This window comes from Acomys minous (assembly GCF_964271855.1).
Source record: "Acomys minous genome assembly, chromosome: 11".
NCBI classification, from domain to species: domain Eukaryota; kingdom Metazoa; phylum Chordata; class Mammalia; order Rodentia; family Muridae; genus Acomys; species Acomys minous.
Genome location: NC_140492.1, coordinates 73,481,895 through 73,611,631, shown reverse-complemented (window position 1 = coordinate 73,611,631; position 129,737 = coordinate 73,481,895). Strand labels below are relative to the sequence as shown.

At 48.7% G+C, this 129,737-nt stretch overlaps 3 protein-coding genes and 1 long non-coding RNA gene across 18 annotated transcripts; 2 read left to right on the top strand and 2 right to left on the bottom strand.

Annotated features, from left to right (window-relative positions):
* The first annotated feature begins 15,119 nt into the window (after nucleotides 1–15,119).
* SMPD4 (sphingomyelin phosphodiesterase 4) lies at nucleotides 15,120–38,917 on the top strand. 6 transcript variants are annotated; one of them, XM_084801755.1, is made up of 20 exons: nucleotides 15,120–15,225; nucleotides 16,968–17,054; nucleotides 19,522–19,608; nucleotides 21,337–21,479; nucleotides 21,561–21,636; nucleotides 22,059–22,167; nucleotides 22,267–22,319; nucleotides 22,440–22,591; nucleotides 24,286–24,415; nucleotides 27,798–27,869; nucleotides 30,942–31,028; nucleotides 33,705–33,850; nucleotides 34,448–34,538; nucleotides 34,964–35,064; nucleotides 35,597–35,760; nucleotides 36,248–36,444; nucleotides 36,723–36,956; nucleotides 37,051–37,182; nucleotides 37,293–37,421; nucleotides 37,566–38,917. In XM_084801755.1, exons 2-20 carry the CDS (start codon nucleotides 17,016–17,018, stop codon nucleotides 37,893–37,895), a joined length of 2,472 nt encoding a protein of 823 aa, XP_084657881.1. In that variant the 5' UTR covers nucleotides 15,120–15,225; nucleotides 16,968–17,015; the 3' UTR covers nucleotides 37,896–38,917. The 6 variants fall into 6 exon arrangements, with proteins under 6 accessions (XP_084657881.1, XP_084657884.1, XP_084657885.1 ...); XM_084801760.1 differs by lacking the exon at nucleotides 15,120–15,225 and adding an exon at nucleotides 15,267–15,450; XM_084801757.1 differs by lacking the exon at nucleotides 15,120–15,225 and adding an exon at nucleotides 15,482–15,606.
* Nucleotides 38,918–39,441: 524 nt separating this feature from the next.
* LOC311609069 lies at nucleotides 39,442–41,609 on the bottom strand. Its single transcript, XR_014783255.1, has 2 exons — nucleotides 41,407–41,609; nucleotides 39,442–40,697 (listed from the first exon to the last, which is right to left on the bottom strand). It is a non-coding gene; the product is annotated as an uncharacterized lncRNA (long non-coding RNA).
* A 397-nt stretch (nucleotides 41,610–42,006) lies between these two features.
* LOC311609393 (coiled-coil domain-containing protein 74B-like) lies at nucleotides 42,007–46,740 on the top strand. 2 transcript variants are annotated; one of them, XM_084802472.1, is made up of 8 exons: nucleotides 42,007–42,333; nucleotides 43,169–43,213; nucleotides 44,145–44,204; nucleotides 44,804–44,960; nucleotides 45,721–45,904; nucleotides 45,986–46,065; nucleotides 46,140–46,196; nucleotides 46,364–46,740. In XM_084802472.1, exons 1-8 carry the CDS (start codon nucleotides 42,075–42,077, stop codon nucleotides 46,605–46,607), a joined length of 1,086 nt encoding a protein of 361 aa, XP_084658598.1. In that variant the 5' UTR covers nucleotides 42,007–42,074; the 3' UTR covers nucleotides 46,608–46,740. The 2 variants fall into 2 exon arrangements, with proteins under 2 accessions (XP_084658598.1, XP_084658599.1); XM_084802473.1 differs by lacking the exon at nucleotides 45,721–45,904 and having other exon boundaries at nucleotides 46,364–46,497.
* Nucleotides 46,741–47,166: 426 nt separating this feature from the next.
* Nucleotides 47,167–110,885, bottom strand: MED15 (mediator complex subunit 15). 9 transcript variants are annotated; one of them, XM_084802284.1, is made up of 18 exons: nucleotides 110,696–110,885; nucleotides 89,037–89,124; nucleotides 78,038–78,089; nucleotides 76,532–76,561; nucleotides 74,385–74,597; nucleotides 69,151–69,389; nucleotides 67,838–68,170; nucleotides 66,192–66,320; nucleotides 57,449–57,568; nucleotides 51,689–51,816; nucleotides 51,452–51,579; nucleotides 51,179–51,313; nucleotides 51,043–51,106; nucleotides 50,142–50,208; nucleotides 49,649–49,809; nucleotides 49,395–49,561; nucleotides 48,650–48,752; nucleotides 47,167–48,153 (listed from the first exon to the last, which is right to left on the bottom strand). In XM_084802284.1, the coding sequence occupies exons 1-18, from the start codon at nucleotides 110,761–110,763 to the stop codon at nucleotides 47,976–47,978; spliced, it is 2,403 nt and encodes an 800-aa protein (XP_084658410.1). In that variant the 5' UTR covers nucleotides 110,764–110,885; the 3' UTR covers nucleotides 47,167–47,975. The 9 variants fall into 9 exon arrangements, with proteins under 9 accessions (XP_084658410.1, XP_084658402.1, XP_084658406.1 ...); XM_084802276.1 differs by having other exon boundaries at nucleotides 48,654–48,752; XM_084802280.1 differs by lacking the exon at nucleotides 110,696–110,885 and adding an exon at nucleotides 85,744–85,823 and having other exon boundaries at nucleotides 48,654–48,752.
* Nucleotides 110,886–129,737: the final 18,852 nt, after the last annotated feature.

Genomic DNA, 129,737 nt, shown 5'->3' with positions numbered 1-129,737 from the left:
CCTCCACAGAAGCCTAGGAAAAATCACTCAGACTAAGAGACTTGGCAATTTTGTAACAAGAACCCATCCTGCCAGTGTCTTATCTGCAGCCCAACACCTGACATGCAGAGTGCCTTGAGGTTCTGCCTTCTATGTGAACTCTCACCTCACCTGCGTAACAGATACCAGCGCACATTTGGCACTTGAGGCTAAGGGTGGGCGATGCAGCAGTGAGTTCCAGTTAGGCGGTCGAGCCAGTGCCAGGCCTCAGTGAGCAAGGCCATGACACAGAGCAGCCTTGTGAAGATGCAGGGAAGATGAAGCACCAGGGAAGAAAGAGGAAGAAACATGTTCCTACTTATTCTATAAGGGCAAGAGTACCTGACACAAAAATGGACAAAGACAGCACAAAGCTCCCAGCCAGTATCTCATACCTGGGTAGACTCAGGACTCATCAGCACAGTGCTAGCAAATTGGGGCCAGAGAGACAGCTCAGCAGGCAGACATGGACTACCAATCCTGACGGAGTTCCACTCCCAAAGCATGATGGGAAGAGAAAACTAAGTACAGTAAGTTGTCCTCTCTCTGACTTCCACTTGTGTGCTGTGGCATGTGCTCTCACATGTGCCCTTTACACTAAGAAGTCAGATTTTAAAGTTTTTGCTTTAATTTATTTTCATTATGTGTATATGTGTGTCTGGGGGATATGTGAATAAGGATACAGTGCCCACACCTGCCGTTAGAGGGCGTCTGATCCCCTGGAGCTGAGTTCCAGGCAGCTGTCAGCCACCTGATGTGGATGCTGGGGACTGAACTTGGGTCCTATACAAGAGCAATGTGCACTCTTAACCACGGAACCATCTCTCCAGCCCCTAATTAATTTTTGTATTTTAATTAATTTTTATTTTATGTACACTGATGTTTTGTCTGCGTGCATGTCTGTATGAGGGTGTTGGATCCCCTGGAACAGGAGTTACATAATGTTGTGAACTGTCACGTGGGTGCTGGGAACTGAACCCAAGTCCTCCGGAAGAGTAGCTAGTGCTCTTAACCACTGAGCCTTTAAAAAAAAAATGCTATCAAAGTAAACACACACACACACACACACACACACACACACACACACACACACACCAAGTGGGATTTATCCCAAGAATGCAAGTTTGTTTTGACATATGAAAAGCAATCTGCATAATATACCACATTAATAAAATAAATAATCAAACACAGAAACCATCTCAACTGACACAGGAAAAGTATTTAACAAGCCAGTGTTGGTTCAAATAAGAATGTTTCCATAGCTCGTGTATTTGAATGCTTAGTCACCAGGGAGGGGCACTGTTTGAAAGGATTAGAAGGGTTAGGAGGCGGGGCCTTGCTGGAGGAGGTGTGTCTCTGGGGGTGGCCTTGCTCATGGTGGTTTGGTTTTTTGTTGTTGTTGTTTTGTTTTGTTTTTTTGTTCTTAGCAGCAATAGAACAGTAACTAAGACACACAGTCTTTAGACCATGTAGTGTATAAAAATGTACAGCTACTGAATTAACTGTCACAAGACTGGATGGTTTTGCCTAAGATCAGTAATAGCATAAGGATGTTCACTTTCAACACTTGTCTTCACCTTGTAGTGGTGGCTCTAGCCAAGGCAACGAGGCAAGAAATTCAAAGAAACTTGGAACAGAAATAGGTAAAACTATCTCTTATTTATATAAAGGCCTAAGGAATCTATAATTTAAAAAAATCATTGGAGCTGGGTGTGGTGTCGACATACACATTTAATCCCAGCACTCAGGGAGGCAGAGGCAGGCAGATCACTGTGAGTTCGAGGCCAGCCTGGTCTACAAAGTGAGTCCAGGTCAGCCAAGGCTACACAGAGAGACCCTGTCTCAAAAAAAAAAAAAAAAAGCATTACAACTAATAAGTTCAACAAAGGTGCCAGATATAAGATTGACACATAATAATCAGTTGTATTTCTATACACTCTAATGGATGAGCATGGGATGGAATTAAAGGAGCAATTCTATTCATATACATAAAAATAAGAAACTTAGAATATATTTTAATTGATGTATGTACATGTGTGCACACATGCACATGTCATGGCATGCATACAGAGGCTAGACAACTTTGTGAAGTCCACTCTTGCCTCTGCCTTGCTGAGGTTGAGTTCATGTGGCTGTACTCACCTGAAATCCCAGCACTTGAGAAGTTGAGGCAGGAGGATTGGGAGTTCAAGGCCAACCTGGGTTATCTGAGACCCTTTCTCAGCTAACAACAACAACAAAAAAAAAAAAAAAAAAGAAAGAAAGAAAGAAAAGAAAAGAAAGAAAAAAGAAATTAAAAAATATATATTGCAAACCATTAGACATTATTAAAGATTTAAGATGAACTTTACAATGGCAACCTATACAATGCCTATAGATTGGAGTGTTGCTTGTCCTTTTTGGTGGTGCTGGGGGTCCAGCCCCAGGTCTCCTGCATGCTTCTCAAGCTGCAGTGGCAGCTAAGCTGCTAAGATGCAACACTTCCCAGATTGCGCTGTGTCCTCAGTGCAGTTCTCACAAAACCCCAAGTGTCTGTTTTGCAAAAATTGTCAGGCAGATCCCAAAATTAATATAAAACGACAAGGGACACAGAACAGACAAAACACCCTTGGAAGATAACAGAATTGGAGAATTCACAATTCCTAATTTCTGTGAGTCAGAAAATACAGCTCAGCACAGTGTTTGTCCAACACACACATACACACACACACACACACACACAAGCCTTGGGTTTGGCCCCAGCACACATAAAAAGCAGGAAACAATTTCTTTCTTGCTTGCTTTCTTTCTTTCTTTTTCAAGACAGGGTTTCTCTGTGTAGCCTTGGCTGTCCTGGAATTCACTCTGTAGACAAGGCTGGCCTAGAACTCACAGCAATCCACCTGCCTCTGCCTCCAGAGTGCTGGGATTAAAGGCGTGCGCCACCACCACCCTGCCAGAAAACCATTTTTAATTTTCTTTTCTTTTCTTTCCCATGTTCTTCTCTTCCTTTCTTCTTTCTTTCTTATTTAATGTGTGTATTGGTGGGGGGGGGGGAGGCGTTTAGACAGAATCTCACTCTGTAGTCTAGGCTGACATGAAACATATTACATAGATCGGGCTGGCCTCGAAGTCATGACCATCTGCCTGTATCAGATGGTTATGAGCTGCCGTTCAGGTGCTGGGAACTGAACTTGGGTCCTCTGAAAAAACAGCAATTTCTCTTAACTGTTGAGCCATCTCTTCGGCCCCAGTTTCCAATATATATATTGATCTCAAACTCACGTGATCTGCCTTCATTTTGAGTGCACTACCACACCTGGCCTAAATTTCTGATTTTTATTTTTAAAGATTTATATATTTTATATTTTATTTGAGAGCAGTTCTTAAGCACTGAGCCAGTTTTTCAGTCCCTAAGGTTCTGATTTACAAACTGACTTCAAAGTAACAATATTTAAGGTGCGTATTAACTTGTGGGTAGGCATAGTTTTTTAATTGACTAGAATGAAAAATGCAGAAATTAAGCCAGGTGTGGTGGTCCACACCTTTAATCCCAGCACTCAGGAGGCAGAGGCAGGTGTTTCTTTAAATTCGAGGCCAGCCTGGTCCACAGAATGAGTTCCAGGACAGCAAAGGCTACACAGAGAAACCCTGTCTCAAAAACAAACAAACAAAAACAAAACCAAAAAATAACCAAAGAACCGAACAACAAAAAACAACCCAGAACTCAATCTTTAGACTTCGGACAGTTGATTTTTTAAAAATAGACTTTAATTATTAAGACATTTAAGCTCACAGCAGTATTTGGCAGAAAGCACAGCGAGTTCCTGGAACTCTCTGGCCTCAAGTACACAGCCTTTTTCTCTGATGATATCAGCACCGGAAAGGGCACATTTCTTACTACCGACAACTCTCATGGACACTGTCATCCACCGTTCATGGTTTATAGTTGAGTTCTGCCTGGATGTTACACAGGAGTTCAGGCAGATGCTTATGTCTGCACAACCACAGCAAAATACAGAATACTTCCTAAGATTCCTGGGTGCTCATCTATCCATCCTTCCCTTCTCCCTAAAGTTCCTGGGAAACACTGTCATTATTATTGTCTTCAGAACTAATTTTTTTCTTTCTTACTCGTGCTGGGAATTGAACCTGGTGCTTTGCACAGGGAGGGTGAGTGCTCTACCACTGAGCTACATCCTTAGCTCTTTGATGATGATGATGGTGATGATGATTTTGTTTGTCACTCTGTAGCCCACTTTTTCTGGAACTAACTATGTAGCACAGGATTGACCCTTTGCTACCCACCATCCTTCTGCCTCAGCCTTCTGAGGGGCAGGATTACAGGTGGCCAGCACTATGGCCAGCTGACCTCTGTAGATACTCCATCCTTAGATTATTGAATAGCTGAACGTGTGTAGTAAGGAGAGAGAGATGGCTCAGACGTGAAGAGTGTGAACTGCTCTTGTGCAGGGTTTCAGTTCACTTCCCAGGATTCAGGTGTGTGGTACACAATGGTGTCGTGCCTCCTCAGGCACTGCACTTCCATGCATCACTGCAACACACACACACACACACACACACACACACATACACACACACTTTCTATGTATTTATTTTATTTTATTTTGGTTTTTAAAAATATATTGTTTATATATTTTCATTTTATGTATATGATGGCTCTTTCTGCATATACACCTGTGTGCTGAAAAAGGGCATCAGATCTCATTATAGATGGCTGTGAGCCATCATGTGGTTGCTGGGAATTGAATTCAGGACCTCTGGAAGAACAGACAGTGCTTTTAACCTCTGAGCTATCTCTCCAGCCCGTATTTATTTATTTTTTAAAGTCAGGGCTTCTCAGTGTAACCCTGGCTGTCCTGGACTCACTCTGTAGACTAGGCTGACCTTGAACTCACAGAGATCTGCCTGCTCTGCCTGCCTCTGCTTCCCGAGTGCTGGGATTAAAAGCACTGCCCAGCAGCACAATATACAAAAATTAAAAATAAATTATTCAATGTATCCATTTAGATTAGTTTTGCTGACTAAATAATATGTGTTGCTGATTCTTCTGCATCTTTGTGACTTGATAGCTCATCTATTTGGTCACCTTCTTTGGTGGCTTTCAAGTTTTAGAAATTATGAATAATGTTTTTATAAATATCCATGCAAAGGGTTTTTAAAAACATTTTTTAAAAACTGAAATAGAAGCTTTTGTGCCACTTACCCACTACTGAAGAAGCACAAAGACTTAGCATGCCTTCCCAGCCAGAACCTGGGAGGCAGAAGAGGCAGATCTCTGTGGTGAAGAGTGCGTGCTGCTGTTGGAGACCGGTCCAGTTCAGTTCCCAGGATCCAGCTGGGTGGTGCACACAGCATGTTGCTCCAATGAGTTCCAATGAGACCCTGTCTTAAAAAAGAAAAGACTCAGAAGAAAAAAAAGAAAGAAAGAAAGAAAAGGAAAGAGAGGAAAGGAAGGAAGGAAGGAAGGAAGGAAGGAAGGAAGGAAGGGCAGTGCGTGAGAGGCTCTGTGCTCTGGTACCCCCACCCCAGAGAGAATAAGCAACATTTAACACAGGCTTCATGCTCCCTTTACAAGGGAGACGGACTTGAACTCCCGATCCCCTGCCTCTACCTCCTAAGTAAAACAATGTAAGTTAAACATCATTAAAAGAAGGGATGTGCTTCCCCTTGTGCTGCCCCTGCAAAGGACCTAGTTTGGTTCCTAGCACCTAAATCAGGAAGCCCACAGCTGCCTGTAATCCCAAGCCCTGAGGAGATTCACACACACACTAAATAACATGACATTTAAAGACATTCAAGATGATCAAAGATGGCCGGTTGGTAGAGTGCTTGCCTAGCCTGGAGGCCTGTGATCACAGCACTTGGGAGTCGGCAACAAGAGGATCAGACGTTCAAGGTCATCCTTGACTGCATAGCGAGCATACTGAATCGCAAGGGAGCCTGGGATACCACAAGAGACTGTCTCAAAAACAACTTGCCCTGCAGCCTTGCCGATCTGAATTTGATACCCGGATCCCAGGGTGGAGAGAGAGAACCAATCAGCACTCGACTCGGTTTCCTCCACAACGTCCTAGTTTTCATCAAATGGAATAAAGGAGCAGCTGCCCGCTGGGGTCTTCATTTGCTTGAAATGGTTCCTACATTCCACACAGTGGCATCACAGTACACCTTTTTCCTACGAATCTGTCTCACATCGATTTAATTCTCAAGTCAAGCTGTGACCCTGTGAGTGTGAACAGAGGGCTCCCCTGCTCCCGTGTTTTCTGGAGAAGATGGACTCCCCGCCCTCCTAAAAGAACAAGGCAGGGCCAGAAGAAGACGGCAGAAGACACCTCGGGATTTCTGTCTAGTTGTACTGCAAGAGAAAGAGTAAAACAGCCCCTGTGACAATCAAATCAGCCCATGACATCTTGTCTTTGTGGCTGTGCCTCTGACCATCTGCGGCTCTCAGCCCGTACCCCAAGTGCTTTTCTTATCTCTGTCTTGTGTAATTTATCATGGAAGGAAAACATAAGATTCTTGTCTTGAAGGCTTGGCTTTGTGGCCAGCGCGGAAAGTTCTGTCCTTTACCTGCTGGGGCAGCTTGTCAGACTGGTTGCAGACAACCCACTGGAATCTAACACAAAATGTCCCTTTGTTCCAAGATTGCAAGACTCTGAGTAGTCCTTTTTAAATTATCTCAGTCTTAAGTGCCTTGTTAACAAGGTTCTTGCTCCTTAGGATATCTTGAGAGAGATTTGGTGTGTTTTTGTTGTTGTTGTTTTCTTTCTTTCTTTCTTTTTTTTTTTTTTGTTTCTTCCAAATAGAATCTCACATGTCTCAGGCTGGTCTTGATCTTTTTGTTTGTTTATTTGTTTTGGCAAGACAGGGTTTCTCTGAATAGCCTTGGCTTTCCTGGCCTTGCTTTGTAGACCAGGCTGGCCTTGAACTCACAGCGATCCACCTGCCTCTGTCAACTAAAGCGACCAGGGATGCTGCAGAGATGTGCTTAATCACTGCTTGCTGGAAAGAAGAGGAAAGGGTTAGCCATAATATAGAGAGTGCTTTGCACAGGGTAGAGGCAGTCAGGAGCACCACACTGCTAGCCGTGTGCTTATCTTGGGGAAACCTTTACATGTGGGCAACTCAAGAGCAATGTTAGACTCAGGGTCCCCAAACTTGGTGCCCTCTGTATACTTGAACCCTCTGCTACACAGAGAGAAGCGACAAGGGAAAAGTGGAACCCAAGAGCCAAGCCTGACCAGAGTGGGCAAGATTAACCTTGGGAGTGGTTGCGGCCTTCATCAACACTCCCTGTGTGATCTGCTCCCTGCAGAGAGCTTGTAAGAAACATTAAGTCCAAGTCTTTCTGTCAAACATTGTAAAACTTTTGTTTCTGAAGAGGAATTCAAGTCTTTTTATCTTCCTCACCTTGTAAAATGAATTTCTCCACTTTTGTTAACAGTATGCTTGCCACGTTGCCCTCCCCACCCTGCCCCCATTCACAGAACTTGTTGGCCTAGGGTGGTGACACCTCCCCCCTTTCATGTACTTCCTGATGATTCTTTTAAAACTAACCAATCACTTAAGACAGTTGGGCAGACCTCAGCCAATGGGAAGCAGACACAGTCACCAGGTCCCTTAGAATGAAACCCAAGCATGTTCTCAGTGTGCCCTTGCTCTGCTTTTATGAGCAGAGCATTCTTTTGTTTTGTTTTTGGGTTTTTTTGTTGTTGTTTTTTGTTTATTTGTTTTTAGAGATAGGGTCTCTCTCTGTGTTAGCCTTGGCTGTCCTGGACTCACTTTGTAGACCAGGCTGGCCTGGAAGAGGTCTGAATCTTATACTACCTTTTATTTAATTTTTTTTTTCTCACACGTACAGCTTCTTTATTGTATTTCTTTTTTCAATTTTTCCCCCCAGAATGGGGCTTCTCTGTGTAGCCTTGGCTGTCTTGAACTCGCTTTGTAGACCAGGTTGGACTCAAACTCACAGAGATCTGCCTGCCTCTGCCTTCTAGAGTGCTGGGATTACCTGGCTAGGTTGGCTTTTTGAGGTCTCTAGTAAGAGTAAATTACTGTTACGATTAGTGAAACACTGGTTTAAGGTGAGCTGCCTTCCCAGGGGTGGTCCCCTGACCAAGTGGCCGACGAGGTCCAAGTTGAATGTGAAGTTTTTATCCTGTCCAAAAATCTACTTTTTTGATCAGAGTTTTGTCTCAATGGTCCTTTGCTGACTTTTTACTGTGCTCCTCTCTGGAGTATCCTCTGTCAAGGATGAGGCTGCTGAGGGGCCCAAGAATATCTGTATTTTTAATTTTTTGTTTGGTTTTGTTTTGGCTATTCGAGACAGCGTTTCTCTGTGGCCTGGCTGTCCTGGAATTAGCTCTGTAGACCACGCTGGCCTCAAAATCACAGAGATTTCACCTCCCTCTGCCTCCTGAGTGCTGGGATTAAAGGTGTACACCACCACCACTCAGTCCAAGGACATTTTTAAACTTTTGGCCAAGAAAGAAATTGATGAGTTTTCTTTTGAGTCTTTGTCATTTAAACTGTCTTGCCAATTTCTACCTTCTGGTCATATTATCCCTCTCTCTTTGAAGAGGTAATCCTAACTAGCAGTGTAGGATGGAGGTGATGACCCATCTGGCATCTTCTATTTTAATCTAGGGTGTTGGATGTGGCAGTTTTAGGGCATCCCTCCAGAGAGCCTATCAACAAGAGCCTATCTGTCAGATGTAGGGAAGAAAGGAAGTCAGTGACTGGCATCCGGAAAGAGATATGACAGAAAGAGAAGGCGAAGGTTATTACATGTCCCAGGCAGGGAATCAGGAGAAACCAGCATGGAGGACACGCCCAAATCCACTGGAACCTAGTCATCTGTTGTGTTAATAGATTTCAAAAGAGTTTATCTATTGCCCATATGATGTCACTTCTGACAACCGAGGTGGACAAAGAATGACTACAATTATTCCGAGATAAGGTCATTAGCCTTTTGGGCTCCGAGCAGTTTAATCTCTCCACTGTACTGAAATTTTATAATCAGTCCATCTGTCTCCATGGAAACATTGTTTTCAGGAATTTCTATTTCCACAAGTCAGTGCTGTAGGACTCTGTTTGCAGCTAATAGGACTGGTGATGGACTCCTTCCAGCAGCCTGCAGAGCTGCACTGGGAGGAAGCGTCTGTCTAAGCTTCAGACAGATTCCTCTTTGGCCCTATAAACCAAAGCATGTGGTATCTTCACCCACATACAGACATAGTTAGATACAGATATGTATTATGGCCGGATGTGGTGGCGCAAGCCTTTAATCCCAGCACTCGGGAGATAGAGACAGGTGGATCGTTGTGAGTTCGAGGCCAGCCTGGTCTACAAAGCAAGTCCAAGACAACCAAGGCTACACAGAGAAACCCTGTCTCAAACAAGCAAACAAACAAACAAAACAAAACAGATATGTATTATGCATTTGTAACAGGGTCTTAGATAGCCTAGGCTAGCCTTGCATTTCTGCTCCTCCTGTCCCAGCCTTCCAAGTGATAGAATTACAGACATGAGCCATCATGCCCAGTGTGCAGGTTGAATAAGAATGGTCCACATGGCCGGGAGTGGTGACACATGCCTTTAATCCCAGCACTTGGAAGGCAGAGGCAGGCGGATCGCTGTGAGTTCGAGGCCAGCATGGTCTACAAAGTGAGTCCAGGACAGCCAAGGCTAAACGGAGAAACCCTGTCTTATAAAAAAAGAAAGAAAGAAAGAATGGTTTCCATTCTTTTTTTAGACTCAAACACATGGACTCATATGTGTAGCCTTGTGGGAAGAAGTGTGTCACTGTGGAGGCCCCCAATTAAATGTTTTCTTTTAGCTGGGTGTGGTGGCACACACCTGTGATCCCAGCACTCAGGGAGGCAGAGGCAGGCGGATCTCTGAGTTCAAGCCCAGCCTGGTCTACAAAGCAAGTCCAGGACAGCCAAGGCTACACAGAGAAAGCCTGTCTCAAAACCCCTCCCCGCCCAAAAAAAGAAAGTTGCTGGAGCGATGGCTCATTGACTCAGAGCACTTCCAGAGGACCTAGGTTTGATTCCCGACCCCAGAAAGTCAACCCACTGTAGCTTCAGTTCCAGCAGATCCAGAGCCCTCCCCTGGTCTGCCAGCACCAGGCATACACATAGTGCACAGACACACGTGCAGACAAAACAACCATGAGAATAATATTTTTAAAAAATTCTGAATGGGACTGGAGACATGACTCAGCAATTAAGAGCGCTGTCTGCTCCTCCAAAGGACCGGGGTTCAATTCCCAGCACCCGTATGGCAGCTCGCAACCATCTGTAACTCCAGCCTGAGGGTTTCTGATGTTCTCCTTTGTGTTTCTTTGTCACTATGCACACATGTGGTACACAGACATACGTGCAGGCAAAGCACTAATGCACATTAGATAGATGATAGATAGATAGATAGATAGATAGATAACAGATCTTAAAAAAACAAAACAAAACAAAAAGGAAAAAAAAAGGAGTGGCCCAAAGGCTCAGCAGACAAAAGCATCTATGCCAAGCCTGATGGCCTGTGTTTGACCTCTGGGGAACCACAGGGTGGAAGGAAAGGATGGCTTCCAGCAAGTTGTCCTCTGACCTCTACATGCATGTCATGGCACACGTGTTCGAGAACATACACACTTAAAAAAAAAAAGAAAGAAAAGAAAATACTCTTAATATCGTGTCTTTTGTAAACAGACCAGCATGCTCCCTGGACACGAAAGCTTCCCTGTGGTACGGAGTCACTGCAGCGTTAGCAGACGTGGGAAGCAGGTGGACTCTACAGCAAGCCCAAGGCCACATATGGTGGGTTGTGTTCTGACCTTCTGTAAAGCACACTTACTGCAGAGCACACAATAGCACACCTCTACCACCCGAGTCCTGACCTTTCACATTTAGCTCAGCTTTAGAAATTTCATGAACATGCTCCATCTAGAGATCTCATTTCATTTAAAATTTTTATTATTTTTATTTAAAAATGTTTTTGAGACAGGGTCTCACTATGTAGCTCTAGCTGTCCTAATGACGGGCTACGATTGTAAACAGATATAACTCATTTCCTCTTTGTTTGTTTTGGATGAGAATGGCTTTCATAGGCTCATATATTTGCATGTCTGGTTCCCAGTTGAATTGTTTGAGAAGGATTAGGAGGTGTGGCCTTTGTGGAGGAGGTGTGGCCTTTGTGGGAGGAGGTGTGGCCTTTGTGGGAGGAGACTTGGGCTGTAAGGTTTCAAAAGCCCAGCCAGGCTATCTCTCTCTCTCTCTCTCTCTCTCTCTCTCTCTCTCTCTCTCTCTCTCTCTCTCTCTCTCTCCCCCTCCCTCTCCCTGCTGCCTGTAAATCAGGATATAAAGCTCTCAGCTGCTGCTCCAGCACCATACCTGTCTGCTTTCTCCCATGATGATAATAGATGAATCCTCTGAAACTGTAAGCAAGCACCAGTTGAATGCTCTCTTTTACAAAAGTTGCCTTGGTCATGGTGTCTCTTCACTGCAACAGAATAGTAACTAAGACACTCCCCCAGTTGCTTTTGGTCATGATGTTTACCATAGCAATGGAAAACAAACTAGACACCGGATGTGGTGGTGCACACATTTAATCTCAGTCCTTGGGAGGCAGAGGCTGGTGGATCTCTGTAAGTTCAAGGCCAGCCTGGTCTACAAATCGAGTTCCAGGACAGCTAAGGCTGCACACAGAGAAATCCTGTCTTGAAAACAAAAACAAACAAACAAACAAGCAAACAAAAAGAAATAAAAGAAAAGAAGACACACTAGGTAGGACAAGGTCTGAGAAAGCAAAAAATAAGGGTTTGTTTTCTGGTTTGTGGTGCTCCTGGGCCTAGGAGGGGAGCCTATCAACAGACGACCTCAGGGAACCACTTGAGCAAGATAGCTCAATTTTATTTTGGGATGAACAAAGACTATATAGCTCTTGGGGAGTGGGTGGAGCGTTCCCAGGGTAGGTGCACACCATTGGCTGGGGCTAGGTGTGCCAAGAATACCTTATTTGCATTTGGCATCAAGGTCCGATCACATGGCGGGGACACAGTACGCAACTATCCTGTAGGCAGCAGGGGGAGAGAGTGCAGCCCAGGAACTGAGGTCAGGTTCCAGCACCTACACGGTGGCTCACAACCATCTGTTACTCCAGGTCCAAGGGATCTGATCCATTACCCTCTCAGGCACTGCATCCATGTGGTACACAGACATACATGAAGGCAAAATACATATACACATACAGTAGACATAAACAAATCTGTAAAAAATTAAAAAGACAGTGTTAGCGGCTAGTGAGAGACTCAGAAAATACTACTGCTAAGTTTGGTGACACAACCGACCCCACATATTGTTTCCTGACCTCCACATGTGCACTGAGATGCCCTCATGATCACACAAGTACACACACACACTCACACACACACTCACTCACACACTCACACAAAGTAGAGAACAAGAACTGTTGAAATATTTATTTATTTATTCTTGCTTGTTTTGATACAGAGTCTCATGCACACAATGAACTTGCCCTCGCTTTGGAGCTGAGGCTAGCCTTCCTGTGTGTGTACAATTCACGGCCACTGGCCCGTAATCCCAGCATTCTGGAGGCAGAGCCGGAAGGATTATGTGGCCACGTACAGAGTTTGGGGTAGCTTAGTGGTGGGGTCCTCAGCTGGCACACATAAGGCTCCAGTACCAAGGGTGGGAAGCAAGGCGGAGTTCGGAAGTCCTAGGCCCGCCCCCTAGCACTACAGAAATAGTAATAATGAAAGAGAAAGAGAGAAGCATCTGAGGGTGTGTGCACAGGCCACAGGTAAACAGACAGTGGAAGGGCTTGAGCGTCTGTCCATTTTGGTAGTCACTGGGGAGGCGTGGGCTTAGAATGAAGCCCTGTACAGATAGATATCAAAGGACGACTGTACTGTCATCTCAGAGTGCCATCTGTGTCTATTATTTTGGTGTTTTTTTTTGGGGGGGTGGGGAAGGGTTTGAGACAGGGTTTCTCTGTGTAGCCTTGGCTGTCCTGGACTCTGGCCTCAAACTGACAGCAATCCACCTGCCTCTGCTTCCCAGAGTGCTGGGATTAAAGGTGTGCCTATTTGTGCCAAGTTGAATTGCATCCCCCTATCCATAGCCAGGAAGGAACAAAAGGTCACCTTTGACCTCAGGTCCCTGATGTGGACAGAGATGCAGCCACCGAGTCCTGGGGATCGCTTGCCATCTGCTGCCCAGCACACATGGACTTCAGCACCAGGAAGAAGGCGAGGGGAGCCCTGCTGAGATTAAGCAAGTGTGCCAAGATCCTGGGAAAACAAATCTAATGTTCAGTGAGCTCTGTAGCTTTCAGGACACACTGGCTTGCTCCTTAATCCCATCACTCTGAAGGCGAGGCAGGAGGATCTCTGGGAGTTCAAGGCCAGATTGGTCTTCATAGGGAATTCTAGGACAGCCAGAGCTACGTAGTGAGCCCTCTGTCTCCAAAAGGAGAAGGAGGGAGAGGAGGGAGAAGAGGCAGAAAAGAAACGTGGACCGGACAGAGCCAACAGGGTGGGGAGGGGGTAGGAGGGGCGGGGGGGGGGGCGAAGGAGGGGAGCTTTTTCCAAGTAGCAGATATGGTTTAGAGGCTGCAGGGAATAAGATCCCGAAGCCCCGAATATTCCATCGCCTGGCCAAGCTCATACAGCTCCATCTCCTCGGTGCCCAGCAGCACTCTTTTGCATTCATGCACTAGCACCACGCACAGCTCCCTCCATCCCGGCAGCCTGAAAAAGGCAAATGTTGGACCCAGCTTACTTCCTCCACTTCCTCCTCCCCTCTCCCCACGCCCATCCCCTCCCACCTGGCGGATTTACTTGGGCTAAGCCCGCCAGGAGCCTCCACAGCGCCGACTACTGGCCACTCGTTTCCATGCAGGGTCCCCGCAGGTCCTAGCCAGCAGCTCCAATACATAGGGCAAGTGTGCATAGAGAGAGCTTTACACAGTCGATTGCTTGATTATTACACTGCACAGGGCAGTGTATTAGGTAGGCATGGGGACGGTGTGGTGGGAAGCTGTCTGCTGCCTGACAATCAGAACCCTGACAGACGACTGGTTTAAGTAGCAGCACCCATAACAGTGCCTGGCAGATGCTGGGTATGTGGTAAATGCCTGCTGGATGGCAGGTAGTCATTGTTATGATTAATAAAAAGAAAATATGATAAGATAATAAGATGCCAGGCAACAGATATTATATGAGGTTTACTAAGTGAATATGGGGAGAGAAAGAAAGAGGGGAGGGGTACCCCAGAGAGAAAGAGAGACAGAGACAGGAAGAATAAGAGAGTAAGGGGGTGAGGAGAAGGGGGCAGAGGGCTAAGGTGGGGTAGAGAGAGCCACATGGAGGTTTGTCCTTTCATATGGCCCTGGGCAGGGCCACGCTCCCGCGGCAGTTAAGTGATGACATCACAGGTAGAGGATTGAAGCAGAATCCTAACATTCTTGATTGCATGTGGTTATATCTTTTGAACAAGTTCCATACTTGAAGCATTCCTTAAGAGCTCTAACAAATGGCTTTTAAAATGTTTAATTAGCGGGGCTGGAGAGATGGCCCAGCGGTTAAGAGCACTGACTGCTCTTCCAGAGGTCCTGAGTTCAATTCCCAGCAACCACATATAATGTGATCTGATGCCCTCTTCTGGCCTGCAGATGTGCAGGCAGAGCGCTGTATATATAATAAATAAATAAAATAATTTTTAATTAGCTTATAAAGTATGAGGAGTTTTGTTTTGTTTTCCGAGGCAGGGTTTCTCTGTGTAGCCTTGGCTATCCTGAAACTTGCTTTGTAACCAGGCTGGCCTCGAACTCAGAGACTCGCCTGCCTCTGCTTCCCATAGTACTGGGATTAAAGGCATGCGCCACCACCGCCCGGCCTCTTTGTAGAAACTTTTAAATTTCACATAGCCTTCTTTTTAAATTCTCAAGGCCATTTCTGTGGGTGTGAAGTCCTGTGTAGAAAATTCGTCCCTGTATCTATGTTTCTCGGAGTGTATCCCTTGTTTTCCGCTGCACTTCAGACCTGACTTTGACCCTCTTTGAGTCCCGCCAAACCAAGGGGGCGTGGCTGCCGGCGCAGCTTGATGACGACACGTCGGCGCCAAGCGGCCGAATGGCGGCTCGCATTTTTTGAGAAGCTCGAGATTTGTGCTATCGCCACGGCAGGTGAGTGGCGGGAGCCGCGCGCGAGGCAACCCTGCATCACGCGGTTTTCTCGAGGCCCCGCCGAGGCCGGCTCCGTTCCTCCTCGAGCCGTGGGACTCGGGCCGCCCGGCAGCTCCGCCTGAGCGGGGCGGGCGGGGAGCCGAGGGCCCGGCTGCACCCTCACGCCACCCTCCACGGCCATGCCTGTCTGCCGCCTTCCTACGTGGTCCTCGCAGACAGCCCCCGGTAGGGCCTAGAAGAACGCTCGATGGAGGGGGAGGGAGGACTTGGAGTGAAAATTGAACTTTGGACTCAGCTGGCGATGTTGGACGTAGAACTCGTTGTGGGTCCAGGTTCCACTTTCCGACTTCTCCGAGCCTCGGTTGCCTCCTCTGTTAAAGGGTAGTCTCGAAACTTTTGCGGAATAGGACAATTGGGATCATCAGGAGGGGGCAAGCGGCAGCTTCTCAGAGAGCAGCCAAAGGAGGTTCTTGACTGTGGCGCGATAAGCTTGGCCTGAGGGCGTTGGCTCTGAAGAGTCGGAAGCCAGCGCTTGGTGAAAGTGGGTGTTAAAGGGTCAGCTTGCACACCGGCACGGGGCGTGGCTGACAGGCTCTAAAAGCAAGTGTGTAGGAGTCGTTGCCCCTCTTGGTGGAAAGACCCAGGTTTGACATCTGATCTTTTCAGCGGCCTGCTTCCTGTGAGGAGTTGGTTGTCTTCTCCAGAGCTCTACCCTTATCAAATAGTCCTGTGCTGCCCTGATCGTTTTAGAGTAGCTTTGCAGTGTAGGGCAGGACCAAACCAGTTTACATCTTCCTTAACACTGAGACTGTTAGCTAGTTTAGGAATTGGGAAAACCTGAGAAGTGTTTCTCTTGCCAAATGGTGGTGGTCTCCTCTTAAAACCACAACTGCCTTCAACTGCTGCTGTATAACATCTCTCCTCACAGAACTGCCATTTGCCACCTTGGCACCGTTACTCCTGTAGTGTGCCTGAAAAGCTATCACTAATCCACAGTGGAACGCTGCAGGTTTCCTCTCTGCTCTTTAAAACTCTGATTATTTTGTGTTTGTCGTGCGTGGGTGCTAAGGAGTCTTTTGCTGTGTCCTACCTCTCTTCCCTTATTTGCCTCAGCCCTGTGGGGTCACTGTGAAGATATATTTTCTATTTTTGCCTAAGTCAGTATCCTTTGCATTTGGTCTTCTCATATTCCGTGGTCACAAGTCGAGGCAGACATGGACTTAACCTGCTAAGGGCATTACATGACCCAGATCAAGACTTGCTCTAATCTGTGGGTTCTGGGAACGAATACGCTTCCATGCACACTCAGATTGCTCTCAGAACCCAATTTCTTTGCGGTTCTGACTTCTAGCTGATCTCTGCTCTGTATCTTAAAGTCCACGGACGTTGCACTCCAGTTGGTTCTTTAAGAACGTCCGCGGTGGTACTTCGGTGAGTGTTTGACTGAATAGCCAATCAAGAACAATCTTGGGGGACGGTCAAGAATTCTGCCTGTCACTGGTAGTTAGATAAAGGAAGAAATGGAAAGCTCTTCAGGTCAGTCCTGACATCTTAACAAGTGCTGCATACGATCACCAAGGAGTCACCACCACAAACGCAGCTCTGAAGCTGGTGCCTGCGGTTCGTATGAGTGTTGCCTTTTAAAAATCAAAGGAATATGGAGTGATGTGTGCTCAGTTCACAGATGTTGTATAATCTGTTGTGTAAAAGAGCCTGAGATTTTTGTTTTTGTGTTTCCTCAGTGGCTCCCCAAGGCGGCTGCCGTTTCTGACTCCTCTTGGGAGACCGCAATGGCGTTCCCTCACCTACAACAGCCCAGCTTCCTCCTGGTAGGTGTCTGCTGCCTTAGCAAATACCGGTAGTGATAGTTCTCTGGGGACTCTGAGGGACTTAGAACTTCTTTCCACTGATGGAAGGACTCATTTTTAGGGGATAGGGTCTTTGTATAAATCCATGCTGCCTGCCCTCTGCTTCTGTTTTTTGAGACAGGGTCTCTATGTGTAGCTCTGGCTGTCCTGGAACTCACTCTGTAGACTAGACTGGCTTTGAACTCTGAGCGATCCGTGTGCCTCTGCTTCCCAAGTACTGGGATTAAAGGTGTGCACCACCAGTCCTGGTTGTGCAGGCCTCTTGAACGCTAGTCTCTCCTGTCCTGGTTCCCCAGGTGTCTGTGATTATTGTGGACATGTGTCATCATACTCAGCTGATTTGAAAAACACCAGAATTGGCATTGGAATATGTACTGTGCCTTCTCCTAGTGCAGGGTGTCAGGTGCATTAAATCTCCAAGATCTAATTTTCTCATTTACCAAGCTAGTTGATTCAACCAGTACTGGGGATGCTGAGACTGCAAGGTCCTTAAGAGTTTGAGGCTGGAGCTGGGTGTGGTGGCACACACCTTTAATCCCAGCACTCTAGGAGGCAGAGGCAGTCGGATCTCTGTGAGTTCAAGGACAGCCTGGTCTACAAAGCAAGTCTAGGACAGCCAAGGCTACACAGAGAAACCCTGTCTAGAAAAAGCAAAAAACTAAGAGGAGTTTGAGGCCAGCCTGTATTCCAAGTTAGCCAGAGCTACACAATGAAACTTTGTCTGAAAACAGAAACAAAACAAGAGGTGATTCAGATGTTATATTCCTTAGTTCCCAGAGTAAGAAGAATTTATATCAGAGAGATCACGATATATAAGCTCTATATATGTGTTAAGGGTTCTAATAATTATAATTGTTACCAGTTATAAACAGAGGGTGCCTGCTGGGCCTTTATTTTAGTATCAGAACATGAAGCTGGGAAAACAGAGTGTGAGGTGGAGACAGTGAGGAAAATTCTCTTTTTCAGTTGCCAGAAGTTACAGTTTATAGGCTTTTTTGTTTTTTTGTTTTTCAAGACAGGGTTTCTCTGTGTAGCTTTGGTTGTCTTGGAACTCACTCTGAAGACCAGGCTGGCCTCCAACTCACAGAGATCTGCCTGTCTCTGCCTCCGTTCTGCTGGGATTAAAGGTGTGAGCCCCCTTACCTAGCTTTTTTTTTTTTTTAATATGTCTTAGTGTACCCAGCTGGCTTGACCTATGGCCTGAACTGTCAGATTTGCCTCTCTGAGACAGGCCCATGCAATCCCTTGGTCAGAGCATTAGAGTCCTCAGTCCCAACCTACTTGTTGAAAGTCTGTCGCCTCCTGGTCTTGGTCTGTTTACCCAAGGTCATCTCTCCATGGAGTCGGTGTGTTAACCCACATCCTAGAACCTGGGTAGATCCCCTTGGTTTCTGTCCTGAATTTGTTTGTTTGGTTTTTTGAGACAGGGTTTCTCTGTGCAGCTCTACTTGTCATGGAACTTACTCTGTAGACCAGGCTGGCCTCATAGAGACCCACTAGCCTCTCTCCGCCTCTCGAGTGCTGGCATCGAAGGGCTGCGCCACCACACCCAGCTCTGTCCTGAATGTTCTTCTGGTTTATTCGTTGTCTCGATTAATATTGAGTTGGCTGAGGCTGTCTATAGTTTCAGACTACCTTATTTTTTGTGATGAAAAAAATAAAAAAAAAGATTTGAGCTGGGAGTGGTGGCACACACCTTTAATCCCAGCATTTAGGAGGCAGAGGCAGTCGGATCTCTGTGAGTTCGAGGCCAGCCTAGTCTACAAAGTGAGTCCAGGACAGCCAAGGCTACACAGAGAAACCCTGTCTTGAAAAAAACAAAAAACAAAAAACAAAACAAAACAAAAAGATTTGATTTTAGAGTTTATAATATAATTATATCATTTCCCACTTCCTTTTTTCCAAATACCTGCAGCCTGCACTATTTTTAAGGTTGTGGTTGCAGTAAGTTGCTGTACACTGGTTACAGAAAAGAGGTGTTCTTGCACTACGCTTATTTTTGGTTATTCTCACTGATGATCACAGTGGTGCAATTGTGGGTGGTTGAGGAGGTGGGAAGCTTGCACTTCCTGTGTATAAACCCAGCGCTTGTGTCCTGAGTAAGGGCTCCCATACAACAGGGGTCCCGTCCTGACTGTGGGGCTGATCCTAATGCTCACCCCCATTTGTGCTTCGGTGGGAGTCAGCTTCCTTTTGATGATGCAGCACTTTGAGGTAACAGGATGCTCAAGTGAGAGCACCTGAGAACCTGTGCCCTGACAGTGATGGAGGTGTAGCTTCCCTCCTCCAGCCCTGGGCACATGGGTAAGTGCTGGATCCACACACCACCGTGGGTATTTCTGTTGCTTCTGGTTGTCTTTTGACTAGACACAGACTATGTGCAGACACTGTAGCAAGGCTGTTCATGTTCTTCCACATTGTGTTCTAGGCTAGCCTGAAAGCTGATGCTGTAAATAAGCCCTTTGCACAGCGTTGCCAAGACTTGGTCAAAGTCATTGAGGATTTTCCAGCCAAGGTACAGTTTTGCCTGCAGCTCCCTTTGGGTATTTCCTATAATTATTAGTGTATCTGTAGTAGGTAGACTCCAGAAATGCTAGAAACATCCAACAACTCAGAGGACAGCCTCCTGCAATAAAAGAGTATCCAGCCAAAAAGCCTGGCACAGTAATGGATGCTGTAGTCCCAGCACTTAGAAGGGAGATGAGGAATTTAAGGCCAGACTCTATAGCAAGGTCGAGACCCCCTGTGTTGTGTGAGACCTTGTCTCAAAACAGCAGAGCATTCAGCCCCAAATATCCATGGTGCTAAGATTGAGAGCCTCTGCTGTAAATACTTTGAGATTATTTAATACGAATTTGGGGTTGTTGAGCCCAAGAAATTGGCCTAGACGATGAATTAATATGCTGTTATGGGGCTGGAGAGATGGCTCAGAGGTTAAGAGCACTGTTTGCTCATGCAGAGGTGCTGAGTTCAATTCCCAGCAACCACATGGTGGCTCATAGCCATCTATAATGAGATCTGGCGTGCAGGCAGAATACTTGTATACAATAGAGAAATAAATAAATCTTCTTTAAAAATATGCTGTTATATTTTGGTGATCTGATTTTGAAAAGACTTTTCTTTCTAATAGATGTCTGTTAAGACAGGGATTTGAGGGAGTGGTGTTGTGTGTGTGTGTGTGGGTACACATGTATTTGTATAATATATATATATATATATATATGTATATGTATACATACATATATGTGTATATATACACATATATGTAGGCAAAGGTATACTTGCCTTTGTGTGTGTGTATGCTATAAGTCACCTCAGGCTATTCTTTGGTAGCCGTCCACCTTGGTTTTGAGACAGCCTCACTGGGACCTGGGCCTTGCTGTTTAGGCTAGGCTAGGTCGCCAGCAGACCCCAGGGATGCTCTCGCCTCTGCCTTTTCGGCACTGAGATTATAATTATAAGCGGCACTGAGATTAAAATTATAACCTTTACTTTTGTATGGGTGTTGGGGATCAGACTCAAGTCTTCATGCCTGTGCAGCAAGCCCTTTGCTGACTGAGCTGTATGTCTACCCCATTAGAGGCTTGTTTGGTGGTGGTTGTTGTTGTCAGTGTTTTATTATACTGGGGACCAAACGTCGGGCCTCAAGTATGGTGTGCAAGTGCTCCATCACTGACCTACATCTCCAGCCCCTAAATGTTACACTTACCTGAGCATGATGGCGACACTGGCAGCAGTCTCAGAAGCTGGGAGGCTACAGCAGGAGGATTTCTGTGAGCTGCAGGCCATCCTACTCCATAGCAAGGCTCTGTCTCAGAAAAGCAAAGCAAAACAAAGTGTGAATATTGGCGGAGGGGGTGAGGGAGATGGGAGAGATGGCTCAGTGATAAAGAACACTCGCTACTCTTGGGGTATCCTCTAAGAACCCCAAGTCTAGTTTCCAGGACCAATGTGAGGCAGCTCCTAGCCGTCTGTAACTCCAGCTCCAGGATGTCTCACACCTGCTCCTGGACTCCACAATTTCTTAAGATATTTTAGTCAGAGGCGGACTTAACTGGCCCAGATACAAGGTTGGTGTGTTATATGATGCCGGTGGAAGAATTCATAGCCTTTGGACAAAGCTTCCGTGGGTCTGTATCGAGTGACCTCAGCCAGGCAGTGCAGGCTGCCGACTGGAACAGCATCAGGGATGGGCCCCGGTCCTCAGTGAGCATTTCAGCTACCTTACCATCTGCTGTTTCAGGAACTGCATGCCATCTTCCCGTGGCTGGTGGAGAGCATCTTTGGCAGCCTGGATGGGGTCCTTGTTGGTTGGAATCTCCGATGCCTACAGGGGCGTGTGAACCCTGTGGAGTACAGCATAGCCATGGAGTTTCTAGATCCCAGGTACGTAGGTTTCCTACTTGAGAAGGGACCGAGTGCGTCCCCATGGCGACATTCTCCCTCCTCTTTCCATTTTATGTTCAGTGGCCCAATGATGAAGTTGGTTTATAAGCTGCAAGCGGAGGACTATAGCTTTGACTTTCCTGTCTCCTGCCTTCCTGTAAGTAAGCTGTGGTGGTTAAGTAGCACTGGGGGGCGGGGAGGGCCCGATTAAAAGCCTCAGTGGTGACATTGAATACAGTTCATCACACGCTGCTGGTGGAGACTGTGCCCTAAGGAGCAGGAAAGCCCAAGTGAATGCCTTGCTCTGCCTGGCCGAGTCTCCAGACCTTCTGGGCAAGTTGGAGTGTGCCGCTCAGGAGGAGGTAGGACTCAAAGCACGCAGCTCTTACCCTTGTGTGCAGGAAGCTTTATGAGGACTAGAGGAAAAACTCTAACCCCATGCCTGCCCAGAGCATGGACACTGAGCCTATAAGGCAGGGTCTGTGTATTGGCATCTGCCTCAGCAGCCTCCCCCACAGCGCTGTAACACTTGGAGGTTACCGTGCTCCTGACTGCCCACCAACCCACGTCTCTTTGCAGGGCCCTGTGAAGGCATCCATTCAAGAGAACGTGCTCCCTGACAGTCCTCTGTACCACAACAAGGTCCAGGTTCCCCCCACCGGAGGCCTTGGCCTGAACCTGGCGCTCAGTATCCTTTGGTGGCCTAAGGTGTGGGAGGTTGTGGGTGGCCAGCATGCTGAGGAAGGTGACCCACTGCCTCTGCATTTGGCCCTTGACCGCTCATTAGATCCATTCGAATACTATATGTTCTTCTTTGCTTTGAGCCTCATCTCTCAAAAGGTACAGAAGGGATGCGTCTGAGTGCGGCTTGTCCAGACCCCAGTGCAGGGCCGGGGCTGGGCCCAGGGGTCCCTGTGATCGCCAGTGCACAGGGTGCTGATAGCAGTTTTGGTTTTCTAGCCAATGCCTGGGACCCTCCATGTTCGTACTTCAGACTGTGCCTATTTCATCCTGGTGGACAGGTACCTGTCGTGGTTCCTGCCCACTGAAGGCAGCGTGCCTCCACCACTCTCCTCCAGTCCAGGAGGGTCGAGCCCCTCACCAGCCCCCAGGTAAGGCTGCCTTCACTTTTAACACCTAGTTCTTCTACAGGGAGTGGCCTCATTCATAGCATTGCCCGAGCATTGTCCAGTTAAGAATTGCTATCTACGTCCACGTTTCCCCAATCTTTCTGGGGCCCAATTCTCAACTTCTCTTGCCAGCAGACAGGAGGGAGTAAGATTTGTTTCTGGCCTCACTGCAGATGGGGGTCTGTGTCCTACCAAAGCAAGGAGTAGAGGGGAGGGGAGGGGCGAGCACAGAAATCAGTGGGCCAAAGGGCGGAGGCTGGGCTGCAAAGCCTTTTGAGCCAGGCCACACCAGCTAGGCCTGACACTGTTGGAGTGGAGGTGTGCTACAGCTGCAGCCTGAGAGCGGCTCAGGGCCTTTCTAGCTGCTTGTTCTAAGGTTCTGGTGGGCTGTTAGCCCAGAGCATCAGTCCATTGCTCTTAGGAACCCTTCTGTCCCAGCAGGAGGTGTCTGAGCTCCTCTGCTCCCTCCCTGACCTCACTGCTGACTGCCTGCTCTAGGCTGTAGACAAGGATTGATGCAGATTTCTGGTCCAGCCCATGTCTGCTGGTGTGTGCTTACCAGGCCACGCCTTCATCTAAAACTCACCACGTGGCAGGTGCCCTCAAAATATGGAGGTAGAGCTGTGAGGTGAGGCTGCTGAGGTGGTCATGGCTGGTGACCTGACCTGGATACCTTGGTAGTGCTGCAGCTGAGGAGGAGAGCTTGGAGGCCCAGTGCGTTGAGGTGCTGCATGCACTCAGCAGGCAGATCCCTGTGAGTTCGAGGCCAGCCTGGTCTACAAAGCAAGCTCCAGTACACAGAGAAACCCTGCCAAGAAAAAAAAAAAAAGGACTACGAGCAAAGCAATGTGTGAGGGAAGGTTTTATTTCATCTCCATCACTGAGGGAAATCAAGGCAGAATCCATTGAGGAACTTTTTTTACTGGCTTGCTCCTCATGGCTTACGTAGCTCCCTTCCTAATGCAACTCAGGACCATCTGCACAGGGCACCCCTGCCACCCCCATTGCCTGGGCCTCCTGTATCACTATTAAACAAGAAAATGTGTGACAGACTTGCTACAGGCGGTTTCGTTGGGGGCATTTTTTCAGGTGAGGTTCCTACCAGATACCTCTAGCTTGTGTCAAGTTGACAGAAAACCAACCAGGACAGAAAGCATCTCTGTAGCTCTTTGGCCTTTCCTTGTCCTATACGCTTGACCCTGGCAGAGGCCCCCAGGTGTGTGTGGCAGGGTGCAGGCTCTCGTCGGTGGCTGAATAAGCAGGGTCACAGCAGTGGTGTGAACGCCAGGTTCTTTTCAGTGTCCTGTCAGGTCTTTTCTGTCCTGCGCTCCGTCGGTGGCGACAGGTGCCTGTAATTGTGCTTCAGGACGCTGTCCAGGTGTCCTACTGTAAATCCAAGTCTGTGCTTTGTCCCTGGGACTTGATGGGGAGGAAGGTCAAGCCATCGTTTATGTTAGCATCTCCTATTCTCTGTCACACTTACTAATAGAGCATGTGGTAAGTTGTGGTTTCATCCCTCTTCCATTCGCTAAGTGACAGTCTGTGGTAAGCATGCCAAGTGTGTCAGTATAGACCTTGTGTCGCCGTGATTCGGCATGTTGTAGTTGACTGTTGTGTCATTGAGTTTGGTGTCAGCACAGGTCCCAACTTACTATTGTCTCTGTATCTCCTGTCAGAACACCAGCCATGCCCTTTGCCTCCTATGGCCTCCACACTAGCCTCTTGAAGCGACACATCTCTCATCAGACATCTGTGAACGCAGACCCTGCGTCCCATGAGATCTGGCGGTCAGAAACTCTCCTTCAGGTAAGAAGAAAGGAGGCCAGTGCCCACTTCTGTTTCAAAACAAACTGCTTAGCTACCTTCTACCCTGAGGGGTAGAATCCCAAAGATGCCTAGTCTGTCGGGGCCTGGGTCTAAACGGCATTTTCTTGCTATGGCATTTAGAAAGCAGATGAGGAGAAGCTGATGCCCTCCTATAAGCTAAATGTCGTAGACAGGATTTTCTGCTCCAGATTTCCCTATCCACAGTGTTTTTCTCACAAGGGTCTATTCATCCACAGTCTTCTAGTTTCCAGCAGATCCATCCATGTACATGTTCCGTGTTTTCTACCTGTGGCCTGGAACGCAGTGTCCACGGACTTCAGCCTTCTATGTGCATCTTGGCTATTCTCAAGGGTATTAAGTACATTTGGTGGTTGTGTACGTGGCACACTTTTACAATTTTTATTTATGTGCTTGTATGTGCCTGTGTGTTTATATGTACCACATGCGTGCAGTTACCTGTAGCAGCCAGGAGAGGGCATCAGATTCCTTGGAACTAAAGTTACAGACGGTTGTAATCCACTGTGTGGGTGCTGGGAACTGAGCCACAGCAAGAGTAGCAAGTGCTCTTAATGACTGAGCCCTTCCAAATTGCATTAAACATATGACTTTTATTAATTCTTTGAAAATTCCATAGATGCATACAGTGTATTTGGACACTCGCAGATCCACTCCCCATTCCCTACCCCTTATAGCCTCCCGTGGTTGCTCATCTTTTCCTTTCCTTTCCTGGAACAACCCCCAACTCGGCCCCCTCCCCCAGCGTACACGCTCATGGAAGTCACCAGCTGATGTTAGCTCTTTAGTTAGGGCAGGAGCCCGTGGGTTCCTTGCTCTTTCTGTGCTAGAATGTTGACTGGCCGCGTTCAGGTCTTGTTCAGGTAACCACTGCAGCGGTGAACTTAGGAGTGTAGTGGTCTTGTCATGTCCTGAAGACACTGGACTCCAGTTTTTCCTGACCTTTGCTCTTATAACCCTTTAGCCCCTATTCCACAGGGAAGGGTAAACCCACATTAATCTTTTAGAGGATCTATCTAGATTACCCAGATTATTTTTGTGACTGGTTTGCGTAATTTAGTGTAATGTCCTCAGAAGCTCTAGAGCTGCAGTTATAGGCAGGTGTTGCTGGGAATTGAACCCTGGTCCTCTGGAAGAACAGCCAATGCTCTTTAACTGCTGAGCCATCTCTCCAGCCCCAAATTTCATTTTTAATGGTCAAGTAGTAAGTACTCTGTTGTATGGCTGTATCCATTCATCTGCCTTGCACATTGGGTTATGTCTACTTGTCAGGTGTTAGGAGTATTAGCCTGCTATTATTGTTGATGTGCATGTATCTGCTTTTAGATTTATTTAGCTTTACTTTTATTTGTTTGTTTTTTATTTATTTATTTTTATTAATTTATTCTTGTTACATCTCAATGGTTATCCCATCCCATGTATCCTCCCATTCCTCCCTCCCTCCCATTTTCCTCTTACCCCCCTCCCCTATGACTGTGCCTGAGGGGGACCTCCTCCCCCTGTATATGCTCATAGGGTATCAAGTCTCTTCTTAGTAGCCTGCTATCCTGCCTCTGAGTGCCACCAGGTCTCCCCCTCCAGGGGACGTGGTCAAATATGAGGCACCAGAGTGTGTGTGAAAGTCATACCCCACTCTCCACTCAACTGTGGAGAATGTCCTGTCCATTGGCTAGATCTGGGTAGGGGTTATTTATGTTTATATGTGTGTGTGTGTGTGTGCCATGTGACCACAGAGGACAGAAGAGTTTTGGATCTGAGCTGCCTGAGTGGGTGCTGGGAACCTAACTGAACCAAAGTCCTATAGAAGAGCAGCAAATGCTCATAACCTAAGCAGTCTCTCCAGCCCCCTGCTTTTAGATCTTTGGGATATAATGTATCTAAAAATAGCTTTGTAAAATCACACAAATATTCTGTTTAAGACTATTTTCTGTTTTATAGTGCCCTCCAATAGAGTACATGGGTTCCATTGTATACATGGGAAATCAGTATCATGTTATTTTTTAAGTGTATGGGTGTTTTTTCTTCATGTATGTCTGCACCATGTTCACTCAGAAGAGGGCAGCAGGGCCTCAAAAACAGTGGTTACAGGTGATTGTAAGCCATCATGTGGTGCTAGCAACTGAGTAGCTATCGTAACTGCTGTACCTACTCAGTGGGCATGAAGTAGTACCATTTTGATTTACATTTCCCTTATGATTAGCAATGTTGACAATCTTTATGTTCTATTGGCTTTTAAAATATCTCATTTGGAGCATTTTTTTTAGATTTATTTTACTTGTTATTGTTGTTTTCGGTTTTTGGTTTTTCGAGACAGAGTTTCTCTGTATAGCTTTGGCTGTCCTGGACTGGCTTTTTAGACCAGGCTGGCCTCGAACTTACAGAGATCTGCCTGCCTCTGCCTCCCAAGTGCTGGGACTAAAGGTGTGCGCCATGCTGTTTTACTTGTTATGTATACTGTGTGCTGTCTGTTATGTATGCAGTGCTATACCTGCATGCCAGAAGAGGTCACATTATAGATGGGTGTGAGCCACTATGTGGTGGTTAGGATCTCTGGAAGAACAGTCAGTGCTCTTAACTTCTGAGACATCTCTCCAGCCCAGGAGAATTGTTTTTTTGAGATATTTGTACATTTTAAAAATATAGATCTTTAAAAAAAAATAAAAATAAAATAAAAATATAGATCTTGGGTGTTCAATGTTTTGGGTTTTCCCACCACCACAACCAGTCTTAGGTGCTCTGTTTGTTTGTTTGTTTGTTTTAAGGCAGGGTCTTGCTATGTAGTTCTGGCTAGCCTGGAGCTTGCTATATAGACCAGGCTGACCTTGAACTTAAAGAGATCTGTCTGCCTGCTTATCTCTTGAGTGCTGAGATGCATGTTATCATACCCAGCCTTATTTTTTGTTGTTTTTAGCACAAGATTGAGTTTTTCTGGTTTTGGGTTTGTTTTGTTTGATCACTGTGAGTTCGAGGCCAGCCTGGTCTACAAAGGGAGTCTAGGATAGTCAAAGCTACACAGAGAAACCCTGTCTCGAAAAACAAAACAAAACAAAGTGCCTTTGTTGCATAAAAACTTTTTTGATGACATCCCTGTTGTCTTTTAAAAAAAATTTTGGTGTCACTTCAAAGAAGTTCTGGCTCTGCCCCATATTTTCTTGAAATTTGTGGTTTTAGCTCTTGTCACCATTGCATTTTGTATTAATTCTTGTGTGTGGGATGAAGTACTTTGCAGCTGTCTTCTTTGGCCTGTGGGCAGCCTGTTTCCAGCACCATCTGTTGGAAAGCCTTCTTTACCATTAAATGATACAGTACCCTGTCGACAATTTTCTCAGTTAATGTCCTTTTGCAGGTTTTTGTTGAAATGTGGCTTCATCATTATTCCCTGGAGATGTACCAAAAAATGCAGTCCCCTCATGCCAAGGTATGTTTTCACAGTCACTGCTGCGTCTCCTGCCTCATGCCCTGGCAGCCTGCTCTATCTTGTCCTCAGCATGGCTCATTTGTCTCAGCTTGGATGGAGGGAAGCAGCAGCCCATTGGTCACCCTTCACTCAGATGCTGTCTGGAAGAGGTGGGGTCTGCCCTGGCCGGGGTCCTCCCTGGGCAGCTCCACAGCCCCTTCCTTCCACTGGGAAGGGCACAGGTCTGATGCACTCAGTCTTCTGGGACAGGGAACGCTGTGGTCCCTTTGGGATCCGTGTCTAGTTTCTCCACTGCATTAGCAGTGCCCTGATACTTTCAGTGGCCCTAAGCTGGCCCTGCATGCTGTGGTGACCTTATACCTCTTTGGCCTGCTTGCTGCTCTGAATTGTAAAGCACTAGCAAGTGGCCATTTGTGGTGTGTGGGCTCTGGGACCCTCCTGCATGTGGCCCAGGCTCCTCCTCCTTCCTCTCTTCCTCAGCCTTTCCCTTGCCTTCCTCCCTGGGTAGCACACTCATTTGCAGAGATGTAGAGATGGCAGAGTCCTTGGAACTTCCTGGTGATGGTGTCCCTTCAGCAAGTACTCTAGTGGGCTAGCCAGAGTAAAACAGTTCTGTTCATTTAGTGGGTGGCCTGGAGGGTATTGAGAGTCCCGGAATCATACACAGGCAGCATCACCACACACAGCACGGCTCGCATCCCTTACTCTGTAGACTTGTCTTGTCACTGCTGGGTGGATTCCTGAGCATTTGCTTTAACATGAAGTGTGCGTGGATGGTACTCTTCACATTGAGAAGTGCATCTTGTGACTCAGCAGTGAGCCCTGGGTTCCGCTCCCACGGAGCTCCTGTAGCTAGTTCTGTGACTCGTAACATTCTGCTGTGTTGCTGGGTGCGGTGGCACCCGCCTGTAATCCTAGCACTCCAAGAGGCAAGGGCGGGTGAATCATTGAGTCCAGGACAGCCAGGGCTCCACAGAGAAACAGTCTCAAAATACAAAAGAGAACAAAACAAAATATTCTGCTATGTTGAAGATGGAGTCTCTCCCCATACTCTCAAGAGTGCAGAGCCCCCCAAATCTCCAATCATGGCATCCCATTGGAGGAGGGCAGGGAAAGGCTGAAGCTTCCTCCTGGGCCTTGTGCACTACAGAGAGCCTGTGACACCTTTGCTGCTTCCAGCCAGACTCGTTTATGCTCTGGGTTAGCACATGGAAGGTGGGACTAGGCTTCCCCAGGCTCCAGGGCGCCCAGGCTGGCTCAGCCTTGTTCACATAACTTGGCCTTGCTAAGGCAACCTTGCTTTGCATCTTCCTGTTGTGCCTGCTATCTTTCCAGTGAGTAGAAAGGCCCTTCTGGACTGTCCCCTCTGGAGACTGTCTTCTGTAGTGAGAAGGCAGGGTCAGTGGCTGTCTCTATGTGAGGAAGGAGGCACTGCCCTCTTGTCCCCACAGCTGCTTCCTCTTGGCCAGTCCTCGGGTGGGTGAGATGTGCTGGGAAGGTTGGTGCTTGCTGGCTAGGTTCTGGACTGTTCTGCCTTCTACTGAGACAGAACAGAAAACTCAAAGCTTCCAACGGCTGCCCCTCCTCCACAGTCCATCCTGCTCCTGGGACCTGTACTGTACCTTCCTGAAAACCTTTCCAATACTCACCAAACCCTGACTGCTACACGCACAAAATTTGGTCCCTGACATTCCACTCTGATGAGACCAGGTCCAGAGTACAAGTTCATGGCCAGTGCCTGGGAGCAGTGTGGGTGTGGCCTGCAGGAGCCTGGGAGCCTTGTGTTCTCCATGAGGGAGCCTGGTTCCTCTAAGCTGTGCTGCTGAGCCTGGGCCTGACACAAAGGAGGTCTATGTGGAAGCGCCTCTGCCCCCAGCATGCTGTTGGTGGGATGCTGGTAGGGCGTGGCCTCTGTGGGGAAGGAGTGCTTTAGGGTAGAGGGTGCTTGAGTGGACCCGGGAGGCTTGCTGGCTTGCCTGTTAGCTCTGTCCCCTAGGCTGCCCCAGCCTCTAGCGGTGTGACGGGCAGTTTCTTGAGGGCTCCTTCCCTTGGGAGCCCTGTGTGCTGAGAGTCAGTAAGACAGGCTGTGTTCCCAGTGCAGGGCAGAGGGCAGCCTGCTGGGCCGAGCCTGGGCCTGGCGCTCCTCAGGTCTGGGAGGGTCACTCGTGGCAGGGTGTTTGTGGTTTTGGATACATGAAAACTGATTATTTTATAGACTCACCCACTGGTTTGCTCAATATATTCTCTCTTCCCCTTTCTTGGTACTGGGGGCTGAACCTAGGGCCTCACACATGCTAGGCAAGCTCTTTATCACTGAGCTGTATTTGATTTAAAAAAAAAAAATGGTAAAATCCTTTTCGAATCAACCGTGGAAGTCTCTCAGGACTCCCTCATTCAGTGTCTGAGGGACAACCGCAGTCCCTGGTGTCCCCAAGTCCTTGCATCATTAATTCCCTTGTGTAAAATGCTCTTGCACATGATGACCCTGTCCTGCTTTGGGGCTTCTCCTACCTGTGCCTGAAGCCCGGCACTCCAGAGGCTGTGGCAGAGGAATTACAAATTCCACGGCCACAAAGGCTGCATTATGACACCCTGTCTCAAAACAAAACCCAAATATTGATGCTTACTCAGACCCATGCATTCAGGACAGACGCCTTTCTAAACTTACATTAGGCCCATGTACATGGAAGGCCAGCCACACATCATACCTAAGCACACACCATCATCTTAGGCATAGTATTATACTTTTGAAAAACTGGGCAGACATCAGATCGGCTGAGGCCTTCAGCCCCAGCAACCCAGGCCCAGGTGATGGATCTGGTGGGGGCTGGGCAGCCGTGCAGGTGCTCGGGAGGGTCCTTCTGTCTCAGCTGGGGCTTGCCTGGGGACCCAGGGCTGCTGGGCAGCTTGTGGTGGTTATTATCACTGATGAACTTTTGTTCTTGTTTTTTGTTTTTTCTCCTTTGTTTTTTCTCTTGGGCTCCTGTTTTCTCTCCCCCACCTTCCTTCTTCCCCTTCCCTACCCTGTGTGTCCTCCGGTCTGCCTCTTGGCCTTTGTTTGTTGTCTCTCAGTTGGAGGTTCTACACTACCGACTCAATGTGTCCAGCGCCCTCCACAGCCCTGCCCAACCCAGCCTCCAGGCCCTCCACGCCTATCAAGTACTGGCCTTTTCTTCCCTTCCCCTGCCCCAAGGTGGGCGCAGAGTGTGTGTGTGCGTTGGTACAGGGCCAGAGGAAGGGTCACCCAGAAGCCTGTGAGGCCCGAGCACACGAGCCCCCTGTGCTAGAGGCAGGCCTTCAGTTTGTCCTGCCCTTCAGGCTCGCAGGCTAGCTTGGTTCTAGTGTATGGCCATGTGGCTATGTGCTGCCCACAGGTTATGGGATCTTCCTCCTAAGCCCCAAGCTTGCAGAGCTGTCTCCGCTTCTCTGGTTTTGTGAGGGAGCCTTGTAGTGGTCTGGCTTACCCTCACAATTCAGAGGACGTTTATGAGATGTGCCCTGTACAGCGTTGTTACCCAGCCGGAAGGATGCAGAGGGCAGGGAGAACATCCGGGGTCCCCAGAGCCCTTAGGGCCGTCCTTCCTTCTGCTGAGTTCAGCCACTTACAGGCTCCTTCAGAGGCAAATGAGAGCAAGTGGTGACTTCATGGAGATTGCTGCCTGTTAAGGCAGAAATGACCACTGTGTGAACGGATCTGAGGTCAGTAGAGTGGAGTTCAGACCTCAGGTATTTGGGGAATGGATGTGGTTGACGTGTGAGAAACCGTGGGAATGTGGAGATGTGCTTCCAAACTGGGCTCTGTGTGATTTACCCTGGGGAAGAATTTGAGCAAAGATGAGAAAACAGTGCCTGCTGCTTGCTGGCCTGGGGTAATAAGTGTTTCTCACAGTGGGGTGCCTGCTGGGAAGCTGCAGTGAGAGTGGAGTCCAGGGGAGGGCGAAGCAGTCTCCTGGGTGGAACCCTGGGAAGACGACCTGGGAAGCTGGGCACAGTGGGAAATGCTATGGGCTTTGGGGGAGCACATCCTTCTGTCATTACACAGTGCAGGTGGCACTGGGGGCATGGATAATAATACCCTCTAGCATGTAAGCCTCCACCCAACACCGGGGGAGAGGGAGAAGGTTGCTAGGGCATTTGTATAACTGAGCAGTGTGGCCAGGGCTGGCCATCGGGAACCTTCTAGAGAGCTGGGTAAGCTGCAGCAGTACGTGCTGCTGGGGGGGGGGGGGGGTACGGCTCCTGGGCTTTCGATGTCACTGCTCAGAGTGGCAGGCCAGCTGCCAGGAGAGGAGACTATGAGTGCAGCTAGCCTGACCTGATGGTCTGTCCTGCAGATTATTGCATGTGACGGTTGTGTGCTCTAGTCTATTTTCTCTTATTAAGTGTCCCAGCCTAGTCAATTAGAAGGACAAAAGTGTTCACTCAGCGCTAGTTCAGAGGGTGGAGGTGGGGTTGCATCTCACGCTGGCTTTGGTGCTAGCTGGCATCATGGCAGTAGATGGCATTGAGATGTTATGTGCTATTGATACCAGAGTTGATCAGCACTTGCTTATGAGAAGGCTGCAGGCAGGCTGCCAGTGTGAACCACACAGTGCAACTGTCTCAAAAATCACAGGGCTGGGGCAGCTCCATGCCTGAGACCGTACAAAACCTGCAAGACCTAGGTTCAGTAGTCACTCTGGAGATGACCCATTAGCCCACTGGTCATATGAGATGGGATTGATCCCTCCCGGGGTCAGAGCCCTAATCAGAACCCTCTGGTCTTGAAGATCACCAGGCCCAACTCTTCGTACTGCACCATGGGAGTTAGGTTAGCTCTCCTGCTTCAGAGGATATGGGCTTCGTTGCTGTGCCCTGCCCGTTCCTCCTCAGAAGCAACACAGAAAGCAACTTTCTTCCTTTTTGAGGCAGTCTTATTATGTAGCTGTGAGGTAGGTTGTGATGGCCCAGAACTTATGGCAGTCCCCTGTATTTGTCTCCCAAGTGCTAGGACTCCAGGCGTGTGCCACCAGGCCCAGCCCTTGTGGAGGCATTTTCATGACAGGGAGGCCTAGAGCTTGTGTGTGGTCTCATGGATTCACTTATTGTGCAGGGCCAGGCCCCCTGCTGGCCTTAGGCCCATGAGTCATCAAAGCCCAAAGGCTGTGGGGGCGGGATGCGCCTGACGGTACTTGCCTCCAGATGGCATCTATTCCCTGCCCAGCAAGCCACTCCAAACGCCACCTACACACATGCTCAACAACCAAGAGCCCGAGAGCCAGTAAAAGGCTCCTTGTGGCTCAAAGAGCTTAGGTCTGTTATGTACACCGTTCACCTCAGAAGCTTCAGACCGCTCCTGCCCTGAGGGCTTGAGCTGACTAGCAGTGGTGGAAGCCGCTCCTTGGCTTCCTCCAGGGTTGGGCCCCTAGTTGGCTGTGACCAGGACGGGCAGCTGGGAGGCCTGGGATAGCAGCTGGAGGAGGAGCTGAGGAGAAACACTCCGCTTGAGCCAGGTGAGCCCTGGTGAGCTCTTGGCACATGTTGAGAGACAGGCAGATGGCCGTGGACGCAGATATCAGGCGGGCTAGTAGCCTGCCAGGTTGTCACTCTCGTGCAGCAGAAGGCTCAGTGTGGCCAGACGCAGCCTTGTGGGGTGTGAGGTGCTCTCTGGTGACTTGTCTGCTTTCACCAGCCTACCCAGGCCAGGCACAAGGCCATGAGCATCCATGCTGTGAGCTGGCGTCAGTTCAGATCGGCAGTATGGGATGACCTGCCTGGCCTGGTGGCCGTCTGCTATGGGGCTGCGAAACCGTTAGACATAGGCAAGGTGTGCTGCAGCTCTCATCTCCTCCCTAGGAGTCCTTCACGCCTACTGAGGAGCACGTGCTGGTGGTGCGCCTGCTGCTGAAGCACCTGCACGCCTTTGCCAACAGCCTGAAGCCAGACCAGGCGGCACCGTCCGCACACTCCCATGCCACCAGTCCCCTGGAGGAGTTCAAGCGGTGGGTGGAGGATGCGCCAGGGCTCCTGGGCCTCTGCTTCCCTTATGCCCTCCGTGAGCTGTCCCTGTTGGCCTGTCTGAGGCCAGGGGGCTGGGGCTGCCTGGCTGCTTCTGCTCTAAAAGCCTTCCCTCTAGAGCCATGCTCCCCACCTCCCTAATGCTGCGTGGACCTGTTAACACGGTCCTCACACTGGGCCGACCCCCAGCTGTAACTTCATAACTGATCCTGCTGCTGTTTTGATGTCGCAGCATATCTGGTGTGCGATCTCTGGTGGTCGAGACCTACAGGTTGAGAGCCACTGCGCCACTGTGCAGTGCCAAGAGCCGGCTGCACAGAGGTCATGGCCTTGCCCTTCTGTCTTGTCCCTTACCTCAGCCAGGAGGAAGGCTGGTGCCAGGGTCTGACTCCAAAGGCAGCTCATGTGCTGTGTTCTTGCCCTCTTTGGTCTCTTCTGCAGACCCAGGCTAGAAACACATCTTACCTCAGGCGTGTGTGCTCAGTGTTCCCTGCTGGCAGAACAAACTCACGCCAGGGCTGGCCCTGTGAGCAGGCACACAACTGAGCTAGTGACAGCTGCCGGCCCTCTCATCCCCACAGGGCTGCAGTGCCTCGGTTTGTCCAGCAGAAGCTGTATGTCTTCCTGCAGCACTGTTTCGGCCACTGGCCTCTGGATGCGTCCTTCAGAGCTGTAAGCCATGTCCTCCCCATCGCCCTCACTGTTCCTCTGGGCTGTGCTGTTGGCAGCCTGTGGGGTGGGCTGACGGGACGGGAGGGACTGTCGTCCCAGGCCTTAGAGATGATGCCGTGGCGAGTCTTGTCATTCTGTTGGCTCGGGGTACTCAGCTGCCGTGGGCCTTCATAAGGGCAGGCATGAGGTCCTTGAGTTCCTGCAGGGTGTTCTTCGGAGGATGCAGGCAGAGCCGCTGGCTCACCGGCATCTACACTGAAGGCCGGAAAGAGTCCAGAGCCCTACAGGGCATCAGCCCTTCATCTGGGGCACAGATATTTTACGGATTGTGGTTGGAGCCAGGTCCAGAGCATCAAAATATGACCTGAAAGCCAAGTGCACCAGCCTGCAACCACAGGCCTTCAGGGCACGTATGTTCCTCCTAGGTCCTGGAGATGTGGCTCAGCTACCTGCAGCCATGGAGGTATGCCCCCGAGAAGCAGGCTCAGGGCAGTGATTCCCAGCCACGATGTGTGTCAGAGAAATGGTGAGTATCCCCAACCCACCTGCCCCAGTGATGCCTTTGCCTCCTCGGAGAAGACGCTGCCTGGAGGGACAGGTGCTGAACTAGGCGTGGTGCCAGGGTTCAGGCCTCAAGGAATGAGCACACAGTGACCCTTGGAGCCCCATCCCCTTGCTTTGGACTAGCCTGCCTCCATGGTCACCCCAAGGCCCCCATTTCATCCTCACAGCGCAGACTTGACTGCCATGTCCCCATTATCGTAGACTCCTCGTAGTCCTGGGGTCACTGTGACTGTTCCTTTCCTGGGTCCAGGCTCACCCGTCACACCCTGTTCTAGCAGGCCTTGTTGTGGTGTCCGTGGTCCCTTTGAGAAGGGCCGTGTGTTTGAGGCTCAGTCATACCAGAGGACTGAGGTGCTCTCCTCTCACCTGCGTAGTGTCTGTGACTCCAGGAAGGTGTGCTGTAGGGAGTGAGGACCAGTGCAGGCCCTGCCTCCCACCAGAGGCCTACACCATGGTCTTACTCCAGCTGGCCCCCTCCTGCCACCTGTGTCCAGGGCACCCTTCATCCAGGAAAACCTGCTGATGTACACCAAGCTGCTGGTGAGCTTCCTGAACCGTGCCCTGCGCACAGACCTTGTCAGCCCCAAGAACGCGCTCATGGTATTCCGAGTGGCTAAGGTCTTTGCCCAGCCCAACCTGGCCGAGATGATCCAGAAAGGTGAGTCGTAAGTCCTGGGCCAGTTCCTTAGCTGCTGAGACGTGGCCTGTAGAGGACCCCAAGGATGTCCACTGTGGCTGGGAACAGGCTGCCTGGGGACTCTGCACACTGAAAGGTGGCTAAAGCTCTTAGCTTGGTGAATGTTCTCGAGAGCTGGCAGCCAGGCGGTGGCTGTACTGAGCTCAGAGAGATGGGCAGCAGAGCTCTAAGCTGTAGCTCTCTCAGAACTGCTGTTTGTCCCTGTTGACTGATGGGCAGCGGCAGACATGGGCGGCTGCCACTGTGCCTGCCCTTGTCTACTGTAGGCGTTGCTGGGGTTCCTAAGCATTTAGAGCTGGGTCCCTGAGTTACCAGCCGCCTAAGACGGTACCCAGGGCCTGCAGGTGCAGCACTGCCACAGCTGTTCAGAATCCTGAGGAAAAGTGTAGAACGCTCCCTGGAGCACCTAGGAGCAGGTGCCAGGCTCAGCTTGCATCTCGCTTTCTAGGTGAACAGCTGTTCCTGGAGCCCGAGCTCATCATCCCACACCGCCAGCATCGTCTCTTCACAGTCACCAGCAGCTTCCTGTCACCATGGCCCCCAGTTGTGACAGATGCATCATTCAAGGTGAAGAGCCATGTCTACAGCCTGGAGGGCCAAGACTGCAAATACACCCCCATGTTTGGTCCTGAAGTCCGGACCCTGGTGAGTGGCCAAAGGTCCCTGGTGTGGGGCCTCTGAAGCTGTGAGGACCAGCGGGGCTGGGGGGGAGGGGCAGGACGGCTGGTACTGAGTAGATGCTCTCAGCCCTGCCCTGCTTGGCAATGGCTAGTTCTTTCTCATAATGAAGTTGCCACCCCTTTTCCCTCTGGGTGAGCACTCCTAGAACTGTTTGCCTAGGGTCACCATGCCCAAACGGCAGTGACACCACCTCCTTTGGTGACCCCTTGAACCTGTTTGCTGTGCCTATGCCTTCCTTGCAGGTCTTGCGCCTCGCTCAGCTTATCACACAGGCCAAACAGACTGCCAAGTCCATCTCTGATCAGTGTGTGGAGAGCCCGGCTGGCCGCTCCTTCCTGTCATGGCTGGGCTTTGGCCCCACAGACCCAAGTAGCTGCTATCCGGCCAACGACCTGGACGAGATGTGTCAGGACAGCGTCCGCAAAACAGATGAGTACCTGGAGAAGGCCCTGGAGTACCTGCGTCAGATATTCCGGGTATGTCCACACTGTCCCTCCGAGGGGCTCACCAGTGGCCGAGGCCCGCCCCTCCCTTCCCTTTGACATTGAAAGCAGGGGCCTCTCTCTCCAGCTCAGTGAAGCCCAGCTGGCCCAGCTCACCCACACCCTGGGCAGTGCACGGGACGAGCATGGGAAGCAGCAGCTCCCAGATTGCATCGTGGGGGAAGAAGGGCTTATCCTCACACCCCTGGGCCGCTACCAGGTAAAGCGCGGCCGGCGCAAGGGGGCGTGTGCTGGTCACTTGGCTCTCCCCCGCCCGTGTCGTCTGTAAAGATGTGCTTTTGGACCTGTTCCCACTGTGTGCGTTTCTAGATCATTAATGGTCTTCGGAGGTTTGAAATTGAGTACCAGGGGGACTTAGAGCTGCAGCCTATCCGGAGCTACGAAATCACCAGTCTGGTTCGAGCGCTCTTCCGGCTGTCCTCTGCCATCAACCGCAGAGTAAGTGAGCAGCACGGGTGGCTGGGATGCTTCTGGACAGAGAGGGCTCCTGCGCTGGGTGGGGAGTGAGCCTCTGAGAGAGTCACCTAGTCCCGGAGGTACCCGGAAGGGAAGGCGCTCTGCTGAGTCCTAGCTGTTCTCCAGTTTGCAGGCCAGATGGCAGCTCTGTGTTCCCGGAATGACTTCCTTGGCAGCTTCTGTCGCTACCACCTCACTGAGCCTGCCCTGAGCAACAGACACCTGCTGAGCCCTGTGGGGCGGAGACAGGCTGCCACTCCTGCCCGGGGCCCCAGGCTCAGCCTGCGCTTCCTGGGCAGTTACCGGACACTGCTGCTGCTCCTGATGGCCTTCTTTGTGGCCTCTCTGTTCTGCATTGGACCCCTGCCCTGCTCCTTGCTCCTGGTCCTAGGCTACCTCCTCTACGCCATAGCTATGACGCTGCTCACCGAGCGGGGGAAGCTGCACCAGCTCTGACCCACTGGCCATCCTCTCCTGAGCAGACTTGTGCTTGATGCTCCCTTCTTGGGCCCGAGAGGCCCTGGCCGGTCGCTTCGAAGCCAGAAGGGCATCTTCAGAGTCCTTGGCGGCAGTGTCCCTGCGAAGGAGGGTTATTCATAAGAACACAGAGCAGGAGGAACGTGGTGGAGGCGTGCACAGGGCGGTGCCCGAGGGCCACATCCTCACATGCAGCTGAGCTAGCGGTCAAGGCCTTCCCTACTACTGTGCTGGGCAGAGCTCGGGAAGTAATGTGCCCACAGCAGGCTCTAGGCCTGGGCTCTGTGGGAGCTGACCCAGTGTAGGTCTCTGTGAGGTGGCAGAGTGGGCGTGATGGCCTCCCTCCCTGAAATAGCAGGGCAGTAGCTCAGTATCCACTCCAAAGGAGAAGCAGAGTTGATTAAGAGACTGAGAAAAGCCAGCTTTAAACATCAACTTGGCTCCCGGCTTTGGTCTTTGTTCTTCCAGCTAGTGAGTGCCAGACGACCCTCAGCACCAGGCAAGACAGGCGGGGTGCCATGCAGTGAGCATGTTACTTAGAGTGGGTCCCAGGCCCCACAGTGCCTCATGGCAGGCCAGCCCTGCACATGGCTGCCAGTCCTCAGCAGCAGGGGAGGGAGTGGGGTCCTACCAGCTTCTGAGGACACAAAGCTCAGCAGCACTGGTTTTACCCGTAAAACCGAGGACTTCGGGGGAAGGTCACACCTGCAGCAACATCTATGAAAACACCCAACGCCTTCAAGTCAGCGCTGAGAAACCAAAGGCCTCGTCTTCATCCTGCAGGCAACGCTGCAACAGCACCATCACCTTGGTGTTCTTAAACCAATCCTTAACTTTGGGTCTGTATAGCTGTTTTGAAGGAAAAAACAACTTTTTTTTCAAGTTTTATCACTGGGCTTTGTATCTTGATGTAACTTCAGATTACATCATGGGACCCATGGCCAAAAGTCACCCCACAACGTAACTGACCAAGGCTCCGAATAAACCGTTCTCGCTTCGGAGACTTTGGGTTGGGTCTTCAGCGTATTTACCCGCATGTGGTCCCTGGGCACTTGGGAACTGTGCAGCCAAGGACTGGACACCGAGGCACCTCTTTACCTGCTGATGCGGTCCTTTCCACCTGAAAGTCCCGTTCGTCCCGGGGAACTGTGAGATTCAATGACAGCAGAAACAAGGCTAAGGCAGACATCACTGAAGTGGGGGGGAGCAGGCCCTCTGGTGCCCCAAGACCTGTGACTTCCCTTCTCAAGACCTCAGAACTGGTTCAGGCTGTCATGTAACAAATATGCCCACCCCTGCTTCCAGAAACTGAATTTTTAAAAAGATGTATTTATTTGATGTATGAGTGCTCTACCTGCAGGCCAGAAGAGGGCACCAGATCTCATTACAGATGGTTGTGAGGCACCATGTGGTTGCTGGGATTTGAACTCAGGACCTTTGGAAGAGCAGGCAGTGCTCTTAACCTCTAGCCCCCAGAAACTGATTTAAAACTTTTTTTTGTTTTGTTTTGTTTTTTTTTTGTTTGTTTGTTTTTGTTTTTCGAGACAGGGTTTCTTTCTCAGTGTAGCCTTGGCTGCCCTCTATTTGTAGACCAGGCTGGCCTGGAACTTACAGCGATCCGCCTGCCTCTGCCTCCCTGAGTGCTGGGAGCAAAGGTGTGAGCCACCACACCCAGCTAAAGAACATCATTTTTACTTTATGTGAATGAGTGTTGCCTGTGTGTGTCTGCATCACATGTATGCATTGCTGGTGGACACCAAAAGAGGGTGTCAGTGGGTGTCGGGGACCAAACCCCCAGTCTTCTGCAGTATACTTAACCAACTGCCGAGCCATCTCTCCAGTCCCCAGAAACTTAGAGTCATGAGCAGCTGGATCTGAACTACGGCAGTGACCTCCAGGTCAGCATCACCCCAGCAGTACAGCCCTCTTCTGGGGAGGGGCATTGCCACCTGAGTATCCAGTGTTCCCAATGGTTAGAGTTTCTGACCGACTAGCCCTTATCAATAATCCTGACTGTGAGGTGGGAAAGGGGGTAGAGATAGTTTCTCTGTGTAGCTCAGGCTGGCCTTGAACTCAGAGATCCTCCTGCCTGTGCCTTCCATGTGCTAGGATTAAAGGAGTGCGCCATCACAGTACCCAGCCCGACTATCAGTATTTATGAGATGGATATATGTTTGTTTTTTTTTTTAACTCTGTATTGGTCATATTACCCCAACTACTACTCTAAGACCCCCTTGGAGTTTAAATTTTTTTTGACACCAGGGGTTGGGGGAAGGGAGTGCGTGCATGTGTGTGGGGGTCAGTCTAGAGGTTGAAGGAGCTGGCTGTCATGTGGGTTCACCTGGGAAAGGGGAACTTGACTGAGGAGTTACCTGCTGGGCCTTTGCTGGATTGCTAGTTGATGTAGGCAGGTGGGCCGGGCCGTGTAAGAAAGGAGCCGGGAGTGTAAGCAGTGTTTTCTTCATTGGTCCCGCTTCAGGCTTGTAAGCTAAAATAAACCCTTTTGTCCCATTTTGCTTTTGTTCATGGTGTTTATCACAGCAACAAAAACAAACTAGGATGCTCACCAGGCCAGCTCCCTGCTTGCTTGTTTTTAGGATAGGATCTCACTGTGAGTGTATCCTAGGCTGGGATTATACCTATGCACTTCCAGGGTCAGTTTGAAATTGTCTTTTACTTGTTTGCTTGTTTGTTTTGAAGACAGGATCTCACTGTGTAGCTCTGGCTGGCCTAGAACTCACTTTGGAGACCACCAGCTTTTTTGCTGTGCAAAGGATGGACCTCGGGCATGGATGTGATGGGCAAGTGCCAAACACTGAGCCAGTGAGAGGGGGCTCTTAAATAGCTTTCTCTTAGAAATTTAGTTTCTAGCCAGGCATGGTGGCGCACGCCCTTAATCCCAGCACTTGGGAAGCAGAGGCAGGCAGATCACTGTGAGTTCGAGGCCAGCCTGGTCAAGAAAGTGATAAAGCCAAGATAGCTCTCAAAAAGCAAAAATAAAAAGGAAGGAAAGAGAAGAAAATTTCATTCCCAAACCAGGCATGGTGGTGCATTCCTTTAATCCCAGGATTCAGAAGGAAGTAGAGGCAGATAGGAGTTCAAGGTCAGCCTGCCCTACATAGCTAGACCAGGTCTCACTTAGATGACCTAGTTTCCAAGTGTGTAAAAGAGATGATCCAGCAGTTACGAGAATGTCCTGCCCTTCCAGAGAACCTGAGTTTGGTTCCCAGCACACTCCTCCAGGTCCAGGAGATCAGTGCCCACACATGTGCACAGATAGTATGCACACACACACACACACACACAAGTAACAAAAACTGTAAGCAAGCTGGGACTTCCTCATCTCAGATCCTGCTGGCTGGGTTCGCACTTTCTTCAAACACCCATCCTGGGTTTTTTGGTGGTGGTGGTTGTTTTTTTGGTTTTTTGGTTTTTTTCCTTCAAGACAGGCTCTTGAAATTGAGCCTTGGCACTCATTATCTAGTCTGACCTCTACCTCATAGAGGCCTACCTACCTGTCTCCCAAATGCTGGATTAAAGGCGTGTGCTCACCTGTTCTTCAGATGCTTTTCTTGTGTGTGTTCAGGCAGCTTCCCTCACCTTTCTATTTACACCCACAAAGATGCTGTGAGTGTTGGGGAAAAGATTGAAACTATTACTATGTATTAAAAAAGTGAACTATTAAAATGTAAAGCTTTAAAATGCAGTGCACTAGCGTACACCTATGATCCCCGTGTTACAGGGTGAGTTCCAGGCTAGCTTGCGTTACAGAGTGAGACCCTGTTCAAAAGCACAAGCAGGGCTACGTTGGAGGCTCAGTAAGTAGAGTGGTTTCCGCCCAAGTATGAGCACCTAAATTCGAGTCCCTAGCACCCACATGAGAAGTGAGGTGGAAAAGAGGTGCTGGGAGGCGGGGAGATGGGAGGATCGCGGGGGGCCCACGAGCCTGGCCAGGCTGGTCTCCACATGCTCGGGGCCGCACGCAGAGCACTGTAAAGGCCTACGGTTCTGGCGAGTTCTAGAGCGGCGCATTGGTTCCAGCCGAACGCGGCCGCAGGCCCCGCCCCATGGCGCGCCCCGCCCTCTCCGGTGCGCCCGTTCCCAGGGCGACCGGGCGCCAGGGTCCAGCGGCGGGTACTGAGCGGCGGCCGCGCCTTCATGAGCGGGGCCCGGGTGGTGGCCGGGGCGCGGCCCCTCAGCTCCGCGGCCCCGGGCTCCCGGGGTGCGTCCCGCCCACGGCTGCGCCCTCCCGCCGGCCAGCAGCACGCGGGGCCGCAGCCGGCTTCGATCGGACTCAGCGAGGCGCTGAAGCGCATCCTGGACCTGGAGAAGAGCCTGCAGTTCCTACAGCAGCAGCACTCAGAGACGCTGGTCAAACTCCACGAGGAGATCGAGCACCTGAAGCGGGAGAACAAGGGTGAGTCTCTAGGTGCTGGCCCAGCATTTACAGCCGGAAGGCCATGGTCACCAACTTGAACAGTCTCTGGGTGCAGCCAAGGACGCGGGGCGGCTTTTCTTCCGTAGGCTCAGTCCTCCTGTGCCCACCAGCCTGGGCGAACGCTGACTCTCCTGTGCACTCCGCCCAGGGCAGGGTATGGCCCAGCTCGTTGTTTAAAGCCGTTGCGGAAGTTAAACACAGCAAATCCAAGTGGCCAACTAAACTCGCCCAGATCGTAGGCAGGGATTGCCTGGATGCTTCCCCACATCCCTTCAAGGCGGCGCATCAGCCCTTCATGCCCTCAAACCCTGTCCCCCAGGCCTGGCCTACTCAGAACTTCAGGCCACTCTGTGACTTGACTGTGCTGCCTCACACCTCTCCTATTTCTTCCCACCCCACACCTGTGCCTCAGTTTCTCTCTCCCTGGTGCTTTTATCAGGAGTGCCAAAGGTTGTCTCACTGGGCATCTTACTACATTAGGATTGTTTTCTGGAGGCTTACCCTGTGTTCGACTGACCAGCCCCGTGTCACACCCCACTTACCATTGCCAGGGGCTCCTGGAAGGCTAACCAGCCATCCTGCCTCACTTTCAGCAGCCCTGCAGCCCTGCAGCCCTCCCCCTACCTGGCCTAGTGGATGGGCACCTTGCAGGTGTTGGGGATGACAGGGATCTGCCAGAGCCATTTTTGGTCTGAGATACCTGAGGTAAAAGCTTGGTGGAAAAAGCTGGCTGGGGCCCATGGGAAGGGCAGGCCACACTTGAGCTTTGAGTGGCTGTAGATTTTAGGTGTGATGAGTATTTGCTTACTTTCAGATCTCCACTACAAGCTAATCATGAATGAGAAGCCTCAGAAAAAAGGTAGGACTCACTCAAGTGCTTGCTGGGAGTCACCGATGCTGCCCATCTGGCAGCATGGAGCCCTACATGCTAACTCAGAAGGGGCCAGTTCTGGGCCCTTGGACAGATGCCACTTTGCCCAGCCACCTCTGGCCTGCTTGCTGTCAGCACCAAAGGCATGAGGTCTGTGCAGTAGGGACAGAGGGGAGGCTGCATACCCTCCCTCTACTGCGCCCATCTGAAATAGGAATGGCCCTGTGGCAGCCCCCATCCCCTGGGTCTCATTACCCTGGTGGGCTGATGGTGCTGTGGTGCCTGCCCCTGGCTGCCCAGCCCTGTACCACTGTGCCACTGAAGTTTTTACAATTAAATGAGGTGTCTGTTAGCACACTCCCTTTGGGGACTCCTTCCTGCCGTCCTCACAGCAACTTTAGGGACTTGAGAACTGCAGCCAGTATCTGAAGCCCTCGCCGCTGCCCACAGTGCCGTGGTCTTCTTGCTGGTCCTCCAACACAGCCCAGCCCAAGGACGCATCAGTAGCATTCCTAGGTTCCCTCCTCTGATAAACTTTCAGGTCACATGTGGTCTGATGAGTAAAGAAGTCTGCTTGGAAATATCCCAGCCTGGCCCAGCCAGGTTCCCTCTTCTTGAAACAGTGCAGAGAACAGGTGGGGGGAGGGCTCTTCTCCAGCAGGACATGACTTGGCACGCTGTTTTGAGCCCAGTGCAACCCAAGCTGGTGGCCCTGGTAAGATGTGGAGGTGGGAGTTTGGTCAGAGGTCCTCTGTTTTGCAGCTGCCCCCGCCCCCCCCCCCCCCCAAGAAGTCTTTCCTTGGGTCACTAGGGTATGGAGCCACTGTAAGGGAGTATGGAACCCAGCCCTGCTTGCGCACAGAGGGCCAGGTAGCAGATAGAGGCGGGTCCTCAGGCTGAGCGCTGCACCTCCCCACAGGCAGCATCTCCACAGTGAGCCTTCACTCCGGCAAGTCCATCTCCAATTCCACAGTGTCCGGTGAGCCAGGGCCCAGGCTGGGCAGTAAGTGGGAGGTGCTGCCTACAGGGCTGAAACCCCTTCTCTTTGGCAAAGGGGGTGGCCCCGACGTTCAGGGTGCAGAAACAACCAGAGGCTCTACAAGCAGGACAGGGCCTGGCAGTCAGTGTAGCACAGCCACATGCTGCAGGCCCAGCCAGGAAGGGTAGTGAGTAGCTGTGCCATTAACAAAGGAACCTCCTGGGAGGAGGGGGTGTGCTCCACTGACAGCTCCCACCCATGACATCTCAGGGACAAAGTAAACAGAGCCTCTTCTCCCATTCACCTCCTACAGGGGGCTAGACAGCATCACTAGCAGCAGGCAGTTGACCAGCAGGCCTTGGAAAATGCACTCAGGCCCCTACAGTTTGCTCTCCCCACCACGGTGGTCCTTCTGGCACATTCAGCAGGCACCAGCACAGGGCTCACTCTCTTGCAGCCCTCTGGAGAGCATTCCCCTCATCAGTATTGTGGAGGAAACTGATGCAGGGCAGGGCTTCTTGGGTACATTGACTGATCCTAGAGCACGGGTCTCAGGCTTCCAAGGCCTTTAGTGACCGCCCTGCTGGTGTGCCCTGCAGCCAACTCTCAAGGAAAGACCAGGCCCCATCCCAGCTCCAAGAAGCAAGAGCTGAAGTCTGATGCTCTCCAAAAGACAGACCTGGAAGCGCAGTCCCTCAGCAGTGCTGCCCACAGCAGTAGGCTGGACAGAGTCCCTGGGGCGCAGGGACAGGCCAAGTAAGGCCTGCTTACACCCGATGGGACGTCACCATGGGAATGGGCTCAGGGAGCTGCCAGGCCGCTTGTCCATCTGCTGGGCACTACTTTCCTCTGCCCTGAGGGCCCTGCAGAGATCCCCTGGCTGACCTCACCTACAGGGGACCAGTGGACCCCCCTAAATTACTGCTTTCTTAGAGAAGAGACAAAGTGGTTTGGCCTCCTAATTAGTTTGCTTGGAGGAGGGTTGGAGACCGGGGCCTTTGCAGTGCAGTCCTGGCTGGCCTGGAACTTGCTCTGTAGGCTTTTAGCTTCAGCAATCCACCTGCATCTGCTTCCTGAGTGTGAGGGTTACAGGTGTGTACTACCACACCTGGCTTTTTTTTTTTTAAACCAAGCACACTGAGTTGGATTCCTGGCCGGGCAGAACTGGAGCTGGTGTGTACCTGATCAGACTGCCTTTGGGAGCAGGACCAAGCTCTTTGTGACCCCCCATGTCCTCAGTAATACAACCAAGACAGGCTTCTATTTCTCTGCAGTCCCCACTCCAGGAACCACTCTGGGCAAGCAACATACTGGGTGGGGTTGCCTGGCAGCCAGCTGGTTACCTCTTCACCATGGGGAGAAGAGACAGACCCAGGTCCCAGCTGGCTCCACAACACCCCGGCAATGGAAATAGGCCTCTTCCACACTGGCAGGCACGGGTGCTGCCCCAGGGAGGTGGTGGGTGGGTGGCTAGACCACTCCCACAGGTCGCCTCTGGGCTGCTGTAATGTTTCAGAGACGAAGATGCAGAGGCCTCTAATTCAGGGGCCACATTGGTGGGGGGCAGCCATGGCCGGCAAGGGACAGGGATGGCCCCCTTACTGAGCCTGCCCCCGCACCTGCGCAAGCCCACCACAGTGCAGCAGTGTGAGGTGGTCATCCGTCAGCTGTGGAACGCCAACCTCCTGCAGGCCCAGGAGGTGAGGCCCTGGGCAGGCACATGACCCTGTACGCCAGTGGCACAGCACACTGTACCTACCGGGCCTCTCCCTGCCTTTCAGCTACAGCACCTCAAGTCACTCCTGGAAGGGAACCAAAGGCCCAAAGCTGCAGCTGAGGAGGCTGGGCTGGGCTCTCCAAAGTGAGTGCCTTGTACCCGGTGCCCTGCCCCAGCCCAGATGAGGTGAGGGCTTCACCGCTAACTTCCTTTCCCAGGGACCAGGAGTCCATGCCGTTTCCCAGGGTCGCCACCAAGAGCCTTACTAAGAAGTGGTGAGTCCTAGGCAGTGGGAGTGGCTGCCCCACTGCTTGGTGCCACAGGGACAGCAGGGGAGGGTGTCAGAGGTGAAGTGAGGCAGGCCCTGCTCCCAGCCCAGCCATTGGTTCAGAGCATCCTTGAAGCACCTGGTAGCGACTTATGATCCTCTCCTCCACGCTAGCCTAATTCTGAGCCCCATGCCTGCGGCAGAGCGCGGCATCCTGCCAGCGTTGAAACAGAGCCTGAAGAGCAACTTTGCTGAGCGGCAGAAAAGGCTGCAAGTAGTGCAGAGCCAGCGTCTGCACCGCTCCGTGCTGCTGAGCCGGCGCCCTGGAGCCCGGCCGTCCTCTCTCGATAGCGGTTCACACCAACCCTACTTTTCAGCCACACGGAATTCCAAGGCAGACAGAACCCATGACAGATAAAAGCACTTGCTCTCAGAATTGAGAAAACCGTGTTTTCTCTGTTATTTTACTATTCCTGCATTTATACAAAAGCTCATTATAAAATGTTATCCCCCTTCTACCTGTTGACTGAAAATAAAAACTGTTTCTCCTGCCCTCAGCCTCCTTCCTCACAGCATTCAAGTGGCCTGCTGCTTCCTCTGAAGAGCTCTATGTAGGCAGCCAAGGCTGGCGCCATCTAGGACCATGGCACTACTGGGAATAAGAGCTGCCTGGACACCCAATGCTACTGGGTGGATGCTGTTTGAGGGCTCACAGGATGACAACTGAGGTAGAAAATGTCCTCCCCAGCTGTGCTCTCCCCCAGGCCAGCAGCTGTCACCTAGAGGTAGTCAGCTTTGCCTACTGCCCAGCAGCACAGAGCTCCTGACACCAGTGCCCACTCCCTCAGTAGGATCTCATCAGGACCTGCGCGGAGTCAGGGTATGGTGTCAAAAGGCAGGTGAAGTCCAAGGTTTCACAGGACAGACAGTATCCCTGACAGTGGCCCAGACTCGAAAAAAAGGTAGATGCAGTAAACTCCTGACAAACACAGGAATAATAAATTTATTATAAGAATCATATGACAGAGTAGTGCACATATAAAATTGGGAATTTCTTCTCACCAGAGCACTTTCCATTGCCGCCCAGTGAGGCGAGTGCCATTGGCAGCATCCTGAAGGGATCCCACTCTTGGTGGTGGTGCAGAGAACAAGAGACGATGGTGTTCTGAGGCTGGTGGGTCCCAATGACAGTAACTGGCTAGCCACTTGCTTCTCGTTGCGCTGACACAGCCAAGAGTGGCACAGGAATGTCAGGGACAGCCTCCCCCACCCCAGCCGGCCCTTCTCCTCACAGCGTTGTGAGGAAGCCTACAGAGTTGAGGTCCAGCTGGTGGCAGAGAACCTGTGCCCTGGATTCAGAAGCATTCCTGTGATGTGTCTACGTGCCGTAGGAGGCACAGTCTGAGCCCTACACTGTGATGGAGAACTGTGTGTGTTGTGAGGGTTTCCTATGTCTCCCAGTTCTCCAGATAGGACAAGGTACTGTAACACAGAGATGCTTAGATGGGACCCTGAGTTCTCATGCTGCTGAGTGGACATGGGAGTCCAGAAAGGCTGTAGGAAGCACGGCTGACTTCTGAGAAAAAAGGAACAATGGAAAAACCTTCTGGGGAACATCCCAGGCCCTCATGCGGCCAGCTCCACAGGGTCCTGGTCAATACTGCACAAGCGTGGGGAAACGGCTGGCAGGTCCCCAAGACAAAAGGTAAAAGCAGGAAAGCTAATCTAACCCAGGCCCTCTAAGAAGCCCTCCCCCTTGTAATGTCTGGTAGGCCGTGTGAGATTTTCAGGCAGAAGGGCTGCTGGCAGTCCTGAAGTCCAAGTGTGTTAGGCAGCTGAGAGGCAGGCCTGGTGGATGCTCTGGGCCCAGGTGTTGAGCAGGGCTGTGACTGAGTGCTTGTCCGGGAGCTGCAGCAGCCTGGAGGTCATGCACCGGTGTACTGACTGCAGAAAGGGGTTGGCATCTGCAATACAGCAGCAGCCATGAGTGCCAAGCCTGGCAAGGCGGCAGCCATCTGAGACAGCTCGTGGACCACTTTTGGGAAAGGGCACCACTACTTAGTCTCCTGCGCTCCATGGTGGTGGGATCTTCCAGTCACACTGGCGGTTAAGAACTGGACTTTGTATGGGGTCTGGAGGCCCAGGCCCGTCCTGTGTGCCAGCGGAGCCCAGGTGTTGCTCCCACCCAAGAGGCTGTCTCTCCAGCTGTATTACACGCGAGCTCCTGCTGCTCGCCCTGGGTCACCTCCACAGGAAGGCCATGGACTGTACTGCCCTCCCCACTTGACAGGCGCCCTAGAACTGTTGACAAAGGACACACTGGTCCTTCTCTCTGCAGGAACTGCTGTCCAGCCTGTTCTGCCCAGTCATTGGGGAGGGGATGAGATGTAGCAGCAGAGCTACACTGGATGCCCAGAGACGGCCCTGCCTGCCTCGGGTCTCTGATGGTTTGAGGTTTACCCACCATACTGCCACTGACGGTCAATCCACATTGGGCTCTGGGCAGGGTAGTCAGCAGGCACACTGAGCTCCAGTGGTGGCACACTAGGGAGGTCCTTGTCATCTGTGACACAAATATTATGCCTTGTGACCTGGCTGACAGCCTGGCAAGCAGCAACACAGCCCTGTCCACCTCACCCTCCTCGTGAAATGGCTCTGCACTCCACAGGCTCCAGTGCAGCCTACTGCAGCCCTGTGCCCACTCAGGTGCTCAGGGCTCCAAAGCCAGGAAACACCTCATGCAGAAGTACCCTGACCTTGGTTGCCTGAGGACCACAGCTACTATTGTGGAGAAACATAATAAATACATAATAAGGTCCTGGCCAGGTGAGGTGGTGTTGCCACCACACCTTTAATCCCAGTAGTCAGGGAAGCAGAGGCAGGCAGATCTCTGTGAGTTCAAGGCCAGCCTGGTCTACAAAGTGAGTCCAGGACAGCTAGGGCTACACAGAGAGACCCTGTCTCAAAAACACACACACACACACACACACACACACACACACACACGAAAAAAAGCATAAATTGGGTCAGGGAATGGAGGATCTGGGGAGTTGGGCAGGGACACCGTGAGGAAAGAAGGGAGGCAAGAACAGCAGTGAGCAGGCCGTGAGGGCACAGGACAAGCTCCAAGTGTGGGGCCTGAAGGCCCTGGTGACTGGCCTCCAGCCGATGGCAAGCCACGCCACCCTCAGCCCTGCACACTCACCCAGCTTGCAGATCAGGTGGACAGTGCCATTGTTGCTGCAGTGAGAAGGGTCCAAGTTCACCAGGAATTTGGGATCCAGCCTTGCCACTTCGCCTTGCAGCACGTTGGGAATGCTTTGCCGCTCGTCTTCCTCAAGCCTGCGCTTCCGGGAACACACCACTGGGGACCTGGTGGAGGGGACTGAAGTGATTATGCGAATGTCACACAACCTCTGGGCTGCTGCTTATCACTAGGCCCAGCCTGGGTGTACATACACTATAGGCGGGCCATGGATGGCCATCATGGCTGGCACAAAGGTGCGATACAGGGAATGGTTGAAGACAGGTGAACGGATGTTGGCCAGGACTGCATCTAGGAGTGGCTGGCACAGGTCCTGCTGTTTGGTTGGAAGAACTGGGGGTGGTGGGGGGGTGGGCTAGAGACAAAATGGAAAGGGTCAGTGGCACCGGCTCAGGGCCTCGTCTATTCTGAGGAGTCCTCCGACCCTACGGTGCTCATCAGCACTCGCGTTCCCGAGGCTTTGCCCACAGCCTGCAAACAATGGTGGCTGACTCTAAATACACGTCAGCCTGGAAGCCTCACTCCCACCCATCCCCGCCCCACCCGGGCCTGAACACAACTGCAGATGCAGACGTGGGGTGGGGGTGACCGCCACTGCTCATCCTCCCGTCAGGTCCTGTCTGCAGCAGTGCTAACCCTGCCCATAAAGCCTCCGGTCCAGCAGGTGGGTCTTTGGGCCGCACTCACCACCGCCATGTCATTCTTGAGCTTCTCCAGGGCAATCTCACACTTCTGCAGCGTCTTTAGGGGACACCTAAGGGGAAGCACAGGAGCTGACAGTCTGCTGAAGGGCTAGGGCAGGTCTCTCTTGTCCCGATCGCCATCCTGGTGGCCTCTTGGTCCTCAGCCACTGGAAACCATCCCAGTAGTCCCAGCTAGCTCACTAGCTTCTTCCTGTCCTAGGCCCAGCAGGCTTCCTTCTCACCAGGCCCAGCGCTCGTCCCATCTTGGCCCTGTGGTGCTAAGGATTTAACCTAAGAGGGCCTGGAGAAGCGAGCAGCTCTAACAGGCCACTCAGCAGTGTCTACTAGACAACTGGGCGAACCTTCCTGAAGGACAGCGGAGCCTCTGGCAAGCTGAGCTGTGACACTCGGTAGGTATAGAGACACATCCATGCCCCGAAAGCCGCGCTAGCAGCACCCTACCGCTGGTGGACAGAAGGAACTGGAAGCCTGGCAGCCAAGTGCCATCCATTTTGGGTCGTCGTTACAACTGGTGCACGCAACTGCAGCTGGGCCTGCAGCCCATGGGAGAGTGAGATGTGGCTGCCTGCCAAAGGCTCTCACCTAACCTGTCATGTCCATGAAGGTGGAGGCCACTACAAACCAGGACCTAGCAAACTGGCCCCATGAGGGAGGCTATGGCAGCCATAGGTGCAAGTGTGAGGACCACGGCGCCTTGAACAGGGCTGGAAGGTGGGCACTGGGAAGGTGCAGGGAGGGTTGAAGTCTCTGTGCACAGCTACTTGTAAAGTCACCTGGGCCTCAGGCATGGCCCACAGGGTCATCCACATAGTCACCAAGTGCTGGGGACCTCTGTGAGCTGTGGTACAGCACAGTCCTGCCCAAGGCCCTGCGCCAGTGCTCACCGCTTGGAGGGGTCAGTGAGAATGTCCAGCAGGCTCTTCATCTTACTTAAGTCCTTTTTTCTGTCTGAGAGAGAAAGGGGACACTAAGAAATGGGCCCTGGGTGTCCCGGCGTCACACAGCTCTGGGCCAGCCTACCTTCATTCTTGTCAATCTTGTTGATCATGCGTCGCAGGGGCTCGATGTACTTGGACAGTTGCTTCAGCTTGTCCAGGTACTGCTGCTCCTCAGCCTGGCTGGAGCCAGCTGGACTCATGACTGAGCTGGGGTTCACTGTGGGGACAGGCTGGGTGAGACAGATGGGGACAACCTGTGGGGCAGGTGTCATGACAGGTCTGAGGGATCCACGAGCCCTTTGTACAAGCTGAGACCTTGGGAGGAGGAAGGGATTAGGCACCGGGCCCAGCTTACCAGGGGTGTTCAAAGGTCCAGGGGAGGGGACGCTGAAGTTCTGTGGGGTGCGTGCTGTCACTGGGCTCTGAGAAGGCTGTGGTGAGGGGCTAGGCAGGAAGCTGCCGGGGGACGGAGCAGGGCCGGAGCTGCAGCCAAGTTGAATAAAAGCAGGTTTGAGCCCAGAACACTGCGCCAGCCCTGAGGCCAAATGGGGTGAAGGGAGGAGGGGGAAAGCGCACCTCCCCAGAAGCCTACCTGACATTGGAGTTGGGCTGTGAGCCAGGTTGTGGGGATGGCTGAGGGGGAGGGGGCATCGACTGCGGGGTCTGCACCTGCTGGCCCGGAGATGGTGAAGACAGCATGGTGAGGCTGCTTTGGCTGACCTGGAAGTGGAGAGACTTAGCCAGCTCCATGCTGCACACACCTTGCCCCAAGTACCCACTGGTCTGACCTCCCATCTTATCCAACCATTTTTTTTTTCTTCTTCCTGATACCACACACCCAGGCGCAAGCCTCACCTCTGGGTGCACACAGCGCATAGTGTCCAAGGGGCTGGAAGGAAGGCCAGGTGGGCAGCCTGGCTCCTTGATGGGGCCCTGAGGATTTCAGGCTTCTGGACTGGGAATGCTGTGGGAATGGCCTGCTGCTCAAACATTAGTGTGTAAGGAAGGAGCCGGGAGGCCTTGTGCTGCCAGACTCTGCCTAACGTAGGAAATTCTTCTCTGAGGGCCGGTAAAAAACGCTCCTCTGCTAGCCTAGGAGATAGTCTCCCAGTGTGACTCTAGCCCAGGATGACTGCTCCAAGGACAAGCCTTGGACAAGTGGCTGTGACATGTACAGATGCTGCTGCCTCACATCATCTTGGTTGGGGTAAGGTGGCCAAGAAGTCACACGCATCTCAACAAGCAGCACTGCGCCGGCTCCACAGCACCCGGCCAGTCGGCAGCGCTTCCTTGATGGGGCGAATGACTTCTATAAAGACCCCTGGGCTCACAGCACCTCCAGCTTCAGAGGTGCGGCTCTGTGCACAGACCTGGAGACTGCCCGCAGCTGTCAACGCACATTCACACCGCAGAAACATGGTTGACTCCAGCGCTGCCAGTACAGCATCACATTCAGTTTACCTAAGAACTCCAAGATGGACACTGCAGAACCAGGTAACGGGAGCACTGTGTATGTGCTCCCACCTTTCAGTAAGGAAAGGTAAGACGGCAGTTCCAGACAGGACAAGCTGCCTATTGGCTTCTTGCTATCTGAGGACACCCTAGAGGCCACCAACTCCAAAGGTCCCCAAATATCTGAGGTTGCACCTCTTATACCCCAGTCAATCACTGTGCACCAAGCATGCCCCACACCTGCCTTTCATGACTCATATTCCAGAGCCTGATGCCCATGGGGCCAAACCTCCACGTCTTCCCACACTGACTCTAAATAGGTGCTTAGCATCTCAAATTGGGAATCGGTGCATGTCCGACAAGGAAAACGACAGCTGTACTCCTCACTTGCGCACCCACACTGCCAGGCCCAAGGGGCCCGCATGGTCACCTGCTTGGCCACTCAGAACCACCGGCTAAGCTCACAGAACCCAGTTTAGCTCCCAGAACTCACCTGGAGCAGCTGGTAACCACTGCCATTTTCTGGTTTCTGTGAGCACTGCCCTTAAGTGCACAAATCCCAACATAGACACACACATACATATACATAATTAAAATAAAATCTCTTAAAAAAATAAAAAAAGGAGGACTGGACAATGCCATAACTCTGTGAGCAATAAAGCCCCACGCAGCGGGGACAGGAGGACAAGATCAGCATCTGGCTGCAGGGCAGTTCCACCGGCCTCTCCTCTGAGCAGATTCACTGTGACAGAGGCCAGAGTGTGGCCGGGTAGACACTGCGCAGACCGACCCGGCCCTTCACGTCAGCATACTTGTGAATCCATGGACACCAGGCACATGTCATACAGACCATAAAACCTGCCTGGAATCCACCCATGTCCTATCAAAGCCCCAGGGCCATACAGTCCCATGAAGACTACAGACAGCACACACAAAGGCTGTGGTCCAGACGCTCCTTGCAATGGGTTTTTACTGCTCATATGTTCCCAAGAGGCCCTACAGCCCTTCCTCTTTCTGTCTCAGCTGCCTACTTGCACTTGGTACTGGCGGTAGCCGCTGCTCTGTGGCTGTAGTTTAAAGCTCAGGCCTACTACATTAGGTATGCAGAGCGCCACAGGGCTGAACAGGGCCACATAGTAGGAAGAAATCTCATGTCCCTCCTTACCAGCTGTCCCAGGACATGATGCTTTGGTCTAAGACATGGGAGCAATAGTGGAACATGGGGGACAGAGAGGCCTGCAACATATGGGAAACCCCAGGACCCAGGCAAAGGGTCCTGCTCTTGGGAACAAGCGGGTCTCACTCTTATTGGGAGGTCTGGACTCCAGTGTCATGAGTCCCTCCCCTAACGTAGTCTAGAAACTTCTTCATGGCTCCCAGAGTTCAGACTGTACCCAGCCTATTTCACAAAGGCTCACCTAGACTCAGCATTTCACAAGGCCTGTGATTCCCAGAAGAAGACCCGGCTCATGTCTGCCTGGATTCTTTGGCTGCCCCAGGACAGGGCAGCTGCCATGCCCCAGAGGATGGGTGGTGGTGGAATGATTTCTAACAGGAAGGAAAACGAACCAAGGGCAGCCTTCATGTTTACGATCGGGGAACTCTAGGCCCTAGCAGGAGCTTCTGGAGTGAACGCCAGCTTGCTCACGTCCTAGTCACACAGATACCCTTGGTACAAAGAAGCAGCCCAAAGACCATCTCCACACAAAAGTGACTCAGCAAGGAACAAGGATGTGGGGAAGAACCAGAGGGAGGGGATTCTGCTGTCAGGGAAGGGAACACTGGCTGTGCTCTCTCAGATCACATCCTGTGGCACAGGCATGGGCATGCCACAGCTGCCACCAAAAGCCAGAGTGGTTCACATCAGGAGAGGAGCTTCTGACAGGCCCTTGTATACCTACCATCTGTCACTTGAATGTTAGAGCAGGAACACCCGCAATCGCAGTGAGGAGACTTGCCAAGGTCACAGAGCTAGAAGGTGGTTCACAGGGACAGCCCGGCACTGTATATACCAGTGCCTCAGCAATGGCGACAGTCTGCCAGGTAGCCTGTGTGGGAACTACACAGTATCGCTGGAAAAATGTGGGTAGACGGCCGAAAAAATAGGAGTGCAGCTGGGGAAGGAAGATTAATCCAAAGAGAACCTCAGATAGGCTGGCAGCCTGAATTCTGGTCCTCTCTGGACCATCTATACCTGCCTAGCACTTACAACTGCCTTTGCTCCTGACCAAGAACTGAGCCTGACCCATGGAGCCTGACTGCAGAGAAGCAAGCACACTCTTGCCATGGTGTTGTCTGCCTGCATTCACCATGCGCCACAGACAGGCAATATGGATGCTGTTGTTCTGGCCTCAGAAGAAGGACTAAGATCAGACAGTCGTGCTGTATGACCAAAGGCACGCCTACAGCGATTTCTCCCTCCAGTTTCCCACGGCCATTATACTGAGTAGGAAAGGAAAAAAATACCAAAACAACAACAACAAAACCCAAACCAGCCAGGTGTGGCTTTTTAGGAGACAAAGGCAGGCAGATCTCTGAGTTTGAGGCCAGCCTGGTCTACAGAGTAAGTTCTGGGGCAGCCAGGGCTACACAGAGAAACCTTGTCTCTAAAACAGATAACCCCCCAAAACCCCCAACAACAACAACAACAACAATAATAAAATAAATCAAACCAAAGCAAAGCAAGCACAGCCTTGTCTTAGTTCCCTGTTGCCACAGAACTGCTCCAGATCCCTAAAGCAGCTGCATTTGTCTTCAATAAACTAGCCCAAGGCTTCAAAGACATGCCCCTACCTGGCAGCACTGAACAGGCGTAGAGGATGACGGGCCAATGGGTGGACCTAGGCTGGCATCTACCAGTGATGGCTGCCAACCAAGCCACAACATTCTTTGAGGGTGACCCCAAATTTCCCATGTACCTTTTATTTTAGTCTTTCTCTCTCTTCTCCTCCAATCAAATTCCTTGCCTTGTGGGGTTAGGAAGTACTATAGCTCATAAGACCTGCTCAGGTGACAGCGCAGGAGCTACTCCACAGGAGGCTACGGAGGCAAAATGAGGTTCAGGGCAGAACCTAGTCCAGGGAGACACAGACAGCTTCTGTCACTTAGGAGAAAGAGCAGGGTTGTCAGGCTAGCCCCAAAAGCAGGGCTGAGGGGACTTTAGGAGAACCCTACTAGCAGGACTTGAGTTCTGGTTCTCAGCATGCTGCCTTCCAGTTCCTCCCCATTTGTAAAAGGAGCTCAATGCCACAGTAAGAACTAACAAGACCCTCTACATGAAGAACATAGCTCGAGATCTGGCACACATCACACACAACATGCCGGGGACCTTTAGTTTCTATAAAAACAAAACAAACTCCACAATCTTCTATTGCTGTTAAGTTATTTATCCCCACAATTCCACCTGACTCTGAACCCCAGGCGCAGTGAGCTGGAGGACCCTCCTTTGAAGAAAGCTGCACAGCGTCCTGTCTGACTGTGCACTGAGAGAGTCGCTGTGTGTGGCCTTAGGCAAGGGCTCCACGTACAAGAGTCACAGATGCACTGTCCTGTTTAGGAAAAGGAATTTTAAAGGTCTTTTAGCTATCAGGTTCTTTACAATAAACTCGCAAATAGAAAGTCTGTGATGAGAGAACATTAAGGAGACTCTATCTGCAGAGTCTCTCAGCAAGGCCTGGCCTGTGAGATGCTGTTAAACATGGGTGCAGGGGATGGTAACGCGAAGCCTGTTCCAATGAGAGCATGAAGTGCACAGAGTGTGGTCTGCGAACTCTCTACGCAGCAATGACTCTCTCTTCCCAGGAAACTGACTTGGGTGGAACAATTCAACAGCAGAGAGCACTGACCATGTAACGGTGCTCCTAAGAAGCTGGATGTGCACAGCCTAGAAAGCCGCACTGTTTACTTCTTTTAAGATAGCATGCATTTAGTCTAGGTTGGTTTCAAACTCACTTCAAGCCCACACCTTTAATCCCAGAACTCGGGAGGTAGAGGCAGGCGGATCTCTGTGAGTTCGAGGCCAGCCTGGTCTACAAAGTGAGTCCAGGACAGCCAAGGCTACACAGAGAAACCCTTTCTCAAAAAACAGAAACAAAAACAAACAAACAAATCAAACTCACTTCAAGACTCATTAGAATGGCTGCCGCACTCAAGCGTATACACATAAATTGGTGATTAAAGCCAGGGCCTTGAGGGTGCTACACAAGTGCTCCGCCACCTCAACTACACCACAGCTCGTCTTCTGTTGTATTTTACCACGAAAACAAAACTAGTATGACAATTTTTAAAATTTACAAATTTTAAAGAAAAATCCTCTCAAGAATTACTGCAGGAGCCAGGCATGGTAGCACAAGCCTTTTGTCCCAGCATTTAGAAGGCAGAGGCAGGCAGATCTGTGAGTTTGAGGTCAGTATGGTCTACATAGTGAGTTTAGGACAGCCAGGCTATATAGAGAAATCGTGTCTTAAAAAACAAAAACACAAAAACAAAGACAAAAAAGAAATGAAGGAAGGAAGGAAGGAAAGAAAGAAAGAAAAGAGCCGGGCGTGGTGGCGCACACCTTTAATCCCAGCACTTGGGAGGCAGAGGCATGTGGATCTCTGTGAGTTCGAGGCCAGCCTGGTCTACAAAGTGAGTCCAGGATAGTCAAGGCTACACAGAGAAACCCTGTCTCGAAAAACCAAAAAAAAGAAAGAAAGAAAGAAAGAAAGAAAGAAAGAAAGAAAGAAAAGAAAAAAATACCAGCGGGGCTTGGCCTTAAACAAAATGAACATCTGTTTTATTGCTTTGAAAGCCACCATGAAGAGACTTCCTGAGAATGAAAGGGATGTTTCATGGAGGTGCTCAGCGAAACCCCCAAGATTTTGGGCTGAACCCTGTGGAAAGGCTGATCTGTAAATACCTGTGCCGTGGGCTGTCCGCCCAAAGAGATGGAGCTTGATGGATCAGCAGACATGGTGGAGGTGGGCGGGAACCGGGTTCTTACGTGCATCCCGCCTTGGGCCAAGGCTTCAGCAATCATCTTTGAGGACAGAGGGACAACAGACAAGGTAATCACAACAAGAACTGCAGTGCATGGCAGGTGAGGGTGTGTGCGGCCTCCTGAAATGGGCCACAGCGGCGAGGCCCCTTCAAATGACCCAGATGTTCAGGGGTGCTCAGGGACATGCTCAAGCACCAGAGGTCAGAGACATCAAGAACGGAAGACAGACCCTTCCACTCTACAGCCAGAGTCCTGTGGTGATTGTCCTGGACACATCTCTGAACTGTAGACAGAACAGACCCTATGGCCTGTGGAGTGCCAGAACCAGACTGCTCAGGTGGCAATCTGAGGAGACCAAGTTCTTGGGACAAACTTGCAAAGATGACATGTCAGCCAGGCTTGCAAAGAGCAAAGCCAAGTGTCACTGAAGCAGCACCTGCTCAGCACAGCCATCTCTTAAAGGATACCTGGAGGCCGAGGCTCACTCATCCTTCTGGCCTCCTGGGGATGCTGCTTCTGGAAGCATGGAGGAATGCAGGCGAGCAGCTGGAGAGCTGGGGTTCCCGAGGAGCTAAGGAGGAAGAGCTTTCTCCACAGGACCATAAAAATCACCCGCAGAGTCAAGAGCTTGAAGAGCAACAGAGACGTTCCCCTTGGTCATCTTTTGTTTCTCGACTCATACAGAGAACTAAGGGCAGACTATCACTGCTTTGGGGCTGGCTACCCTTGCTCTGTGTTCCTAGGTAGGGGATAGAGCCAACCTGACTCCTGGAAAGCACGGCCTACATGCACTCAGAATGTTACAAATTATAAACAAAATAGCATGGCCTGGTACAGAAGGGAGGACTCACTGGCTAAAACACAACAAAACCCAGTAACATATGTGAGAGGATCACAACAGACAGCAGTTAAGAGATTAGCAGGGGCAACATGGGAGACCCCAGTTCAAACACAAAACCTCTAAGGCCTGGGAAGCTATGTTAGGCTACAAGGGCAGGACGGTGCTGCAGGTGACTCCATCTGTGCAGCAAGTGTGCTGGAGACAAGGCTACTGAACAGGGTACAGGCCCATGAGGGCCTTGCGGCATCACACACGGGTTCATGTTCACACACAGGAGGTGCATGCACCACAGAGGATTCCAAGGAGGACGTCCTAAGAGCTAAGAAAGGTGCAACTCTCACCATTCCTGCAGCCAGCCAAACAAACCTGCTAGTCCTGATGGTGGCTGACAAGCAGGGGTGCTGTCCCAAACAGCCTGTCCCTCAACAGGTCACTGGCAGACACAAAGAGGGCTGCTGTCCCAGGGCCCTCTGCCTATACTGGGGGAGGAGGAGATAAAGCGAACTTATTCCAGGGTTCGTGACAGAACTGAGGGCCACTAAGGGAGGTGCATTCACAACCATGGCCACAGCACCACTCCCACATGACAGAACATCAAGAAGGTGTGAGAGCTGCCAGCTTGTCTCTAGGAACAAGAAAAGCTGTAACCAAGAAACGCGATGGACTCTTTGACTGGTTTTCTTATTTATTTTACTCTGTAATTTCTTAAAGATTTATTTTATGTATATGAATTTTGTCTGCATGCATGTATGTGCACCACACACAATGCCTGGTACCTGCAGAAGTCAGAAGAGGGCCAGGCAGCAGTGGCAGTGCACACCTTTAATCCCAGCACTCAGGAGGCAGAGGCAGGCAGACCACTTTGAGTTTGAGGCCAGCCTGGTCTACACAATGAGTCCAGACAGCCAAGGATACACAGAGAAACCCTGCCTCGAAAAACAAACAAAATACAACAAAACAAAAATAAAAAGGCAGAAGTCAGAAGAGGCACTGGATCCCTGAAACTGGAGTTACAGATTGTTGTGAGCCCCCATGGGGGTGCTGGGAACTGAACCCAAATCCTCTGGAGGAGCAGCAAGTGATCTTAAGCTCTGAGCCATCTCTTTAGCTCTACTTGTTTTATTTTTAAGGATTTATTTTTCCTTCCTGTGTCTGAGTGTCTTGCCTGCATGTACATGTGTGCACCATGAACACCCTTGGAGGGTGGAAGAGAGAGTTACATATGGCTGTAAGCCATGTGCCACAGGAGCTGCAAACTGAATCCACATCTTTAACTCTTTTTCTTTCTTCCCCGGTTTTTTTGTTTTTTTCTCTTTTCTTTTTGGCTTTTCTTGACAGGGTTTCTCTGTGTAGTCTTGGCTGTCCTGGACTCACTCTGTAGACTAGGCTGGCATCGAACTCACAACAATCCACCTGCCTTTGCCTCCAAAGTGCAAGGATTAAAAGCATGCGCCACCATGCCCTGCACAGCTAATGCTTTTAAGCACTGCAGTTTCTGCAGGCCCTGACTGGTTTTCTTTATGAAAAATTTCTGATAAGGAAAGATTTTGTATTTTTGTTTGTTTGTTTTGTGTTTTATTTTTGTTTGGCTTGGTTTTTCGAGACAGGGTCTCTCTGTGTAGCCTTGGCTGTCCTGGACTCACTTTGTAGACCAGGCTGGCCTCAAACTCACAGTGGTCTGCCTGCCTCTGCCTCCCAAGTGTTGGGATTAAAGGCGTGCGCCACCACACCCGGCGCTTTGGTATTTTTTTATGTTTTTCACCCACAGGTAAAAATCTCAGAGAAAGCCACTGAAAATGTTTACAGGATCAGATGAGCAGCTACCAAGTGCAACTTATTGTCAAGGACCACCCTTCTCTACTTCTCCACACACTACTACCTGAAAGGAATTCTCATGCAGAGCAGCCAGCCAGTTCCCTGCGGTGGCCACTGTATGGGAGGCCTCAGAGGGACACAGGGCCCTCTAGATCAAGGTTCAGTCAAAGAGCACTACTAAGTCAGCTACTTTGTGTGTGCATACATGACAAATGTTTGTCTTGGTTGACAACTCTTTGCCACCTATAGTTTTTTTGTTTTGGTTTGGTTTTTGGTTTTTTCAAGACAGGGTTTCTCTGTGTAGCCTTGGCTGTCCTGGACTCAATTTGTAGACCAGGCTGGGCTCGAACTTACAGATATCCTCCTGCCTCTGCCTCGTGCCATCATGCCCAGCTCTGTCCCCTGTAAGTTATTGCTTAGTCTTATATTACTAGAACAGAAAGTTAAAAGACCAATGGATAGGAAAGTGAAGACATACTCTGTTCTGGCTTTACTGATGGATCCCAATAAATTGCACTGAAGGTGATTTCCTCTCTCAGCATCATGAGTAGATCAAATAAGAGGCCACATGAAACAAACAGCAAGGGTGGCTGACCCTCCAGAACACTTATCCCAGGTGAAGAGCCCATGCCTGCCACCTTGGCCATGGTGTAACCACTGAGGGCACACTCCAGGAAGAAGCATGAAGGATTGCCCATTTAGTGCCCCATGCCAGCACCCCTCAGAGAACTGGCTGGTGGCCTGTTTTGCAGTGTGTGGAGGTTCATATGTACAAAGCTCCAACTCATGGTTTCTGTATATTGACGGAAAGGTAGGAAACTCTAATCTCTGTCTTTAAGCACCTGATTAATTAGGTAACTGGCCACCACTGTGCAAAGGGCCGTCAAAGTCACTCTGTTACTTAATCCTGATAAGCTACAAAAAAACAAACGAACAAAAAACCAAACCAAACCAAACAAACAAAAAACAGTCTTGAACTTATCCGTACACTTACAAAATCACTTCACGATCCTAAAACAAGGTGTTGCTTCAGAACAGCAGCAAGCATTGCAGTCATCAGAATAAGGCTGCCCAGGAGTCTCTGCCCAGAGGGTAATCTTTGATCTGGAATCACAGGCCTTAGCAGCTTGTTTGTGGCTGAGGCTCAATGGTAGAGCACTTGCTTACCATGCTCAAGGTTTAAACACCCTCAACACTGCAAATCAATGTTTTTCACACTCACTCCTCAGGGTGGCATTGCTGGAAGTTGGCTAAAATGTCAGTGTGTGCAGAAGGGATGGTGTTGTCAACTTGATGGTCTCTAGAATCACCTGAAGACAAGCATCCAGTGTAAACAGTGAGGGATTAGCTTAGCTTAACTGAGTCAGTGACAGCCCTGCCTGCGCTGGAGTCCTGAACGACACAAACAAGAGACTATAACCTGAACACAGGCATCCAGTGCTCTCTGCTTTTTGCTTTGTTTGGTAACTAGGTCTCACTGTGTAGCAGTAATAGGTCTGGAATTTGCTATGTAAACCAGACTGGCCTTGAACTCAAGAAATCTGCTGCCTCTGTTTCCGGAGTGCTGGGATTACAGGGTGCACCATCTTTCCTGGCTCCCTGCTTCTTGACTGTAGATGCAATGTAACTGACCAGCTGCCTCAAGTTTCTGAAATGGTGATTCCCCGACATTATGGGATGAACCTTCAACTATGAGCCAGAAAAACTCCTTCTCAAATTCCTTTTGACAGATACTTCATTACAGGAACAGAAAAAGTAGCTACTATAGGATATGACCTTAGAAATGGAACATGGCCCCTTCCTCTCTTTCATGTCCCAGGTACCTGGAATGGCAGCATGCTCCCTGGATCATGATGAGGTGCCCTAGTATGGACCCAAAAGAATGGAGTCAAGCAGCTGTGGACTGAAAATTCCACACCTGTGAGCCAAAACAGGCCTCCTTCTATGGACCCATCATCTCAGACCTTTTGCTATTTTTAACAGAAAGCCAACTAGCACACCTTTAATGTGGAAAAGGTCATATATGAAATTGCACAGCGGACTAGGGATACAGGCGATGGATACTGTGCTTGCCTAGCACACATAATGCCCTGCGTTGATTTACCAATACTGTACACACTGAGTATGGTGGTGCATGCCTGTAAATCCAAACACTCAGGAGGGGAAGGAAGGAGGATGAGCAGTCCACAGTCAGCCTCAGCTACATAGACGTTAAAGGCCAACTAGGTCTACAGGAGACTAAGTCCAAGTAAATAAATCTGCATAGACGATAAACACACCCTCAGTGATGTGAGAAAACTAGAAAGGGCACCACACTGTCCTGCCCTGGGTGCGGCTCTCACACTTTTCTATTCTTTACTTTCTGCAGTTATCACAGCTCTGCTAAGGTTCATAGGTCGGAGTACTAGAGCCCTCTTCCTCACCACTGAGGCAGCATGGATTTCTAAGAAGCCTGGATTCCTTTCAGGAGCGCCTATCACGCCCAAGCCACCCAGCCATACTCTTCTCCCCAGTACTGCCAGAACAAAGCAACAAGACCAGCCAACCAGCCCCACAAAACTGTGACGCAATAGGTAAATACAGAGAAGGTAGGAAGAGGGTAAAGAGAATAGCAGGATACAAGTAATCTGATAAAAGAAATGGGAAAAGGACGGGCTCTTTAGCAAGGAGGAAGCAGGTAGGTAATGTCTGAAAAGGCTCAAAGAATCATTATTAACTATTTAACTTTAAAAAGATAAAACATAAAAAAAACCTACATGTTAATTCCATATATAGATATACACATATAAAACGACACACATAGTTTTAATGAACTTTTCTCATCTGACCTGGCAGTGCTCCTGCTAAGACCCAAAGACCAACCAGGCGTGGTGGCGTACGTCTTTAATCCCAGCACTCAGGAGGCAGAGGCAGGTGGATCACTGTGAGTTCAAGGCCAGCCTGGTCTACAAAGCAAGTCTAGGACAGCCAAGGCTACACAGAGAAACCTTGTCTCGAAAAAAACAAAACAAAACCAAAACCAAAACCAAAAAAAAGACCCAAAGACCACATAACAAAACCCGAGTAGAAGGCATGAGAAGCTGTCTTTTGAGTTGTTGGCCAGGGTTATCCAGGAGAATACCAAAACCCAGAGCCTAGTGCTATTACCCTGGGTTGCCCACCGCCACCACAGGCGGAAAAATAAGCCCACAGATCCCTGAGCTGGAGCTGACCTGAATGCCCCTCCCTGAGGACTAGCTTTCATGGTACCAGAAGGCAGCAGGCACCTCCTTCCAAAGGAGAGAGGCAGTCAACAGTCCTACCCAGCTATGATGCCTGGGAACATGTCAACAACCAGCATGGCAGGGTAACCCTGAAAGTGCAGCAGTGGCACACACACTGTAATGGTAGCCAATAGTTTTCTAATTGGACGTAACACGCATTTAACAAGACAGAAACCATGCCTGGTACTAGAAACCTAGCCCACTACTCAGTGCTAGTGAAGTGTAGTCCTCGGCCCTCATCAAGGAAACGTCTCTTGCAACAGATGGAGATCATTACAGAAAACCACAACCAGTCAATATGTGAAGCCCAGTCCCAACAGCCATATCTACAAAACTCCCTCACCTAAAGTTAAGCAGTCACTGCAGAAGAGGGGGCACAGAGACTGTCAATGAGTTTGCTGTGCAATTGTGTCTCCAAGTAACATCAGAAGACACACTCATAAAGATTCAGCAATATGACCCCCCAAATGTGAACTGACCAAGATGACGCTAATGGACATGCCAAAGTGGATAGGGGAAGCCTAAGAGGCCCAACCCTACCTACAGGCAACGGAGGAAAGGACGTCTTCCCCAGGAAAGAGCACAGCTGGTTGTCACATACACACAAGTACAGACTGAAGAGGTGATATTTAGAAATACACACACACACACACACACACACACACACACACACACACACACACACACACAATTAGTGAGGAAAAGGTCATGAATGTGAAGGTGAGTGGGGAAAGGTAAACGGGAGAACCTGGCGAAAGAAACGGAAGGGAGTGATGTTGTCTTTATATTAATCTCAAAAAGAAAAAGCAAGAAAACCAGCAATGACAGGACTGACTCCCAAGGCATCGTGTTTGGATTGAGAAGCGCAGTTCTGAGAAACACATGGGCTGGGCGGTGCTGGTGCACACCTTTAGTCTCCGCACTAGGGAGGCACAGGCAGGTGGATCTCTGTGAGTTCAACCAGCCTGGTCTACACAGTGAGTTCCAGAAAGCCAGGGCCACACAGAGAAACCCTGTCGCAAAAATGGAACAAAACAAACAAAAAAAGAAAAAGAAAAAAAGAAAAAAAGAAACACAAGGCCCAAAGAAGGCAATGAAGGCAGGTGGATAACACTTCTTAAAACACTGATGGCACAGTCCTCAAAAACCAACTCCATGAGGAAACGAGCCTCACCAGAAAGGACCTGTGTCTACCCTAAGTTGCACCTGCCACTGATCTCACACTGGGCTAACAGGGACCCCTGAGAACCAAGCTCCAGGTGACTGTGCTGACACTAGCAGGGCAGGGAACTAAAGGAAGCCCTGCACTTGCACAGAGCCTCGCTGTGGAGCACTAAGCTTAACACATGGCCACGCCCTGCTTCGACCAACTGACAAGACACCAACAAAGCTGGCACCAGGTTACACACTTCCTCCAGCAAGAAGCCAGCACACAATCAAACAGGCCTACACCACGTTCTGGACTGAGCCAGTGACGAAGAGGTTTCTATCTTCTGAGTCCCAGGTCAGTGGAAGGAGGGTCATAAAGCAATAAGAAAATGGCTTCCAGCAACAGGGCAGTCAGCCACTGTGTGTCACTACTGTGCTGACTCTAAACCACAGCTCCTCTGCACAGTACCTTAAAAGGAAGGAAGCACCTGAAGCCTGAGACACACAGCAGTGATGGTAAATGGCCTGTAATCCCATAAAGTACTCACCTTCTCCAAGCCACGCACAGAAATTCACGGTAGGCTTTCGCACAAGGTCACATGTGAGCATGTACGTAGCACAAGAACCCTGAACCCTGAACCCCAGTCACTTGGTGCAGTGACCAGAGGCTAAGTAAACACCTTTCCTCAGGTACCATCCCAGATCTAACACTGTGGGGGGATCAGGAAGGGCTGTCATTAGCACTCCTCATGATGTCTGACACATCCTGGTGCACGTGACCCACACTGTCATGTAACTGGACACTGAGCTCAGCTGGTTCATGAACCAGCCAGTGCTGGCTTCCTGAGGGCAAAAAGTGTAGTCACAGCATTTTCTGTGGATAGGATCCAGCAAGAGCCTTGCCATAGCTCCTAGCTTAAGCCCCAAGTCAGGACTCAGTGTGCCCACTTGATGGGAAGACTTGTGGCCAGCACAAAGCTGAAGCACCCTATATGTCCAATTCCTCAGACACCAGGAAACCTTGTGCAGGCCATCTGCTTGCTATCGTCCCACTGGCATCTGATATGCAGAGACTGAGTGGGAACTGTCAGTGACAGGGATGTTAGAAATGCTTTCCTTGCACAGCACCTAAGCCCCTGAAGGTGGCAAGCCCAGGATGCTCACTCCCTGCTCTGTTGTGGCATGTACCAACGCATAATAAGATACCCATCTTGTTCCTGTCGTTTTCTAAAGAGCTGCCCTCCATCCTAACCAGCTGTGCTCAGAGGCTCCAGTGGAAGTTGAAGGAGGATGAAACTTCGAAGCTTTCCTCTCTAAGGCATCTTCTCCACACGCTATCAAGCAGGAAAGATGAGGGTACCCAAGCACAAACAACGCACACTACTCGGCAAGTAGGTCCTAACAATAACCAAGCAGAGACAGCCACCCTGAGGGCCTTGGGGTGTCTGTGTATATGTGTCAAAGCAATAGAAGATTTCTATACTTTACCAGCGTAGCCACTAATCCAACCAGAACTCTCATCACAGAGCTTTATGCACAGGCCATCATGCACCTGCCAGTGACTAAAGAAACCCTGGGCTCCCAAGGCCCTCACCTGGACGCCGGGAGCTACCATCTGGGCAGCCTGTGCTGTCTGCACTGCCGCCTGCGGCTGCACCTGGGGCTGTACCTGCTGCACCTGGGGCTGCACCTGCGGCTGCTGGACCACCATCGGAGCACGGACCTTGAAGGAGGAAGGAAAAAGCATCTTGGAACCACCTGCACAGAGAGCAGAGCACCCACTTTGTGGGAGCTTTAAGAACGGAACTTTCAGAGCTGTCGAGATGGGTGAGTGGGTAAAGGTGCCTGCCGCCAAGCCTGAGGGCCTGAGTTAGAACCCTAGGACCCACATGGTAGGAGAGAGCTGACCCCTGAAAAGTTGTCCTCTTGACTTCTACACTCGAATTGTGACACACAGGAAACCCTCTTCCCCCAACCAAAAAAAAAAAAATTTGTTTTAAACAAGAAGCCTCCTCTTGGGATGGGGGATGGGACTGTAATGATACCATGAGCTGTGGTGTCACCTTACTATCCTGAGCACACAGGGTCATAGGAAATATCCCACACCAGCCTACCTATGAGTTGGCAAAGCCAAGTTCTACCTCCCTCAGTTCTGGCAAGAAGCAAGACAGCCCTCCCATGCACACCAACCACAACCACAGCTAAACAAAAATGTCCAAAGCTGAGCATGCAGCCTGCTGCTCAGTCTGTAAGAGTGTCCCTGAGAGCCCAGGCTCCATGTAGGAAAGCAGGCTGGCCAGCTAGAGATGGCTTAGCTAGAAAGATGACCTTGGGCGATGATGGAAGACAGAGGAAACATATAACTGCAGAGCTAGGATGTGGAGACATCACCACAAGGACAGGGCAGGTTCTGGCCAGATCCACATTGGGAGCTTCTCCTTGTATATCTCCAAGCTACCAGGCCCACTCCTAGTAGGCACCCTACTAAGGAGTACAAAGGTTCTGGTCCCAAGAGGCTGGTGCCGAGTAACAGGTGAGTGACCGTGCCTGCAACTCACAACCCTCCCAGCCAACTCTTCTTTGCCCTGACATTCAGCTCAGGTGAGCTCCCGGTCACCATGGCACTTAATGAATCATCATGGGGAGAAAAAGCCACAAAAATCAAGGAAGCAGAGAAGATGCTCAAATTGTTTCTTTTCATGGCAACTAGTTTTGGTGGCAATATTCTGTTCTCTGTAAATACTGAGACTTACTTTATATCAAGATGTACAATGAATGAGGCAGGAAATAATAAAGTTTTATATGAATATTTGTCTCAGAAATATGGTAATGATGAGGCTGAAAGGGCCAGGGCTGGAGCACATGTTTCGTGTGCATGAAGCCCCAGGGTCAAGGCCCAACAGAAAAGCAAACCTACGGAATAGCTGATGGCCGCAGCATATTCTCCCACATGATGAGGCTACCTCTCAATCTAATCATGTGTACCAGATACGCCACAGGCACTGCGGAAATCAGCCATGTAGTTTTGCAGACGTGACATCCCTAAAGCAAGTGAAAATAGGCACACAATCCCTCGCCTGCTTGTGCTGTGGAGCTGCTAAGACGCCTGGTATAGGAAAGGCTGCCTGAAGCCCGTACACAACGGACATGTTCCCTACAGCCAAAGGATCTTAGAAACCTCTGACCCCACACAACACCTGAAGAGATGCGGTTGCTACACCACAGGCCTTGGGTACTCACAAATTTCAGCTGCGGTTGGGCAGGAGCATACAGCATCGGTCCAGGGAGTGCTTGTGCTTGTGACACCAAGGGCTGGCTTTGCGACTGTGGTGGGAGTTGTGGGGATTGGTTCTGAGCAACAGGGGACTGCTGGGCCTGGGGTGGTGGCTGGTGATGCTGTGGATGGTGCATCTGTGACAGCTGCTGGGGCAGGGCCTGAGAAGGGGGAGGCTGTGGCTGCTGCATTGGTGGCTGCTGCATTGGTGGCTGGGCCTGCAAAGCCTGCTGCTGTTGCTGCTGTTGCTGTTGCTGCAGCTGCAATTGTGCCATCCTCTGCAGTTGCTGTTGCTGTATCTGAAGACAAAACAATAACAGTTAGCACCCAGCAGGCTCTGGGGTACTAGTCTTGACCCCACAAAGCCTGGGGAAAGTGAAATGAACACAGCCTAGGGAGACCGGCCTAGATGGCCTCTCATATTGGGAAGGGGAACATGTCATAATCAGGGCGCAGGGCCCTCTAGTCCAACAGCAGCTGTTTTCTAGACACTGAGAACAAACCAAATTTGATCTTGTGCCCTGGCTACTAAAGGCTGGTTCACACCTAGGATGATTCAATGAAATAGGTTCAAGGATGGTCCAGTCCCATTGTAGTTAAGCTTAAAGTTCAGGCAACTGCAGATGCTTATACCTCTCCAGAAAGGGTCTTTGTCTCCCAGAGTGGTCAGCAGTGGTCAGAGGTATGACCCTTATGAGGATGGGCTATGAGGAACACATGGAAGGCTAAAGATTAATGGTCAGCATTGGAAAAGGAAATTCCAAAGCCAGGAGACCAGAAGATGAAGGAAGCCTCCTTGGCTTCTTCCCCGAATCAATACTTGCTAGGAAAATGGATGTGAACATGTGTGACTGCAAAACACAGGAGGATCAAACAACTTGTGACCAGCAGCACTTCTAGTGTGACATACCACAACCCTACAGAACACTAGCTAACAATTTTGATTCTGTACCCAAACCCTAAGAAACAAAAGAGTTGTATGTATCCTCCAAAGCAATGTGCCAACAGCACAACCCAAGCATCCTGAATCTGTGGTGTTTGCCTCCCTTCTTTACTCTGTGAGCTCATATGTACTGTTATAGGCCCTGCTACACGTACAAAGTCAAGAGGCCATCTGAGAGGCTTCCTCCTAAGCTAGGATCTATTTTTCCCACCTGTGGGGAAGCCCAAGGAGGAGGGGCTAGTTCAGCCTTACACCTAACACCCTGGCTGACACTTGCTCCCAGGCTCCTGAACTACAGGACTAAGGCCCAGTACAAGGGACAAGGGAAGTTGGTACCTGTTGTTGTTGGCTTTGGTGATGCAACTTAATCAGGTGTTGCTGCTGCTGCTGGAGCTGCTGCTGTTGTACTACTGCTTGGAACTGTTGCTGCATGGCATTCTGTTGTGCTTGGAACTGCTGTTGCTGCTGCTGCTGCTGTTGCTGCTGCTGCTGCTGCAATGCTGCCTGCTGCTGCTGGAACTGCTGCTGCTGCTGCTGCTGTTGCTGCAATGCTACTTGCTGGAGCTGCAGCTGAGCTGGAGAGGGCATCCAGACTTAGGCTGTGCCACCCTGCAGGTGTCCCAGAGTTACACGACAAGGGAGGCAGCAACAGCCACTGCCTACTGACAAAGCTGTCTCTGGCAGCTAAACATTGTACTACACAGGCACAGATCAAGTAGGAAGTGGCATTTGTGCTGATTACGGAATTTAGCATCATAAATTACTCCCTAATGACCAAAGAGAAAGGGCCAAGTGAGTCTTTTGGATACGCCTGAAGGTGTGAAGCCTCTGGAAACCAGTACTGCACCGTAACTGAGGATCTGCCTATCTGATCATCTTATACAACGGTATTAAAGCCTGTGGGCTCCTTTTACAAAGGTCTCGAAGATTACGGAGGTGATCAACTTTGTTAGCATTATTTTTATTGCCAAATAAGATTCTACTGTACTCCCATATTTTGTCTACTCATTAGTCATTTGATAAAATGTTTGAGCTACTGTGAATACTGATAGGAAACAGTCAGATTCTTTTTTAAATGGTGGTTTTTGGCTTTTTTTTTTTTTTGAGACAGGTTTTCTCTGTGTAGCTTTGGCTGTCCTGGACTTGCTTTGTAGACCAGGCTGGCCTTGAATTCACAGCGATCCGCCTGCCTCTGCCTTGAGTGCTAGGATCAAAGGCGTGCGCCTCCACGCCTGGCAGAAGGCTCCTGAGGTGATGACAATGTTCTAAAACTGATTAGGATGATAGCTGTAAAAGTGTGAATATACAAAAAGCCACTAAATAGCACAGTGAATTTGGAATGAGTGAACTATGTTAATAAGAATTGAATTTCAATAAAGCTAATAGAGAAAAAAAAACCAGAGATCCTCTGTACACTGCCTAGTAGTAACACTGTATAAAATTACAAGATCACAACCAGGTCTCAATGGATTCAGTCACCATCACTGTAAGAGATGCTCAACAGTTCCAACACAAGGATCCCTCGGCTGCTACCTCCCCTCAAAACCTCGTCTTGGGTCTCACACGAACTTCTAAAAGTTGTCTTCTGATCGCCTCATGTATACTGTGGCACACATAACTCCCCAAAATAAATAAAGACATATACAAATATATAGATAAAAAATGAAAATGTGGTAGAGAGTCAAGAGCCCATTTGAGAGGTCTTCCTCTTAAGCTAGGGTCTACTTTTCCCACCTGTGGGAAAGGCCTGAGGAAGATAGCTAGCTTAGCCGTGCACGTAACACCTAGGCTGACACATTTTTTTTTTAACTTTATTTTTTTTTTTTGTCTATTTGTTTGTTTTTTGAGACAGGGTTTCTCTATGAAGCCCTGGCTGTTCTGGAACTCACTATGTAGATCAGGCTGGCCTCGAACTCACAGAGATCCACCTGCCTCTGCCTCTCAAGTGCTGGGATTAAAGGTGTGTTCTACCACTGCCCAGCAAAAATACTATTTTTTAATTGTAAATTAAATTTAATTGTAAATTGTAAATACAATATAAAGAATAGTATGAACTCTTTATGGTTGGTGCTTAACCATCCACATGACTTTCTGGGAACCCAGGTGCAGTGGCATTGGTAGCTGTTTCTTTCTATTTGCCAAATGGCATGGATACCTCCTAGTGTACTATTCACACAGTGCAAGACTTGAGGTGACAGCAGATTCAGGCTAATACGAATAAAACTATAAAGCTTTGTACATGGAGCTTTCATATACAAGTTCATTCTTCTGGGATAAATGCCCCCAGGAGTGTGGCAGCTGAGCTACAGACTTCCTTTTTACTTATGTGTATGTGTGTTATCTATATGAGTGTTTGCCACATATGCACAGGTACCCACCAAGGCCAGAAAAGAGCACTAGGTTCCCTGAAGTGAGAGTTATGGGTGCCTAGGAACCAAACTCAGGTCCTCTGGAAGAACAGGAAGCACACGTAACTGGTGAGCCAAATCTCTAGTTCCTGTATGCTTAACCTTTAATGGTTTGTTAATTTTTTATTTTATGTGTACAGATGTTTTATTTGCACAAATGTTCGTGAACCTCATGTACACAGTGCCTGCAGGCAGAAGAGGTATCACATTCCCTGGAACCACCATGTGGGTGCTAGGAACTGAACCCAGCTCCTCTGTAAGAGCAACAACTGCTCTTAACCACTGAGCCATCTCTCCAGCCCTGTATGCTTAATTTTTAAAGAACTATTCTATTTGCATTCTCATCTGAAATACATGAGTGACTCCATTTCTTTGTCACACTTTGCTTTAGCCACTGTTGGCAGGTTTAAGAACTCCTCAATTTATCTTTGTGTTACAGACTTCTAACGCCAAGGCTCAGAAAACATGCGGACAACCATACTATTCTGATGGAGGCTCCTTCATGGCTATTTTCATAAACATTTATTCCATCCTGTGCTTATATTAAGTTATTCATCACACTACCCAAACCTTTTCTATTATGTAACTCAGTGGTTAAGAGCATGTGTTGCTTGTGTAAGGACAGAGCCGGGCTTCCAGCATCCATGTGGCAGCTCACAACCATCAGTAACTGCAATTAAAGGAGATCTGATGCCCTCTTCTGGTTTTCACAGGCACTAAGTGGTACATATATGGTACACAAATATACATACAGGTAAAAAAAAAAACACTCAGGGAACACTCAAACACACACACACACAATTTCTAATGAACAGTTTTTGTTTGCTTAACTAGCAAACAAAGTAATTGTCTAATAAATCTTCACCATCTATTTTCATGCTTTTCTAGGTCTTACGCTATAAGCAGGTCTCTTAGAATGTAATAGAAGTATCACAGTCTAACTTTTATAGACAAGTTGGGGACGGAGAGATGGCTTAGAGGTTACGAGAATTCAGCTGCTCTTGCAAAGGGCTCGGGTTCTGTTCCCAGCATCTGTGGTGGGCAGCACTCAACAGTCTGTAACTTCACTTCCAGTGAATCCAATGCCCTCTTCTGGCTTCTACTTTTTTGTTTTGTTTTAAAGATTTAGTTTTAATTGTGCATTCATGGGGGTTTGTGTACATGAATGCAAGTATTGCACAAGCCAGAAGCATTGGATCCCCTGGAACTGGAGTTATAGGAAGTTGTGAGCCAGTTCCTATGTGTGCTGGGACCTGAACTTGTGTCTCTGCAAGAGCAGTACAAGTGTTTAACTGTTGAGCCATCCTTTCCAGCCTCTGCTTGTTAGAATTGCAAGGATCTTTTTGGATAATTGTACTGGACTTTATAGGTTGTGTGGACTGGCTTCTTCTGTTGCTTTGTTTCTTTGTTTGTTTCTTTTTATTTTTATTTTTTGTTGCATTGTTTCTTACTCCATTTTTTATTACTTTGAAATTTATAAATTATTTCTATTATTTTATGAATAATTTCAACTTATTACATATAATTAAAAGTACAAAGCTTGCTAATACACTTTTTAAATTTTTACATTTATTTAATGTGGGCCACATGCATAGCAAGGCACACATATGAAGGTCAGAGAACAGGTTGTAGAAGACAGGTCTCTCCAAAATGTGGGTTCTGGGAACTAACCTCGGGTCACCAGGCTTAGCAGTAAGATCTTCTTATCAATACTTTAACTTATTTTCCGAATTTACCTCCTCCTCGCAGTGCTGGGGACTGAACCCAGAGCCCTGAAGAGTTTAGGGCTTTTCTAACACTGGGCTGACCAGCAGCTGTCCCAGCCTCTGACCCAGGCTTGTAGGGACACTGGCTGAAGACCTGAACTGGGACAAATACACAGGAGTACTTGCAGGCATAACGAACACAGACCAGGAAGCCACTGGTACTTCCTTCAGGTGAACCCAGGAGGACCACAAAGGTCAAGGGCAGACAGGAAAAGCAGCTGACAGAGAGCACAGAGGATGTAAGAGTGTAGTAGAGCTCCCCAGTAGACCAGGCCCTGAAAGCTGAAAACAGGATGTGGGCCAAGTCAGACTGGAGAGAGCATTTGGACAAGACACCACAGTCTCTCTACTGAACATCTGGAAAATAGTTTATTTAAGACAAAATCTTAGGAATGGATTACAGGACCAATCACGTGAGCATTCCAACCTCAACATTCTAAAGCAATCTCTTCATGTAAAATAGTAGGAATAGTCAGGATTGTGGCACAAACTTATAATCTATCTCAACAGAACTCTGGAGGCACAGGCAGCAACACTGAGCAAGTTCAAGGCCAACTGATTTACATGGCAAGTTCTAAGCCAGCTATATACAGTAGGACTTTATCTCAAACAAACAACTCTACCAATCAGCTGACTGCAACCTAAGTCCCAGCCGGGGCAACTGCAAGCAGAAATCAGGGCAGGTGCTACAGAGAGGTGTGAGGAGGGCAAACAAGTCCTTCAAGAGAGGGTGGCACAAGTCTTTAATCCCAGCACTCGGACAGCAGAGATCACTTTGAGTTCAAGGCCAGCCTGGTCTACAAAGTGAGTCCAGTACAGCCAAGGCTACACAGAGAAACCCTGTCTCAAAAAACAAACAACTACAAAAGAGGGGGTGGGGGAACCCCAACAGAGAACTGAGTAGCTGTAACACACAGCCAAGACTGAATAAAGTAGCAGCAGGTACCCACAACCTCAAGGCACACTGTGGGTACACAGGGTGCAAATACACCACTTATTTGTGTCCACAAACCTTAATAGACAGTTTCTATTTCACTGATAAAACAAGCCTTGCCAGGCAGTGGTGGTGCAGCACTTAGTAGGCAAAGAGCAGCCTACTCTACCGAGTTCCAGGACAGCCAGAGGTACACGGATTTCTCTCAAAACAAAACAAAACAAAACAACCCCAGCCAAACAAAAAACCCACAAGCCTCCAGATAAACAAGTCTTTCCCCATCCTTATAACCCCAGCTGTTGGCAGGCCAGCACTACTCACTCTAAGCTCAAAGAGGCTTGAGTTTTCCTCTGCTGCCTGCTGTCCATGACAGAGCTACCTGGGGTTCCTAGATACTTTCCCCAGGAACACTGTAAGCATATGAACAGTATGCAGTCACCTGTCAAGGACTATAGTACTCACTTTGTGGAGTTGCTGTAGACACCACAGCCATGCCATGAGGGGCCATCCCAGAAGTTCCAGGGGGTGGCTGCCCAGAGAGAGGCATAGGCTGTCCCATAGCGCCAAGACCACCCATCCCACCCAGGGACTGTCCTGGGCCCCGAGGGGGCATGCCAATCCCAGCTGCTCCTGGGGTGGGTCCACCAGTAAGGCTCTGCAGTGCATTCATGGGATCTGTGGGAACACAAGGGCACAGTGTCTGAGGAGAGGAACCCAAAACTGGGCAATTTCACAGGTAAATGGCTCCTAGGGCATAGACCCCCTCCCCTCTTATGTGCTTGACCCATTCATATTCACAAACAAGTAGGAGCCAGAGGCCTGAAGTCTCCCAAATGCCTGTGCAAAGACTCCGAGTACTGCTGGAACATAAACCTCAGCACCAGGGAACATACTCTGGGTTTCAACCCAGCCTGTGTCACTATCCTAACGCTGTGCTACAACGGACCCTGTGATATGCATAGCTGCACTCAAGATGGCCTGAGCCTTCAATGTCAACTAGCAACCAGACTCTTCTTCGGCCTGCCCAGAGTCTATAAGTAAGCCCATAGCAGACTTCCAGAAAAACAAAGTATGAGGCTTTTCTTCCCAACAGGCAGGAACATAGTGGCTAGATTAGAGACGCAGAGGGCACAGGCAGATACTCCGCAGGGAGAGCACAAGTAGACTCCAGGCTGCATTTTTATAGCCGAGTGTCCATAGATCACCATTCCAACACAGATCTGAGGCCAGGAGCAGCATATTAGAATAAGTGAAGGAGTGTGAAAAGGCTCTACACAGTGCTGAGGGGCAAAGCCATGCTCACTAAGCCTCAGGACAGTAGGTGTCGTTCAGTGAGCAATGCCACAAGCCAGGACAAAGAGCCAGATGCCATCCTCACAGTAGTGTAAATAAACTCACAGCAATTACCTATAGACAGGTATTGCCTGGCTGGTCATCTAGTCATAGACTTGGGTGGTGCTCATTGAGCCTATGCTTCAACACCACAGAGGCCAGATGCATCCGACTAGCTCTGGCTAGAGGGCGCAGGAGCTATTCGGGCAGAGGTTCTTAAAGCTCCAGGCCTAGGGTAGGGCCAAACAGCCCCACAGTGTGTACTTTCTTGTGTGTGTAGTTCTGTAGATGGAGCCCAATACCTCCCACGTGACAGGCAAGCGTTCTCCTACAAATTGCGCACCCTTTCTGACAGGCTGAAGATCAGCCAGCTACAGTGGATCTACAAACCACACCGTGGCAGCTCAGAAGGCAGAGCTCAGGGTCCAATACAGTGGACACAATTCCTCTTGTAATTTAAGAAAGTAAACATAAGCTAGGCGTGGTGGCGCACACCTTTAATCCCAGCACTCAGGGAGGCAGAGGCAAGCAAATCGCTGTGAGTTTGAGGCCAGCCTGGTCTACAAAGTGAGCCCAGGACAGTCAAGGCTACACAGAGAAACCTGTTCTCGAAAAACAAACAAAAAAATTAAACATGCTGGGCAATGGTAGCATACATCTTTAATCCCAGACCTCAGGTGGGAGAGGCAAGTAATCTCTGAGTTCAAAGACAGCCTGGTCTATAGAGCAACTTCCAGGACAGCCTGGGCTACACAGAGAAACTGTCTTGAAAAACAAAAAACAACAACAAAAAGAAAGTGAATACAGTTTAGTATGGTGGTGCACATCTTTTGTCCCAGCACCTGGGAGGCAGAGGCAGACCAATTTCTAGTATGAATTTGAGGCCAACAGAGTCTGTATAGTTACAGGACAGGGATACATAGAGAGAACCTGTCTCAAAACACTTGCCACACACCCAAAAAGAGGAAGTGCATTCCCACAGCTGTTATCTATGATATATTACTATGAGTTATTATACTATGCCACAATGGTTCTTTTAGGTGACGCCTTATAAGTTTTTATGCTCTTTTGCTAAATAAAACAAGATGGAAAAGCACTGAGGTGACTTCAGTGTGCAAGAAAGCACAAGTGGAGAAAAGGCGGCCACCTCACCTGAGGCCTTTGGAATGTTCCCGTCCAACAAGTGGTTGACCCACTCACACGAGGCATGCACTATCTCATTCCTGCCACCCCAAACTGGAGGTCAGGTAAAACTGTATTTCAAAAGTAAAGCTTACCACTGACAGAAGCTTGAGATTTCTTGTTATCTACAGAGAAACACAAAACACAAAACCCCAATGTAAACAGTTTTGCATAAACACACATTTCCTTGGGGAGGTCAGCTCTGCAGGTACCCAACCAGAGGTCATTTGCTAAAACTGAACTGACTTTATATAGGAACAAGGTCAACAGAACCCAGCTCCTCAATCCCAAGGAGCTGCTGGTAACTAGGGTGGAGAGGCCTACCCACAGCACTGCTGCATACCAAGGAGTCTAGGAACAGAGGGGGAGAGAAACTTGAGGGTCTGTCTCAGCGAACTGCATGCACCCTAAGCTTGGAGACTCTGGGCCTTTCCTGAAGTTGCTCAACTGCTGTTCTTTCAGGCCCAGCATGCATTGCTATCACTCCTGTTTGTTTATCACTCAGGCATCTGCACTTTCAGCTCACTCTAGTGTGATTTATCTCCATTTTCTAGGTTGAGGGAAGCAAGATTATCTGAGGGATTGCTCTGTGAGAAGAAGTGCCCTGACAACTGGTGGTCCCAAGCCTCCTGCTTCGTGGCTCCATGTGAGCCTCCAGGCTGTGTGTGTCTCAGAGCACCATCCTAAAGAGCTGGGCATGGACATCCACGTCGGGACGTCCGGCTGCCTGCTCTCCAGACGCTTGAGTCCTTCCCTCTCCACACATGTCCTAAGTTCTTCCCAATAGCTCTAAGAAAGTAACCTGTAACCTGCTCACACCCAGTTGAGACCTACATTAGTTCCTAACATGACTATAGCTCCCCTATGAACACCAGCTCTTTGTATAACAGAAACCATTTTGACTCCACGTTTCCATTTTGATTAGAAGGAGAAATTAAGGTCAAGTTCTCAGGCCCCATGCACCTGAAACCAGGAAGGGTCAATGCTTGCTGCTTAGAATAAAACAATGGATGATAAATGCATGTTCTGCTTGGGTTAAAGTTAAAGAGATGTTAAAGCCACAACATCCAGCCAGCAGTGGTGGTGCATGTCTTTAATCCCAGCACTCAGGAGGCAGAGGCAGGTGGATTGCTGTGAGTTCAAGGCCAGCCTGGTATACAAAGTGAGTCCAGGACAGCTAAGGCTAACCAGAGAGACCTTGTCTCAAGAAAGAAAAAAGAAAGAAAGGAAGGAAGAAAGAAAGAAGTAAAGAAAGAAAAGAAACGAAGAAAGAAAGGAAGGAAGGAAAGAAGGAAGAAAATGTATTACATGTTTGCCCACAGGCCAGTCTGGTAGGGGCATTTTCTCAGTTGAGGCTCTCTCTTCCAAAACAAACAAGACAAAATGACTACAGCTTGTGTTGAGACGAACATTTCCACCAAGTCCAAATCCACATTTTGAGGCCAAGGAATGTGGGGAATCCAGAAGCAATGATGAACTTCCCAGAAACATGGAGTGTTCTTAGTCAAGTGTTGAGGCCTACCGAGAGTTCCTAGTACATAGCCACAAAACAGGTCCCTCAAACCAACCACAATTACTCCAAAATATGAACTCTTACTTACGAATATCTCGAAAGTGGATAATGAGTCGGGCCACAAGGGAAAGGTATTCATCCTAAAAGTGAAAACAGAAGTACTTTAATCCCAAATGGAGAAGCAGAGACATGTGACTCTCCCTAGCCGCCCCTTGAGGGCCCAGACACCTGAGGTTCTTCCTTCAAGCCTTGGCCCCCGGGACTGCTGAGACAGCCACAGCCACTCACCCCAGTGGCTTTCTCTGGGATCCATCTCTTGTAGGGGAGCTGCCAATGAGTTCCCCTCTCAGAGGCACAAATTAAGAAGGGTGTAGAGGCTGGGTGTGGTGGCGCATGCCTTTAATCCCAGGGCTTGGGAGGCAGAGGCAGGTGGACTGATGTGAGTTTGAGGCCAGCCTAGACTACAAAGCGAGTTCCAGGAGAGCCAAGGCTACATAGAGAAAGCCCGTCTCAAAAAAGCAAAAAGGCAGATGGGATCCCACGTTGATGGGAAAGGGTTTCGAGACAGGGTTTCTCTGTGTTAGCCTTGGATGTCCTGGAGTCACTTTGTAGACCAGGCTGGCCTTGAACTCACAGCGATCTGCCTGCCTCTGCCTCCCGTGTGCTGGGATTAAAGGCGTGTGCCACCATGCCCGGCCCAGCTTTTGCTTTTTATGACAAGACTGTGGTAGCCTTTCCCCTGTTGATGAGACAGTTATACAAACACACACACACACACACACACACACACACACGCACACACATCTGCATGAGTGTTCCAAAAGAGAGATGGTCCTTCCTTCTTCTCCAAAGCTCCTCTAAAACTTCCAGGATGACTAACAATGTTCTTCTGTTAGTGGTAAAAAGGGGAGAAAACGCAGAGAGAGAGAGAAAGAGAGAGGGAGGGAGGGAGGGAGGGAGAGAGGGAGAGAGAATGAGAATAAAGCCCTTCTCAAATGTGACACTGCCTGAACAGGCCTTTTCTCTATGCTGTCCAGTTTCAGAAGCTGCGCAGTGGTGCTTGCCTTCTATGGCTGTCTTCTGTGCATCTAAGAAGAACACTCGCTCCTGGGTGTTCGTTCTAGGGAAATCACTACTATGAGTCTATAAGGAAAATCACTACTATGAGGCCAACAAAGAGCTTCCTGGGTTAAAACCTCATGTCATCCATCTTTCCCTTCACTGAAATGCCCACTCTGCCAGCACGGCAGTTCAGAAGAGCAAAGCCCTCAATATCTACCTTTTGTGTGACTGTTCCCCAAAGTCATCCTGACACTGACCAGGTAACAGAGGAAAGACAGAAGATGAGCACAGACTGAGTGAGCATGCCAATCTTAGGACTGTCTACAGCTAGTGTCGCTCCTAATAACCCCAGTCATCACTATCTCCCAGCTAAAGGCACCAGCACAGAGTAAGGGGACGGGGAAGCTAGGGAAATCCTTCACTGAGGGCATTGACTCAGGGTGGGAAACAAGGCACAGCTGGAACAGAGGACGCTGATGAGGTCTTGTCAACACGCCCCTTCCCAATGTCCCACCAATTTCTGGCTGAAAAGACAATCTGCTAAGGGTCTGCTGCAGCCTGGTACCCAAAGTATGATCCTGTGCTGAAAGGGGAACAAGGGGTGTCTGGGGCTAAATGATCAGCAACAGAAATGAGATGGCCAAGGCTCAGCGAAGAAAGCCCTAGAACCAGACAGGTGCACGTGACTTCTTGTTAAAAGCTTGGACTATTTTCTCCTGTAATCTTTAAAATAACCTGGCAAGTTTTTTTTTTCTACTACCATGAAAGACATGAAGGAAGAAGCAGGTTCTAGAAGCAGTGTTTACTTAGACCTAAGACACAGTAGATTAAGCACAGAAGCCATTTCCCCAAAGTCTTTTCCACATATAGGCTGGGACAAAAAAAAAAATCTAGGGCCTAGAGCCAGGTAGGCAGACACACCTTGTTGAAATGACCAGCACCACTCCTGGCTACAGTATGGCAGCCATCAAGGTCTAGAAATCAATTAGTTAAGAGCTGGTCATCTAGGAACATGTTGGGGCCGTGTCCTGGTGAGATGTTGCAGGGACCTTCTGTGGGAGACTTCACTACTGTCACTGCACTCGTGACCCTAAGGCCTGGCTGCCTTTGTTCCCTTACTGCTCACCTCCACTGTGGGCACAGGTGGAGCACTCCCAGCCTCTATTCTAAAAAGAGAGAGTATGGCCCTTCGTTCATCTCCAACGTTCTCTAAATCGTCCAGCGTGGCTGAGAAAAGAGGCTAAGGGTTGTCTCTACTTCTTCTGCCCTGCTCATCAAGACTACATGTGCAGGCTACACCCAAGGAGACTGTAAACAACAACCCCCAAACTAGAGTACACATACCCAAAAGGTACAAAGATCAGGCCCAGTATAAAGACTTTAAATGTATTAATAGCTTTAATACACCAAGTACCACCTGATAAAAAGTCAACTAACATTATCTAGTTTCCAGAGACATGATGAAAAGCTCAGGAGCAGCTGGCTACAGTGGCGCATGCCTGTAATCCCAGTGCTCGGGAGGAGGCGGAAGCAGGTGAATCACTGTGAGTTTGAGGCCAGCCTGGTCTAGAAAGCAAGTCCACAGCAGCCAAAACTACACAGAGAAACCCTGTCTGGAAAAACTAAAAAGCTCAGGAGCAGTTGGGGAATAGCTTGACAGCAGAGCATGTGTGAGGCCTGAGCTCATGCACGACCCCCTCCCTCCCTATCCTCACCACTGGTGAGTGTGGGCGTCAACCTCACAGACTTTCAAAATATCCATTAATCCTGTAGAAAGAACAAACAACAATAGCCTAGAATGAGCTCCCACAAGAAATCAAAAGAGAAACACCAATACCGCCCACCACTCTGCACCACATGCTGCCTTTTGTAAAAGACCCAAGGAATCTGAATACAGTCACTTAAATCTGCAGAAGGTTAGACTAAATCACAGGAAAGTATCAAGTATAAGGAAATAGCCTTTTCCAAACATACCATGTTGCTGGTTTGCACTCAGAAAGCATGTCAAGTTTTCACAACTGAGAAGAGGAAAGAAACCAAAAGAAAAAACTCAAACCTCAGCAGAAACACATGAGTACCAAGTTGTTGGCGGAATACTATAGAAAATAACAACAGCAGAAAAAAAAATTTTTAAATGGTCCTTTTCTGTTAGAGAAGAAGAAGAAGGAGGAGGAGGAGGAGGAGGAGAAAAACCAGAAACAAAACCAAAACTGTAGCAGCTTTCAGGGGAAAGTATATGGACATAAGCAAAGCTGCAAAAGAATCCTAAGCTTAACAGTGGTCACTAGTGGGAACTATCTGGCACTGGTGGAGAGAGCTAGGTATTCACACTACCCTAAAACATACATGGTTCAAGATGAAAGACACTTTCAAGCCTCTCTCTAGGTAAATCTCAACTGAAAACATCAGAGGGAAAGTATGGAGCTTTACGTATTATTTCAAATGCATTCTGTTTTCAGGCCTGATGCACCTTGATGAGCAGGGGTGGATGGGAAAGGGGCTTCCCTTTTCTAAAGGATGGGGAGAGGGAGGGAGGGTGGAACTGGGAGGTAAAGAGGGATGGGGTTACAACCAAGTTGTAAAGTGAATAAACAAACAAAAACAAACGCCATGCTGTTTCATAGTTCTGTTCACAAGAAGACAATAAGGCCCGAAGCAGGCGGGATATAGAGGTCAAGACCAGACTGAGCAACAAAGGGAGACCCTATCACGAAAAGGAGTAAAGAAAGGGAAGACAGGAGGCAGGCACAAACAAAACAAAACTAGCCAACTACAAACAAAGGAAATGAACAACAGTCTCAAGACAGAGCCATGGGACTCAGATACCAAAGCCTCTGGATCTGCGGTCATTTATTACAGCAGCCACAGGAAACTAGTAATTCATCATCAGTCTGCCCATTATAGAGTCTATCAAAATGCAGCTGTTCATATTTTGCTGCTTGTGTGTTTGTTTGTTTTGAGACAGGGTTTCTTTGTATAGCCTTGGTTGTCCTAGAACTACCTCAGGAGACCAGGCTGGCCTAGGACTCAGAGAGATCCGCCTACCTCTGCCTCCTGAGTGTTGCTGGGATTAAGGGTGTGAGCTGCCACCACTACCCAAATGCACTTCAAAATGCAGTTCTTTGTGGAGGTTCTACCTCACATGCAGAATGTCTATCATGCTATTAGGACTCACTTTGTGGCAGCATGAACACTTTATACTTTATATGGCCAAACAATATTGCCAGATATGGACGCATTCTGTTTATCCACTCATCAGCTGACAGGCATTTGGGTTGTCTCTATGGGCTTTTTAAAAGTTATTAGTTTAGTTTGTGTATGGGCATTTTACCTGCATGTGTATCTGTGCATGATGTGCATGCAGTGCCCAAGGAGGCCAGAAGTGGGCATCAGATGCCCTGGAACTGGAGTTACCATGTTGGGAACCACCACATGGGTCCTCTGGAAGAGCAGCCAGCGCTCTTGACCACTGAGCCATCTCTCCAGACTCTCCACTGTCGGCTTTGATCAATGACATATCAGTACAAGTTTGTATCTGAACATGTTTTCACTTATGGTAAGTAATACGTAGGCACACACACGCTACACTGCTCTCCACAGCACCTGCCCCATTTGCATCCCTCCCAGAATGCGGGAGGGCTCTGATTTCTGTACACTTTGTTAACACTACTTCTTGTCCTTTTTATTTTTAGATGAGGTCTTGCTATGTTACCTTGCTGCTCAAGTGATCCCCCTGCCTCAGGTCTCTAAGAACAGGAACTACAGGTATAACATCACTACCAGCTTTAATTTCCTCTTAAGCCACAGCTATAATAGGTATGAACTAGTATCTCACTACGGTTTGGGTTTTGTTGTTGTTGTTGGTGGTGGTGGTTTGGTTTGGTTTGGTTTGGAGGCTGATCTTACTATCTCATTACCCCTGACTGGCCTTGAATTTTGGCAATTCTCCTGCCTCAGACTCCTGAGTGCTAGGATTATCAGAGTATGTCACTATGTTCACCTCTCACAGTGTTTATTCTTTAATTTATTTTACCTATTATTTGTGGGTATGTGTGTCTGATATATGTGTGGGCACCTTGTGTCACTGTACCTGTGTGAAGGTCTGAGGACAACTTTCACAAATTGGTTCTCTTTTATTATTTTTACCCACTGAGTCACCTCAGGAGCCTTAATCATTAGTGGTGTTGAATATCTTTTCATGTGTATAGTAGCCATTTTATACCTTTTGAGAAGTATGTATTCAAATCCTGTGTCTATTTTTTAGTGTTGTCATATAAACTACAGAGTCAATCCTCAAATATTATTTATATTTTCTCCTATGCCAGAAGTTGTTTTTTCACTCTCTTGATGTGTCCTATAATGCACAGAAAGTTTGTGTTTTAATTAACTTTATACACATGTAGGTAGACATGGTATGGACATGCAAATTGAGTTCAGAGAACAACTTGTAGGAGATGCTTCTCTCCTTCTACCAAGCAGATTGCAGGGCTAGGTCTAAGGTTGACCAGGCTTGGGAGCAAGTGCCTTAACTCACCAGCCTGCTGTAGAGGACTTCTAATTCAGAACATAGCTGCGCTGGCAAGAGATCACATGCAAAGACCTTCTAGGTCTCTGTGATGCTGCAGACCAGGTGACAGTGGCACATGCCTTTAATCCCAAGAGACAGGAAGGCAGATCTCTGTGTCCAAGGTCAGCCTGGTATAGAGCAAGTTTCAAGTAATGAAAAGGTTAGGTCCAGGCATGGTGGTAGAAGAGAATATTCAAGTTTGAAAGTGATGTCTAATTGAGTGGCAAACAAAGTGACAAATCAGAGAAAGATTTGACAGAACAGAATATGCCCAACTCCCATGAGAAAAGAGAGGAAAGAGAAGCTACTCAAGGGAGCAGCACAGAGAATGAGGAAGAGAGGAGGAGGCAGCTTTACAAAGCGAGGTTGAAGAGATAAGAAGCTAGACACAGGTGAAGACCAAATGAGCCAGAGAATGAGAAGGAGCCAGAAGATTAGAACAGATTGCCAAATGTTGGTATGAGGCCAAGCAGAGGAATTCAGAAGTCAAGAGAAAAGCCAGATTGGATAAATCAGCTGGGAGAGAAGTTTGAACCACAGTAGCCAGCTCAGAGCTCTGAAGAGCTAGAAAGGGTGAGTGTATTTAGTGGTAAGTCTCTCCAGCTGAAAACTTAAGCCTAGATTAGACTGTATGGAGGTTAGAAGCTTCCAGGACCAGGCCTAGCTTAACCAGGCAAATAAGAGGCTTTAACAGCCTCCAAAGCTTTGCTTCTGATGAATTCGGGAGTGCCTGTTCTCTGTCTCAAAACAAACAAGGCCAGGTGTGATGGTACACTTTTACTTAGGAGGCAGAGGCAGGGGCAGCAGCATCTACATAGTGAGTTCTAGGAAAGCCAAGGCTATGTAAGAGACCTGTCTCAAACAAACAAACAAACAAAAAACAGCAGAAAAACAGAGTTCATGTGGTTCCCACCTAACTCAGATCTAGTTTTCTCAGCTCTTACAGAGAATTTCCAGTGTCTCAACTCTGGGGCAAGTGAGTAGAATAGCAAAAGAGATATTCAAATGTGAAGGCAACTGGACCTAAGCTTTCTATTTGCTCTCTGAGACGCAATCTTGTTCTGTGGATCGTGTGCTACATTCCTGCTACCCACTTGTGACTGCCTTCTCATTCAGCGGATGCCAACCCTGTCACCTTGCCAGGCTTCCATTATCAACGTGAGCCATCAACCCATGTCTCAGCTGTATTTCTCCCTTAACCTCCTTTAGACAGAGAGGAGACCAACCCACAGGTATTAAGGACATCGGGGATAAGTGTGCTTTGGTGGATGGCTAAGATTGGCAGCTCTGCCACCCAAGCCCTGGGTCACTTCCCTACTCTGCTCTAGCCTGGGTAGCAAACGAGAACCTGTGAGCCCGTCTGTAACTACCTGGGACAGTGACTACTGACAGGACCAGGACCTCTGCACATGTCTAGGGGTGCTTATGTACACTAAGTAACCGAGGCAGGAAGGCCCGTGCTAACTGTAGGTGGCACCTGGGCTCGGGTCCTGGACGGTGTAAGGAAAAGAAAAGAAAAAGAGCTAGCTAGCTGAGTACCAGCACTGCTGCTTCCTGCCTGCACATGCCCTCTGCTCCTGCTGCCACAACATGCTGGACGGCATCCCCTTGGGACTGTGAAGTGTTTGAATAAACCCTTCCATCCTTACATTGCTTCTTGTAAGGTATTTGGTCACAGCATGAAGAAAAGTAATCAATCCACCACTTCACAGGGCTGAGTGAGGGTCAGGGGACTCACATAGTTTAATATTCATAGTATCACACTACCATGCACATCACTTTAGAGTCTATAAATGGGTCATGAAGCCTAAAGTCAGAGCATGTCAGTATGAGGAGGGCGTTACGTCAAGCCCACACAAGTGAGGCTGAGCTCCCCACTGAACAAAAGTTTGGTAAGCTCTTCCAAGAACAGTCATAGCTATCCTTGCCTTGAGGCTACACTGGACAGCCAGAGGCCCTGTGGAACCCTGGCTTCCTTCAGGTGCTGCTTCTGGACCTGCAAGCTTGTCAGGATTTCTAGGACAGAGACTTCCTTTCACCATGACTCCAGCAATAGGCACCTGCCCCATGGAGAACAACAGGGGAAGAGGGCAGTCAGATGTCAGTGCACAGACACACTGTCTATCTATAAAACTACAGAGATCTCTGGGGGCAGTGGCACACACCTTTAATCCCAGCACATGGGAGGCAGAGGCAAGCTGGTCTCTGAGAGCTCCAGGCCAGTCAGAAGCTTCATGGTGAGACCCTGCCTCAAAAAAATCAAAACAAAAAACAGATTAGCCAACACTGCTCTTACAAACAGCTCTCTTCCAATTAGCGCCTCCTTGCGGAGTTAGGGAGTTAGACATAGCTTCAAAAGAGATCATTAAAGCACCACTTATGAAAATCAGTAGGCAGTAACTGGAAGACCAAGGCAGAGTGAACTGACTGGTGAGGGGCTGATGAAGCTCTAGGCATCTCCTTTGGGACCTAAGGCTCATTCATATCTCTGAGATGCGTATCTCTGTGGTGGTTACACAACAGTCACTGGACTCCTGTCCACATAGGCTACTGCGCACACCAAAGAGGCAACTTCCCTCCTTGAACCTGCTGAGCTGGCTTTAAACTTCTGGTATCCAAAGAATGTTCTAGTACTTCTGAAGACTAGAAGCTTCCATCTCTTCACCCCAGAAACACAAACACAGTAATATAATGAAGTCTTGGCTGTGCCACTAGAATACCATGTGAAAGTCATCATGAACTAATGAGTTAAACCTTTAATGGATCATCCAGCCCAGCCCAGCCTGCCCCCCAAAACAGCCATAAGAGAAGTCAGAAGTGAGACCAGTAGAAAGAAGTGCCTGGTTAGGTGACCCCAACCACCCCAAACCCGAACCCACACACCAGGATAACCAACGGGTTAGCTCTCTAAGCCACTAAGTTTTAGACTGGTATAAGCAAAGCTGCGCCAACAAAATTTACATTTTATAAATAGAAATAAATGATTCAAGTAAGTTTTGTTTTGTTTTTGTTTCCAAGACAGGGTGTCTCACTAAGTAGCACTGGCTATCCTGAAACTTACTATGTAGACCACACCGGCCTTGAACTCAGAACACCTGCCTCTGCTTCCCAAGTGCTAAGTTCAGAGGCCTGAGCCATTACATATGATTTCAATTAAGTCTTTACCAAAATTCTTTTAACTGTAGTGCACACCTTTAATCTCAGCACTTTGGAGACAGAGGCAAGCAGATCTCTATGAGTTTGAGGCCAGCCTGGTCTTACATAGCAACTTCTGGGACAATCAGGGGTACACAGAGAAAGCTCATCTCAAAACAAACAAAAACAAAGTCACAATTAGGGATGGGAATATAGCTCAATGATAAAAGCACTTTGCCCAAGTCCCTGGCAACAGCAGTAACATCAACAAAACAAAAGATAGACCCAAACAATAAAAATATCCCATCTCGGGGCTGGTGAGATGGCTCAGTGGTTAAGAGTGGTCTGCTCTTCCAGAGGTCCTGAATTCAATTCCTTCTAATAGTTTTCAGGTGAACATGCAAAAATAAATAATCTTTTAAAAAACCCATCTCCCAGATATTTGCAAATTCTATGATTTATATATCCAAATATATAAATAAAAAACCTAAAAGGATCAACAACTCAATTGAAAAATGACTAAAGAGGTAGCACATGCCTTTAATCCCAGGACTCAGGATGCAGAGGCAGGTGGACCTCTGAACGTTCAAGGCCAGCCTGGGCTACAAAATGAGTCTAGGACAGCCAGGACTGTTACACAGAAAAACCTTGTCTTTAAAAAACCCTAGCAGGGCCGTGGTGGTGCACGCCTTTAATACCAGCACTCGGGAGGCAAAGGCAGGCAGATCTCTGTAAGTTCGAGACTAGCCTGGTCTACAAAGTGAGTTCAGGACAGCGAAGGATACACAGAGAAATCCTGTCTCGAAAAACCAAAACAAAAATGGGAAAAAAAAAAAAGACTACAGAATAAAAATAGACATTTCACCACAGAGTGTTTACAAATAGCTCAGAAGCACTAAAGAGATGTGTGGCTCATTACTAAGCAGACAGACAGCAATCAGAACCACTTCTCACACACTGGCAGCTATTGCAACACAGACAGTGACAAAACAGTTTAGAAACTCAAACCCCAAGTATATGTAGGGAGTTTTTGTTTCCCCGAGAAGTGAAATAAATATACATAAAAACTAGTATATGAAGCCAGGTGGTGGTGGCGCACGCCTTTAATCCCAGCACTGGGGAGGCAGAGGCAGGCAGATTGCTGTGAGTTCCAGGCCAGCCTGGTCTACAAAGTGAGTCTAGGATAGTCAAGGCTACATAGAGAAACCCTGTCTCACAGAGGAAAAAAAAAAAAGAGAGAGAGAGAGAGGGCTGGAGAGATGGTTCAGTGTTTAAGAGTGCCACCTGCTCTTCCAGAGGTCCTGAGTTCAATTCCCAGCAAGCACATGGTGGCTCACAACCATCTATAATGAGATCTAATGCCCTCTTTTGGCATGCAGGTGTACATGCAGATAAAGCACTCATATACATTAAATAAATAAATAATAAAAAGTTTTTTAGAAAAGTGTTTACTTTATTTAGTTATTTGGAGATGGTCTGACCTGTAGCTCTGGCTAGCCTGGAGCTTGATATGTAGAGCAGGCTGGCCTTAAAACCACCTGCCTCTGCCTCGTAAGTGCTAAGATTAAAAGGATGCGCCACCACATCCAGCTTTAACTTAAAGGTGTGTTGGGGTGGGAACGAGTGTGAGAGTGGAAGTGGGGCGCGGTGGGTCAGTAATGTGCACGTGAGTGCAAGTTATCCATGGAGGCCAGAAGATCCCATGGATCTGGAGCTTCAGGCCCTGTGAGCCACCCTACACTGGTACTGGGAACTGAACTGGAGTCCTCTTCAAGAACAGTATGGCCTTGTAGTTACTTCCTGGGCCATCTTTCCAGTCCCTGTTCACTTCTGGTCTGCACTCTTGAGAACTAGTATACTAGCAGAAGGTCCCCTAAAGGCCATGGTGCTGCACCAACTTGGAAATTCTTCTTCCAGTTCCATCTGAAAAGTTCCAGCCTCAACTTTTCAAAGCACCACCCGCCTCTCTGAACAAAGAAACCACAGACAACTCTGGACCCCCGCAACAGGGATGGGTAGCACAAAGCCAGCATCTCTTTCTTAGGAGCAATGGGATCTAAAAAGCTCCCTGTGGGAATCACAGGGCTAACTACATACATATGGCAGGGTCAGAGGCAGGGCCTGTGGCTTCAGTGCTCATCCCGGAGTCTTGCCTTTTCCATGGACACACAGGAGGTTCCAGAGTGCTGTGGCAAAGCCAGCTGTATCTAGGACCACTGGACAAGCGCTCGCCTCTCCAGGATCCAAGCAGCAGGGTCTCAGTATCAAGAACACTCCCCTCCTGGAACTACTCTGCTGGGGACTCTGGCCAGCAGGGTCTTACCCGGGTCTTGGCCTTCAGGAACACATGGCTCTCCATATCCTTGCTAGATTTACTGTGGGCCACACCAGCTTTCCTCATGGCATCTTCACTGAAATACAAAAGAAGAGATGTTTACTTACATACACTAGCAAGTCTACCCTGGTAGACTGGTGCTGTCCCCAGGGAGCCAGCTGCTCAGGTGCTGGGGAAGAATGAAGGGAGAGGCGCTCAGCAGAGAGTGGCCTGAGCTGAGCTCAGGGTAACGGGGCCGGGCTAGGCCAAGGTGGGCAGGGGAGGAGAAGCCCCTGAGCATGGAGGACAAGGGACTACCCCAACAGCCTGCTCCCAACCAGCACCGAGTAGATTTTTTTGTTTTGTTTTGTATTTTGTTTTTCAAGACAGGGTTTCTCTGTGTAGCCTTGGCTGTCTTGGACTCACTTTGTAGACCAGGCTGGCCTCGAACTCACAGTGATCCACACGTGTCTGCCTCCTTGACTACTGGGATTAAAGGCGTGTGGGTGGCTGGCCAGCCCTTATTTCTAGGCTGCTGAGTGACCTGAACCCCTACCCTACTTTATATATATGAGTATAATGGGACTGCAGTTCTAGATCCCCATCTGTAAAATGAGCAGTCCACAGAAGTCACATCCCATTCCCCGCAGGATGGAGCAAGCCATGTTTCCTAACAGGGCCAAAGAGACTTTGGCCAACTCTGCAACTTCTAACTACTGAGAACAATAGGCAACAGTTCACACACACCAGTGTAAAACATTTTATATACAGATATAAAACACATTTTATACAGAGATATAAAAAGGACTGTCCTAGTGAAGGGTCTGCTTCACACTGTGGGGGAAAGGGCCATGTACATGTACACAGGCCAAACAGAGCTCCAATTTTAGCAGTGCTGGCTGTTCTTGCTCTGCAGGTAGCATGTGTTTAAGGAGAATTGTATTGGGCTTACATTCCTCATCCCCCTCTGCTTCATCCCGTGGGTTGGGGGGAGGAATCACATATTCGAGTCATAATGATACTCAAATCTTGGGGTGACCTTTAGATTATGGTTCAAAGCTGACGTCTTCTGTAACTAGCTATGAAGGATGTCAGACACTGCTCCTATCTGTGTAGCTCTATTAGCCCTTGTACTGGCAGGCTGCCTCCCTATTAATTATTGCTCTTTCCTAGCTGATGCTCCAGATCGTTAATCACGACCTGTGACTTTGTCACCCACTTATGGGAAGGAAAGAAAACGGCATGTGGGAAATTGGGCTTATGACTTTAGGCTATTACAATTATAATGAAAGTTATTCTGTACCTCCTTTCCCAATGCCATTAAAAAGCTGTGTGCGGAAACACAGCAAGGACAGAGCTTCGTATTCCCTGCCAAAGCAGGACTCTAGTCCTCCACGGCTGCGTGTGGATACGATCATGTTGGAACAGCTACTCATGTTCCTATTAATTCAGACATGAACATTTTTTATTATTCTATTGTATCTCCTGAGACTGACTATCACCATCAGCTTGGTAATAATCTTTTATTTAATTATTATGAACCTCTAGCTGAGTCCATAAAAAAATGGAGTGCTGAAGGCTGGATAGAATCTGTTTATGTTGGTTATAGCCTAAAGTCATAAGCTCTGGCTAGGTGGCAGCAGCAGGTACCTGCTTGCAAGGTGTCCAGGTGTGGAACAGATAAGAGAAAAGGTCCCTGGAGCCACAAGAGACATGATAGTAATGAAGCAGAATAGTACCAAGAACCAGCCACCGGATATAGAGCAGCAGCCGCAGCAAGAGTGGGGCCACTGCAGACCCCATGCACAAGAGCTGAGGCTTCCACGCTGGAAATGGAAACATCACCCGGCAGGTGATAAAGTCACTGAGATGAAGCAGACCCATGTTCAGAGGCATGCCTCGCCTGTGTCCCCAAAGCCCTACCTGTTCCTTTTCCTGCCTTCTGGCAAGTACATAAAAAGGACTGAGAGGTAAACAGCCACAAAACTGTAGTAAGAACTCAGAGGTTGCAAACAGTCTACCAATACCAGGTCCCAAGGGAGGGCAGCAAGTCAAGCACTTGCAGATGAGCAGCACAGGCAGAACATTCATGTGGACACAGAAGAGGGAGCAGGCACAGGAGCCTGACAGGATACAGTCACACGTGTGGGCTCTGTGTCATCACCGAAGGCCAAGCCAGATGCCTGAGAGTCCTCCCAAGCCGCTGCAGGGTACTTTCACTAGATCCAGTTGACACAGTATAGCCTTAGCTTAGTGTTATTTTAAAAATATAGAGATACGTCATGCAACAGATATGATATGAAGAGATTTATTTGGAGGAAGGAAAGGAGAAAGGAGTTAGGCACTGGGTGGGCCATAAAGGTAGAGGCAGAGACAGAGAGACAGTAGGAGAGAGAAAGATGGGGGAAGAAGGGGGACTCTGGAGGGGGCGGGGGGGGAGGAGGAGAAGTGATGGGTCCTCTGGCAGAGGCAGGTGATGACATCAGAGTTGTTAAGCAACCTAGAGGCAGGCTAGCTGGGGCTGCTTATGAACATTCCTCCTTTTCCCTATAGTTTAAAAAAAAAGGATGGAACTAGAAAGTGATGATAAGGTGGAAATGAGGGCATTGTGTTCAGAAAAGACTGCCTCTCGTGCAAAACCTGTTAAAGTATGTAAGTATAAGTTCACTGGGAGCAGCTCTTGGCCGCCATGCAAGGGGCGGGGGAGAGAAAGGGGGGCGGAGAGAGCGCAAGAGCAACAAAATGTCCAGATTATATGGGCAAAGGGAAGGGGAAACCCCATCCCTGGCAAGTTCAGGGTAGAGGGTGGGGTATGGCAGCCATGCCCTGCAGCAGATAGGGACCAGGGAGTGCTGGGAGAACCTGGAGCTGTTTGTCCTGTGTATGAAGCACAGCATTCCAGCCTTTTGTTGATAATAAATGGATACAGGGTGAAGAAATCAATCATCTTTGGGTACTTCCTGCTAATACTGGGGCAGAGATAGGGGAGCAAAAAGGCTGAAATGTTGGCAAGTACAGGAAAAGCAGGCTGTCTGGGGTCTGAGAACGTCTACAGTTAGGAGGGAAAATACAGGTCCAGCTGGCACAATTTGTGAGGTTAGACTGGAGCAACTGTAGTAGCTGCCTTGGAGCTGCCTTAGATGCAGGAAATCTGGCAGGTACTGGAACGTATATATGGGTAGGAAACAAAGTTATGTAGGTGAAGGAAAAAATTCTTTATGTGTACATATGAAACTTTTGGGACAGTGAGCAGAGAGGGAAGGTTTGGAGCGAAGAAGAGAAAAGCTTGAACATAGAGAACCTTCCATTTACCCAATTGCTGGCAATAATTAAAAAGGTCTCATTTTGGATCTATTATCTAAGGGATTTTTGAGGCCAAGTTTGGTTGCAGAGGTGTGTAAGCTTAGAAGCCCTTAAAACCAGCACCGCGAGTAGAAGGCATCGCAGAAGGGAACCTGGAGGGACAGGCAAGCGGACTTCCCATGGGCAGAGGAGCCAGGGGCCATCAAGGTGTGCCAAGAGCAAGGTTTGACTCAAGGAAACTGGTGCAGTCTGTTCTAGTAGCTCATCAGCCAACGTCAGAGACCAAGGGCACGATTGACCTAGCACTAGGATTCCGGGTGCATGCAAGAGGGGAAGAGAAAGATGAAACTGTGCTGGTAGAGGGAAAAATCACCTAAGGAAGAAGGTTCTAGATGAAGGCCCAAAGATGTCTGCCCCCAAGTCAGCAAGAAGCAGCCATTTTTGCATATAACTCCTTCAGTCCCAACCTGCCACTCCTTCCTAGTTCTTCATCCTACCCCCCGCCCCAAAACAGGGTATCTCTGTGTGGCCTTTGCTGTCCTGGACTCGCTTTGTAGACCAGGCTGGCCTAGAAGTCACAGCGATCCACCTGCCTCTGCCTCCCTAAGGACTGGATTACAGTAGTGTGCCACCATGCCTGGGTTAGTTCCTCATTTTTGTTTTTTAATTAAACAAAAAGAAAGGAATGTTAGTTCACAAGCCCACCTCTAGGTTGCTTAGCAACCTGATGTCATCAATCACTGGATAAAAAGCCCTCAGATGTCCCTTCCCCTTGCAGCCCCCAATTCTTTCTCTTCCCCCTTCTATAATAAGTCTTCTTATTCCACACATGTGGTGTGGCATGTATATTTTTACATGTTACAATACTCAGTAAGACCACCAGGCAGCTTCATGCAGCGAACAGACAGATCCAGGATTAGCATACTACAACAGTTGTGAGACAGTAGGACAACAAACCACAGTCAGTGACCTGGTCAAAGACATGTGCTTGGTGACCTACAGGCAAAGTGTACCAGAGATATTTAATTAATATGCCTTCCCAGTAAGAAAATATTGAGTGCTCAAAGACTAATAAAGGAAAAAGAGAAAGGATTTTTTGTTTTTGTTTTGGTTTTTCCAGACAGGGTTTCTCTGTGTAGCCTTGGTTGTCCTGGACTCACTTTGTAGGCCAGGCTGGCCTCGAACTCACAGCAGTCCACCTGTCTCTGTCTCCCAAGTGCTGAGACTAAAGGCGTGTGCCATCACCGCCCAGCAAAGGATCTTTAATAATAGCATACAACTGGTTCTATCTAGTGTACAAAAGAGAACAGAAAATTTTACCTGCTTATATAGGCCTTGGTCTCATACATTCCACACATGCTGTCATCCTTAGATCTCCCTCAGGTCCCAGGTTACACTTGAGCAATATAAACAGAGAGAGGAGACTGCCAAGTCTGGCCACGTGGGCAGACGGAATATTTACACTGCAAAGATTCTGCCAGAATTCATTCTTAATATCAGTGCTGTTCTTTTCACAGTTGTTACTCAGGGATAAAATTATGTCAGAAAACCTACCAAAATTATGTTTCTCCAAAAAAGAGCAGAGGGGACTTACTGCATCAACAACAACCCACTTACAGAGGTTGAAACCCTTTGCTGCCCCTTAAATTGCATTTTAAAGTCCTGTTCTTTGCTGTGGGGATGTGCCTAAGGGCCTGTTGTAAATCAGGGTTGTTTCCTTTTGTTATGAGGTCAATCTTGGAAAACAAACATTAGCAGAAACCCTACACTTCAATTATGGTACAGATTTCGTCCCTACAATTTCTACTAAGTCTGGTTAATGTACTACTATTTAGCTTCCAGTAATATTGCAGGCAGTGTTCCTCAGCTAAATTCCTTTCTTTTTTTCTTTTTTTTTCTATCCCTGGTTTTTGAGATAGAGTTTCTCTGTGTAGCCCTGGCTGTTCTGGAACTCACTCTGTAAACCAGGCTGGCTTCAAACTCCCGAGATCAACCTGTCTCTGCTTCCTAAGTGCTGGGATTAAAGGCGTGAGCCACCACCATTGGCTTCAGGTAAATTCTTTATAGCACCAATTTTATTACTTCATGTTTCTTTTGCATTACCAGGTGCCAGGGGACACTGCCAAAGGACGCTCTCCCAAAAGAGCAGTGTCACATGGTGTGGATGAAGTGGCCGTCAACTGCTAACGACCTAGAGTTTGAGAGCATCAATCTAGTTAGAGGCCAAAGATAATCCTATTCTAACAAGTCGGATATATGGAAATGGGGAGTATACACCACACCACACCACACACACCACAACACACCCACCACCCACACACCATACCACACACACACACACATCACACACTCACCACACACACACACCACACACACACCAACCACACACACACACCACACACCGTACCACACCTCACCACACCTCACCACACCCACCACACCTCACCACACTACACACACCACACCACATCACACCTCACCACACCTCACCACACCTCACCACACCTCACCACACCTCACCACACTACACACACCACACCACATCACACCTCACCACACCACATCACACCTCACCACACCTCACCACACCACATCACACCTCACCACACCTCACCACACCACATCACACCTCACCACACACACCACACCACACCACACACACCTCACCACACACACCACACCACACCACACACACTTCACCACACCACATCACACCTCACCACACCACATCACACCTCACCACACCACATCACACCTCACCACACACACCACACACACCACACCACACTACACCACACACACCACACCACACCACACTACACCACACCACACCACATCACACCTCACCACACACACCACACCACACCACACACACCTCACCACACATCACACCTCACCACCACATCACACCTCACCACACACACCACACACACCACACCACACCACACTACACCACACACACATCACACCTCACCACACACACCACACACACCACACCACACTACACCACACACACCACACCACACCACACTACACCACACCTCACTGCACTGCACCGCATCACATGGACAGGACAAGTCACTGGGACAAGCCAGGTCTGCTGTGAGCTGTGCAGGACGGGCAAGACCATGCTCTGAAATCTCATTTCCCACTCATAGTGCCTGCACAGACAGTCTCTTCCTATTTAAAAAACCCAGACGCCCTGACTTGCTGTTTTCAGTCCAGAAAACCATATTTTGAAAATGTTTCTGCTCAGGGCAGGCGGTAGTAAGCATGCCTTTAATCCCAGCACTTGAGAGGCAGAAGCAGGCAGATCTCCGTGAGTTCGAGGCCAGCCTGGGCTACAGAGCGAGCTCCAGGACAGGCAAAGCTGTTACATAGAGAGACCCTGTCTTGGGGGGAAAAAAAGGCTGGGCGTGGTGACACATGCCTTTAATCTCAGCACTTGGGAGGCAGAGGCAGGTGGATCATCTGTGAGTTCGAGGCCAGCCTGGTCTACAAAGCGAGTCCAAGATAGCCAAGGCTACACAGAGAAACCCTGCCTCAAACCCCGCACCCACACCCAAAAAAAGTTTCTGCTCTGTTTAGTCAGAAAAAAAAAATCACTCTCCAAAAAGCAAAGTTAATAAGTAGAATGGACACTCAGGAGGCAGAGGCAGGAGGGTCTCTGTGAGTTCAAGGCTAGCCTGGTCTACAAAATGAGTTCAGAATAGCCAGGGCTACACAGAGAACCTTGTGTTCAAAAACAAAAACCAAACACCAAAACCCAAAAATTAAACAAGTAGATTAGAAAGCAGACAAGTACTTAGCATTCCTTTACCTTGTACTTTGTCCCTGACAAGCACCTTACCCATTTAGATCTTGGGTGTGGCCCCCAATTCAGACTTAAGCTCAGGCCCTCCCTTACTGTAAGACCACAGGCACTAACTGTTAGAGGTTGTAATCAGGTCTAGTACACCCCAAAATAGACCCAGCAGCTACCTGGTCCCTTCTGATCACCCTGAGCCAGACTTTGCCGCATATAGCCACTTCTGTCTCCCTTCTGGCACCATCCAGTTCTCCTTGCCACAGTTGCCTTGCTGCCTGGCTTAGAATGGAGCCTCCTGGAGACTGATCGATCATTACAGGCCAAGAACTCCCTTCACAAGGATTGGAAGGCGCCCTGACTTCCACAGCTGCCCTTGGAACATAGTGTTTCTGAAAGGCACTGCCTAAGCAGCAATGAGGGAAACATTAAGAAACCCTGCTGGGCGGGGCGGTGGTGGTGCTCATCTTTAATCCCAGCATTCGGGAGGCAGAGGCAGGTGGATCGCTGTGAGTTTGAGGAGAGCCTGGTCTACAAAGTGAGTCCAGGACAGCCAAGGCTACACAGAGAGACCCTGTCTCAAAAAACAAAAAAACCAAACAAACAAAAAAAGAAGCCCTGCGTGACAGAGTGTCCTTCTCCATCTGCATGTCACAACCCTCTGGAAGTCAGCTGACCCTTTCACAGTGATGTATATCAGATGTTTACATTACCATTCATAACAGCAGTAAAATGATAGTTATGAAGTAGCAACAAAAAGAAGTTTATGGTTGTAGGACACCACAACAGGAGGAGCTGTACTAAAGCGTCACAGGGACCACCAGGAAGCTTGAGAGCCACTGCTTTAATCCCAGTACTCTGAGAGGCAGTGGCGGTGGATCTCGGTGAGTTTCGAGGCCAGCCAGATCTATATAGTTCCACACCCGACAGGGCTACCTACCTGAGCAATGAGATGGCATCCTCTAATACTTCCACCACACAGTAATACCAGTGTCTTCTCAGGGATGAGGTACCAGTGAGTACCTGCAGCTCCTTCAGGCAGAGCTGTGCCCCTTTGGACTCTTGACTCATCTGGGTTTCCTGCACAGGGAGGCGCTCCCCCACGCCAGCACAAAGGGCCCTCCCGTGGCTGTGCTATTCTTCCCTGACCCCTCCGGATCCTCTCTTCCAGTCCCTGTTCTTAGGGCCTGGATGTCACCCAAGGACCCCTTCAGAGCTCTCAATTACACCCCACTTTCTACATCACTGCCCTCCACCTCAGGCAATGCCAGGCTCCTTCCTTGGCATACCTTCCTCAACATTGAGGAAGGGAATGGATACCTGCCTGGCATACAAAGATTTCCTTCCCTTTGAGACAGCTTCCCTCATTCTTTTAAAGGTTTTATATTTGTATGTGCTTTTGTTTTGTTTCATATTTGTTGTAGGTGGTAGTTTTTTGAATCTATGTAATTCTGACTATCATGGAACTTGCTATATAGACCAAGTTGGCCTTGAACTCAAAGATCCTCCTGCCTCTCCTTTTGAGTGCTGGAACTACTCGGCCTTGGTTTTTGTTGCTTTGGTTTGTTGGTTGTTTTGATTTTGAAACAGGGTTCATACAGTCCAGGCTAGCTTTGAACTCACCATGTAGCTGAAGATGACCCTGAAGTTCTGATCCTCCTGCCTCCACTTGCCAAGTGCTAGGAAGTTCTGCTCATACCTCATCTGCATGGCATCCTGGCGCGTCACTACCTGTGCATAGTTTGTCACCCACCTAGGACAGAGGCCCACACCCTGCATGTGAGACCTCACGCTGAATGTTTAAAATCCAAACCACTAGTAATAAAGTGCTAGAAGACAAGCGAGGGAGAGTTATACAGTGTCTGGGTGACAGATGGTTTTGAGGGCTTGGAGAGAGAGAGAGAGAGAGAGAGAGAGAGAGAGAGAGAGAGAGAGAGAGAGAGAACATGTTTGCCACCTTTTTACCACCATCTGTAAAGGAGAAAAGGAAAGGTGTCCCTGATGTCCCATGCACTTAGAGAGACGGCTGCCCACCACTCCTACCTCCCTCTCCACAGCATGGAGCCAATCCCACGGAGACCACTTGGGACTTACTCTTTGGGAAAGCCCCTAATGCCAATCTTATCACACTTAGAGGCTCTAGAAGGCAGGTCTCAGGAGAAGACTGTAACTGACAGAGAACCCAGCAGCATAAAGCCCACAGCTAACTGTGCTGAGAGGCAAGTAAAAGGGCATGGGAAGAATTAGCAACAAGTTCACAGAAAACCACACCCTCACCTGCCCAGACTATCCCCTACAGTATCCATCTATGCTCAGAGCACTGCTTGTGTAGGCAGAAAATGTTACCATGCTCCCTGCCTTGAGAACCGACCAAACCTCTAAAGCTGTAAGAAAGCCCCGACTAAATGCTGTCCTTTATTAGAGGTGCTGTGGCCAACGTGAGCGACAGCTAAGACACCTGCTCACCTAAGTTCTCCAGAAAGCTGTACTTCGACACTTTTGGCTCCCTCTGAGCAGCACCCTAGCAATTAGCAAGATGGCCAACAGGCAGGCAGCAAAAAGGGAACCAAGAAGAATCTGCATGTGAAAGCTCTAGCCATGTCCAATATTAGAAACATTGGAAAACAGTAGTCACAGGACTTAAGGAACCAAAATTGCATCTGATGACCTCAAAGGTCGAACATTTGAAGGAAGCCTTTCTGACCTACATTTCAACAAAGTTGCATTTAGAAAATTCAAGCTAATTACTGAGGATGTTCAGGGCAAAACTGTCTAAGTTCCTAGCATGGATCTTACTCAGGACAAAACGTGTTCCATGATTTAAAAGGGGCAGACCATGACTGAAGCTCGTGTTGCTACAGAGAGAACAAATGGTTATTTGCTGGTGTTAATAGCCAGATATGTACGACCTTCCATGCTTCTTCCACCAGAGCTGAGAGAAGATAAAACCCTGACTGAGAGGTGCAGACACACGGCTTGAAAGAAGTGATTCTAAGTTGCTTCCCAAGTTTTAGAAAGACAGAAGAGGCTTGTCAGTCTATTTATCCTCTTCAGGTATCTTCATTAGAAAGGTGATGCTAAGCCGGGTGTGGTGGCACACGCCTTTAATCCCAGCACTCGGGAGGCAGAGGCAGGCGGATCGCTGTGAGTTCGAGGCCAGCCTGGTCTACAAAGCGAGTCCAGGACAGCCAAGGCTACACAGTCTGTCTCGAAAAACAAACAAAAAAAAAAAAGCTAAAAGAAGATGCTGACTCAACAATAAGTTTGAGCTGGGGAAACAGCCCCACTGCTGCAGGTGGGAGTTCTGGGGAGCTGCTGGTGAAGAGATGGGGGCTAAGGGCGAATGAACTGACAGGGAAAACACCTGTCTTCACAATCTGTTTAAAATCGATCTTCACTAATGACACATGCAAAGTTATCTGTGGGGAAAAACAGCAAGTAATAAAAGCTGACCATAGTGGCTCACCCTTAGCATCTCAGGTGTCTGACTAGCAGCTCATGTCCAGTTTCAGGCCAGTCTGCCCCACACAATGAGCTCCAGGTCTACCTGGACTAGAGACTGAGACACTGTCAGCAAATAATAATTATTTGATTTATTGATTTATTGAATTAGTGAGTATGATGGCACTCGGGCAGCTAAGGCAAGAAAATCTAACAAGTTTGAGACTGGCCAGCCAGCCAGAGTTTAGAAAGAACAAAAAAGGGTGAGCTTATTCAAATAAGTCTCAGAGGCTGAAAACATTCTAAGTCTAGATTAGATTGTATGTAGGCTAGAAGCTTCCAGGACTAGGCCAAGGTTAGCAGACGACAATTACCTCGGGTGAAGAAAATTTACTTTTACAGTAGGAAGTAGGGACTAGATACGCCTCTGCGATTAAGAGCACTTGCTGGACTTACAGAGGAGCCATGTTCATTTTCCAGCACCTACATGGTGGGTCACAACCATAAGTTACTCAAGTTCCAGGAACGTGATGCCCTCTTATGACCTCTGTAAGCACCAGAAGTGCCATGGGGTACATACACATAGGCAAAGCACGCATATACATAAAATAAATAATGTATCAGAGAGACAGAGAGCTCCTGCGGCTAGAGAGATGGCTCAGAGGTTTAGACTCTGTACTTCTCTTCCAGAAGACCAGAGTTCAATCCCCAGCACCCATGTTGAGTGGCTCACAAGCAGCTCCAGATTTGACATCCTCTTCTGGCCTCCTCAGGACACCTGCACGCACAACCTCAAGACAATTTAAAATAAATCTTTCTTTTTTTTTTTTTCCAAGACAGAGGTGGCCTCAAACTCACAAAGATCCACCTGCCTCTGCCCCCTGAGTGCTGGGATCAAAGGAGTGTGCCACCACTGACCAGAAAAAACAACTTCTTAAGGTTTAAAGCTAGTTCAAAAACTTGGAAGCGTGCTTGCTCATGGTATGTATAAATGAAAATGCCTTTGTGTTTTTAAGATGAAGAATCTATGCCACAGAGAACTAGGAACACCAGCCACTGCTGAGGAGAATCTGACCATCTTTCTGTGGTGCTCGGAATGGAGTTCAGGGTTGTGCATGCCAGGCAGTACTCCACCCCGGGCTCCACTCCTAGCGATTCACACATCTAGCCCCTCCTAAAAGACACGAAGCTTCTCCTCTAGCTACAAACCACGCGCTCTTCAGAGTACACGTTGGTAGGGACTTGCAGGTAGGCAAGGCCAGCATCCCCACACAGCGGAAAGGTGCCCTCTAGCTGCAGCACCAATGCAGCACCGTGGATGGAAAGGGCTCTCTGTCCTTCCCACACGGGCCTGGTTATCTGACCGCCTCAGGGTCTTTAGCTCAGCAGCAGCCCATGTCACTGTTCACCTTCTAACGACACAGCACACAATTCATTGCCTCGGTATCCAGGTGGTTCAGCTTCAAAGGAGGAAATGATGAGACATCATTTGTTTGGTCACCAACATAAACACCCGGGCTCTAGCCCTCCCAGGTAGCTGAGGCACATCGGCTAAACTATACCACAGCTTCTTCCTTTTAACAGCAAACTTCAGCAGGTTCCCTGACTTTAGACTCATTCATTCATGTGTGTCTAGGAGCACATGTGCGTGGGTGCACATCTGTGCACACAGAGGTCAGAAAGAGAGTGCTGAGCTCTTCAGAGCTGGAGTTACAGGTGCCTTTGTACAACGCTCAGCACGGGTGCTATGATGGAAACTGCAGCAAGCGCTCTCAAGCACCGACACATCTCTCCAGCCCCAGGGACACACAGGAGCAGGGATTTTTGGACTTGAAGAGAGCAGAGACTTGTACATTTTCTCCTCACATTTCTCTCAGCTGCTCAACTGAACTGTCCTCCTGCTCCCAGGAATGCCAGCTACTGAAATCAATGAGGCTGGCCCGCAGGAGAGCCGTTGGTTTAATTCAAAAGCACCCAGACAACGGGAGTGGTGGTGTATGCCTTCAGTCCCAATACTTGAAGGCAGGCAGGCCTCTATGAGCTCATGGTCTACACAGCGAACTCCAGGACAGCCAGAGCTGCAGCGTGGACCCAGCCTCAAACAAAAACAAACAAACAAACAAACAAGAACCAAGGGCTGGGGAGAGCTTTTGCTCCCTGACCTGACATCAGCCTGAGGCTCCAGCAACTGCCAGCAAGCAATCCCACAACACTCTGCCAACATGGTTTTGTAGTCCTGGGGCAGGGAGCCATCTGCAGTCCCAGCCAAATCACATGGCATCCTGGGCGTGAGTTTACACAGTCCAGAAGGGAACAGAAGGTGCACGTGAAGGAACACTGCCCATATGTTGTTATCTCTCAAAGGAATCGGGTAAAGTCTTTACTATTATCTCCACTTCCAGAAGTGCTCAAAAGTCCATGGAAGAACGTTTCTCCAAAAGAGCATTAAACCATATGTTTTTCCTAAGCAGGCAGGAGGGCGATATGGTCTATGCCCCTTGTGAATGGAAGCTGTGGGCATACAGGGAACAGCCAGCACCAAGCCAGAGAGAGAAAACAGCCTCAGGCAGAAAGAAAAAACTACAACTCTGAGCTGAACTCAGAAAAGTATGTGTTTGCACCTACCAGCATAATAGACGTTCGGTCACATGAGAAGCAAACAGGTCTAGGGGAAATGTTCGCCTGTGTCAATAATGGCTACAACTGGGCAGAGAGATTACAGAAACACTTTCCTGTTTTCAATCCCCTATAATGTTATCTGGTACGGAATGAAGTACTACACCCAAATTCTGGCTATGCTGACCCAAGGAGAGAGAGGCAGGGCTGAGGCTGCTACCACAGAGCTACTTCTCTAGGCCCAGGGCTCATGTATCCCTTCATCCCACAGCCCCTCTCAGGGAGATGAGAGATGGAGGACACAGATGAGCTTCTGAGGTACTGATGTACAGAGTAGGAGCTGCACGTGATTAGTCTTGGCCCCTAGTTCCTTCCCTCTCCTCTAGAGTAGGCGTTTGTTTTGCTTACCAAACAGAACCACCTTAAGTAATCCCTTACTCTCTTTTGTCATCATTGTCTTTACTTTTAAAAAAATTTAAAAACAAAATCTTACTGTATTTGTGTGGAAGGGGAGGTGGTAAAGGCAGAGACAGAGAAATGTGGGAAGTGGAGAGTAAGGGTAACTGTAGATTTGAGTCTTCCTTTCTTCTTTATGTAAGTTCCAAGGATCAACTCAGGTCAGTGCCTGAACCATTCACCCCACTTGTTAGTTAAAAAGACAGCAGGAGATGCCCCTTTCAGATGACTGCTTTCCAGGCATACTCTGCACCACTGCTGTTGGGACATTTCTCCTTGGAAGCACTGGTTCTGACACCCACAGCCCAAATCATCTTGCACCCATCTCTCAGAATCAGTACAGCACAAGGCGTTCTCTGCAGGGGTGGGCCCTTGATTGTGCCTCCCTTCTCTCCTCTGCAAGCTCCTGTATGCAGCCACACTCACACATGTACATGTGTACACACACACTCACCAAAACCCAACCCCTCCTTCCTCATAGGCTTTCTCCTAAAACCATACTGTTTGTTGCCACTGTACCTGAGAGGGTCTCAATTTTAAGACTGCTTGCTATAAAGTTAGAAGCTTTGAAAACACTACATGCAAGTATTAAGTAGATAAAATTCCCTGACACTACTGTGAGGCTATAAACTGGTACCACTTCAGAAAGCTGCTCAGAACCATGTGCTAAAGGCCACATCCTAACACAGCCCTGACTCTACTCCTACGTGCATAGCCCAGAGAGTAGTCACAACATCTACCTTGGGTTAGGCTCCCAGTAGCCACATAACAGCTTACAACCACAGTTACTCCAGTTCTGGGAAACCTGGTACCTTCTTCGGGCTTCCATGGGTACTGTATGCACATAGTGCACATACATACATGCAGGCAAAACATTCATACACATAAAAATAAAAAAGCTGAGCCGGGCATGGTGGCGCACGTCTTTAATCCCAGCTCTCGGGAGGCAGAGGCAGGCGGATCGCTGAGTTCGAGGCCAGCCTGGTCTACAAAGCGAGTCCAGGACAGCTAAGGGTACACAGAGAAACCCTGTCTCAAAAAAAAAAAAAAAAAAGCTGGGGGGCTGGAGAGATGGCTCAGTGGTTAAGAGCAGTGTCTGTTCTTCAAGCGGCCCTGTGTTCAATTCCCAGCAACCATATGGTGGTTTATAAACACCTATACTGGGATCTGACGCCCTCTTCTGGCATACAGGCATACATGCAGATGGAATACTATATACATAATATAAATAAATAAATAGATAGATAGATAAATAAATATGTTTAAGTATTTTATTAATTTATTCATATTACATCTCAATTGTTATCCCTTCCCTTGTACCCTTTCATTCCTCCCTCTCCCCCTCCCACTTTCCCCCCATTCCCCTCCCCTGTCACTGTGACTGAGGGGACCTCCCCCTCCTGTATATTCTCATAGGGTATCAAGTCTCTTCTTGGTAGCCTGCTATCCTTCCTCTGAGGAATATCAAATGGCTGAGAAACACTTAAAGAAATTCTCAACGTTGTTAGTCATCAGAGAAATGCAAATCAAAATGACCCTGAGATTCCATCTTACACCCATCAGAATGGCTAAGATAAAAAATTCAAGTGTCACCACATGCTGGCGAGGATGTGGAGAGAGAGGAACACTCCTTCATTGCTGGTGGGAATGCAAACTGGTACAACCACTTTGGAAATCTACCTGGCGCTTTCTCAGAAAATTGGGAATAGGGCTTCCTCAAGACCCAGCTATTCCACTCCTTGGAATATACCCAGAAAATGTTCCACCACACAACAGGGACAAATGCTCAACCATGTTCACAGCGGCCTTATTCATAATAGCCAGAACATGGAAACAACCCGAGTGCCCCTCAGTGGAAGAATGGATAAAGAAACTGTGGTACATTTACACTATGGAATACTACTCAGCTATTAAAAACAAGGAATTTCCGAAATTTGTGGACAAATGAATTGAACTAGAAATGATCATAATGAGTGAGTTCACCCAGAAGCAGAAAGAGTCAAATGGTATATACTCACTTATATCTGGACACTAGCCCAAGGGGCATGTCCTATGAAGTCTTCACTTACCAGGAAAGTGGGACAGATTGGATAAATAAATATTTTTAAAATAAATAAATAAATAAATAAAGTTGGGCAGTGGTGACTCACACCTTTAATCCCAGCACTAGGGAGACAGAGGCGGGCAATTCTCTGAGTTCAAGGCTAGCCTGGTCTACAGAGTGAGTTCCAGGGCTACACAGAGAAACCCTGTCTTGAAAAACCAAAATGAGTAATCAAAGAAACTTTAAGAGCAGAACAGAAGTATCAGGCGTGGTGGTGCATGCCTTTAATCCCAGCACTCAGGCTGAGTTCGAGGCCAGCCTGGTCTACAAAGCAAGTCAAGGACAGCCAAGGCTAACACACAGACCCTGTCTCGAAAAAAACAAAAAGAGCAGAACAGAAGCCCAGGCATGGCTGTAGATACCTATCACCCCAGCATTCAGTAGACTAAAGCTGGAGTATTTTAAGTTCAAGAGCAGCCTGGGCTACACAGCAACACTGTCTCAAAAAGCGGGGAAAGGATTTGGAGATGCAGCTGTGTTGGCAGCATGCTTGTCTAGCACAGGCAAGGCTGCGGGTTCAATTCCCAGCATGCCATTCCTACACGTAGGAGGTGGAAGCAGGAGGCTCAGAAATTCTTGGTGGGTATTCTTAAGAACTATACATAAATAAATACTTTTTAAAGAAGAGAGACATAATCATTATGGGAGGTATCTTCAAAAGTAAAATAATTTAAAGGAAAAAAGTGAAACTAATTGACAGTTGAACGCAGCAATTTCAATTCCTTTGGTTCTCTAGGATTAGCTGTCAATTTGCTTATCTATGCAGCACCTAATAAAAGAGTGTGGCATGGTGGTGCACGCCTTTAGCACTTGCCCTAGGGAGACAGAGGCAGGCAGATCTCTAAGTTTGAAGCCAGCCTGGTCTACAAAGAGAGTTCTAGGACAGCCAGGGCTACACAGAGAAACCCTGTCTTGAAAAAAAAGAAAAAAGAAAAAAGAAAAAGGTTTCACTCTAGAAATTGGAGGTGGCGCACAGATTTAGCATATTGCTTGATTCCCAGCACCTGTGTCAGGCAGCGCACACCCATCTCTAACTTCAGCTCCAGGAGGTTCTGGCCTCCCAAGGCACCTGTATTCAAGTACATCCTACACAGATACACAAATACAAATAATTAAAAATAAAAATAAGAAATAAATATAAAAATAAAATAAAAATGTAAAAAGTTCTGTTCTATGATGTAGTAGTGAACATCGTCATTTCTCCAGGGTATGAACACTCCTGGATTATGTCTTTGGAAGAAGTGAATAAGAAAACAAACGATTTAAAATTACTAGAAGAGAATACTGCCAGAGGACCTTCTAGAAGAATACTCTGTCTTCATTTAGGTACCCCAAGCTGATTTTGTTGGTTGGCCAACATCTTCATGTGTTACTTCTGTCTTTACCCAGACTAACTACCCAACGGTGAGCCCCAGCACCACAGCATCTCAACAGGCCCACACTGGTGTTCACAAACCCTGTGTCAGACAGACTCAACACACACAGCCACATAGGAATGAATGCTAATTACAAAGCATTCACGCTGTTCTTATCTTACAGAGTTGAGAGGCTTGTGGGAAGCAAGCCTTCAAACCATCATGTACCAACTGCTGTCTCTTCACTGACTTTGAGGGACAGCAAGGGGCAGGACATAAGGCCCACTCTCCTGGAGGAAGAGCTGCCCAGCTCCAGCCACAGAAAAGATGAGTCTTTTAGGTAGAACAAACTAGGTCCACAGCAGTCAAGGAAAGAGTAGGGCAGGCAGGTACAGGCCCTACAGGAAGATGGTCCCTCAAGAGTTGAGGCTACAGACAATGGGCAGCCATAAAACACACCCTGGGGCTTGCTGCCAACGTGTCCAGTTGAACCAGTGAGCTCCAAACTCAGGGAGAGATCTTAGCTCAAAACTATGGTAGAAGAGAAATTGAGACAATGTCAATTTGTGGCTTACACACACAGAGAGAAGAACTGAGAAGTGACTGATAATGCCTTTGCATTCACTCACTGCTTATGTATTTACTGTGAACCTAATTAATGTGAGGCATGGACAAGTCAGGACAGATGCACACTTGTTTTCCAAGAGCCCGAAGGCCAGGGACACACAAACATCAATCAAAACATTCCTCAAGGAAAGCCCAAGCCTTACCAAACCCTGCTCAGGAGTAGTTCTGCAGGAAGTATGGGTTCTTCATTAAAAATCAGTATCAACAAATCTTTTCCTGCCCACTTTCCTCCTCTAGGCTCCTTTAAATGTCGCTGCACGCCACTAACTGGGCTCAGGGATTCCACCTTCACCCACCCCAGCCACAATGCCTCCTATCCCTGCAGGCCACTGCAAGTTTTCTGCTCAGCCTTCAGACCCTACAAAGCTCGCACACAAGTCTTTTCATGCTCCCTCCAGCATCCTTGGGAGACTAACATAGTCTAGTATCATTTCACAGATACAGGACCTGATTAGAAAGGTCAAGCAGTGCCTAAGGTCAGAAAGCCAAGGAGAAGGGGAATTTCCAGAGCTTCACAACACGCCCTGGGCCATGGTGGCCCACGCCTTTAATCCCAACAATCGGGAGGCAGAGGCAGGCAGATCGCTGTGAGTTCGAGACCAGCCTGGTCTACAAAGCGAGTCCAGGACAGGTAATGCTACACAGAGAGACTCTGTCTCGGGGGGGAAAAATGGCCATATTTAAACAACAGCATTAACCCTGGAGGAAGTCAGAACTAAAGATGTGTAGATTAGCCCAGTATAAATCTTCTTTAACTATAAACACAGGAAATCAAGTCACCAGCAAAGTAAACCCTAGAGAGAAAACAAGTAAACCTAAGCCTCGAATCAACCAATAAGATTCGTTAGCATTTTGTCAACTTGACAAAGGCGAGGATCATTTGGAACTCAACTGAGAAACGCCCGCCCCCATCAGATGGTCTGCCAGCCTATGAGGAATTTTGTTGATTAGTGACTGCTATAGGCGGGCCCAGCCCACCATGGCAGTGTCACCACTGGGTAGGTGGTCCTGGGGGTAAGGAGAAGCAGTCAGAGCGAGCCATGGAAGACAAGCCAGTAAGCAGCACTCCTCCACAGTCTCTGCGTCAGCTTCTACTCAAATAAATATAAATGATGTTTTGTTTTGAGACAAGGTCTCTCTGCATAATGCTCGCTGTACAGGAACTTGCTTTGTAGACCAGGCTGGCCTCAAACTCACAGAGACCACCTGTCTCTCTGCCTCCCAAGTGCTGGGATGAAAGTCGCGTGCCACTACAGCTGTCTGATTTTTATTTGCTTTTTATATGTACAAAGGTTTTATCTACATGTATGTAGATACACCAGTTCATGTCTGCTACCCACTTAAGTCAGAAGACAACTTCGAATCCCTCGGAACTGGAGGTATCAGATGTCTGTGAGCCACCTGGCAGGTGCCTGGAATTCAACCCCGGGGCCTTTGCCATCGGTGATCTTAACCACAGACTGAGTCATCTCTCCAGCCTCCTGCCTAGTTGAATTCCTCCCTCGGCTTTCCTTGATGGTGGGGGATAAAGTGTAACATGAAATAAACCCTTTCCTCCCAAGTTGCTTTTGGTCATGGTGTTTTTCACAGCAACAGAAATCAAACTAAGCCAATTTTTACACTTAGAAAGCAACCTTTGAAGTGCTCACCCAAATGTGGTAGACAAATGTTGCCCCTTCCACAAAGATATATAGGCCACAAAGAAAGCACAAGGTACAATCTCCAGGAACAAAAACTGGCTTCTGACAAGGGCCAGGAAGAAGGACACCTCAGTCTCACAAGTGTAAGGCGTAGAAATTGGTCAGCAACGTGAATGGGACTGAAAGTAGATTCTGCCCCTAAAGTCTCCAGCCTTGTAACTAACACTCAGCAAATCTTACCTGAGCCTCTGACATAAGGAAATGATCAAGTATAAATCCGAGTTGTTTTAAGATGCTAAATGCATGGTAATTTGTTACTACAGCAAAATAAAATAATACACAAACAGCAGTATCTTCCAGACAGAGGTAGAAGGCACCTCCGTTTCCACAGGGAAGGTACATTATGATGTAGCCAATACAGTTCAGTCTTCCCCCAAACCCCAGACACTTCTGCAGCCCTCCCCTACTGTCTGTGGTAACAACTGGCTCCCCCAGATCCACGGTATTGGGCTTTCCCAAAGAACCCTTGCCCTGGGGCTCAGATCATTCCTCAAGCCTTCACAGAGAGATAACTAACTAGTACAGCACTCGTGGCTGCAGACTTCTCTCGGAGGTTAAGAGCACTCACTGGCTGCTCTCACAGAAGATCCACGGTCAATTCCCAGCACTCACAAGGCAGCTCAAAACCCCCTGTAACTCCAGTCCCAGGGGATCTTACATCCTCTTCTGACCTCCGAGAGCACCAGACATACACGGTGCACTTATTATATACAGGCAAGCAAAACACTCATACGCATAAAATAAATCTAAAAAACAATTTTCAAACAAAACACTTGTTTGCCAAGTGTCTGCAAAACTGTCCAAGGGTTATTTTGTGGTGGTACAAACCACGGGACACAGCTTTCAACTCCTTCTACCACACTGATGCTCCCGCACTTCTGCCCAGCCTCCTTCCACACTACTTGGCCCCACCCCCCACCCCCCATTCAGTTAGTCACCAATGTGCTCACACATTCCCTTTTCTCCGGAATCGGTCTTCCTCTTTCGATTTCCAACATCTAATGTGGGTCTTTATAATCTCTGCCAACTAAGTCTTCTACAGCCAATTCACAAAACCATATGCTAGACACTGCTCTACGGTGGAAACGTAGAGTGGGGAAAAAAAAAAGACAGACCCCCCACACACACACCAACCCCTCCAAAGTAAAAAACAAAACAAAACAAAACAAAAACAAACAAGAAAACCCTCCCCAAATTGCCTACTTGTCCTTTCTTGGGTCCTTAATTCATTTCCAGGGGCTCGGGGGCCCTTACCAACACTAATGTTGCCCCACATCGAGGCAGGACCACATGTAAAATACAGGTACAGCTTGTTTGCTTAAAAGCCCCATCAGTAACCATGCCAACACCTGCTCCTCCTCAGGATGTATCCTTGGCTCCCAGGACCCAGAACTCGCCACCTACTACAGTCCTTCCCAATGCTTTCCCAGTTGTCTGCTGGGAATGGTGACCTGTCATCCTCCGACTTTTCTTTCTAGACCTCAATCTGTCACCTACGAGCTGCTCCAGTCCTACCCAACCGACGCTTTGGCACCCACAACATGACTGCGCATTGGCACAAGCGCACTCTCTGTTCCTTTACCGACAGTGCCAACCCTCAGGGAAAAGGCTGTGCCACAAGCAATTTTCTAAACACTCCAGGAAGCTCGCAGAAAACCGACTAAGTGAAGCAAGCTCTCGGCGCAGCTCCACGGGCGGAGGGCAACCCCAGCCCTTCACTCCTCCAAGTCTCCCCTGCCACTTCCTGCCACCTCCGGCCAAGTTGACACACCTTGTGGAAAGAGACGGGCACACTCCTCTTTGTCCTCGCTGCTTATACAGTTCAAACACAGACTAATCCTCCAATTTCTAGCTACCATCCACCCTCTCCCACCTCACTGATGTTGTCTTTGGTTTGCTGGTTTAAGTTTATCGGAGGAGGAGGAGGGACGCAGGACCCCCAGGGGGAAATCTCTGAACGCCTCGTTCTCTTTCTGTATTCGGTGCGAATCGAAGCAGAGGAAAATCTGCACTCAAGCACGCAAACGACGAGGAGCCTCAGGACGATGACTCACTGGCCAGCGCTGCTAGGTTTGGAGAGCTCGACCCCAGAAAAACTAGGCAGCAGCCCACGGGTGCCAAGAAAAGCCGGGGACACCACACAAGGAACCCCTGCATCTCTCGGGGTCCTGGCCAGGGTCTCCAGTGGGGCTAGCCCAGCCTCCCCCTCCCCGCGGGGAAGGTCCGACCACCTCGCTCCTCGCCCCTGGCCACACACTCACATTTGGCTGACCAGCTTCTGCCGAAAGGCGGCGCTACGCCAGTCGGTCTCTTGCCCCGAAACGTCCATGCCGGTAGTTCGCGTCCCCACCGGCCACCGCCGCCGCCGCCGCCGCCGCCTATACCTCAGCTACAGGCCCGAACGCGGAAGCCGAGCGATCCCGCTACTGGGCCACGCCGGAAGTCCGGGGAGAATTGTGGGAAATAGAGTCTCTCGTCCGCATACGCATGCGCCCGCCCGCACACAGGCTCTGCGAAGTATTGTTGTTAGTGTTAAGATCAGCTAATTTTGCTGTTGGGGTAATTGCTAATGGATAACGCTTTTTTTGGTAAATAATGTTATAACATTTTGATTTTGATATCTAATTTAACATGTATGTACATTCTACAATTGTAAAGAGAAAGCTAGTATTTTCATCAAAAAGCAATGTTAGGTTTCGAATCTCTGCTCATTGTATCACTAAAAGAAAAGCAAAAGCCAATTTCTGTTAATGCTTTTTCTGTGGTTCACATTACTTACTTCTTAGTGGTTCACTTAATACAAGACACTTGGAGTATTTTGACCTATTAAGCGGCTAATTGTTGCTATGCTTGTGTGTCTCGAATTCACCTTTCAATGTTTATATGATTTCAATTGTTTGTTTTTGTTTTTTCGAAACAGGGTTTCTCTGTGTAGCCTTGGCTGACCTGGACTCATTTTGTAGGCCAGACTGGCCTCGAACTCACAGCGATCCACCTACCTCTGCCTCCCGAGTGCTGTGATTAAAGGCATGCGCCACCATGCCCAGCCTTTAGTCTTGTGTTTGTTTGGTTTTGTTTTTGTTTTTACATGATTTAACTTTAGCATTTATAAATTAACTAACCAATTTTCTAAGTCTTCGTGGTTTTTTTTTCCTCCCAACTATATGAAGGGCCTCACTTAAGAACTTTCTTTGTCCCCGCACATGGGAGGCAGAGGCAGGCAGATCTCTGTTGAGTTCAAGGCAGCCTCTTTTACATAGCGAGTTCCAGGACAGTCAGGGCCTATGTAGAGAGACCTTGTCTTTAAAAAATCAAACCAAGCTATCATACTCGCTAATTCAATAAATCAATAAATCAAATAATTATTATTTGATGACAGTGTCTCAGTCTCTAGTCCAGGTAGACCTGGAGCTCATTGTGTGGGGCAGACTGGCCTGAAACTGGACATGAGCTGCTAGTCAGACACCTGAGATGCTAAGGGTGAGCCACTATGGTCAGCTTTTATTACTTGCTGTTTTTCCCCACAGATAACTTTGCATGTGTCATTAGTGAAGATCGATTTTAAACAGATTGTGAAGACAGGTGTTTTCCCTGTCAGTTCATTCGCCCTTAGCCCCCATCTCTTCACCAGCAGCTCCCCAGAACTCCCACCTGCAGCAGTGGGGCTGTTTCCCCAGCTCAAACGTATTGTTGAGTCAGCATCTTCTTTTAGCATCACCTTTTTTTGTTTGTTTGTTTTTTGTTTTTGTTTTTTGAGACAGGGTCTCTCTGTGTAGCCTTGGCTGTCCTGGACTCGCTTTGTAGACCAGGCTGGCCTCGAACTCACAGAGATCCGCCTGCCTCTGCCTCCCGAGTGCTGGGATTAAAGGCGTGTGCCACCACACCCGGCTTAGCATCACCTTTCTAATGAAGACACCTGAAGAGGATAAATAGACTGACAAGCCTCTTCTGTCTTTCTAAAACTTGGGAAGCAACTTAGAATCACTTCTTTCAAGCCGTGTGTCTGCACCTCTCAGTCAGGGTTTTATCTTCTCTCAGCTCTGGTGGAAGAAGCATGGAAGGCCGTACATATCTGGCTATTAACACCAGCAAATAACCATTTGTTCTCTCTGTAGCAACACGAGCTTCAGTCATGGTCTGCCCCTTTTAAATCATGGAACACGTTTTGTCCTGAGTAAGATCCATGCTAGGAACTTAGACAGTTTTGCCCTGAACATCCTCAGTAGTTAGCTTGAATTCATGTATGACCTGTTGGAACACATGAAGGGACCAGATCTGCAGATTCAAAGATTAAAAATCTCCTTGACACATGGCAACAACAGGATGTCCAACAGCATCCCAGTGAGGATCCGGTAACGACAGTGTAGACCTCCAACCAGACCCATGACTCATAGCAATGAGCATTTGAAAGCTAACATATGTTGACAAAAGATTATACTGTGTGATTCACTACAGCTTCTGTGACAAGACTTTTTGTTTGTTTGTTTTATTTTACTGGGGGGAGGAAAGGGATTTTGGTGCATGACATGTAAATCAATAAAAATGAAAAAAGAAAATTAAAAAAAAGAATGTAACATTTATATAATTCCTGATTATGTCATGGTTCTTCTTCCTGTATGTAGTTTATTGTATGTATTATAATAATATAAATGTTTATGTAAAAATTTTTCAAAATATTTAATAAAAAAAGAAAATAATGCAAAAAATGGAAACTTGGAGGCAAAATAGCTTTAGATTTGCTAAATTCAACATCAGGTGCTAACAGAGGAGTCACAGTTATGCTAGGAACTAAAGTAGGCCTCAATGGAAGGGCTACAGAGTTTAAGCAGGTTAAACAAGTTACAACAATATCAGTCTCTTCCTTCCTCCCTTATGGGAAAGAAAGACACAGGTACAAGAGGAGAAGGAGAAAGTGGGTCCAAGATGGGTTAGCATGGAGAGAACCACGTGGCCAGGAGGAATTGACTCTGGATTTGCATGGAGAGGTAACAAGGTCGCGTAGCTTAGGGGGTAAGTTCTGCCCTGTCCGGAGCCAGCCCAGGGTCATTCAAGGCTAAAAGAATCTACTGGCTGAGGCAAAATTCTGATGCCCCATTCCAAAGCTAAACTTCCTCATTTCAGCCTCTGCATAACTTCCTTATTTCAGCCTCTGCATAACTTCCTTATTTCAGCCTCTGCATAACCTCCTCCTTTCGACCTCTGCATAACCTCCTCCTTTCGACCTCTGCAGATGTTGTTTAGCCGGGTTGGCTCGGGACTTTCCAAGAGATAGTTAGCTAAAGTAAGATAGGAATTGTTTCAAGATGAACCACAGGATGTTCCCCTGCTGAGATCACCTGGAGGCATTCTCAGACCCCCTACTGCTTGGCTCCTGCTTCCACCCCATATAAGCTTTTGCTTTTGATTCAATAAACGGACCTTGATAGGAGTTCTACTTGGTCTCGTCTCCTTCTTTCTCGTCCCATCTTTTCAGGTATGGCTCCCCTCGCGACCCCGTAATTACTGGTCCTGCTGGACGGGACACTGCCCAGCGCTAGGGGAAATAAGGCTTATTTAAAATTCTATCTGGTGTCCATGACTTTTATTGGTATGGTAGTGGGTTAATGATAATTGCCATAATACTTTTTTTTAATTAAATTTTTAAATTTATGTATATGAAGTTCTATCTCCATGTACAGCTGCAGGCCAGAAGAGGGCGCCAGATCTCATTATAGATGGTTGTGAGCCACCATGTGGTTGCTGGGAATTGAACTCAGGACCTTTGGAAGAGCAGTCAGTGCTCTTAACCTCTGAGCCACCTCTCCAGCTACTAATTGCCATAATACTTATAGGCAATTAATAGTAAACTTTATTAGCCACTTATATTTTCTACAACAATCACCTCAAAGGGAACAAGAGGGTTTTGTGAGGATTTATAATAACAGAACAAAGAATTTTGTTATATAAATCAAGACACTCTCCAACACATCGGTGGAAATGTCAAAAAGGTTAGAGCAAGACTAGTGGTCATGAAGCTGGGCGTGGTGGCGCACGCCTTTAATCCCAGCACTTGGGAGGCAGAGGCAGGCGGATTGTTGTGAGTTTGAGGCCAGCCTGGTCTAAGAAGCGAGTCCAGGACAGCCAAGGCTACACAGAGAGACCCTGTCTCAAAAAACAAACAAACAAACAAAAAGACTAGTGGTCATGGCACACACCAGGCAGGCAGATTGCTGAGTTTGAGGCCAGCCTGGTCTAAAGAGCAAGTTCCAGGGACTGGAGAGATGGCTCAGTGGATAAGAGCACTGTCTGCTTTTTCAGAGGACCTGAGTTCAATTCCCAGCAACCACATGGTGGCTCACAGCCATCAATAATGGTATCTGATGCCCACTAAATAAATACTTTTTTTTTTTTAAAGAGCAAGTTCCGCCGGGTGGTGGTGGCACACGCCTTTAATCCCAGCACTCAGGAGGCAGAGGCAGGCGGATCGCTGTAAGTTCGAGGCTAGCCTGGTCTACAGAGTTAGTCCAGGGCAGCCAAGGCTACACAGAGAAACCTTGTCTCAAAACAACAACAAAAAAAAAAAACCAAAAAAACCAAACAAACAAAAAAGAGCAAGTTCCAAAGAAACCCTGCCTTGGGTGAGGGTGGGGGGCTGGTTAGAGCAAAGCAGAGATGTCTCTGCTATAGGGCTTGGATGCCATTAACATTCTTAATCTTGTTGGAAGACATGAGTCTGTATATTCCAGAAAGATTTACCTGCTAGTCACAATTATGTTAGGTCATACATATAACTTTGTAACAAATAGCTAGGTATAGTGCTAATGATACCTAAATCTGCTTCCAACATAGAATATTTCAACTCTACATCTACCAGTCTTGTAAAAATCTCTAACAAAGGCTTGGAATTTTTTTTCTGGAAAGTTCAGTTAATGCCATTCAGGTACTTGGCTCTTTTTGGGGGGATGGGGGAAGGGACAGGGGTTCCAGACAGGGTTTCAGGCTGGCCTTGAACTTAAAGTAATCCGCCTGCCTCTGCCTCCCGAATGCTGGGATTAAAGGTGCCACCATGCCCAGTTTTTAACTATATTTTAAGATAGGCTTACTCAAGAGTTAGGAGAAAATGGGAGGGGGGGTTGGGGCTGGGGACTGTGGGGGTGCCTTTAATCCCAGTACTTGGGAGGCAGAGGCAGGCAGATCTCTGTGAGTTCTGAGGTCAGCCTGGTCTACAAAGTGAGTCCAGGTCAGCCAAGGCTACACAGAGAAACCTTGTCTTGAAAAAAAAAACAAAAAACAAACAAACAAAACAAAAAACAACAACAACAAAAAGAGTTAAGAGAAAAAGTGGCGCTCATAAGAAAAGAAGCCACGCTCCACTGCATGGATGGGCACCTCTCAAAGAAGGCATTGCAGAAAATAAGACATAGCCAAGTGTGGTATGCGCTCCTTAAGAGACAGTCAGAATGGATTGCCTTAGCAGTGACCATTGTGAGGGTTAATGTTGACTGAAAATTGACAGAATAAAGAGTTACCTAGGGGCTAGAGAGATGGCTCAGAGGTTAAGAGCACTGACTGCTCTTCCAAAGGACCTGAGTTCAAATCCCAGCAACTACCTGGTGGCTCACAACCATCTGTAATGAGATCTAGTGCCCTCTTCTGGCCTGCAGGTGTACATGCAGGCAGAACACTATATACATAATAAATAAATAAATCTTTAAAAAAAAAGTTGGATGCGGTTGTGCACACCTTTAATCCCAGCACTTGGGAGGCAGAGGCAGGTAGGTCTCTGTGAGTTCAAGGACAGCCAGGGGTACCCTGTCTCAGAAAAAATAATAATAAAATAAAAGAATTACCTATGAGGCAAACTTCTGGGCACTCCTGTGACTGGGCTAGCTTCTGGGTGAGGCCATGAGGGACTGTCTAGACTGGGTTAAACTGAGGTGGGAAGGCCCACCTGACTGTGGGCAGCATAGTTATGTGAGCTACTGTCTTGGGTTGAAGGAAACGGAGGAGAAAGTGAGCTGAGTGCTAGCATTTATTGCTTTCTGGTTCCTGACTGAAGATGGAATGTTAGGAGCTGCCTCACACTCCTTCCACTGTAACCCCACCACGACCAACGATACCAACGCTGGGACAAAATAAACTCCTCCCTTAGATGCTTTGCCAGGATATTTGTCTCACAGTAACTGGAAAATTAAGACAAGTCACATAGCTCATTTTGGCGACTCTGAAGTTACATTTTGAAAGGTTGCAAAGGAAGCTTGGTTGCTCCTTTCCTCTCTCTTCTGCTAAGTGGAATTATAGGGTGGCTTGGGGGCTGAGGTGGACGAAATTAGAATCTTCTAACATGCCAAGCATGATGGCGCACGTCTTTAATCCCAGCACTTGGGAGGCAGAGGCAGGCGGATCGCTGTAAGTTCGAGGCCAGCCTGGTCTACAAAGAGAGTCCAGGACAGCCAAGGCTACACAGTGAAACCCTGTCTCGAAAAACCAAAAAAAAAAAAAAAAAAAAAAAGAATCTGCTAACATACAACCCGTAGCTGTTATTAGATTGGAGGTTTTGGGACAAAGGCATGATGGTCTGAGCCAAAAGGTACCTGCCCTTCTCTTCTGAGCAGGGACTCTGGCTTTCAAACGCCTGTGTAAAACGCTGGACAAAGAGGACACTTAGTTCCTGATTTTTTGGACTAGAGTTACTGGTGGTCACGTGCCATCATGTGAGTGCAGGGAATCAAACTAAGGTCCTTAGAAAGAGCAGTAAGTGATCTTTGTTTGTTTGTTTGTTTTTAGTTTGTTTTTAGTTTTTTGTTTTTTTTGGGTTTTTTTGAGACAGGGTTTCTCTGTATAGCTTTGACTGTCCTGGACACACTTTGTAGACCAGGCTGGTCTTGAACTCACAGCGATGTACCTGCCTCTGCCTCCCAAGTGCTGGGATTAAAGGCAAGCACTCAGGCTTTTTTGTTTGTTTGTTTGTTTTTGTAAGACCCCCAGCACGGTGGTCTTAACGTGGAGACCCCCACCAAGAACCAGCGAGACCAAGGTTTCGGTTGCAACACGCAAGAGGCTTTATTGTAGGGGGAGGGGTACCCGGGCGTCTCAGTCTCTGGAGAGGCTGGCGCGCCGAGCGAGTCTTTTTGGGGGCCTTTTATAGGGATTTTAGCGGGAAGCGCAGTTACAGAAGCGAGAAGCATAGTTACAGGGCTCTGATTGGTAAATTTAAATGAGGCGAGGTTATGGTCCGGTCATCAGATGGGAACAGGGGAGTTTACCCGTTCCCTGGGCCAGATGGCCAACCATAAATATCTTGTTTGACAAGGACAAACTGTTTCTGTTATCTTAGCACGCTTTTATCTTTCTCCTCTGGGCCCCAGGCCTTATCTTATCCCGGGAACCTATTATTCTAGTCTTGCCTTGCAAGATAGCGTTACTGCTGCTATGCTTGCTATGGCGGGTGCACAGGGGAGGGGGTCTTACAGTTTTAATGTGAGTGTTCTGCCTGCATGTACACATGCAAGCCAGAAGAGGGCATCAGATCTCTTTATAGATGGTCGTGAACCACCATGTGGTTGCTGAAGAGCAACACTGCTCTGAACCTCTGAGCCATCTCTCCAACTACTCCCTGCCCCCCCACCCCCCTTTTTTTCCAAGGCAGGTTACTCTGTATAGCTGTTGTAACCTGCTTAACCTGTTTAAACTCCAGCCCCTCCAATGAGACCTACTTTAGTTCCCAGCATGACTGTGGCTCCTCCCTTAACACCTGCTGTAGCTTTTAGCATATCAGAAGCCCCTTTTGCTTCCAACTCTTCATTTTGATCATAAAGTAAAATTAAATTCCGGTTCTCAGCCTCTACCTGCCTGGGAGTTGCATAACCTTTTACTTACAATTCAATACTTGTTGAATGCTCTGCTTGAATTAATGATTTATGTTCTACCTAAAAAACAAAACCAAGCCGGGCGTGGTGGCACACGCCTTTAATCCCAGCACTCGGGAGGCAGAGGCAGGTGGATCGCTGTGAGTTTGAGGCCAGTCTGGTCTACAAAGCGAGTCCAAGACAGCCAAGGCTACACAGAGAGACCCTGTCTCAAAAAGCCAAAAAAAAAAAAAAAAAAAAAAAAAAAAAAAAAAAAGAAAGAAAGAAAGAAAAGAAAAGAAAAAAGAAAATCAAAACAAACAAAACCCAAACCAAACCAAACCACAATATCCTGCTATGTTCCTTTCTCCCAGAAGGGTGGGGAACTGAAAAGTGGCCAAGCCTATATTCTAGCCAATCAGCTTAAATTGCTTTGTCCAGCCACCTGGGAACATTAAGCTCAGAACAAAATCAATTCTTCTTGCATTTAGCTAATCAAAATATTGTAATGCTGCCTTCTCCTTTGCTTCCCACCAGGCTACCTGGTTATTATCTGGTTATCGTTTTTCTTATAAAAAAAAAAGAAAAGCTTGCCTTATAAGCAGACCAGTGTCGCAGTTCAGCTCGTGAGTCCACTGTGTCCCCGGCCACATCAGTCTTGAGGTGTGGCGTTCTAATAAACCATCAGTATCTCACCGAGACTGGTGCCCGTGGTTGTGTGGCACTTCCTGTATTATAACAGTAGCCGTGGCTGTCCTGACCTGGCTCTGTAGACCAGGCTGGTCTTGAACTCACAGAGATCCTCCTGCCTCTGCCTCCCAAGTGCTGGGATTAAAGGTGTGCGCCACCACAGCCTGGCTACACATACACTTAAATAAAAATTAATAATTGAAAAGTTTATAAAATATTCTGAGAATTACCTATCAGTATATAGTGAGATATGATCATATCCACCTTCGTTTTCCCTTTTCAACTCTCCCAAGATTCCTTCAAATGTCTTCTACCCAACTTGATGTCTACTCTTTAAAAAAAAAAAAACAAAAAACAAAAACTTACTGGGCTGGAGAGGTGGCTCAGAGGTTAAGAGCACTAACTGCTCCTTCAGAGGTCCTGAGTTCAATTCCCATCAGCTACATGGTGGTTCATGGCCATCTATAACGATATCTGGTGCCCTCTTCTGGAGTGCAGGTGTACATGCAGATAGAGGACTCATACATAAATAAATCTTTTTAATAATAATAATAACCTACTAAGTCCATGTAGTGCCCATCATATGTGCATCGCCATCACTGAAGCATGGGCAGCCTCCCGGTGGGGACACCCCCAGAGAAGAATGATCCCTAGTAACTGTCGGCAGCTAATCGTTCATTGGTTAGCTTTGGCTGGCTTGATTTATGCAGGTTGTGTGTAGTTGGCCAACGTACCATAAACTCATGGGTGCAATCGTCATGTCACGTCCAGAATTTCACAGCACTCCTCCTCATCCCCCCACTCTCCTTCTCCTCCATGGTTTCTGAGCCTTGACAGGAGAGGGTTGATCTCAGTGACTGCTGTCTAACGTTACGTCTTTTTGTTTGTTTGTTTGTTTGAGACAGGCTAAGGTTCTATCTTGACTCTTAATTTGACACAATTTAGAAAAACCCAGGATATAAGTCCCTGGGACTGTCTTTGAGAGGGTCTATAAAGGGATTTAACTGCGCTGAGAAATGAGGCTGGCACCACCCCCTAGGCTGGGCTGCTGTGCTGATTAAAAAGAAAATAGTGCTGAATTTAATCCCTATACCTCCCTTCCAGCCCACCTACCCTGGCTAGGAGAGAAAAGAGGTCAGTGGACAGGAGAAGTGGACGTCTTCAGACAGTTCCTTGGGCAGATTCCAGTCTTCGTCCTCAGGATTCCAGCAGACCCGTTCAACAGCAAACGAGAAGTTCAGCAAAGGTGACTGCAACCGCAGCAGCTGGAACCCAGAACCTCAAAGCGTTCTCTGGAGTGTTTCTCTCTAGGAATGTCTGGAAGTGATGAACAGCCAAGCGACGTGAAGCGATGAAAAGGCAAAAAAATAAAAAAAATAAAAAAAATCCAAGCCTCTGGTCCCATTGCACCAAAGTGAGGCAGCAAAAGCATCCAGGAGCTATAGGACATCAAAGGAAGAGAACAGGATAAATATAGGATGAATGTAAAGCATTGTATCTGAAAAAGATGAAGGCTCCTTTTAACCAGAGTTTCTCCACAGCATCTAAAAGGCCTTTTTGCGGAAGCATTTGGAACAAATGGAGCTGTTGTTGTAGGGTGTGTGCTATTGCGAGACCTTTGTGAAACATTTTGTGTGAGTATAGCATGAAGTTCAGTAAATAAAACATTTAAATGACAATGAAAAACACAGGTGTATGTGTGAGGCTTGGTGGCCCACACCGTAATCGCAGCATTTAGGAGGCAGAGGCAGGCAGATCCCTGTGAGTTCAAGGCCAGCCTGGTCTACAAAGCAAATCCAGGATAGCCAAGGCTACACAGGAAAACCCTGTGTTGAAAAACATAACAAAACAAGCAAGCAAGCAAACAAACAAACAAAAACCAACATAGGTGTGAGGTAAATAAGGAAGAAGGAGTGGCCAAGGTGATGAACCCAGAAGGAATTTTTGTCTCGTCCCTGCATCTTCATGTCACATTTCAAACCGATTAGGATTTGCTGGCATGGAAGCAGCATTGCCAAAGGAGGGCCTGGGTCCCAGGCTTAGCAGCAGTCAGATCTAGTCCTTTCAGTCTTGGAGTACTGTAGCCATCAAGGAGACAAGCTAGCCTGAAGGATGCTAAGCTCCTCTGAGACGGTGAGGCAGAAGGGCTAATTGATGAAGGAGGTCTTCTGCGCAGATGTTTTAGTTCTGAGTCCCAGAATCAATGTCCACAGTGGCAGGAAGAGGGATGGGTTGGAGAGCCCATGGTGCCATTAGTCCCCTTTCTGAGGTCTCCTGAACTTCTTTCAGGAGTTTGGGGGCATTGATCTCTCAGAAACTGCTTCAAGGCTGACAGAAGGGTGACCAGGGGAGCAGCAGCTAGATTGCCTCAGGAAAGGGTCCTTCCAAGGGGCCATAACAGTTGGCGAAGACTCAACACATTCAGGAGGTAATAACTGTACAACTTTGGAGGGAACATTAAGAGACAAAGTTACAAGCTGGCATGGTAGCTCACACCTATAATCCCAGCACTCAGGAGGCAGAAGCAGCTGGATTTCTGTGAGTTTGAGGCCAGCCTAGTCTACAAAACAAGTCCAGAACAGTCAGGGCTACACAGAGAAACCCTGTCTCCAAAAACCAAAAACAGAGAGAGAGAGAGAGAGAGAGAGAGAGAGAGAGAGAGAGTTATAGGAGGAAAACATTTATGTAAAGATTAACATGAGTAGCCTGGCATGGTGGCGCATGCCTTTAATCCCAGCCCTCAGGAGGCAGAGGCAGGTGGATTGCTGTGAGTTTAAGGCCAGCTTGGTCTACAAAAGCAAGTCCAGGATAGCCAGGACTATTACACAGAGAAACCCTGTCTTGAAAAACCTTTACAAAAAAAAATTAGCTGGGCAGTGGTGGCGGCTAATTCCAGCACTTGGGAGGCAGAGGCAGGCAGATTGCTGTGAGTTTGAGGCCAGCCTGGTCTACAAAGTGAGTCCAGGACAGCCAAGGCTACACAGAGAAACCCTGTCTCGGGAAAAAAAAAATTAACATGAGTAGCCAGTAGCCAGGTGGGCAATGGTGGCACACCCCTTTAATCCCAGCACTCAAGAGGCAGAGACAGGCAGATATCTCTGAGTTTGAGGCCAGCCTGGTCTACAAAGGTGGTCCAAGACAGCCACAGCTACACAGAGAGACCTTGCTTTGAAAAAACAAACAACAACAACAAAAACAAAAGCAAACAAATAAAAAAAGATTAACATGAGTTAAATGTGACTGGACACAATCATACAAACATTACTATAGTTCTGTAGAAGGATAAGGGGACAGCAATCAGCTACTTGTTTATATCAAGCTACCAAATAAAGAACAAGTAACCAAAGCTTTGTAAACGAAACAAAACAAAAACAGTCAGTTAGGGGCTGGAGAGATGGCTCAGGGGTTAAGAGCACTGGCTGCTCTTCCAGAGGTCCTGAGTTCAAGTCCTAGCAACCACATGGTGGCTCACGACCGGCTATAATGTGATCTGATGCCCTCTTCTGGCCTGCAGGTGTACTCACAGGCAGTGCACTGTATAATAAATAAAATAAAATAAAAAAATAAATCTTTTTTTGTTGTTTTTGTTTTGGTTTTTCAAGACAGGGTTTCTCTGTGTAGCCTTGCTCCTGAGCCCAGTCAGAGGTGAGGGTCTTAGAGGCCTGGCTAATCTGTACCTCCACATAGATGGCTGTGGGAGAGCACAGTTGGGCTTTAGACAGAGAGACTCGGTAACCCAGGGAACTAAAATAGTTTAGGAGTGAGGCAGTGTTTCTCTGGGACAGAGGCAGGGAAGGGCTGCAGAGAAAACTGTCCTCTACATAATAAAGAAGTGTGCTAGGATGAAGGGATTAAGGGAGGGCAGGTCCTGAGCCAACGCTCAGCCAAAAAAAAAAAAAAAAGAGGACTGTTCTGGAAGCCCTGAGGCTTCCTATCCACGTGAGTGAGTGAGCTGTGTTGAAGGAAATCTGTGTGTCAGGGTCCTCCCAGGTAAAGGCACAGAGAAAATACAAGTCTCAGTGTAGGGGACAGTAAAGAAGGCATCCCTTAGATCCAGGATGGTAAAGTGGGATGTTGCCAGAGGAAATGTTAGAGAGGAGGGTGTCGGGGCTGCTAGCCACGGGGTGGGGTGGGATAATTGTCTTGTTAATGAGCCAGAGGTCCTGTACTAAGCTATAGGCATTGGAGGGCTTACACCCGGGGAGACCGGGGGTGTTGCAAGGCCAGGCAGTAGGAATTAGGAGTCCCTGAGATAGGAGGTGGGTAGTGATGGGGTTGAGACGTCGGTGGCGGGCTTCAGAGATGGGAAACAGGTCTGGAAGGAACGGAAGAGGGGTCCTTAAGGCAGACGAGGACTGGCCGGGGTAGGTAGCAATCCCTAGGGTGGAGACATTTGAGGGTTGACCAGATCCAGGAGGGTAGGAACAGGGCAGTCCGCAATAAGGATCTGAGAGGCAACTAGGGGAAGAAGGGGAAGAAGGAGAGGAGGAGGAGGAGGAGGAGGAGGAGGAGGAGGAGGAGGAGGAGGAGGAGGAAGAGGAGAGCCAGTAAAGGTCATGGGGCCAGGGAGAGGGTGGCTCCAAAGTGGCTGAGGATATGGCAGCCGAGTAAAGGAAATGGGCCGATAGGCATGGCCAGAAAAGTCTGTGAGCAAAATCATCCTGCAAGAATGCAGGGGAGTAGCAGAGTCTGAGGCGGAAAGGCAAGGGTTAGGCTGCCAAGGGTTGGGGCAGTTGAGGAACCAGTGTCCTTCCTAGCTGCATTTGAACCAGGCCGCTGGTGGATTTAGGCTGGACCCTGGTGGGATGGGCCCTGGCTGACCTGCTTGTTGTCTGCAGAAATTCCCATGGCCTCAGTGCAGCTGTCAAGGCTTGTGCCTGGAGCATAGCCTTCTGCTGTAGCTGAGCCTGTCTGGAAGACTTGGCCACCTCTTATCAGGGGTTAAAGGACTTAAAAATCATTTTCACTAGCTCCTGTATGGGAATTTGGGGACTATTCTAAGCCCTTTTAGTGTTTTATTATGTATACAGTGCTCTGCCAGGCCAGAACAGGGCATCAGATCACATTATAGATGGTTGTAAGCTACCATGTGGTTGCTGGGAATTGAACTCAGGACCTCTGGAAGAGCAGTCAGTGCTCTTAACCTCTGAGCCATCTCTCCAGGCCGTGTGTTTTTAATTTTTAATTTAATTTTTTTGTTTGTTTTTCGAGATAGAGTTTCTCTTATAGTCCTGGCTGTCCTGGACTCACTTCGTAGACCAGGTTGGCCTTGAACTCACAGCGATCCACCTGCCTCTGCCTCCCAGAGTGCTAGGATTGCAGGTGCGCGCCACCATGCCCAGCCTTTTCCTCCCTAAATATCTGGAGATGACTGAGAAATAAAATGGGTGCCAAGGACCGTGGCTCCCGCGGGGGCTGGGTCCAGGTGGGTATATTGAATCACAGTCTCTTGTAATCGACTTACAAAAATGGCGATTTTCATCAGCTTGCTGTATAGTTTCGTGGGGTTTATCAAAGTTAGACAACTTTATTCGAGATCGATTGCATGCCCTGGAGGAGGCAGCAGACCATGAGGTCCCTCCTCTGATGACCATCTTGACCGGGCTGGTAATCCCAGCCGAGCTGCCCACTGAGACTGTAGTGTCCGCTAGGTGGGTCTGATCTGCGCATACCTTGGCAGCCTGCTGACTGAACACGTCCAAATTCCTCGAGAGTGAGAGTGGAAACCTGGATGGCATACATAAGGGTCATGCCATGTTATGTAACAGGCCTGGCAAAGGTAGCTGAACTCCTTAATCTAGGCGGATAGGTCGGCTGAGAAGGAACGTGGGCGCTTTTCAGTCCGGGGGAGGTAAGGAACAAGAACGGAACAAGCCCCTCAGTTCCCGCTGCCTCCTATAGGGGGCAGAGGAGAGCGGAGATCTGCCAGGACTGCGAGCGAGAGGCAGCAGAGGAGAATCCCGGGTTAGGCAGACCAGCGCGCAGCCGCAGCCGGGGACCAGGGCGTGGGCCGTTGTTGGGCACGTTGGCTGGGTGACCCTGGAAAACAGACATAGAGCTAGAGTGAGGTCAGAGATGTGTCTGAACCCTGACAACCTCACCCTTGAGACTGAAAATATCATCCTGAGATCGGCAGGATCGGACGCCTTCCCTGCTTCGGAGCCTGTTTTCCCTGGGGCTGTCAACGCCTGCAAACCTCCAATTCTCAAGGTGGTCATAGGTAGCCACGGAGCCTGGCACCTGGGCGCACACAGAGCATCACCAGCATTCCAGCCCCTGACCCATGATATGCACCCACCCTGGAATCCCCTCCCGCTTCCCGAGATTTGTATAGACCTGGTCTACCTTGAATAAACCGGCATAAGCTCTTTCACTAAGTAGCCCAGGACACCCCAAGAGAGGAAGCAGAACTTGGAACCACAGGTTGTAGAGTTGTAGAAGGGGGGGAGGGGCATTGTAGGAATGGAGGTGGGGGGAGAAGATGGGGGAGCAGTGGGTAAAGGGGAGGGGGTTGATTATTAGATAGAACCCGTGGCTGTAAGGAGTAGGGGCTAGTGAGAGGTGGAAGGGGCGGGTGGATGTAGTAAGGCTGGCCATTAGGGAAAGCGCAGGGCAGGGTAGGAGGGGGGTGAAACAAGTGGCGGCGGGGTGGGGGGGCGGGGGGCGGGTAGGGAAAACAACGACTCAGGTGACTCAGGGTGCCTCAGAGTCCCTGGATAAAAGGGCGCCTGGAGGTGCTATAACCCTGGCTAACAGGACTTGGGCTGTCCAGCATTGGTTACAGAAGGGAGTGGAGGCGGGGGTGGGGAGGTGGGGGGTGGGGTGGAGGCGGGGTTGGGGGTGGTAGCAGTTTCAAAAAACCTGACAAGGGAGTTAAGGCCACTTGACCTTACACTGACAGAAGTTTTCAAGGTCTAGAGTGCCCCCTGGTGGTCATTTAGATAGGCTATCTAACATATGTGTGGCTAGGGCACAGATCCCGAGATCTGATACAAACCCAATTTGGATAAATTTGCAGCAGGCACCCCAGGGGCCATCTGGGAATGGATTCTAAACCCAGCAGCTCTCATTTTCCATAGCCAGAGACCAAAGGCTATGGGCAGCGTCCCTGGGATCAAACAGTTAGGGGAGTGGGTAGCCCTGCGTCAGATGTTTCTGGATCCAAAGGCTGCTGGGAACAGAGACTGTCTTTGTTCACACACAGGCTTGCCCTGGTGCAACTCAGATCCTGGGGGGAGAGGGGGTCTTAGACCTGGAAGACTGGGAAAGACTGAGTCCAAAGTCAGGTGGAGAGAAGCAGTCCCCAGTCCCCACTTGGCCAAGAGTGACTTGGCACACCAGGCTTGGGGCTCAACTGCTCCCAGGTTCTTGGCACCAAGATAATAGGTTTTCTCCACCAATGAAATAAGCCAATTAAAAACGAATTATAAGTAAAAATGAATAAAAAAAAAAAAGGCCGAGCAGTAGTGGCACACACTTTTAATCCCAGCATTTGGGAGGCAGAGGCAGGAAGATTGTTGTGAGTTCGAGACCAGCCTGGCCTACAGTGTGAGCCTCTACATCCCAAGTGCTGGTAGATGGATCGTCATGTCCAACTATAATTTAAGTCTTCAAAATTTGATAAAACTATAACTCCTGTATACACATTAACTCAAGTTTTAAAAAAAAAAGTTCCTTTGGGCCTGGTGGCTACCACTATAACCCCAACATTTGAAAGGTTGGCTGGAGAAATTACCATGAATTTGAAGCCACCTTGAGTTACAGAGTGAGTTCCAGGCCACCCAGAGCTGAAGAGCTAGACCCCATCTCAAAGCAAGCATGGAGAAAAGTGTTAGCATACAGGCAGCCCAGCCACCCCCTTCCAGGTTGCTTAGCAACCTGATGTTATCACCTGTCAGGTGTGTGTGCTCTCCAGCTGCACACTAAGTACAGAGGACTAGACCATCACTAGGCACTCTCTCTCTCTGCCTAGGTTTCTCTCTCCATCTCTGTGTCTGGGGTGACCCTCTCTTTCCCTCCTACTGTCTGTCTGTCTGTCTCTCCCCTCATGGCCCACTCAGGTCCTAACTCCTCTGCCCTCCCCTTCCACCAAATAAATCTCCTATCAGACCTGTTGCATGGCATCACTCTATCTATCTATCTATCTATCTATCTATCTATCTATCTATCTATCAAAACTCCAGGCCTTGGCTGTCCTGGACTCCCTTTGTAGACCAGGCTGGCCTGGAACTCAGGAAGATCCACCTTCCTCTGCCTCCTGAGCACTGGGATAAAAGCCTCTCTAGATTTTTATACATAACAAAAAGAAACAAACTAAGATGCCAACTGAGGGCTTGAGGGTGGCTAGATCACAGGCCCCTGCTGACCATGCACAGAGCACTCGGTTAACCACCACCACTGCAAAACCAAAAGAAACAAGCTAAACACGGGAATTATTGTGGATTTTGTATGAAAGAAAATGAATAAAAATGTGTAAAGGAGAAGGCATTTCAAATATTTAGGAGATTTTCAGGATAGTTTTTTTAAAAAAACATTTATTTATTATGTATACAATGTTCTGCCTGCATGTAGACATGGTGGCCAGAAGAGGGCACCAGATCTCACTGTAGATGGTTGTGAGCCACCATGCCATTACTGGGAATTGAACTCAAGACCTTTGGAAGAGCAGCCAGTGCTCTTAACCTCTGAGCCATCTCTCCAGCCCCTTCAGGACAGTTTTTTTCAATGTCAAGCATGTAATTTGGACAAAGCCTCTAGGATCATGGTCAGGAGCGACAGCCAAGCCAGGTGCGTGTCAGAGCTATGTGAGGAACTTAGGTCTTTCCTAGCCCCAAAGAAAGAAACCAGGAACTAGAAGCCGGTTTTGAAAGATCACAGTGGAAATGGGAGTGTTTCTGAAAGTCTCCAAAATTGTTCCTTGAGGCCACAAGACTTAGTCAATGCCCTGGACAGCACGGCAGGGACTCGGTAGAGCTTTCAGGCCTTGGTGCCAGAAGCAGAGAGCGTGGTGGGTGGAGGACTCTGGGGACATGGCCGCCCTAGGAACAGCTGAGGGAACGGTTCACTGTGTATATGAAGGAAAGAACAGCCAGAGCCACCTGGAAGAGTCCAGAATGAACATGGCCTGCAGAACAGAGGACAGGAGAGAGGGTTAGGAGGGCATGAGAGGAAGAGAAGTGAGAAGAGAGAGGGAGCCAAGAGAACACATGGGAACCGGGAAAGCACGTGCCCAAAATGGTTGAGTTGAGAAATGGCGAGAGGAGCCACAGCTGGGAGAGCCTCCAGGCTCCCTCAGGATAGCAAGTGCCTGTTACATACAGAGTCCATGCAGCATCCTGGCTCCTCTCAGCTCTTTCTCACTCTGCCACCTATGAATGAGAGAGAGAGAGAGAGAGAGAGAGAGAGAGAGAGAGAGAGAGAAATACTCCCTAAGTATGTATAATAAACATAGTAAAAGAACACCTTTTAGACACGTAAGAATAGCTACACCCAAGGCTGCTCCTGCTAACCAGAACTCAGTGACACCATTCACTCAGATAACCAGACACGGTCCTAGAACCTTATTACTCCCACTGGACAGGATATAAGCAGAGACCAGGAGCAATCAACGCTTTGCAGATCTGGAGGGACGCCAACCTGATCTGCCCTGCAGCTGGAGGCTCCCGAGGACCCTTGACCCTCTAAGCAGAGACTTCGGTTAGAGACTGGAGCTAACTCTCCGCAAAGATACATCACACAGGTGAGCACACTGGGGAGACAGGCTTAGGGCTGTAGTGTTTGTTATACTGCCAGAGAATCTGTAGAAGATGTACATTTCAATGCTAACTACGTGTGTGTATCTACCTGCTTGCTGAAGCAGTGTGGGCTGAGGAGAATGTTCGTTGTAGATAGAGAGGAGAGGGCAGCCAGAGGCATCTGGAAGGGTCCAGACTGAACGAGGCCGTGAGAGGAGAAACAGAAGGAGAGAGAGGGAACACAGAGAGTTCCTGGAATCCAGAGCCCACGTAGCCAACGTGGATGAGTTACCTAGGACCCAGAAACCCAGCCCCAGGGCTAGAGAGGGAGGGGCCGAGGGAAGGCTAGTCTGGATGACTCTGCCACAGGTGCTGGTGAGTAGGGACTGGGAGGGACTGGGAGAAACTGGGGCCAGAGTCGGGTTTGATGTGTGTTGGGGGATGGTCTGATGTATTTTGATGCTAATTACTATTTGCTGTCTCTATGACCCCACCTTTTGATTAATAAAAAGCCATCCCACCTGGGCAGGGCGGAGGAGATAGAGGTGTGGCTAAAATTCCCTGGCTTAGGAGAGAGAGGTGTGGCTAAGGGTCCCAAGAAGGAGAGGAATCCTGGGAAGAGAAAGAGAAAGACCAGGAGAAAGACCCGGAGGAGAAGAAGGCCACCATGGGTTAGATGGAGGAGAAGCAGCTCATGGCCGGTGGGGATGGGGATTCGGCCCAGATGAAGAGTATTAACAAGTATTTGGGATTATGGATGGGAGGTAGCTTGGTTGAAATTGGTAGAAACAGATGACATGACATTGGGACAGGCATCACATACCTGCCCCATTACAAGAGGTAGTTTAGAGGATTGATATCTGCCCTGCCCTGGGTTAACTAAGGCTATTTTAAAATATAACAAGTGTCAGTGTCTTAATTGATTGCTAGCTGGTAATACTGATAATACAGATAATTTAAAAAAACAATAGATGTGTTAACTAGACTCTTAAGTTAGCCTTTTATCCGAGGTTTCTTTGAGACTGAACACCCCAGTCTTTTTGTTTATGATA

Bases quoted from the DNA above. Each gene is read 5' to 3' on its own strand.
- LOC311609393 (XM_084802472.1), top strand. From the start codon at position 42,075: ATGAGCGGGGCCCGGGTGGTGGCCGGGGCGCGGCCCCTCAGCTCCGCG. The intron at 43,214-44,144 runs GTAGGACTCACT...ACCTCCCCACAG, and splicing joins TGAGAAGCCTCAGAAAAAAG to GCAGCATCTCCACAGTGAGC. The intron at 44,205-44,803 runs GTGAGCCAGGGC...TGTGCCCTGCAG, and splicing joins CTCCAATTCCACAGTGTCCG to CCAACTCTCAAGGAAAGACC.
- MED15 (XM_084802284.1), bottom strand. From the start codon at position 110,763: ATGGACGTTTCGGGGCAAGAGACCGACTGGCGTAGCGCCGCCTTTCGG. The intron at 74,598-76,531 runs GTAAGCTTTACT...GTGTTCCCACAG, and splicing joins ATCTCAAGCTTCTGTCAGTG to ATCCCATGAATGCACTGCAG. The intron at 49,562-49,648 runs GTATGTACACCC...CCCCTCCACCAG, and splicing joins ATCCATGGCCCGCCTATAGT to GTCCCCAGTGGTGTGTTCCC.
- SMPD4 (XM_084801755.1), top strand. From the start codon at position 17,016: ATGGCGTTCCCTCACCTACAACAGCCCAGCTTCCTCCTG. The intron at 22,320-22,439 runs GTACAGAAGGGA...TTGGTTTTCTAG, and splicing joins TGAGCCTCATCTCTCAAAAG to CCAATGCCTGGGACCCTCCA. The intron at 36,445-36,722 runs GTGAGTGGCCAA...CCTTCCTTGCAG, and splicing joins GTCCTGAAGTCCGGACCCTG to GTCTTGCGCCTCGCTCAGCT.